The sequence below is a fragment of the Benincasa hispida genome, chromosome 11, assembly GCF_027475165.1.
Source record: "Benincasa hispida cultivar pf3 chromosome 11, pf3_genome.v1.1, whole genome shotgun sequence".
Lineage (NCBI taxonomy): Eukaryota > Viridiplantae > Streptophyta > Magnoliopsida > Cucurbitales > Cucurbitaceae > Benincasa > Benincasa hispida.
This window is the reverse complement of record NC_143488.1, coordinates 3536599-3680777: the sequence shown is the minus strand read 5'-3', so window position 1 is coordinate 3680777 and position 144179 is coordinate 3536599. Positions and strand designations below refer to the sequence as shown.

Genomic DNA, 144179 nt, shown 5'->3' with positions numbered 1-144179 from the left:
TTATATTTTTCATGAGATGAAATATTAAAACTATAGGTTATAAGTATACTATGATAAGTTGGTTATCATGTATATTTATAATAATATTAATTATTGGATTATCTCTTTTTCTCTAATAACCAATTGAGTGGGAGATTATTGGTGGTTTCATAGTAACCGTGAGAAAAAAGGAAAAATGTTTTCCTAAATTAAGAAGTGGTTGGAGTGGTTGAATTGAGATTTCCATTCTCGGAAATTACTCACGGAAAGTTTGTCAAGTGAATTAGATTTGCCAAACGATAGCTTGGAGAGACTAGACGGTTGTGGAGTGTTTCTATACGATTGACACTCAGCTAGCCGATTAGCTAAACGATCGTATAGCTTTAGCTAGGGAATCACATAGCGTTTTGTTAAACGATTGGGCATCGTCTATACGATAGACTTTGACATCTCCTACTTGCTCAATCGTTTACACAATTGTTCTTCTCCGATCTCATTCTCTAACCAAGTCCACACAGAGCCCACACTTCTAGATTCTCACACCGAGAATACCAAGGTAGCCATTGTAATGGTGTCATACTCAACTCGACTAAGTCGAGGTTATTCGAAGGTCGTTCGTTGATTTCGTGGTGTTTATGTGGTGGTTGTCGATTGTTCATGATCTTGGAGATCGCAGTGTTGAAGTTCTTTTTTGATTGTGTTGTGTTGCGGTCGTGGTGGACGAGCATTCGAGTTTTGCAGTCTTGCGGGTTGTTCGAGCATTCGTGATCAAGGGTGTTGAAGATGAGTCTTAAAAGGTATGTGTGTTCTTTCCCTTGATCGTAGTTAAAAGCATGTTCTAATTTCGATTTATGCATAGCCTGTTGTTTCCATTTATGGACTGTAATTGTTGTTGTTCAAATATGATTGAAATTTGGAACGATCCTTCCGCTGTTCATGGAAATCCTCATGTCTGATTTCCTTCAGAAAACTAGTTAGGTAAGAAGATAAAAACACTACGACTTGATCGTGGTGGAGAGTATATGGACCTCCAATTCCTGAACTATATGATAAAACATGGAATTATGACCCAACTCTTGGCCCCAGGTACACCTCAGTAGAATGGTGTATCACAAAGGAGAAACATAACCTTGTTGGACATGGTTCGGTCTATGATGAGCTATGCTCATCTTCTAGACTCATTTTGGGGTTTTGCAGTGGAGGCTGCATGCTATATTCTGAACAATGTTCCCTTGAAAAGTTTTTCTGAAACACTTTTTGAGCTGTGGAGAGGTCATAAAGGTAGTTTACGCCACTTCAAGATTTGGGGGTGTCTGGACCACGTGCTTCTGACTAACTCGAAGAATTTGAAACCGCGTTCGAAAGTGTACCTCTTTGTAGGTTACCCTAGGGAAACGAGTGGTGAATACTTTTATGATCCAAGTGAGAATAAAGTGTTTATTTCTACAAATGCTATCTTCTTGGAAGAAGACCACATCAGGGATCATAAATTACGAAGTAAGCTTGTTATACATGAAATTTCTAGTGAGACTACTGAGGGTTCAACAAGAGTTATTGAACAGACTGACAGATCAACAAGAGTTGTTGAGGTTGGTACATCTAGTCAACCATCTCAAGAGTTGAGACTGCCTCGACATAGTGGGACGGTTATGAACCCACTGAAATGCTACATGGGTTTGAATGAAGCCCAGAACATCATTTCTGATGATAGGGTCGAGGATCCATTGTCTTATAAACAAACAATGGAGGATATTGATAAAGATGGGTGGATTAAGGCCTTGAACCAGGAAATGGAGTCTATGTACTTCAATAATGTCTGGAAGCTTGTGGATCAACCTGATGGGGTAAAACCTATAGGGTGTAAGTGGATCTACAAGCGAAAACGAGGTGTAGATGGAAAAGTGCAAACCTTTAAGGCTAGACTCATGACAAAGGGTTATACCCAAGTCGAAGGAGTGGACTATGAGGAAACTTTCTCACCTATTATCATATTGAAGTCTATCAGGATACTTCTATCCATGGCCATATTTTAAGATTATGAGATATGGAAAATGGACGTCAAGACTGCCTTTCTTAATGGTAATCTTGAGAAGACCATCTACATGGCTCAACCAGACAGGTTCATTGTTCCAGATCAAGAGCAAAGAGTTTGCAAGCTTAATAGATCCATTTATGGGCTGAAACAAGCATCTAGATCGTGGAACATTAGATTTGACAGTGCAGTCAAATCATTTGGCATTGATCAGAACGTTGATGAGCTTTGTGTTTACAAGAAAATCATCAACAGCTCAGTAGCTTTCCTGGTACTATATGTGGTTGATATCCTACTCATTGGGAATGATGTAGGGTTTCTGACTGACATTAAAAGGTGGCCAGTCGCCCAATACCATATGAAAGATTTGGGAGAGGCGCAGTATATTCTAGGGATCCATATCATTCGGGATCGTAAGAACAAAAGGTTGGCCTTATCTCGGGCATCGTACATCGATCAAATGTTGATCAGGTATAGGATGTAGGATTCCAAGAAGGGTTTATTACCCTTCAGGCATGGAATCGTTTTTTCTAAGGATCAATGTCCTAAGACACCTGAAAAGGTTGAGGAGATGAGACGGATTCTCTATGCTTCAACTATTTGAAGCTTAATGTATGCAATGTTATGTACCAGACTTGACATGCAGTAGGGATTGTTAGTCGTTATCGAAATAATCTAGGATTAGATCACTGGACGCAATTAAAACGATTCTCAAGTATCTTCGGAGAACGAGGAACTACATGCTTGTGTATGAAGCTAAGGATTTGATCCTTACAGGATACACTGACTCTGACTTTCAAATTGATAGAGATTTTAGGAAAGTGACATCAGGGTCAGTGTTCACTTTGTGAAGCTGCTAAGGAGTCTGGCTAAGGAAATTCCTCACAGATTTGGAAGTTGTTCCAAATATGTATTTGTTGATCACTCTTTATTGTGATAACAACAAGGCTGTGGCAAATTCGAAAGAACCTCAGAGTCATCGTAAAGGCAAGCATATAGAACGAAAATATCATTTGATTATGGAGATTGTGCATCGCGGTGATGTGATAGTCACGAAGATCGCGTCGGAGTGCAATATTGTTGATCCGTTTACAAAGGCCCTCATGGCTAAAGTGTTCGAGGGTCATATGGAGAGTCTGGGTCTACGGAACATGTGGCATCTTGTCTAGGGCAAGTACGAGATGATACTGGGGTATAGAGTATGCCCTAGTTTCTTCTATATTGTACTTATATTTTTCATGTATTGTACATTAGTCTCCTGAGGCATTAGTACAAGTGGGAGATTGTTGAGATTGGTGTCCTAATTCTCCCAGAGTCTCATAGTTTGTAAATACTATACACACTGTTATGAATAAAATAAGAGTTATTTTATTTTGCATTTACTCATATCCAATAAACAAAGCTTCATTGTTATTGTATGTAAACTTAAACATGTATATGAGATATACAAGTGGATCATGCCTTCAGTGATAACCTAAAAAGGTCTATAGTATAAGGATTAAGGAGGGATACTTGATCCTGACCATTCATGTGGAGACATGCGAGCGGGGGTGTCCTATACAAAGAGTTTGTATAAGACCGAACCACGAGATGATTCGTCTCTTAATATAACACCATTGATACTTGAGGCTTACATCTCACCTAAACGACCATAGGTGACATGACCTTAATCTTGAGTTTTTTGGGAACTCCTGCCTTTAAGGGCGGTCCTTTGATTAGTATGGGTAAGAGTGACCAGATTGTCAACTCAACAAGCCTACCTTTCTAAGGATTTGTCTGATTGGGGAGTTGGAAACTCAATTACACAAGATGAAATTCACTCCTTCCCCGAAGTAGGGGTAAGTAGATAGATTGCTCCCTTAAGGGCTGATTCTAGGTCTTGAACATAGTGGCAACAGCCTCCCTTTGGAAGAGAGGACTCAGTCATAGTAGGACAATGACTTATGTTTATCAGAGGGATCAGTGGTACTTAAGGAGTTAGATGTAACTACAGGGGAATAATGATAAACTTGCCCAACTGTACTTACGAGTGATCCGTGAAGGGTTATCGCATTGTTGATTGGTTGATATGGACATAAAATATATTTGTAGTGAGAAGAGTGCAACTGTCGGTCCTTACTGGAGTGTCTGATAGTTAACAGATTCCGTGATTAAAGAGTTTAGTTAGTTATTCACGTACTGTTGGAGCTTCAAGCTACAGGTACATAAGGTCCCCTTGGTAGCTCAATGGATTCAAGTTGAGAATCAGTTCTTGGTGTTAATTTGAAGTGTTCATATTGACAAGAGGAAATTCAATTATATATGATATAATTGGTGTGATGTATGAGATACATCAAGTAGAGGATTAATGTAAATATGATTTACATTAAGTACCATAAATAGAAAAAGAACTATGGTTTATATGTTTCATGAGATGAAATATTTAAACTATAGGTTATAAATATAATATGGTAAGTTGGTTATCATATTTATTTATAATAATATTAATTATTTGATAATTATCTCTTTTTCTATAATAACCAATTGAGTGGGAGGTTATTGGTGGTTTTATAGTAACCGTGAGATAAAAGGAAAAATGTTTTCCTAAAATTAGTTAGTTACTTGATTCGGAAAGAAACTCACGGGCAAGGCTATCAAATGAAATTGTTTTCACTACGTGATAGCCCATAGAGAGACTAAATGATCGTGGAGTTTAGCTAAACAATCGTGTGGCATTGTCTATACGATAGGTTGCCATCTTTTACACGATTGAGCACATTGTCTATGCGATAGACTGTGTCATCTTCCACTTGCTCAATCGTCTACATGATTGTTGTTCCTTCAGTCTCTTCCTCTAACTAAGATCATACAGAGCCCACAACTCCTGGATTCTCACACCAAGAATACCAAGGTAACCATTGTGGTCGTTTCCTTACTCAACTCAATTTAATTCGAGGTTCTGGAGGCCATTCTTTGGATTTGTGATCGTTGTATTCACTATTTTCGAGATGTACCGGTCGTTGTGTTTGAGCGATTGTGTATTGCTGTCTTGGACACTTGGAGTTTGATCAAGGGAGATTGAAGAATCATTCTTCAAAGGTATGCATACTCTATCCCTTTATTATCTTGTTAACATGCTGTAATGTCTAGTTGTTGCATGACCTGTAAGTTTCCGTTTATTGACTATAATTGTTAGTGTTCAATTTTGAATGGAATTTGGAACAATCCTTCTATTGCTCATGGAAATCCTCATGTCTGATTTCCTTCAAGACATGCATAAGTTATTTATAACATCTATAAATTAACCTAAGGTAATGTCATGCTTCATGCAATATTCATTCATTACTAATATATGACAATTATATAACTAAGTATTGAATCATGCTATAGCATACATTCCATACAACCATTCAACCTTATACTATAACACTTATAATATAAATGATGCATGGATATGCTATATTGCATGCATACATATACTATAAAACTTATATTATATGATGCATGAGCATGCTTTATGTAACTTAAATCATGCATATTCCTATATTATAACACTTATAATATAAAATGATGCATGAAAATAAATGCATAATCTATGGTGGGTTTTAAAACTATATGACATACATTATGACATATAATATAAAACATACATCACATGTATATTTATTCTAAAATTGATGGACCGAGATAGAACCTCTCTAAAAAGAAAAACAAAGGCTATTACAAGATTTGAGTCAACCGGTTCGGAACACGTGAACCAGGTCTTGAACCGCTCGAACCAAACCGCCTTTCAAAGAACACCTTGTAGCTGATCGTGTAGCAAACGCACCATGTGTTGAGTAGCAAGACTATACGATCGCGTAGCTAATGACTATGCGATGAGCATGATACTCTACGCGATCGTGTAGCACACAAGCATGCATCGAGTAACGAAATACTATGTGATCGTTCAGCAAGCAAGCGCCTATGCAATTTTGTAGCAAACGCCACACAATCGTGTAGTAAACTCTACATGATCATGTAGCATTAGCTATGTGATTGTTTAGCAAATTTCAACCAGATATTTATTGATCATGTAGCATTAGCTATGTGATTGTGGAAATGGATCGACCAAATTTAATTAATTATTGAATACAAAGTTTACAGTAAACATACAACCAGATATGCATTTAAAGCTAAATTACAGCATGCTTTTAAACGAAAATGGGTTTCAAGAAACCTCACCTTTGAAGAACCTTTCTTCGTGTTTCTCCCTCGAACAGTCACATACAACTTGAAGACCTTCTTCAAGATTTTCTCGAACCAAAACCCGGACACAACCACAATGTTACCTTGATATTCTCAGGGTGAGAACCCAGGAATGGTGGGTGATGCGTATTTTTATTGAATGGAAATGTGGATGATATGCGTTGATAAAATTGCGTTGTGCACTCAAGTTTCCTCAGTGGAATCCAAGTGTAAATTCCTTTGAGTTTCTTGGTAAGTCCAGGGTCGAACATAGGGACTTGTAAAAACAGATTACATTGGTAATTTTTATGAAAGCCTTGCGGTAACCAAATAAATAAATTGTTGGTTTGTTGTTCATTGCGTTAATGAAGAAAAATAACAATTGCGGCGGAGTTTGAAAAGAGTTGGTAAACGAGAGATGCGATGAATATGCAGTGAACGGGTTGAGAAGGGTTTCGGCTAACACTTCTTAGAATGCGTTCATGCTTTGCGACCATGCAACATGCATACAATAGTAAACCATCTCTCGATGCGAATGCTACGGCTTCTAATACTAGAACGCATGCGATATATGCGATAAGTCTATAGGACCTACACATAAGCCTCTATTCTTATTTATGTGATGACAGAATAACACACACACAAATAAGGCGATCACATAATATCATTCCTATCTTTAGGATGCATGCGATGCAGGTTGACAAACAGAGCTTATCTCTAAGTCCCTATCTCTTGTTTATGCAGTTCTAATCTTGCTCTTTCGAGTCTAGATTCTAACCTAGCTCTCTCGAGTCTTAGGTTCTTTCTTTAGACTCTCTCTCGAGTAGCTCTAAAGGGGTGTTTTACATAGCATAAAACAAGACAATCGCAAGCGATGAACTTCCTAGGTCATGTTAGCTTAGTTCTTCTCAACCCATTCAACTAGTTTAGCTACTCATGCGTATTAAGAGAGTGAGAAGATGTAGAAATAAGACTTCCATTGTATAAATATGAAGACGAAGTACAAAATAACAATGCAAGTATAGAATAAAGAGCCTGGTAGCAATCTCTTGCTGCCCAGGCGTTTACACTGTTTTTCTACTCGTGTTCAAAAGATAATCTCGCTCTCGCGAGAGTCGGCCCGCTCTCTACTTCTACGCCCCAAGGTTTTCTCTCGAGTTGCCCTGAGCGATCTTTGGCGTCACCACTCTTCTCTTGCTCTACCTTAAAATGAAAGAAAACTATGAACAAGGGTGTGCGAACTTGTGGTACAAAGAATAGCTGAATTCGTGAACTGATCAACCCCTTTTCTGAAGGTCACCCTTAGTATTTATAGAACATCCATGGTGAAAGGCGGTTTTTCTCTCATGATTGTATAGATGGGTTGGCTTTAATTCCTGACCGATGCGCCGAATAATTGTCACCGAAAAGCTGAATGTACATGTGATCGTTATCGGCTATCAACTTAATTCAGATTCGACTATCATCAGCTTTCTGTCCCATCGCGATTAATTAACTTTTCACCTAGATGAGCCCATCATGTGGCGCTAACCAAGTTGCGGCGATCCTTCTCGAGCGAATATTTGCGAACTCGATTATCGCAAAGCCTTGCGGTGATGCTATGGTCGACCAATGATTTCCTATGATCGCAATTCTTGCATTGTGTCAACGCATATTCTGCATAAAAACACTAAAATCAATTGTTCCTATGCGATGAACACATGCGACCGCAATATTATGAAATTGATGCTTGATGGATGCAATTTAACATGTTTTATTAACGCAATCCACCATTGTTTAAGAACTTAGCACTATGATAACGTGCATTTCTGCCCGTTATCACACCCCCAAATTTAAACAATGCTTGTCCTCAAGCATAAGCTAAAGACTTCCTTTAGCAAGTTAACCACAATGTTCCTTTCCTAGATTTCTCAAGGATACTTCGTTCAAATCCTATATACTAAGGTTTCCTTAAGGCTTATTCAAGTCTTCTCTTAAAATATTTCTAAGACCTAGGGGCTGCAAGCTTAACCTTCAAAAGAACTTTACTAATTTCCGGGACATCGCATGATTTATTTCAAAAAGAAAAATTTTCACCAGGGTGTCAAATGATTTTATCCTTGCATATTTCTTATCATTGTTATTCTTTTTTCTGACCTTGCGTTGATCCAAGTGCCTTGCCTTCGTTTTGGCTTGCCCCCACGTGTGTCATGTGGACATCAGACTACGAGCAATGCGCTCTTTCTCAGACTAAACTCAAAAGATAGAACACTTCTGTTTTTTTTTTTCTCAATCAATAATTCAACAACAACATTCGTAGAAGAAGAAGAAAACTATTTTTCTTTTATTCTACTTGCCATAAAAACATAACCACCCCATTAAAGTAGGTGGAGAGAAAAGATGGGGAAGTTGTAACTCCCTTCCTTATTATCAAAATAATAATAATATATTATAAATAAATATGATAACTAACTTATCATATTATATTTATATTAAATTATATGTTGTATCAATATAACATATAATCTATAGTTTAATATTGTATCACATATAATATAAACCATAGTTTCTTTTCTCTATTATATGGCATTTAATATAAATCATATTTATATTAAATTTAACAACTATGAATCACATTCATAGAAAATATATTTAATCTCATTCAAATATTTATTTCCTCCCATTAATCTATAATGTATCAAATACATTATGACAATTATATCACATATAATTGAAACAATTTAATTATATCATATATAATTAAATCCCTCTATTAATTTAAATAATTCAAATTAGTCCTAATTCTCAACTAAATCCTATTGAGCTACTAAGTGGACTTCATGGACCGGTAGTTTAAAGCTTCAACGATTCGTGAATAATTAATTAAACTCTTTAATTACATTATTCACCATCCATTAACTATCGGGCACTCCACTAAAGACCAACAACTGCACTCTTCGCACTTCAAATATATTTCTGTGTCCATTGGATATAACCAATCAACAGTATGATGGCTCTTCACAAATTGCTCATAAGTACAGCTGGGCCAAATTATTGTTTTGCCTCTGTAGTTTCATCTAACTCCTTAAGTACCACTGATCCCTCTAATGAACAATAGATTATAGTCTCATTATGACTAAACCTCTCTCAGGCCAGGAGAGGGTGTGGCACCACATTGTTCAAAATCCGGAATCAGCCCTTAAGGGAGTAATTTATCTACTTATCCCTACCTCAGGGAAGGATTGAATTCCATCTTGTGTAGCTGTATTCCCAGCTCCTCAATCAAACGAATCCCCAAAATGGTAGGCTTGCTGAGTCGGCGATCTAGGCATCTTCACCCATATAAATCAAAGGACTGCCCTCATAGATAGGAGTTCACAACTCACTCGGGATTCAAGTCATGTTACCTATGGTCATCCTGGTGAAATGTAAGTCTCTATGAATGGTGTTATATAATGAGACTAAACATTTCATGATCTGATCTTATACAAACTCCTTTGTATAGAATATCCCCACTCGCATGTCTAATACATGAATGATTAGGATTAGATCATTTGTAGCACTTTACAATAATTGTAACACCTACAAAGCGAGTCATACTTATAGTGTCACCAGGATAAGGTACCCAGCCTTATCCATCTACTACAGACCATTTAGGTTATCACTTAAACATGATCCACCCGTATGTCTCCACATACATGTTTAAGTTACAATGATAACCTTAGATGTTAGTTTATTGATTTATGGTTAATGCAACTAAAATATGTGATATTTTATAGACAATGAATAAAATATCAAATATTTTATTGAATACAAAATAATTTTGTTCGTACAATGTTTACAAACTATAGGACCCTACGAGATTTAGGGCATCAATCCTATCAAGGATGACCTAGGCAATTTAGTCTTAATCCTGAGTGAGTTATGGACTCCTATTCACGAAGGATTGTCTTTTTTGTATGGGTGAAAGTGGCCAATTTTTCGACTCAATAAGCCTACCATTTTAAGGATAAGACCGAGAGGGAAGCTACGATCATAATTTCACGAGATGGAATTCACTCATTCCTAACTTTAGGATAAGTAGATGAGTATTCCTTTAAGTGGTGTCTCCTGAACTTTAACAAAGAGTTCTACCCTTTCACTGGCCTGAGAAGGTTTCTATTTGATGGTTGGTCCACAAACAAGATGTTCATTAGAGAAGCACTGGTACTTAAGGACGTGGAGGTAGCCTAGGGGCAAAATGATAATTTGAGCTAGTCGATGTTATGAAGACTCGTGAAGGACTAACTTGTTGCTATTGGTCAATACCCGTGGACATAGAAATATATCTGCAGTGAGAAGGGTGCAACTATGGGTCTATAGTGAAGTGTACCCACAGTTAACGAATATTGATTAACTTGGTTAATGAGTTTAGTCAATTAATTTCATATCGTTGGAGCTTCTGATCTGTAGGTCCATTAGGTCCCACTGGTAGCTCATAATGGGTATTGAGGTAATTAAAGTTATTTGAAATGTTCAAATTTACTTAGGGAAAGAATATGATATATGGTGATACATTATAATCTAAAGTTTATATTTTAATTAAATTTAATAATATAAATTTATTTTGAATTTGATCAAAAATTAATTTAATGGGAGAATTTAATATTTCGAGTTATAATAGGCATAGACTTAGATAGATTGACTTAGCTGGATTTATCTAAGTTAAATAACCCTAAAATACGGTAGGAAATTTTAGTGGGAGGAAAAGTACAAAATGAGATATTCATATCAAGTTTTGCTCCTATGTGTATGTTCACAATGTGAGATCCATGCTCGGCTTCGTGTGGTCTTGGGCACGACCTCCCTTCGAAAAGTATTGGTATGGGTCAATAACAAGGTGAATAGGGAAAGTGTCTATAGTAAGTAGGAGCAGGACGAGTGTCAACGTATCCTTCGGTCTTCATCCCTAGGTCACACCGTGAGATTTCCATGATCTACTTGTGTGTTGTCCTAGAGAAACCGTCCCTTCGAAGGTCCTAATCATAGGATTCAAAATATAGTGAACTCTTGAAAAGGATAGGGTCACTTAGGTTAATTATCAACAGTTATCTTTCCTAACGGTAGCCTGTTGGTGCATACCTCTGGGATCTAAAAGTGGGAGGGTTACATTTACGGGAATGAACTAAGAGTTAACGAATCCTTGACCGAACAACGGTGGCTAATGTCTATAGGAATATGAGTTATTCTAGTATTAGAATTAACTGAGAATTGTCTCATTTTAGAGGAGGAGTGCCTGATCACCCTTCAGTGGTTGTTTCTCTAAACCCCTAAAGCATCGTTGAAAAAACTAAATGAATAGATTATTAGGGTTATATGATTGCTTTTTTTTGCTAAATCGATTGGATAATTTACAATTGTTTACTTGTGTGTGATGGGTTAAGGCTAAAATAACTAATACGATCAATGTTTGTTTTTTTATTTCCAGCAATGTATTCTCCAACAATTACACTGCTTAAAAATGAAAAAATTATCAAGGATAATTATTCTATGTGGAAGTCCAACTTGAATACAATTCTTGTTTTTGACAATCTATGGTTTGTCTTATCGGAGGATTGTTCTCCGGCCCCTGCTCGTAATGCACCCCACTACAAAGGATGCTTATGATCGGTGGATAAAGGCTAATGAAAAGGTCCGTGTCTACATCTTGGTGTGCTTATCTAAAGTTTTGTCCAAGAAGCATGAGGTCATGGAAACTGCGAGAGAGATTATGGAATCTCTCTAAGAGATGTTTGGATAACCTCCTATCAGCTCCACCATGATGCCCTCAAATTCATTTACAACTGTCTCATGAAAGAGGGCACATCTGTTCGAGAACATGTCCTGGACATGATGGACCAATTAGAAGATAACTTATATGTATTAAGATAAACCAAAGAAAAAGCAATCTTACATCATGAGATGTTTAAAACTTTTGAAACTCAAAGTAAAAGGAAATGCATTTCTCCTAAAAGTAACAACACCCATCTTTGACACTTAAGACTAGGTCACATAAACCTCAATAGGATCAGGCATTTGGTAAAAAATGGGCTTTAAGTGAGTTAAAAGATGATTCATTACCACCATGTGAATCATGTCTTAAGGGAAAAATAACCAAAAGTTATTTTAGCAGAAAAGGTTATAGGGTTTAAGAACCCTTAGAGTTAATACATTCGGATCTCTGTGGTCCAATGAATATAAAAGCTCGAGGAGGATACGAATATTTCATCTCTTTTATAAATCATTGTTCAAGGTATGGTTACTTATACCTAATGGTGCTGGATAGTACAACACGCAGCGCAAGCGACAAGGATCGATAAGCACTCTAACTGATTAATTTTGGCAGAATCGAAAGCATGCTTAAGCAGAATCTAATGGGTTTCAAGACATACCTTTGAAGAACCTTTGAAATCACAATTTCCAGCTACTAGTTCCTCCAAATCTTTGTGCAGACCACCATAAGATCTTCCCTACTATTCTCTAGGTGCTCTAGATTGAGTTGTGGGACTCAAAATAAGTTGGAATCAAAGGGAACTTAGAGAATGCTCACAGCAACAACCCAATGAAAAACACCTTCTTCACATGAATTTTCAACTAAAATTTTATCGGTTGCTAACGATAAATTAGAAGTCAATTTTACTCGACAACTAAAATCCCTTGGACGCAATATGGGATGCATGATCTTAAGATATGTGTTGATAGTCATGCGTCGATGGTCATGCATTGGAATGATTATGTGTTAACAAATGTATGTGATGACCATGCATCCTGTCACAAGTTTTCTTGCGTTCACACCAAGTATAATGCGAACGCAAGTTTCTCGGGTGATCCGAGGTCGAACACGGGGACTTGTAGCAAAATGAATGTGGTAATGTGCATACGGCAGTTTGAATAAAAGAATGGAAGAGAGGTTGCTATGTTAACTCTACTCCTACTCCTAGCTAACAGGCAATGCAATGAGAATATGCATGAGAGGTAGAGATACGAAAACTCTTGACGTGAAACAAATGAATGGGAAAATAGATAAAATATAGAGATGTCTTCATTGCAACCCTTAAGAGTGACCACAAGGACAACCTTAGTCAATGCAAGCCATGCAATCATGCTACACACACGTGAACCTAACTCTAAGACGTATGCAGTGGATCTGCGATAATACCGAGAAGCCTATGCCTGCCTAGACCTCAATAACCCGCTCACTAGCTCTCGCTGCATGAGCGTGCTAGCCACATACCACCTTATCCTACTCCTTGGATGCATGCAATATCCTATCTGTAGGGTGCATATGTTGTGATAGCAAATGGAGCTATCTCTAAGTTCCCTGTTCTTGCCTATGCGTTCCAATCCGCTCTCTCGAGTCTTAGATTTTGGTTTTAGACTACTCTCTCAAGTATGTCTAAATGATGAATGATGCACTCATAGTATAAGGTAACCACATGAACTTGGCTGACCTAAGATTATTCCTATCTCTAATGAGCAATGCATACATTGCTTAATGCGACCAAGCACTTACCCTCCCGGGCAGTTGGTTGTTGCTGACTTTACTCATAGACAAGAATTACATTAGCCTATAGACAGGCATTGCCACAACTTCATACTAAGCAAATAAGGTTACTCTCACACTCACGCAACGCACACCTCTCGGTGGGTTGCTACATGCTTCATATTCCTAATCCACATGACTAAGTATGTGATACCCAAGCAATCTCACTAAATGTTGCAATGAAAGTAAAGATGCTAAGCAAAGAAGATGGAGATGGAGTCGAAGGAAAAAGAGAAATGCATTGAAAACAAATTGTATTAATTCCTTAATCACAAAATGTCATACAATACAATATAAGAAAAGAAAGAAAATAAAATGACCGGCTGGAAGCAAAGACTTGCTTCCAGTGGATGTGCATCAAGGTTGTCGGTGGTGCCATGGATAGGCAGTGGAGCTGACTCTCTCGAGATCTAGCTCCGATCGAAGGCTCCGGTCGTCACTCGTAATGGATGAAGGAGGTGAAGAACTCTCAACCATCTTCTCACGCATTTTGTCTGGATCACAAGGATCTGCCCTAGGCGAACCTCAGGCGAAAACCTTGGATTCAACCTTGGGCGAAAACCCTGGATCCTTGAATTTCTGCTCATTGGCTTCTATTTATAGAGCTTGGATCGCCGACAGCATTAATGGACTACTATGAGTCTGACATTTGACGCGTTAGTCCTTTTCTGAACCTCTGCCACCAACGGCGTGGTTGGTGAAATGTCAACATCATCTTTTGATTTTCGCAAGGTAGATGCATTGATGCGTTCATTCCACCAACCTTGTGTTGATCCCTTTATCATGCGTTATCAGTAGCCACAATTATTCAGTGACCGCATTCGCTAAATACCGCAACTCTACACGATGACCGCAATCACTTGACGAGCGCAACTCCCATGCGATGGACGCATACGGCTGATTATCGCAACATCCATGCATTGATCAACGCGTTCGCCTTTGCGATAGAGTGTTTCTCCACATGCGGTCATCTATGCGGTGTCCAATTTCTGTGGTTGCATCCACTTCCTACATTAGCTACAAAAATAGAACGTTGAACGTATAATAATGCATAATAACGGGTTAGCCGAGATTCTTTAATGCTGATCGACACAAGCTCATTTTCTCATGAATTCCTAGCACAATTGCCGCATATTTTGTTTAACAACCTTCATAATTCTAAGTAAAAGGCCTAAGATGACATGCATTTCTGCATGTCATCACACCCTCAAACTTAAAATCATGCTTGTCCTCAAGCATGCGTTATACTCAATAAATTCTAACTCACCTTCATGTTTTCCTTTGCGATGACCAGCTTCTCGGAATATAATTTACACACACCTCTGACCATCACTGAAATGCTCTCCTCCACTTTGGCTGCTTCTTCAAAAAGATCTTTTCTAGGTTTATATCCGGTAAGCCTTCGCTCAAAAACTTTTTACTCATTCACTGCAACTTTGTGTTTAGCTTTTGAGAATGCGTTTGTTCAAAATACTTTAAAATTTTGCGATGATTTATTCAAATGCGGCGTTGAATCTGGTTACACTCTTCGTTTTGGCTTACCCCCACGTGTGTCATGCGGGCATCCAACTTTGTTTGCGTTCCATATTCAACTCAACTCTTGTCTCGTTTGATTTGGCTTACGCCGGACAGAGGAGTTGTGCTTATGCACTGATCCTGGCGACTTTCCTTCGTTTTTGCTTGCCTCCACGTGTGTCATGCGGACATCCAAATTTGAGCAAGTGCCTTTCACAGTTTAACTCTTATCAACATGGGTTTCCCCATTGCATTGACAATGGAGTTATTATTCTAAAAAACTTGCTTTATTTTTATTTTTTTTTCAAATGATCGCAATATAGTGAACGCAATTCTCTGAGACCGCTGCCACCCCCAAACTTAAAGGTTGGCAGCATTCTCACCGCAAAGCTAAAAACAAAATTACAAGAATGCAGTAATACATGTTTGAAAAAGGGTTTGCACAAAATAAAACTTAAGACTTTCAAATTTTGAAGAGGCTAATAAAAGTAAAAAGCACCTTGCAATGATTAGTAAAAAGATGCAGTGAATTATACGTACCATCATAGAAACATTGCAAAGCAACGCAATCGGGAAAGAAATCATTTCAAAAGGATAAGGCATACAAGATAACAGGAAAAGACCTTAGGTGGAACAAAACATGCGATCATGCATTGGAATTCACGCAATTGAAGCCATGCGTTGAAGGATGAAAGGAATTCTTCCGTTGAACTGCGCACGGAGGAGACTTATTGTTGCACCTACAAGAGCAAATGTACCACATCCAAGGAAGCAACCATATATCCAAAATAAAAATGAAAATAAAAATAACCTATACTAAGAAAACAAGTTAAAGATAGAGTAGAAGACGTCCCTGGAAAAAATTGGAGTGTTGTCACCACAAGGAGTCTTCCATGCAGGAGATTGCTCTCAACTGCTTGGGTCAAGTTGCCTTGATCATTGAAACTTCCGGCAATTTTTGGGCTCATGTTGGCCACCATGCGCTTAGAATTACCTTAAGTCTTTTGCGACTGATTGCCCTTCTACCTTGGGGTCAATACTGGCTTTCAGCGCATCGCCTATACTTCAATATTGTTTGCAATCTGATCGCACAAGCTGCAATACTCCTAAGATAAAAAGTTTGCTCGCAGAGACACAAAACTTAACAAACAATTAGCTGCCAAGTCCCCGACAACGGCGCCAAAAATTGATGACGGGAAATTAGAAGTCAATTTTACTCCACAACTAAAATCCCTTGGATGCAATATGCGATGCATGTTCTAAAGATATGCGTTGATAGTCATGCGTCGATGGTCACACGTTGGAATGATTATGCGTTAACAAATGTATGTGATGACCATGCGTCCTGTCACAAGTTTTCTTGCGCTCACGCCAAGTATAACATGAACGTAAGTTTCTCGGGTGATCCGAGGTTGAACATGGTGACTTGTAGCAAAATGAATGTGGTAATGTGCATGTGGCAGTTTGAATAAAAGAATGGAATAGAGGTTGCTACGTTAACTCTACTCCTACTCCTAGCTAACAGGCAATGCAATGAGAATATGCATGAGAGGTAGAGATACGACAACTCTTGACGTGAAACAAATGAATGGGAAAATAGATAAAATGTAGAGATGTCTTCATTGCAACCCTTAAGAGTGACTGCAAGGACAACCTTAGTCAATGCAAGCCATGCAATCATGCTACACACACGTGAACCTAACTCTAGGATGTATGCGGTGGATCTGCGATAATACCGAGAAGCCTATGCCTACCTAGACCTCCATAACCCGCTCACTAGCTCTCGCTGCATGAGCGTGCTAGCCACATACCACCTTATCTTACTTCTTGGATGCATGCAATATCCTATCTGTAGGGCGCATATGTTGTGTGATAAGCTCTTATCATGCAATCAACATATAGACAGGCATTGCCACAGCTTCACACTAAGCAAATAAGGTTACTCTTACACTCACGCAACGCACACCTCTCGGTGGGTTGCTACATGCTCCATATCCCTAATCCACATGACTAAGTATGTGATACCCAAGCAATCTCACTAAATGTTACAATGAAAGTAAAGATGCTAAGCAAAGAAGATGGAGATGGAGTCGAAGGAAACAGAGAAATGTATTGAAAACAAATTGTATTAATTCCTTAATCACAAAATGTCATACAATACAATATAAGAAAAGAAAGAAAAATGAAATGACCGGCTGAAAGCAAAGACTTGCTTCTAGCGGATGTGTACCAAGGCTATCGGTGGTGCCATAGATGGGTGGTGGAGCTGACTCTCTCGAGATCTAGCTCCGGTCAAAGTCTCCAATCGTCACTCGGAATGGATGAAAGAGGTGAAGAACTCTCAAGCATCTTATCACGCATTTTTTCTAGATCACAAGGATCCACCCTAGGCGAACCTCAGGCGAAAACCTTGGATTCAACCTTGGGTGAAAACCCTGGATCCTTGAATTTCTGCTCATCGGCTTCTATTTATAGAGCTTCGATCGCCGATAGCATTAATGGACTGCTCTAAGTCTGACATTCGGCGCGTTAGTCCTTTTCTGAACCTCTGCCGCTAACAACGTGGTAGGTGAAATGTCAACATCATCTTTTGATTTTCCCAAGGTAGATGCGTTGATGCATTCATTCCACCAACCTTGCGTTGATCCCTTTATCATGCATTATCACGTAGCTGCAATCATTCAGTGACCACATTCGCTAAATACTGCAACTCTACACGATGACCGCAATCACTTGACGAGTGCAACTCCCATTCGATGGACGCATACAACTGATTATCACAACATTCATACGTTGATCGACGCGTTCACCTTTGCGATGGAGTGTTTCTCCGCATGCGATCGTCTATGCGGTGGTCCGGTTTCCGCGGTTGCGTCCACTTCCTGCATTAACTACAAAAATAGAATGTTGAACGCATAATAATGCATAATAACGGGTTAGCCGAGATTCTTTAATGCTGATCAACGCAAGCCTATTTTCTCATGAATTCCTAGCACAATTGCCGCATATTCTGCTTAACAACCTTCATAATTCTAAGTAAAAGCCTAAGATGACATGCATTTTTGCATGTCATCAGTTGCCTTGCCTCAAATTCACTCCAATCTCTTCAATATATTGCAGACTATCATGCGAAGAGAAAGACCGCATTAGATGTAGCTCATGCTTGGAGTAAATGAAGCTTGAAGATAATGGGTTATTTGTGAGCTACTTTGAAGATGAAGTTGAAAAATCCCATTTTTCCTTTTGTGTATTTTCTATTTCCAAAATCTAATTTGATTTTAAAATCACATTTTATTTCTAAAATCAAAATTTATTAATTTAAAAAATTAATTTCATAAATTAATTTTCTAATAAAATTAACAAGTAATTATTTAAACAATTTAAATAATTCTAATTAATTTAATATCTAAAATTAAATTAATTTTACACAAATCCATCTTCATATATTTAAATCATATTTAAATATATATTCTCCAATTTCGTTTGATTCTAATTTAAACCTTTCAAATTAACTTATCACACTACTCTAGAGCTAATCCATTTTCAAGCTAGTAGGGGGACCTCGTAGACCTATAGATCATGGTCTCCAACGATCTGAGATTAATCGGATGAACTCATTAGACTGATCTAACCCCCATTCATTAACTAATGGGTCACTCCACTAAAGTCCATAGTTGAACTCCCCTCACTATAGATATATTATGTTCACTGAATATAACCATGATTAGTAAGTCAACCCTTCACAGGTTGTTCGTAATAATGGTTAGGTCGAATCTCTGTTTTACCCCCAAAATTACCTCTTATTCTTTAAGTCCCCACTGATCCCCTAATAAACAATTGTTTTATGATCCAATCAATAAAACTGACTCCCTCCCGGGCCAGTGAGAGGGTGATTATGGGCAGAAATGAACGTTATCATAGTACTAAGTTCTTAAACAATGTTGGATTGCGTTGATGAAATATGTTAAATTGCGTCCATTAAGCATAAATTCTATAATATTGCAGTCGCATGCGTCCAACGCATTAGAGCAATTGAACTTTACATTTTTTTTGTAGAATATGCGTTAACGCAATGTAGAGATTGCGATCATAGGAATACATTGGTCGAGCACAACTTCACCGCAAGACTTTGCGTTGATCATGCTCATAAACATTCTCCCAAGAACAATCACCCCAACTTGGTCAGTGCAACATGGTGGGCGCATCTGGGTGAAAGGATAATTAAGAGGGATAGGATAGAAAGCTGACGGCAGTCGGATCCAAATTAAGTTGGCAACCGATAACGGTCACGAAGTACATTAAGCTTTATCGGTGACAATTATCTGGCGCATCAGTCAGGAATTAAAGTTGTCCCATCTGTACAACCGGGAGAGAGAAGCCACCTTTCACCATGGAAACTCTATAAATATCAAGTGGATTCTTCAGAGAATGGGTTAAGCAGTTGATTACTTCATCACTTTACAAGTTCGCGCCTCCGTCCATAGTTTTCTTTCATTCTAAGGCGGACGTGAGGAAGAAGGTGTGCTGGTAGGTCATTCTGGTAAGCTTGGGAAAGCACTAGAAGCTCCAAAACAGAGAAAGGGTCGACGCCTGCGGAAGTGGGAAGATTTATGGAGCAGAATAGAGATTTAGTGTAAAAAGCCTCGGTCAGTAAGTAGTTGTTACCAGGCTCTCTACCTTTACTTTCCATTGTCATTTTGTACTCAACTTAGTTATAAGAATGGAATGTCTTTCTCTATATCTGTTCACTCTCTGTTATTTATGCATAAGTAGCTAAATTAGTTAAATGGGTTGAAAAGTAGTAGCTAGCATAACGAGGAAATCTTCATCTTTGCGATTATCTTGTTTAGGTATGCTTCATTCATCTATTAGGGATACTCGGAAGGGTAGTCTGAAGATAGGATCTAGACTTGGGAAGGTCAGGTCAAAATCTAGGTTTGGAAGAACCAGATTAGAATGCATAAATGGGAGATAGACGCTTAGGAATGAGCACTATTTGTTATTAACGCATCACATGCATCTTAGCAATTAGATATGATCGTATGCAATCACCTTGCTTTCATGCATTTTGCATCAACGCATAGGACAAGAGTAGAGACTTAGGGATAAGCTCTATGGACATTTTGCATTCAACACATGCATCCTAGACTTAGGAGCATCGCATTTACATTGGGAAATGACTTGCTGTGCATGGTTGTAACATGATCGCAAAGTTTGACGCATTCCCGAGTAACGCTAGCTAAAGATCTTCTCAACCCATTCATCGTATACTCATTGCATCTACCAACACAACTATCTTTCTCAAATCCATCACCATTATTTACTTCTTTTTCTCATCAATGCACCAACACACCCACACTTTATTTATTTACTCGGTTACCACAAAGTTTTCATAAACATTACCAACGCAACTATTTTCACAAGCCCCTGTGTTCGACCCTGGACTTACCAGGAAACTCAAAGGAATTTACACTTGAATTCCGTTGGGGAAACATGAGTGCACAACGCATTCCATCAACACATATCATCTATATCTCCATTCATAAAATAATGCATCAGAGGGCGAGGCTCCTTGTTCAAGACCCAGAATCAGCACTTAAGGGAACAACCTCTCCACTATCCCTAAATGCATGTAGAAGTGAATTCCATCTTGCACCCTATGTCTCTAACTATCTATCCAGTCTTACCCCTGAAATGGGAGGTTTATTGAGCCGGCGCTGTTAAGCCAACCCTCACTTATGCAAATCTAATGATAATTCAAATAAACAGGAGTTCATAGTTAGCTCAGGATTAAGATCAAGTTACCTAGGTCATCGCTTTGAAATAGTCAGTCTTAAACAGTAAACAACGTTATAAAGTAAGAGTGACTGATTTTGTGGTCTGATCTTGTACAAACCCTTCTACACAAGGACACCCCCACTTCTCATGTCCCAACATAAACGAATTCGGATCACTTCGTTTGTAGTACTTTACAACTCTTTGTAACAACTATAGAGCAGGCTGTATCCAATAATGTTACCGGAATAAGATACCCAACCTTATTCATATACTATATATCATTTTGACTATTTACTCGAACCTGATCCACCTTTATGTCTCTACATAAAGTTCAAGTACTCATCCAATAGTCAAGGGATTTTCAGGTTTATTGGATTTCACATAAACAATACATCTATTCAATAACACCTTATTGAATTTCCAAAATAAGTTCCATTGTTTACAAACCACGAGTTTTAGGACATAAAACCCAACAAATGGGACATAAGTTTAAAGCTCTTGAAAAATTCAAAGAGTTTAAGGCCGAGGTTGAAAACCTATTAGGTAAAACTATTAAAACACTTTGATCTCATCGAGGTGGAGAGTATATGGATAAAAAAATTCCAGGACTGTATGATAGAACATGGAATCTAATCCCAACACTCAATTTCTAGTACATCTCAGAAAATAGTGTATTAGAAAAGAGAAATAGAACCTTGTTAGACATGGTTCATTCGATGATGAGCTATGCTCAGTTTCCTACCTCGTTTTGGGGGTATGCAGTAGAGACTGCAGCTCACATCTTGGATAATGTTCCCTTAAATAGTGTTTCTAAAACATCTTTCGAGTTATGGAGGGGGCATAAACCTAGTTTATGCTACTTCAGGATTTGGGGTTGTCCAGAACACGTGCTTGTGACAAATCCTAAGAAACTGGAACTTCGTTCAAGGTTGTGCCAATTTGTTGGTTACCCAAAAGAAACGAAAGGTGGTCTTTTCTATGACCCACAAGAAAATAAGGTGTTTTTATCAATAAACGCTTCTTTCTTGGAGGAAGACCACATGAAGGATCACAAACCACATGGTAAGTTAGTATTAGGAGAAGCTACTAAAGAGTCAACAAGATTTGTTGATGAAGTTGGTCCTTCAACAAGAGTTGATGAAGAAGTTACTTCTTCAGGTCCGTCTCGTCCTTCTCAATCGTTGAGAATGCCTCAATGCAGTGAGAGGGTTGTATCACGACCTTACCACTACTTGGGTTTCACTGAAACTCAGGTCGTCATACCTAATGATGGTATTGAGGATCCATTGTCCTATTGACAGGCAATGAATGACGTAGATAAGGAGCAATGGGTCAAAGCAATGAACCTTGAAATGGAGTCAATGTACTTCAATTTAGTATGGGAGCTTGTAGATCTACCTGAAGGGGTAAAGCTCATAGGGTGCAAATGAATCTATATGAGAAAGAGAGATGCAGCTGGGAAGGTACAGACCTTCAAAGCTAGACTCGTAGTAAAGGGTTATATCTAGAGAGAAAGGGTTGACTATGAGGAAACTTTTTCTCCTGTTGCTATCTTAAAGTCTATAAGAATTTTGTTGTCCATAGCCACATATTATGACTATAAAATATGGAAAATGGACATCAAGACTGCTTTTTTGAATGATAATCTTAAAGATCTTTGTGTCTTAGCCCGAAGGGTTTCATAGTTCAAGGTCAGGAGCAAAAGATTTACAAGCTGAATCGATCCATTTATGGGTTGAAACAAGCATCCAGATCTTGGAACATAAGATTTGATACTACAATCAAATCTTTTGGTTTTGACAAAATTGTTGACGAGCCTTGTGTATACAAATAGATCTACAAGAATCAAGTAGTTTTTCTAGTACTTTATGTGGACGATATTCTACTCATTGGGAATGATGTAGGGTACCTTACTGAAGTGAAAAACTGACTAGCGGTCCAATTCCAAATGAAAGATTTGAGAGAGGTGCAGTATATTTTTGGGATCCAAATCTTTAGGAATTGTAAGAACAAAACCCTGACATTGTATCAAGCAACGTATATCAATAAATGTTGGCTCGATATTCAATGTAGAACTCTAAGAAGGGTTTATTGCCTTTTAGACATAAGAGGGGTTCACTTGTCTAAGGAACAGTGTCCTAAGACACATAAAGAAGTTGAAGATATGAGACGTATTCCCTACACTTCAGTTGTGGGCAGCTTAATGTATGATATGCTCTGCAGTAGGCCTTACATATATTATACAATGGGAATAGTCAATATGTATCAGTCCAATCTAAGGTTAGACCATTGGGTCACAATTAAGAACATTCTCGAGTATCTTCGGAGAAAAAGGGATTGCATGTTGGTTTTTGGGGCTAAGGATGTTATCCTTGCAGGGTGCACCGACTTTGACTTCCATTCTAGAAAATCTATATCAGGGTCAATGTTCACCCTTAACGACGGACCTGTATGGAGAAGTATCAAGCAGGGATGTATAGCAAACTCCACTATAGAGGCTGAATATATAGTTGCTTGTGAAGTAGTTAAGAAAGCAGTTTGGTTCAGGAAGTTCCTTACAAATTCGAAAGTTGTTCCAAATATAGACTTGCCCTTTACATTTTAATGTGACAACGGTGGGGCAGTAGCCAACTCAAAAGAACTTCACAGCCACAAATGAGGAAAGCACATAGAGAGAAAGTACCACTTGATATAGGAGATTGTGCAACAAGGAGATGTGATCGTCACCAAGATCACTTCGGAGCACAACATCGTTGATCCATTTATGAAGGCTTTCTCAGCTAAAGTGTTCGACAGTCATCTAAAGAGTCTAGATCTACAATGCATGTATATAGTATAATCTACAGCAAGTAGAAGATGTGTAATGGGCATAAAGATGTCCTAGTTTATTGTATTTGTATATTTACTTTTCATGTAATATACATTATATATTTAACATTTCCAGCTTTGGATTATTTATTGTATATACATCCCACTGACTAGAGTTTTAGTTCAAGTGGGAGTTTGTTGGGTTTTATGCCCTAAAACTCGTAGATAGTAAATGTAACATTTGATCAATCATTAATAAAGTGTTATCAATGTTTATTACACTAAATAATTATTGGTTATCTTGTATTTATCTTACCTTAATAACCCTAATCCATAAACTAACATTCTAGACTATTGTACGAGTCTTGAACTATATGTGAAGACATACAGGGATCAGGGTTCAAGATACAACCTAAAGGGTCTATAGTATATGGATAAGGCTGGGTACCTTATCCTGGTGAACGCTATGGATAAGACCCACTTTGTATTTGATACAAATACAATGATCTGACACATTTGTATAGGGGACATACAAGTGAGGTAACCTATGCAATGAGTTTGCATAAGATCGGACCACGAAAAAGTAACCACTAGATGTAACTCCATTGACTAGTCCAGTTTCTATTTCACTAGGATGACCTACGAAACTTAGTCTTAATTCTAAGTGAGTTATGGACTCCTGTTCACGAGAAATTTTCCTTTGATTCGTATAGGTGAGAATGGTCAGTTCGCCGACTCAATAAGCCTATCATTTTGGGAACAAAACCGAGTGGGGAGCTGGGAACATAATTTCATGATATGGAATTCATTTCTTCTTGACTTTAGGGTAAGTAGAAGAGTGTTCCCTTAAGTGGTGTCTTCAGGATTTGAACAAAGGGTCCTACCCTCTTACTGACCCAAGAGGGGTTTCTATTTGATGGTTAGACCACAAACGGGATGTTCATTAAAGAAGCATTGGTACTTAAGAACGTGGAGGTAACCTAGGGGTAAAACGGTAATTTGAGCCAGTCGATGTTACGAACACTCTTGAAGGACTAACTTGTTGTTATGAGTCAATATCCATGGACACAAAAATATATCTGTAGTGAGAATAGTGCAAGTGTGGGTTTATAGTGGAGTCTACCCACAGTTAATGAATATTGATTAACTTAGTTAATAAGTTTAGCCAATTAATCTCATACCGTTGGAACTTCTAATCTATAGGTCCATTAAGTCTCACTAGTAGCTCATAAAGGGTATTGAGGTCATTAAAGTAATTTGAAATGTTCAAATTTACTAAGGGAAAGAATATAATGCACATGATACATTATAATATAAAGTTTATATTTTAATTAAACTTTGTAATATAAATTTATTTTGGATTTGATTCAAATTTAATGAGAGAATTAAATATTTGGAGTTCAATTATTAAATTTAATATGAATAGAATTCATATTAAGACTATAGGTTAAAATTAATTCGCATTAGATGCACATTAAAACTGTAGGTAATATGAGAGAAAAATAATTGAATGTGATTCAATTATAAGGTTAAATTAAATATGTGATATTTAATTTAATGATTAATTAATTTGAGAATTAATTAATTATTTTATTTAATTTGATTTAATTAAATTAATTGAACTAAAACTATAGGTTCTGAGAGAGTGATGTATTAAAATATGATTCTAATGTACATTTAATTAAATATGAAATAGTTCATTATTATTAATTAATTTGATTAATTAATAATTATTTGATTTATTCTAATAAAGTAAACTTTGATTTAATTTATTAATTAAATAAACAACGATTTTAAATAAATTAGTTATAACAAAATCCCCAACGTGGGGAGTTATATGGAAGTGGGAGAGCGATCTTCTCCCTAACTTCCTTCTCTCTCCCAGTTCTCTCTGTATCACAGAACTAGTTTTTTTTATCTCTGTAGCTTATGGTCTTCTGAGTTTTTTCCCTAAAGAAAATTCTCTCCAAGGATCCTACCTTCTTCTATCTCACTAGCCCAAGAAGAATACTAGTGAAATCTTTTTTGTGGTGTTCACTTGTTTTATAGTAGAGGAATCAATATCCAAAAAGTTAGTGAAGCCCTCTAGAGTCGTCAACAAAAGTAAGGATTTCTAGATTTTTTCCCTCTGTTAATTTGGATTTCTAAATTTTTTTCCCTCTGTTAATTTGCTATTCTGAAAATGGTATGAAATTTTTTCCGTTGTGCTTTGGATTCCAATCCAGAAAAAGCAAGTGTTGAGTTTTGGCTTAAAAGACTCAGTCACATGAGTGAGAAGAGTTTGAAGATATTAGCTAAGAAAAATCATCTTCCTAATATAAAGAGTGCAACCCTAAAAAGGTGTCCTCATTGTTTGACAGGATAGCAGGCTAGAGCTACTTTTAAATCATCTCAACATTCAAGGAAACCAAATGTACTAGAGTTAGTACATTCAGATGAGTATGGTATTGGATTTAGTGTCCTAAATCTCGTTTATCTTATAGTTTGTAATTTTGTTAATACAACTTATTTATTTAATAAAATAAATAGTATTTTATTTGACCTTTAGATATCATTAACTCAATTCAATAAACTAAGATCCAAGATCATTTAACGAAACTTAAACAGTATGTGGTAAACATACAAGTGGATCGTGTTCAGGTAATGACCAAAAAGGTCTGTAGTATACGGTTAAGATTAGGTGCCTTATCCTAGTGACACTGCAGATACGACCCACTTTGTAACTGTTACATGGTTATAAGTGTTACAAACAATATGATCCATATTGTTCATGTGGAGACATGTGAATGGAGGAATCCTATATAAAGAGTATATAAGACCAAACCACGAAATGATTAGTTTCTCAGTATAATGTCGTTGATTGAAGAAACTAACTTTTTTTCACTAGGATGACCAAAGGTAACTTGACCTTAATCCTGAATGAGTTATGAACTTTTGTCAATAAGGGCAAACCTTTGGTTTGTATGGGTGAGAGTGGCCTTTTCGCCGACTCAATATATCTACCATTTTGGAATTTTGTCCGAGTACAGATTTGGAAATACAACTACACAAGATGGAATTCACTCCTTCCTGTAGAAAAAGAAAGTAGATAAATTGTTTCTTTATTAGCTGATTCCGGGTCTAAAACAATGAGGCCTCACCCCCGAGAGGTGTTTGTTTATAGTTGGACTATGAATTGTTTGTTCATTTGAGGAATTAGTAGTATTTAAGGAGTTAGATGTAACTTCAAGGATAAAATGGTAATTTTGACTCAACTATAGTTATGAGCAATTTGTGAATGGTCAACTTACTATTAATCGGTTATATCTAATGGACACAGAAATATATCTGTAGTGCAAAGAGTGCAGTTGTCGATCTTTAGTGGAGTGAATGACAATTAATAAATGTTGATTAATCCAGTTGAAGAGTTTAGCTGGTTACCTCGAATCATTAGACCTTCTAATTGATAACTGGTAGAAATACAAGTTATTACAGCTCAAATAATTAAAACAATGAGAGAATGCGATGATAAAATAAGCAATATCAGGTCCAAAAGCACTAAACTAAAAGGAATTGCGATCGCAAACGCCCATCGCATAAAAGCAGTTAATTTACTTGTTTTGTGTAGGAAAAATGCGATGGAGCAAGTGAAAGTGCGATACAAAGGAATAAGGCGTCAACACGCTTGAAGATTATGATCGCAAGTCATGCGATCATATGCGATCATGGAAAGTTTCTTACAAAGGTGGCTGCATAAAGACTGCGCATCAAGGTGACAGCATAATAAATCATGATGGGATGGAAAGCTAATAACAGTCGAATCCGAATTTAGTTGACAAGCCGTTAAAGCCACACTATAGTAAGTACACTTAACTTTCGGTGACCATTAATCGGCGCATCAGGAGCAGGAGAATCAATAATGCCCATTATTGCAATCATTAGAGAGGAAGGCTACTTCACCTTGAGCTCTATAAATACCAAAGGCCACCGGTGTAAGAGGGGTCAACAAGTAAACAAGTTAAAGACGGAAGTAGTTAATTTGTTCACGTACATACTCATACATCTACTTAGAGGATGGAGAAGAGCAAGGAGACAAGGAAGCCGAGAGATAATTCCCGGACAGATTGAGAGACTGCCAGAAAGTGTATAAAGGATAGAAGGCCAACACTTGCGAGAGCAAGAATACACATCGAGAATAGAGTTGGAGTGAAAAAAAACAGTGTAAAAGGTCACGAGAAGCAAGACATTGCTTAATGATAACGGGCAGAAATGCACGTTATTACAGCGCAAAGTTATAAAACAATGCAGGATTGCTATAATAAAAATATACAATATTGCATCCAAAAGCATTAAGTTCACAATTCATAGTCCAACTATAAATAGCTAACTTATGTATTTTTGTGCAGAAAATGTGTTGACGCAAGGCGAAAATGCGATCCAAAGAAATTAATGCCCGAGCGCATTAAGAGATTGTGATCGCAAGGTTATGTGATCGTTTGTGTTCGTGAAATTCTGCTCGAGAAGGTGGCCGCATAGAGCCGACGCATCAAGGTGGGCGCATCTAGGTGAAAGCTTAATAAATATTGCGTCCAAGAGCATTAAGTTCACAATTCATAGTCCAACTATAAATAGCTAACTTATGTATTTTTGTGCAGAAAATGTGTTGACGCAAGGCGAAAATGCAACCCAAAGAAATTAATGCCCGAGCGCATTAAGAGATTGCAATCGCAAGGTTATTTGATCGTTTGTGTTCGTGAAATTCTGCTCGAGAAGGTGGCCGCATAGAGCCGACGCATCAAGGTGGGCGCATCTGGGTGAAAGCTTAATAAATCACGATGGGACAGAAAGCTAATGACAGTCGATTCTGAATTAAGTTGACAAGCCATTATCGACCTACTGTAGCAAGTACACTCAACTTTTCGGTGAAAAATATTCGGCGCATCAAACAGAGAATTATTGTCATCCCATCAGTGCAATCATAAGAGAGAAGAAGCTTTCACCCCGAAGCTCTATAAATACCGAAGACCACCTTCAGTGAAGGAGTTCGCTCAGTTTACAGAATTCTCCATATATATAGAAGTAGCCTTGTTCTTAGTTTTTCTTTTACTTAGAAGGTGGAAGCAAGTAAAGGGATTACACCAAGAGATCGTCCCGGTGAACTCGAAAGAGTGCCAGGAGCGTCAAAATCAGAGAGAGGGCCAACTCTTGCGGAAGCAAGAACATATTTTGAGTAGAATAGAGACAGTATAAAAGCCTTGGAAAGCAAGGAATTTCTACCAGGCTCTCTACCCTTATTTTTCATTGTCATTTTGTACTCTGAACTTATTTATAGAACTGGAAATTGCATCTTTATATCTGTTCACTCTTTGTACATTACGTATGAGTAGCTAAATCTGTCGAATGGGTTGAGAAGCACTTAGCTAGCATAACTTGGGATCTTCATTCTATGTGATTATCTTGTATTATGTATGTGTCATTCGTCCATTAGAGATACTCGGGAGGGTAGTCTAAGGATAGAATCTAGGCTTGGAAAAGTCGGATTAGAAACGCATAATCAAGAGATAGAAGCTTAGCTCTATTTGCTATTAACGCATAGCATGCACCCTAGAGATAGGTTATGATTGTATGCGGTCACCTGGTTCTTGTGTGCATCTCGCATCATCATGTAGGCAAGAAGTAGAGACTTAGGAATAATCTCTATAGACATTATCGCATTCATCGCATGCGTCCTAAAATTAGGAGCCATCACATTTGCATTGGAAAATGATTTTCTATCACATAAGTGTAGCGTGATCGCATAGCTTGAACGCATTCTCGAGAAACGCTAGCCAAAGACCTTTTCAACCCATTCCGTCGCATACTCAGTGTATTTGTCGCATAATTACTCTTTTCTCAAATCCGCCGCATACTTTTTATACCTTAAACAATAAACCAACCAAACCATTGATTTAATTGTTACCGCAAAGTAATCGAAAATTACCATCGCATATTATCTTTCTTAGTCCCTGTGTTCGACCCTGAGCTTACCAGGCAACTCAGTAGAATTTATACTTGGGTCTTACTGAGAAAACTTGTTTGTACAACGCATTTTCCACCAATGCAATCCTTACCATTATTTCATCGCATAAAATAACGCATCACTTACCGGGCTTCTTATCTCTCAATTCCATTTGTTATTTTGTATTCAGTACTTTATTTATAGAAAATGGAAATCTCATTTCAATCTATATTCAATCTCTCCATACTTCGTATGAGTAGCTAAATTTCTGAATGGGTTGAGAAGTACTTAGCTAGCATGACTTAAGATTTATATTTTATACGATCATCTTGTCTAAAGATACTTCAGAGATTCAAATTAGAATCTAGGCTTGAGAGATTCAGATTAGAATCACATAAGTAAGAAATAGAAACTTAGACATAAGTTCTATTGCTATTAACACATCGCATGTGCTCTAGAAATAGGAATGATTGTATACGGTCACCTTGTTTTATGTGTGCATCATTCATCATCGCATAGACAAGAATAGAGGCTTAGACATAAGTCCTATCGACTTTTTTGTATACACATCGCATGCGTCCTAGAAAGAGGAACTATGGCATTCTGCATTGAGAAATGACGTGCTATTATTTGTACGTAGCATGATCACATAACTTGTGCACAATCTTAGGAAATATTAGCTAAACCCCTTCTCAACCCCTTCATCGCATACTCATTGTAACTCTACGCTTTTATCAACTCTGCGTTCAACTCCGTCGCATAGGAAAAATTCTTAATCAAAACACCATCCACTTCATTTTTTTTTACTACCGCAAGAGAATCAAAGTTACTATCACATATTTACTTAGTAGTCCCTCTGTTCGACCCTGGACTTACCAGGAAACCAAATAAGGCTTATAGTTTGGTCTTGTTAGGAAAACTTGCATGGTCACCACATAACACACATCACCGCAAACTCACATCATAACGCATCACAATTACACACATCACTAATCTATAGGTCAAATAGGTCCCCTTGTTAACTCACTAAGGATAGAAACAAGGATTAATTATTCTTGGAATTCAAATTATTTATGGGGATTTGAGTAATTAATTATATACTAATATGATTTATAATTAAAACTATATAATATGTGAGAGAAAAGTATTTGAATGTGATTCAAATATTTTAATTAGGTTTTATACTATAGATTAATATTTAATATGAATTTGATTCATATTCAAAACTATAGGTTAAAGTTGTATTATAATGTGATTATAAATGCATATAATATGATTACTAATGGTTAGCTAACCATATTATAAACGTTATGTTAATATTATTTTAATCTTATTTATTTAATATTAAAATAATATTCATTAAAATTAGATAACTCCCCATTAGGGGAATTATTTTTAAAAAAACGTAGGGAGTGGGGGAGTTATTATAACTCCCTTCTCCCCCTTATATTCCTCTTCTTTTCTGCGTGGAAATATAGTAGTGAACATAAGAAAAAAAAACCTCTACAAATTTTTTGCTCTCTCTCTCACTCCCTCTCATAAATTTCCCTATGCCAAAACTCACAGAAGCCCACACTTCATTTCTTATGTCCTAAGAATAACAAGGACTCCATATTGGTGGTGTTCTTATTGGGTAGAATGATTTCTGGTTTTTCACAAAAGGGATGGTCATGACCTTAGAAGGGGAATTTCGTGAAGATTTAGATTTTCTACAAAGGTAAACTTTATTAATTTCGAATTTTTCTAGCATGAAAAATCCCTATGCTTAGCCTTGTAAAAATCATATTGGTTTTCCCAACCTCAGTTCAAAGACAGAACGATTAATCACTTCTGCATTGGGATTGAATCCCTTCATGTGGTCCTATAAAAACTAAATACTTGGACGTATGTCATATTTTGAGATGCTTATTGATGACCATTCAAGGAAAATGTGGGTTTATACCTTGAAGACTAAAGATTAGGTGCTACAAGTGTTTAAACAATTTCATGTCCTTGTTGAGAGAGAAAATGGTAAAAAGTTGAAGTGTTTTAGGACTGATAATGGAGGTGAGTATTGCGGAAATTTTGATGAGTATTGCAGAAATCATGGTATTCGACATCAAAAGACACCTTCTGAGACTCCTCAATCAAATGGGATAGTTGAGAGAATGAACAGAACACTAGTTGAAAGAATGAAATGCTTACTTTCTGAGTGAATACAATTGTACATGTTTTGAATCCCACACCATGTGTTTCTTTGGGATTAGAAGCTCCGAACAGAATATGGTCAAATAAAAATATATCTTATGATCACCTACGTGTCTTTGATTGTAAAGCTCTTTTTCATGTTCCTACAGATAAGAGATTGAAGCTTGATGCAAAGACTAGACCGTGTGTATTTCTTGGCTATGGCCAAGATGAGTTTGGTTATAGATTGTATGATCCAGTGCAGAAGAAGCTCATAAGAAGTCGAGATGTTGTGTTTGTAGAAGAACAAACAATACTAGACATTGAGAAGACAGATAAAACAGAATCTGAGCACAATGATGATTTGATTAATTTGAGTTCAGTTTCTTTGACACAGTCTTCTACACAGATAGAAAATGAGGTTCAGGATGATCAGTTTGTTGATGTAACATCTCGAGTTTTTCATTTTTTCAAATTCTGTATTTTTTCGTAAAATTCGACGACAATTTTGTTAATTTCGAAGTTCAGTTTTGTTTAAAGGGGAGATTTGGATTTATGTCACATTAATTTAATTTTAAGTTAATGTCGAGAATTTAAATTTATATTGGGGAAATTAATTTGATTTTGATTTTAGAATTTGAAGAGAAAAGAGGAAGAGTTTTAAGTATATATATTTAGATATATTTGTGTAATGGGGGAAACGTTAAAATAAAAGTGAAATAGAATATAATGGAATAAAATAAAATAAAATTTTATTATATTTTATTTCTTTTATTAGAATGACCTTTTTCTTTTAAAAAAGAAAAAAAAAAACTTTTTTCTCTTCCTTCTTCTTCTTCCTCCCCCCAACCTGAAGACCCTCTTTATGTGCCTAGCAATCGCCGACCATCTCCTCTTCAGCCGGCATCGTCATCCGATCAAGCCGCCACCAGCTCATCGGTCGTTCGTTCGTGGGCCATCGTTCGCACAGGTCAGCTCGATCTCGTCAGCAAGTAGAGATCGTCCAAATCTCCTCCGTCGCGCCCCGATCTCGCCCAGCCGGTCAGATTTGTGTCCGAAACCATCGTCTGCCCAGCCACTCCTCCGCGCGCCACACGTCGTCGAGGATTTCGCCCAGCAACTCTCGCGGGTTCTTATACGTATCATTCGTGGGTTTCTTCCTCTCCGCCCCTTGCCAAAGTCGCCACGTTCGCCAGATCTAAAGCCATCTCCGTCGAAGCGTCGTCGCCTCAGTCATTCACACTCTGCTGATGGCAGACCCTGTCTGTTGCCGTCCAAGATCTCGGCCAGCGTCTTAGCTCCGCCACTGCCGTTGTCTTGCTCTCATCGGATTCTCAAGATTTGTGTAAGATTGGGTTCTTTTAGGTGAGTTTCCATGGTTTTTCTTGAAGATCTTTGTTACCCATTAAGTTTTGGCTTCAAGTTGTTAATATTCATCACATGTTGGTGTCATCCGTCATTTGTCCAACAGATTCAGGTTCAGTATTAGGTGGCTTTGCGTTGTGTTGATTTGGATGATTTCAAGTGATTTGGATTTCAAACCACATCTTGGGTAACAATATTTTGGTTTAACTTTGGGAAGTTTGGAAGTTTCAAAACCATTTTGTTTTGGTTGATGTTGCTGTAAAATTTGGACTTGGAACCTTAATAATGGCTTATGTTTAGGTTGGCTTTGTTTGCAAAGTTTGGGAGCGAATTCAGCTTAAACTTCAGCTTTGGAACTTTGATCCAAGATTATTCCATTCTAAGGAGAAGATAAACTTGTTAGTTATCTTGGGCTTAAGTCTGAGGTAAGTAATCTTACTACTGGAACTGCCAACGGGCCAGGCATTAGATGTATGCTAGCATGGTAAATGAATGTTATAGCAGAATGATAGCATGATAGACTGATAGTATAATATGACCAAAGTATGTTCTGGTACGAGATCTGAATTATTTATTTGTGCACATAGACACTTGAATGCTAGTATGAGATGGTATGTGATTCCATATGGTTGTATTTGATCTGATGATGTTGAGGTATACATGTATGTTGTAGAACCATGATGTTGAGGTATATGTATATGTTGTAGAGCCATGATGTTGAGGTTTATATGTATGTCATAGATTTGTACAGTGATGATTATGATGTTGAGACTGTGCAAATGTCCTTACTGATTAGTTAGATGCCCATTAGAGTTTGTGTTTCCTTTGGGATTTACCAGTTTGTGTTTCCTTCGGGATTCACCAGTTTGTGTTTCCTTCGGGATTCACCAGTTTGTGTTTCCTTCGGGATTCACCAGTTTGTGTTTCCTTCAAGATTCACCAGTTTGTGTTTCCTTCAGGATTCACCAGTTTGTGTTTCCTTCAGGATTCACCAGTTTGTGTTTCCTTCGGGATTCACCAGTTTGTGATTCGTTCGGGATTCACCAGTTTGTGTTTCCTTCAGGATTCACCAGTTTGTGTTTCCTTCGGGATTCACCAGTTTGTGTTTCCTTCAGGATTCACCAGTTTGTGTTTCCTTCGGGATTCACCAATTTGTGTCTCCTTCGGAATTTACCAGAGGTAGTGAGCATACTTAACTACAGTAGGATAGAACTCAGTATCCTTCTTGTTTCATGTGTATATGTGTCCCATGAAGACTAGAGCAGTTTATATGTTTTACCAAAGGTGGGTATCTAGAGAACATAGATGCCTAGCCTGACCCTAGTAGTGGGGTTACTTATTGAGTATTTTACACTCATTCTTTCTCATGTTGTTGTTTCAAGTAAGGGTAGAGATGCGTCGGCAATGGACAAGTGGAATTCGTGACCGAGCCACTGGGACTAGTTTTTACGCTTCCGCTCATGAGATTTAGAGTTCTTTTCATGTTTCTATTAACTTTTAGTTTTGATGTTTAAAACTTACTTTTAAGAATCGTTTTTCAGACTTATTTATTATCCTTTATGATTTACGAGTACCTTACTATTGTTTTAGTATTTGAATTTAATGAAAGTCTTTTAAACTTACCTTATTTAATTAGCATTTAGTTCGTCATAACCGAGCGTCATTTTGAGTTCCATGCATGCATGTATTTAGTAACGGCCTAACTTTAAGTCCTAGGGGGTCGGGTCGTTACAGTTGATACAGATGGGGGTTCTAAGCATGTTGAGGCAAATGATAGTATTCAGGAACAGTTGTCAGAAACAAAAGTTCCTACAAATGTTTCACTCATGAGATCTGTCAGAGATCGATGTCCGTCAACAAAATATTCAGCTAATGAATATTTATTATTAACTAATGGGGGAAAGCCTAAGGATTATGAAGAGGCCATAGAAGACGAGCACAAAAGAGGGTGGATTGATGCCATGAAAGATGAGATGAAGTCTTTACATGAAAACCACACTTTTGATCTTGTGAAACTGCCTAAAGAAAAAACTGCACTGAAAAATAAGTAGGTTTATAAAGTAAAACATGAAGAACATACCTCAAATTCACGTTACAAAGAGAGATTGGTTGTTAAAGGGTTCAATCAGAAGAAAGGTGTCGACTTTGATGAAATTATTGCTCAGTTGTTATGATGTTGAAAGGATCTCTTACTAAAGAGTTCCATGAGCATGTTCGGGTCGCCCCGAACTCACAGTGGCCGAAATACAACAATATACATTCAAACACATAGTTATTCAAAAACGAACAATCATTTAGGGAATGGTATACGATCGTTTAGCAAACTCGGCACACACTACAATCGTTTAGGGAAGCTATGCGATCATGTAGGAACTAGTGTGCGATCGTTTAGGCGCGAGGTGGATGATCGTTTAGGCAGAGAGTGACTATCGTATAGGATCTCGAAATGCTTAAGCAATCTCTTACTTTTCACTAGCGCTATAACGATCCTAGTTTCCTACTACATTCCAGGACGCTACTTCATGCATGCATAGACTTAAGCGTACAATTTCTTTTAAATCATCAAATAAAAGAGCCAAAATTTTATTTAATAATGCTCAAGTGAGCAAAGATATGAAAACACAATTAAATAATAATAAATAAACTAAAGCAAAATAAAATAAAATAATTTACTATTCGGGGTACCTCTAAACCCTATTAAAACAAACGAAGGAAATTAAATAGTCAAATAAAAAAATTGATGTATTTTGCATGAAAGTGTAAGACTAACTCCTAAACAAGATGTCAAAACATGATACTATATGCGGAAGCAGTGAATCGTCCTAATGGCCAGGTCACAGATCTCTCTTGTCATGCACTAGTCTGCCATTACCCTTACCTGAAAAATAGGGAAAGAAAAGGGTGAGTATAAAAATATACTCAGTAAGTAGCCTACTACTGGGCCCACTCAGTGATCTGTTAGTCTATCCATTGGACCAAAATACACAAGGCATCATAAACATAGGCATAGGCATAGGCATAAGGGGCGGACCCGAAGGCACGCTTTCATAAGTAGTGACACGAAGGTCACAAGCATAAAACACAAGTGGTGATCCCAAAAAGGACACCGTACATAAGCATAGGGTGTGGGCTCGAAGGCTCACCCATGCGATGTGCATCGCCTAATGGAAACATTAACAGCCACAAAAATCTCATATGAACATAAGCATACAACAGTCAACATAAGCATGCAACCAAAGCCATGACACAGTATCAAATTTTAACCCCGTTACCCACATTTCAACTGTTTCACAATCTACTCATACATCAACATTAGCCCACTACCCCCAGTCTACTCATGCACCTTATCATAGTATCCCCTTAACCCTTACGTCCAACTTCATCACAGTATGAATACTTCAAATCAGCACATCAAATTCAGCACAAAAACCCATAACATATTCCATGACTTCAAATTCAGCACAAAAACCCATAACAGATTTCATCACAGTTTCACATATGACATAAAAATTTCTCAGAATGCTTATCAACATCCTAGGGAAACCAGCAGTAAACCACTTACCTCAGGATAACGCACTGTCCCAAAACGAGACCTTACTTCGCTCGAGAACTTCTTTCATCAACACACGTTCCTAAAACCAATTGCAAAATCCATAGGTGAATGTTAGCTTAGGCCCAAGAATCCCCAAATGACAATGGGCTGCCAATAAAAAAGAAAAATCGAACTCGCCCCAACAGACCACTCGACCGAACTGCCACAAACAAATTGCTACCAGCACCGATGACAACAGGCAGACAGAGAACGACGCTTGGAAGGGAAAAAACCCGGCACGACTGGAAGACCCACGATCGATCGACGGCTTGGTTGACCACGACGAGGAGGCACAGCTGCCGTCGTCGGAGGTCGAGCTTCGCAGTGGGGTGAACCCAGGCTTCGGCTAGGTGGCGCGGTCGACGACGGAGAAGAAGGAAAGCTAGAATCGACGAAGAGGCTGATGCGCTCGACTGGAGTGAAGGGGGGGGAGAGTTTCACGAACTAGAGAAGGAATAAGAAGAAGAAAGAAAAAAAATTCTTTTTCCTGTTTTTTTCTTTTGCACGCATCCCAAGGCCCCCTTTAAAACCCTAATTCCTTCATCTCAAGATAACCAACGATTTTCTTTTTTTTTTTCCTTTTTTTTAAAAAAAACTTTGGGGCGTTACAAGCGCGATCTCTTGATTTCTTTTCTAGACGACCAAAATGAAAACTATTTTCATTTTAATTCATCGGTTATAATAACCGACGCTGCCCCACTAACTCACGTCCAAACGTGATTTTTGGGTTAATTATCATATAATTAACCAACAAAAATATTAATAAATATAATCATATTATAATGTTAACCTATAGTTTGATATCACATATCTACTATAGTATTTTATCCTCTACTTGATATAAATCATATTTATATCTAATTTTCTCCAAAATAATATATCTCATACATTTAGCCAATTATATCATATATATAATTAACCAGTCCAATTATATCATATATAATTGAACTTCCTCCTATATCCATGTCCCCAACACGAATGATCAGGACCAGACCATCTGTGACAAGACACAACACTTGTGACCATTCCACAAAGCAGGTCGCATTCGTAGCATTATCAGGATAAGGTTTCCCTACTATATCCATATACTACAGACCATTTTGGTTATCACTCAAGACATGATCCACTTGTATGTCACCGATTCACATACAGATAACCCGGGATTTTATATTTATTGGTTTTTGGTAAAGCAAATAAAACAAGTAACTGAGCAAAATACAAGATGTGAAGTAAATATCATATATTATACAATATAAGCGTTCGTACAAACTGTTTACAAACTATAGGACACGAGACTTTAGGTCATCAACCCCAACAATCTTCCACTTGTCCTAAAGCAAAGTGGGGTGTACAAAAACTAGTACAAAATAATAAACTAAGGCATAAAAGCCAGTATAAGAAAATCTCCCACTTGCCCTAGTCCAGATGTGGGCAATCCTATAGACCCATGCTCTGTAGGTGACCCTCAAACACTATAGTCGTGAGAGCTTTCGTAAACGGGTCAGCAACATTAAAATGGTCTGGGTTAGACTGATCCATCTCATCTCCTCAACCTCTTGAGGTGTCTTAGGAAACATGTCCTTAGACTAAGTGACTCCATGCCTGAACGGCAGTAAGCCCCTCTTCGAGTCTTGCATCAAGTACTTGAGCAACATCTTGTCAATGTACGATGCTTGAGATAGTACTAGCACTTTGTTCTTACGATCCCGAAAGATCTGTATACAAAAAACAAACTGAGCCTCTCCTAATTCTTTCATTTGGAATTGGGTTGCTGGCCAGTTTTTAACTGCAGTCAGTAGACCTACATCATTCCCAATGAGTAGGATATCGTCTACATACAACACTAAGAAGACTACTAAAGCGTAGATGATCTTCTTGTAGACACAAGGTTCATAAACGTTTTGGTCAAAGCCATACAACTTGATCGCAGTATCAAATCGTATGTTCCAAGATTGAGACGTCTGTTTCAGTCCATAAATGGACTGATTCAGTTTGCAAACCTTTTGCTCTTAACCTTGGACTATGAATCCCTTGGGTTGCACCATGTAAATGGTCTCTTCAAGATTGCCATTCAGAAAAGCCATCTTGACGTCCATTTGCCAGATCTCATAATTATAATAAGTTGCAATGAACAGAAGAATGTGGATCGACTTTAACATGGAAACAGGCGAGAAAGTCTCCTCATAGTCGACTCCTTCTACCTGGGTATAACCCTTTGCCACAAGTCGAGCCTTGAAGGTTTGTACCTTCCCATCAGTACCCTTTTACGCTTGTAGATCCATTTACAACCTATAGGTCTTACCCCATCAGGCTGATCTATAAGATCCCATACTGAGTTGAAGTACATCGACTCCATCTCGAGATGCATGGCCTTGACCCATTCATCCCGGTCAACATCCTCCATTGCCTTCTTATAAGACAACGGATCCTCAACATCGCCATCTTCTACCATAGCAAGGATTTTCGTGAAACCCAGATAGCGAACGAGTGGGTTCGCAACCCTCCCACTACGTCGAGATTCCCTCAACTCTTGAGGTAGAACCGACCTACTAGATGAACTCCTCAACAACTCTTGCTGATGTAGCAGGCTCTTCAACAACTCTTGTTGAAGTTTGAGTAGTTTCATTGGAAAGTTCACGCAACACTACTTTGCTTCATGGACTGTGCTCCCTTATATGATCCTCCTCCAGGAAATTAACATTTGTTGACTCAAACACCGTATTTTTCATTGGATCATAAAAATAACCCCCTCGTGTACCTTTAGGGTAGCCTACAAAGAGGTATAACCTCGACCGTGGTTCCAACTTCTTGGGATTAGCCTCAAGCACGTGTGCAGGGCAACCCCAAATGTAGAAGTGACGTAAACTAGTTTTACGCCCGTTCCACAACTCTAGAGGAGTTCTTGCAACACTCTTGGAGGGAACACAGTTGAGTATGTATATCGAAGTCTCCACTGCGAAACCCCAAAACGAGTTCAGTAAGGAAGCGTAACTCATCGAGCGAACCATGTCTAACAAGGTCCTATTTCTCCTCTCTGCTACACCATTCTACTGAGGTGTACTCGACGCTGAAAGTTGGGAAACGATTCCATGTTCTATCAAATAGTCTTGGAATGCTGATTTCAAAAACTCTCTACCTCGATCCGATCAAAGTGTTTTAATTCGTCTATCTAATGCATTTTCAACTTCAGCCTTGAACTCTTTGAACTTTTCAAAGGATTCAGACTTCCGTTGCATAAGATACTTTTCCAGTAAAATTGATAAAATACTCATAAACACCTCGGGCTCGCACATTCACAGGACCACAAAGGTCAGAATGTACTAACTCAAGAGGCTCCTTGTCTCTATGACCTTTTCCAGTAAAAGGTCGTTTAGTCATCTTACCCTCAAGGCAAGATTCGCACACTGGTAAAGAATTTTCTTCTAACTCAATTAGATGTCAATTTTTCGCCAATCTCTCCATCCTATTGAGATTGATGTGCCCTAAATACAGATGCCAAAGTTGGACATTTTCTTTTGAAGAAATTCGTCGACGTTTTGATTGAGTTACGGAAGTTTTGAACATTTCAGTATTATGGAGGGAACTAATGGCTAACGACCTTAGCACATATAAATTTGATTCTAGATTTGTTGTGCAAATAAAAACACCATCTTTATGAATAAACGCTTTATCCACATTAAAAGAGATAATATATTTACATTGCAATAAACACTTTACAGAAATAAGGTTCCTCTTTAGTTCGGGAACAATATATACATCATTTAAAATTTAAAAAAAAAAACCTATCCTGTAAAGCTAACTGGAGTCCTCCCACTACCACAGCTAAGACGACGTGCCCGGTACCTACTCGCATCATCATCTCACCAGCCTCCAGCTGTAGCCAAGATCTAATCCCCTAAAAAGAAGAACAAACATGGTTAATGGCACCCAAATCAATTATCCAGGCAGAATCATCATTCTCCACTAAACAAGTTTCAAGTACAAATAAATCACATTTACCTTTATCAGCCATGGCCTTAGCCTTGGCTGCTTTCTTCTCTTTCAGATATCAAGGACAGTTCTTCTTCCAGTGTCCATTTTGGTTGCAGTGGAAATACTTTCCTTTAGCAACCGATGGATGCCTCCTTGGGGCGATAGGCGGTGGGTTAACAGGTATCTTTCCTTTACCCTTATCACCCTTCTTCTTCTTCTTCCCCTTTGCAAAGCTAGAAGTAAAAGGTGCAGACTTCGTTCCTAGGTTCAAACCTCTATGGAACGTCCTGGAGGATGAAGCAACATTTGCATCATTCTTCTTCCTCTCCTTACTTTTTAGTAAAGATTGGTAGGTTTGCAACTTGTTGAGGAGAGTTGTAAGGTTATATTTCATTTTGTTAAGAATCACATTGCTAACAAAGTACAGGAAGCTCTCCGGAAAATAATGCAAGATTATGCTAACCTGGCTGCCCTTATCGATGGTAGACCCATTCAACCTCGCCACATTAAAGTGGACCATCATGTTTAGCACATGTTCACAAACAGAGGTTTCTTCTTCCATTTTGGAGTTGAATATGTATTTAAGAGCCTCATGCATAAGTTGTTCAGACGGTTGTCCAAACATCCCCCGTAGGGACTCCATGATCTCATGTGCTGAGACCATAGGCACATGTTTCTTGGCCAAGACTTTAGAAAGACTTGCCAAGATGTAGGTGTAATGCAATGAAATTAAGATATACTGTGATTGATGTTCTATGCTCGGAATGATACGATACAACCACTAGATATGCGTTAATGATGGGTGTTCATGTAATATGCCATGCGTTGTCACAAGTTTCCTTACGATAGAACCAAGTGTAATTCCATCGCAAGATTCTCGGTGTGATCCGAGGTCGAACACGGGGACTGGTTTAGGTTATTGTGGTATGTTCATGATATATGCGACCAGGTTTTCAATCTTTAAAAATGTGTTTGTACAGGTATATAAATTGCGATAAAATAAAGTAAAGCAGTAAAGATGCGATAATAAAATGAAATACAATAAACCTAAGCTAGATGATACAAGATACAAGCTTCATGCACAAGATGCTGGGGTCAAGGCTGGTTGTGAAAGGTGGGCAAAGACGTGGAATACGGTGGCAAGTCTTATGGACAGGATAGAAAGAGAAAGACAAATAATATAAACAACGCAAGCTCTCAATTGCGTTGAAGCTACAAATGTTGTTCCGCTCTTCTCTTGGCATACACCTTTTAGTGATCGGCGAACTCCCACATTTCTGTGGTGAAACAGAGACTAACATAATGAACGCAAGGTTGCTTCCATGTTTGGAAGTACTACTCGCTTTAGTTGACGCATTCTTCTGAACTTCTCTCGATAAATCAAAATGGCATCTTCACTTCTGCTCTCATAGGTGAAGATGCCGTCTAGCATGCCTTAGCTAAACGCATTTTATATCTTTAACACAGATTAAGTACTTAGTTAATTCATATTGCTTATCAGGGAATTAAGAAGACATCATGAAGAAAGTGTGAGATGGATGAACGAAAATAGACAGAAGATGGTAAATGAAAGCTATCGAAACATTTAATACGTCTATTAAGCGTTTGATACATGGTGTGTGAATGAAAAGATAAAGGAAACATGAAATACAATGACGAAAGAGATAGAACAGATACAAACAAGTGCCAATGTCTTGGCATTGATTCGATGGAGATCTGCTTGTCGGATAGGATGGATTTGATGGTAGGAAGAGCTTCCCTATCAGGCTTGCTCTACCGATAGCAGGGATCTTTGCACAGAGCTTTCAATCGAATGTTTGGCAGGTTAGATCTGAGATTCACCTCTCGGCCTTATCTCATCTTCTTCCCAGATTTCTTCACTCAAGCATTCAGCTCAGCTTTTTCTCTCAACAGTTTTGCAGCATTTACCCCGTATCCTGTAGCATACTTTTTCTCTGAAATCAATGGGGTATTTATAGGTGCAAGTCTTTGACTCCGGCCTTGTGGTCCCCACTTGATTGTCATGGTAATTTCAAAGATGGAGGGATATTATTCCTTCTATTATGCAATCAGACCGTCAATTCTGCATAACCGTTAGTTGTACACATGTCTCAATCCTCCACTTTTGTGTTGCTCAGCTGCATCTTTTGATCATGGACTCGCATGCGATGTTGTTTTTATTACCGCATGTGGTTGAAACACGACTCTGGATCGACTATCACATTACGCCGCCATTGCGGTAATCCTCTCTTCATTGTTGATTAACGGGCACAATGTGACAGAGATGCATTGATCAGTTTCTCATTAGCCTTGAGCGTAAGCGGTGACTTGGTCTCCTGCAAAACAGAGTAAAATCCGGCTTGTCTTCCATCTTTATGATGTTAGTGGGTATAATTGCAAACATTTATAATTATTGTAATACTAGGCTAATTTTCATATAATCGGCGCATATTTACTAACTGTTGGCCGCAATATCTAGATAAGGTGGCATAAATAACTTGTATTTCTAAGGGTTATCACATCCCCAAATTTAGATATATGCTTGTCCCCAAGCATATCTTCTACTAAGGCAATCATGCTCAATTCCTATCCTCTTTTTTTGTGACGATCGGTTGCTCCGAATGTTACACTTAGGCACATTACTTGACATCGCAATTTCTTTCTATCCTTGCTAATTCTTAGCAAGCCCTACTTTATTCTTCTATATGACAAAATTCTGCTCAAAGATGCTTTTCTAGTTTTCAAAATAGAATGTTTATCTCTTCTTTGTCAAAACAACTTGATGTGTCTATATGCGGTGAGCAAAACTTTGCGTCATTTATTCACTTAGAGACTATTGATCATGGTTACACTCTTCGTTTTGGCTTGTCCCCACAGGTGTCATGCAGACATCCAACTACGGTTGTGTGCCAATTTCAATTTTAACTCATGATAATCAGAGGAGTTGTCTCTTGCATTCTTTTATTTTTATTTTCTTTCTTTCTTTTTTCATATTGCGTTGTTCTTGGAAACCCACCTTCGTTTTGGCTTGCTCCTACGGGTGTCATACGAACATCCAACTATGAATAGGCTCCTTTCACAACTAAACTCTTATCAGGTTGGGACAGTTTTAATGTTTTCCCTTGCGCTGACATTGGAGTTTTGCATAATTTTTTTTTTTTTTTTTATGAAAATGGACACATTTTCTTAACTACAGCATAATCTTGATCTCATCTGCTCAGATCTTCCCTACCCCCAAATTTAAAGATGAGCAAGGTCCTCATTGCGTCATTTGGAGAGACTAGACAAACACTTAGAAGAAAATTTCAAAAAGAAGGTGTGAGCAGAACTTTGCAAGATAAAAGGTAAAGTACTGCTAAACTAAGAATTAACTAAATGTAAGTCATAATTTATTAAGTATGGGAAATGCTTCTAAGTATAAACATGTAATACATCATAGCAACGCAATGAAGATCGTAAAAATAAGAGATTTGGTATGTCACAAAAATTGACAAAGGAAGATAAAGAAAGAGGCACAGGCAAAAAGTAAAGCGAATATATACTCTGATTGTATTGATTACTAACAAGGTATACAAATAAATTACAAATGAACGCATTACAACATTTTCTACTGCCTGTACAAGAGTCAAAGAATTTGATTACTTTACAAATAATAAATGAATTAAATAAAAATAAAGAATGGCCGCATAAAAAATCGTATTGGAAGAAAGTGTAAATACTAAGGTTGAGGAGCAGAGGGATCTGGCAGATTTTTAGGTGGTGCAGGAGGCGCTTCTTCAAAATTTAAGTGCTGTCGGAGATGTAGGGGCACCATTAGACCATGAAGATATGCGGTAAGAAAGTTGAAGTACGCTTGATTATGCTCCGCAATCATTCTCTAGTGCATATGAACTTTATAAATGTTGCGCTGCATGTTGATCAACGCCTCTCTTAATGTGCCGGCACTGCGTTGAATATCATCAATGTGCTCCATTACTACCTTAAATCGTTGATTGAAGAAGTGTTACTATTGAGAGAAGAGTTGTTGTTGTTTGGAGAAGTGGGATCTCATTTTTGCTAACTCAGCAGCCATGGAGGTGATGGAGGGTTGTGCCCGCGATGTCTCGCCAGCATTGTTTTGGGGTTGGGCAGAGGGGCCTTCACCCAAACCGTGTGGGTCATTAACTTGCGGCGGTGGATTCGTGAGTTGCGGTGATGATGCTAATGGTGAAGGTGGGGCTGCTGGGTAAATAGGAGAGTTGGGGACAAGAAGAAGGTTTGTAAAATGCTCGTGTAAGGGGGAAGAGGGTTGCGCTGGTGGGCTTGGAGGGCTTAGAGGTCGAATGACTAAGGGAAGAGGGTTCATAGGTTCAAGATTTTACGTTGGTGACTCCTGGACCTTCTATTTTCCCTTATCCTCTCTTCGTCTTCTTTTTGGTCTAGGTTCTAACGGCGCATTCAAATCGATCGCAGGCCTCTTTGCTGGTAGCTTGGGGCAGTATGGAGAATCTTTGAGGAGCATCCTCAAGATTTTTATGTTGATGAGGTCGTGGAATTCTAGCATGGGCTCCTCATCGATGCCTACACCCATAGACAGGCATAAACTTGAAACGATCCATGGGAAGAAGTACTGCCCTGAACATGCCCTACTAATGCTCTGATCTGCCCCGCAATCAACTGCCCTACGTCAATAAGAATGCCGCGGGCTATGCAGTATACGGCCATGACTCGATCCCTTGATACAGTTCTGTCATGCATTATTGGGATCAGCCGCTTCTTGGCCAAATAAACCCAGAGCCTTCCCTCTGGCAGCAAGGACTTGGACTTTAAGGTACGGATGCCTTTGAGTGAGACCGACCACTTCGTGCCCGATTGTGTTAGTAACTTCAACGCGTCCTCTATCTGCTTTTCTGTGGGATCATCAATAATCTTGTTCCCTAGTACATTAGGGTTGTCCTTCATTTGATAAATTTCATTGATGTCCCTTGCGTTAAAGGATACTGTCTCTCCCTTAAAGGTCACCGCATCCCTATTTTCATGTAAGCGCCCGTGGTAAAAGCTTCGCACTACCTGAGGCACAATGATGAATGGGCACTGGCAGAATGTGTCCCACCCATGCTCCACAATTACGCTCGTGGTGAGGTCAGGTAGTGGGGTCGGCGCAGGGTAGAAGCCCATCTCGATCAACATATCATTGTTCTCCTTTTTCTTTTATGATCATTTCTTGGCCACCGCAGTTTGCTGCTTTCTGCTATAGCCTTGCCTTTTGCCAATGCAAGGTGGACTTCTTGTCCTCTCTTTTCCCACTCTCTACGTTGGTCTTCTTTCTCGCGCTCAGTGAGCTCTTTGCCCTTGCTCTTATATAAGTGCTTCTTATTGGCTTCGCGCTTCTTCCTCTTCTCCTCCAACAACAATCTGTCCCCTACTTCCTTCTTCCTTCTCTCTTCTTCCTCTTCTTCTTTTTCTTCTCTTGCAAACTCTTCTTTGAATTGCTCAGAGGCCAGCAACAGGCACTGTCCCTCCTCGCGCTTCTAGATCCCTTCAAGTCTGGAAAGCTCATTGTTGCGTCGCATCCCTTCAAACTCCAATCTTCTTCTTCTATTCCCCTCTGCGATGATGAGCTTACCCCTCTCCATCTTTTCTTCCTTCTCTTCATTTTCTTTTCTTTCTCTCTCTTTCTCTTCCAATGCCAAAATTAATCTTTGGGGGTCAATTGTGGACTTTTGCGGTGCATTCTCCCTGCGACGCCGCATTAGGGGGGTTCTCTCTACTTCTTCTCCTTCATCCGTCCTAACCAATTGCGTTGCTTCAGGTTGCCCCGGTTCCATCAACTGCGCCGTTTCCCCTATCCTCCCTTACGGAGGTTGATTCTTCATCCTTCTCAGGGCTCACAACCCTCTACCTTGTTTCTTCTTCTTCTTTCGGGCGCCTCTTCTCACGTCGGCGCAATCTTCTCTCCTTTTTCTTCTTCTTCTTCCTCTTCTTCTTGGCCTCTTCATCTTCATCATCATTCTTTTGCTCTTTGTTTTTTCTTGCCTTGCGATGATGTGAAGACTCCACCTCTCCAGACTTCTTTCCCTTCTTCTTATTCTTCTTCTTATCTTTCTTCTCGGCCTCTTCTGGCTGCTTCTCTCTCTTCTTATCTTCCTTCTCGGCCTCTTCTGGCCGCGCATCCCCTGCAACCTCCCCCATCGCAATGTCAAGGGTCACTAATGCAACCTCTGCTTCCTTAGCCTCCTCGACTGTGATCTTTTCTTCTTCTCTTTCCTTGATCGCAATTTTCTCTTCTTTTCTTCTTGGAGGATCATCATAAATTTCTACGATGATAGTTGCCTCCTGAGTCTCTGGGACCAGAACATCATTCCCCTTTTCTTCTTCTTCAACCACCACTTCTTCCACCACCACTACTCCATCCTTCACTGGTTCATCTGCCACTACCGCCACTTCCTCCTCCGTAGGCAGTGGTTGGTTTACAACCCCTACCTCGGGCAGTCCACCTTCTTGCTCCAAGGAACTTAGGATGTTGCCAAACACCTCTGTATCATCTCGTCTCTTCCTCTCGCTTTCAGTGGAGACAACAGATGTTAGCGTAGGCATGCTCTTGGTGCTTCCTCCTATCTTGAACATGGAGGCCTAATAGCCAAAGGATTTCTCCGGGATCTTCTGGCGATTCTGGGGATGGTATGGGCTTGGGTGGCAAACCTGCGACTGACAACCAAGAATGCTGCCTCTTGCATAACTACTTGATCAGGGGTGGAAGGTGAAGTTGATTGGTTTGGGGTTTGGTTAGCCATGGATACGAGCTTGGAAGGTCTGATAAAAACTCGAGCTGCTAGATAGAAAGAAAGGTTTGGGATGCAAGATGCTTAGGGTTTATGGATTGCCAAAGTGAGGTAAAGGGTTTCAAATGAAGGAGGAGGTCGTATTTATAGGTTGGGTCGTGGTGGGGTCCAAAGCGATTTTTGCGGCGAATGGCCTCGAGTAGCTCAACAGGCGCGTCTTCCACCTCTCTCATTTATGAAATTTCAGAAAAAGTGTCCTTTCGTCTGCCAAGTCATAATTGCTTGGGGATACAAATCGATTGGACTTCTTCCCAAATTGCCAGACGAATTTTTCTTTAATATTTTATTTAAATGGATGCATGAAAAAGAATAATGCATTGTGCTCACCAACGCAACTGTATCTTTACAGAGGACGGGCAACAGCGCATATATCCCCGCAACACACCCCTTAACCAATGCATTTCTGGAGGATACCTCAACATAGTGCATTTGGCTAAGGACGGGCAAAGGACATATGCGAGCGCAACACACCCCTCAACTCAATACAATTGAGTTAGGTGAACACAAAGCATTCCTGATTGGTTTGATATGCGTCCATTGTCGTCTTGCTTTCTTGTTATTAATTGTTGTTTTATTTATTTATTATTTTATTTTTTTTTTACACTTTTCATCAGCGCAAGTGCTGTGGCTTACGGCAATAGATTTTCCTTTATTACTCAATCATTCACAATTTAAAGCACAATGCATTGATTACAAAAAAGTCAAAGAATTAAAGACAAGACAGAATTAAACGCAGAGAAATGAATGAGGAAATAAATTCATAAACTCAAAATTGAATTAAATGAAGAGTTGAAGACAGAATTCAGAATTTAAAGAGACAGAAATTCAATAAAGCATTAAACATAGTATTGAGATATGGACCGAAAATTGCGTTGTCCTGGGCGATCGCAATCCACATCTCTGCAGGTGGTCAGGCTTGCCTGCTTAATGTCTTAAGGACATTGCTCCTTCCCTGTAGATCCCGAGGCTTTAGAATTGTTGGACAATGTTCCCGATGTTCGACTTCTTAGCTTAGAGACCAGTTGGCTCACTTGGATTTCCAGATTCCTTATAGAAGACGCTTGTGCTTGCATCACTGCATCATTTTTATCCATATACTGCTTCAGCAGTGTCTCTAATGAGCCTCCCGAGGTGTTAGACGATGATGGTTGCTAGTTATGCGGTTTTGATTGCCCTTGGTTGTGGTGAAAAGGAAGATTTCCTCTACTGCCTTCTTGATGGTTCATTGGCCCCCCTAGGTTGGGATTGCCTCCCCAACCGAAGTTAGGATGGCTTCTCTAGCCCGAATTATAAGTGCTGCTGAAGGGGTTGTTCTGGATAGCACACACTTGCTGAAGGTTCAATGGACACACATCAGCCCCATGAGCCCCTCCACAATTGACGCAACTGATTGCGGCCACTTGATCCGGTGCAGAGGGTTGCGCTGATTGTGGAGCAATGGCCCCTTGGTTGATTGCCACTGACTGAAGGATCAAGGTCACCGTGGCCATCTGTGCGGCCAACGTGGTCATTGTCTCCGTAGGGACAATAGCTATTTCAGTTTTATTTTTATCGGTACCTCGGCCTCCATAACCATCGTCGATCCAATCATCCATATTCCGCAAGATGCGATCAAGGATGACTTTGGCCTCTGTGTATGTCTTATCCATAAAACCTTCTACCATGAAAGCATCAGCAACAGCCTGCGTTGCTCTGTTCAGGCCATTGTAAAATGTTTCCATCAATACACAATCGGGAATCCCGATATGCAGGCAGTTTTTCACCAGTCTCCTGAATCGTACCCAGGCGGTGCTCAGGGTCTCATTCTCCTTCTATTCAAAGTTCCACACATCCTTTCATCGCCTTGCGTGGACAGCGGGTGGGAAGAACTTCTTCATGAACCGCTCCACCAATTGCTCCCATGAAGTGATCTCATTTGGCTCCAGTGAGTAAGCCCACCTCTTAGCCTCGTCCCTCAAGGTGTAAGGGAAGAGATACAATCTTATGTTTTCTGGGGTCACGCTAGGTAATGAAAAATTGCCACACATCTCGAAAAAGCTAGTCAGATGGGCATGTGGGTCTTCACCTTGCAGATCCCTAAACTGCCCGGCATTTTGAATCATCTGCAACATGACGGACTTAATCTCAAAACACGCATTCTCCTCCACAGTCGGCCTCGAGATTCCAGGCAAAAAATCATACAAATTAGGTGCTGCATAATTACGCATCGAGATGTTGCGATCAACCGCCAAGAAGACAGGGTCCTGAGCTGGTCTAACAGGCCCTTGGTTCACAACTGGCACCGCATTATTGTTATTGTCTGCCATGCTGGCTACCTTCTTTCGTCTAATTCGGTTCTGACGTACCCTTGCGCGGAAAGTTCCCTCGATCTCAGGGTCAGTTACGAATTCCGGTTCAGCACCAGGACCCATAAACCGCCAGGCTGCTCTCCACGTTGAACAGCTAGTACAATGAGATTTTTCCTGCAAAATACCAAAAACACACTCAAACAATAAATCGTGAACCAAATCCCCGGCAACGGTGCCATAAACTTGTAACACAATGAAATTAAGATATACTGTGATTGATGTTCTATGCTCGAAATGATGCGATACTACCACTAGATATGCATTAATGATGGGTGTTCACGTAGTATGCCATGCGTTGTCACAAGTTTCCTTACGATAGAACCAAGTGTAATTCCATCGCAAGTTTCTCGGTGTGATCCGAGGTTGAACATGGGGACTGGTTTAAGTTATTGTGGTATGTTCATGATATATGCGACCAGGTTTTCAATCTTTAAAAATGTGTTTGTACAGGTATATAAATTGCGATAAAATAAAGTAAAGCGGTAAAGATGCGATAATAAAATGAAATACAATAAACCTAAGCTAGATGATACAAGATATAAGCTTCATGTACAAGATGCTGGGGTCAAGGCTGGCTGTGAAAGGTGTGCAAAGACGTGGAATGATGCCTCAGTGAGGCAGGAAAAACGTCACCTGTGGGGTGATCAATTGTCCCTTCGCTAGGATGAGACATTCTCAACCATTAGGCAGAACAAACTCTTAGAACTGAACCTAACAGCCATCATTTTTTGGTCCAAAATCGTTAACCTTTAACCATTCCGCGTAAGTGTAACCCCTCACTTTCGGTGCCACAGTCTCGCCCTAATGAGCCCACCATCGGGAAGAAACAAATTAGGACAAGAGACTAAGTTACCTTATCCTCTTACAGGAGATCAAATAAAGAAACGTGCAAAACTGCCATCCTTTAGGCAGACACTCCCAGGGTGCCTCGAGGCGATGCGTAGTAACTTTATTCAACCTAATGAGGGAGACCGAGGGATATGTTCTCGCACCTCCACTCCCACTTACTATGAACACTCTCTCCATCCACCTTGATATTAACCTACCCAAACACCATTAGTTAGGGGGACACGCCAAAGGTGCCGCGAGGCTGAGGGTAGACTCACGATGTGGACTATTTAGAATAAACATGAAAGGTTTAAGTGAAGCATCTTATGCCCCAAGTACCTCCTACTAAATGTTCTACCTAGGGTTCATTAACCTAGACAATTCGGCTACTGATTTTAGTCTAAGTCGTCTTTTTAAACTATGCTCATAAACAACGCTTGTCTATGAAATATGAACAAGTTCAAGTAGTCACATTTAAACACTTTAATTGACTGTCCTAAATTTGCATGCATGCATCAAATCTATCTAATTCACTTTTCCAGGTAAGTTCCCAGGTAGGGGTGTTACATTTTCGTCAACTTAGATACCACAACCTAGACAAAACCCGCCTTAGAAAAAAGGTCCCTTATAGATAGATTTGTTGCACTTTAACCTTTTATTAGCCAATTTAATCCTATTAAACTGATTAAAAGATTAAAGCCTTAGGGTTGCTAATCGTATTAGAACCGTGATCTTAGGACTATGTGATTGATAACTTGTAGAACTACAAGTTATTTATGCTATTTTATTTAGATATTGCGGCAAAAAGAGAGGAAAGTTGCGTCAATAGTATAAGAATTGGCTGAGAAATACAAAAATTATGAAAGTCGTAAACGCATCCACTAACACCATTGCGATGGCAAAATAGAATGTTTCAGTCTCTGTTTTGTAGGAAATAGGTCATCGCATGTATTAATGGCTTGAAGACAAAATGTACAACACATCTACATCGCATGCGCCAATCGATCAAGAACGAAGAAATGATAAACGCAATGACGGCGCATGCGACGATCGATCATGGGCTCTAGCGATCAACGCATTTCAACCGCATGCGGTAATAAAAAACAACACCGCATGCGGCGATCGATCGAAGATGTGAAGAGTGAAGCATTCATGGACAATTCTAACAAGTGTACAACTTTTTGTTGTGCAATTTTGATAGATTGATCGTGGAGCAGAGAGGAATTTTCCATAACACCATGGCAGGAATTACCATAATTATACAGTGGGGACCACAAATTCAAAGAGCAAAGGTCTTGTCTATAAATAGCTTCCTCAAATTCGCTGAAAGATATACTAGGAGAGAGGCTGGTCTGAAGAGACTTTATAGAGTAAATACGGGAGAACTACGAGACAAAGCTAAAAGGTGAGTCTCCGAGCAAGGAATTCTTTCGATTCCCGAAGCTGAAGATCTGTGCAAAAGGTCAATTCTACCGAGAAAGCAAGTCTGAGAGGGAAGCTTTCCTCTCCACCACATCCATACGCCGGCAAGCACAAGTCTCCGATCAAGATCTGTGTCAAGATGTTAACACTCTTTCCATATTTATTTCTATTCTCTAATTCATCTTCTATGTTCATCTTCTCTAATCCCTCATTCATAAACATGTATCAAACGCTTAATTTTAGAATTAAATGTTATCATCATCATCATTATCATCTCTCTGTCTCTTTCCATACATTTATCATCCATTTTCTCCATGATGTGTTTTAAATCCCTGGGATAAACAACGAGAATTAAGCGAGTGAGTCAATCTGTGTCAAGGAATCAATTAAGTTTAGCTAAAGCATGCTCGACGGTATCTTCACCTGTGAGAGTAGAAGTGAAGATGTCATTCCACCTATCGAGAGAATGTTGAAAGAATGCGTTAACTAAAGAAAGAAGTATTTCCAGAGATGGAAACAACCTTGCGTTCATCACGTTCATCTTTGTTTCACCATAGACGTATGGGAACAAGGCCGATCACTGAAAGGTGTATACCAAGGGAAAGCGAAACCTTAGTTGTGTCCTTAACGCAATTGACGAACTTGCGATGTTTTCACTTTTTACTCATTCTCTTTCTACCTCATTCATAAGACTTGTCATCGCATTCATAGATTCTTTTGTACAACTTCACAGCTAGTCCTCGACCCCTATATCATAGTAGTTTAGACATTTACTTTATCAAAACATTTTATTTACAACGCATTTTACTTTCAACGCAATTTTACTTCAGCGCAATTTATATTTCTGTCAAATAAAATTCTTTATACTTTATAAAAACCTGTCGTATATACCACATTAGTATTGCATTTAACGACAACAATCCCTGTGTTCGACCTTGGATCATTCTGAGAAACTTGCGTTGAAATTATACTTGGTTTCAGTGCAAGGAAACTTGTGACATGCACTACTTCATCGCATATTACGAGCATATCACTATCAACTCATACATTTAAAACGTAGTATTGCATAAAATGTCTTTATCGCAAGCACTTGAGCGCACACAGAGCATCATTCATTCATTCATTAGCGCAATAGATAGATAATTCATCATTGTCTATATGCTTTAAAGAACAATAAATTTCAATCATCAAGTTTATGACGTCATTACCGGGGACATGAACTTGAATCATTCTTTCATCAGTAGTGTGCATAAGCGATACATAGCATAACATTTATTTTTATAGTCATCAAGTTTATGGCGCCATTGTCGGGGACATGAACTTGAATCATTCTTTCATCAATAGTGTGCATAAGTGATACATAGCATAACATTTTATTTTTATAGTCATCAAGTTTATTGCGACGTTGCCGGGGATTGGTAACGGTTAGTGTTGAATACTTTTGTGGTATTTTGCAGGACAGATCTCTGTTGTACTGTCTGTTTATCGCGAAGAGCAGGCTGATGATTTATGAGTACTGGAACTGATCCAAAATTCGAAGCTAACCCAGAGATCGAGCGTACTTTTCGCACAAGGGCACGCTAGAACAGAATTAGGCGAAGAAGAGTAAATATGGCTAACAACGAGAGGCCCGAGGGAAATCAGGGGGCAAATCGGCCAGCGCAAGATCCTGTCTTTCTTGCTGCTGACCGTAATATCCCCATGAGAAATAATACGACACCCAATCTTTTCGACTTCTCGCTCGGGATTTCACAACTAATGATCGAAGAGAATGCACGATTTGAAATAAATTCAGTCATGCTCTAGATGATACAAAATGTGGGGCAATTTGGAGGTCTACAAGGTGAAGACCCGTACGCCCACCTGACCAGCTTTGTGGAGATGTGCAACACTTTCTCCATCCCTAGCATCACCCCTGAAGGAATTAGACTTTACCTCTTCCCGTACACACTGAGGGATGAGGCAAAGAGGTGGGCTCATTTTGAGCCAAATGAAGTTACTCATGGGACCAGTTGGTGGAGTGGTTCATGAAGAAATTAATTACTCATGGGACCAGTTGGTGGAGTGGTTCATGAAGAAATTCTTCCCTCCAACCATCAACGCAAGGAGACGAAAGAATGTGTTGAATTTCGAGCAGATGGATAACGAGACTCTAAGCACCGGCTGGGTGCATTTCAGGAGATTGGTGAAGAATTGTCCGCATATCGAGATTCCCGATTGCGTTCTGATGGAAAATTTTTATAACGGCCTAAATCGATCAACGCAAGCCGTTGCTGATGCCTCTGCACCGGGAGGATTTATGGATAAAACCTACATGGAAGCCAAGGTCATCCTTATCACATTTCACGAAACACGGATGATTGGGTGGATGATGGGCATGGGGGAAGTGGCCCCAAGAGAAGAAGAACTGAAAACGCCAATGTACCAGCAGATACAATGAAAACCTTAGCCACACAACTGGCCGCGGTGACCTCTCTCCTTCAAACAATGGCAATTAATCAAGGTGCCCTCTCTCAAAGTTCAACGCAACCCAATGCGTCAGCACAAGTAGCCGCAATAAGTTGCGTCCAATGCGGAGGGGGCCATACTACAGAGATGTGCCCATCGAACCCGCAATCGGTGTTTGCTATCCAAAACAATCCTTACAGCAACACTTACAATCCAGGTTGGCGGAATCATTCTAACTTCGGTTAGGGGGGTAACACTGACCAAGGAGGCCAGAGGAATCATCAGAACAGCAATTCAGGGAATCGAGGAAATCCTCCATCTTTTCACCAGAATCAAAATCAGAGTCATCAAAGGCAACTGCATAACCAATCGTCCTCATCGAACACCTCTATAAATTCGTCATCATTAGAGTCCCTGCTAAAACAATATATTGAGAAAAATGACGTAGTCATGCAGTTGCAGGCGTCTTCAATAAGGAACTTGGAGATCCAAGTCGGGAAATTGGCAGCCGAGCTTTACAATAGAACACCGAGAATGCTGCCAAATAACTCAAAAGCCCCGGGATCTCATGGGAAGGAACAATGTTCTTGATGACATTGCGCAGGCAAGCTTTACCGCCTATAGGAGTGTGGATTGCGATAATCGTGAGAAGTTTATCTTTCAATCAGCATCCCTAGAATCTATGTTTAATCGCTTTCTTTACAGCTTTCCTTTACTATTTTCTGCATTGCGTTATTTACTACTTTCTTAAAATTGGCCTTTACTGCTTTATGAATGTACTTTCAATTTAATTCAATTGCGTTATTTCCATGCCTTATTCAATTTACTTACTTTTCTGCTATAGTTTGCGTTGTTCTTAATTCTCTGTGAATGACAAAAAAGAAAATGAACATCGCAAAGTCGTATCGACTTGCGTTGTTGATGAATTAAAATAAAATAAAAAAATAAAAGAATAATAATAATAAACTTTAAACATCCAGTATGCATTGCGATGACGGGTGCATCTTGCGCTGATAAGATACACTTTGCATCCATCTTACTCAAATGCATTGCGCTGAAGGGTGTGTTGTGCACGTATGTATTCTACGCTCGTCCTTAGCGAAAGTGCACTATGTCGAGGTAGTGTTGTGCCAGTAGAAATACCGTGCGCCCATCCTCCAGAAATGCACTGAGTTGAGGGATGTGTTACGCTAATACATGTGTTGTTGCCCGTCCTCTGCAAATATGCATTTGCGTTAACGGATGCATTGTGTTAATCATTAACCTTACGCCCGTCCGAATAAAATACAAAAATAAATTCTTTTTGCGAAATATAGTCCAATCATTTAAGCTTCCGAGGAAATGATGACTTAGTAGATGAAAGGTCCTTTTCTACTAATTCATAAATGCGAGGAGCGCGCAGTAGGCTGTTTGAGTATCTCGAAGCCTGTCACGCAGAATTTGCATTGAGCCCATCAATGCCCAACCTATAAATTCCTTCCTCCTTCGTCTGAGGAAGTCTATTTGAATCTTTTGCGAAAAAGAAAACCCTAAACAAACCCTCTGCATACCCAACCTTTGAAATTTCTTCCTAAATCCCAAAAAAAAAAATTTCAACTCTATCACTCACCAAAGCATGGCCAAGTAATCCTCACATTCATCTTCCCTACCTTCATCACCTTCCCCAACCCAAGTCACCGTAAGGAAGGCAACATTCCTCACAACAAGCCGCCGCCTCACCGCTCAGTCGAAGCCTATCCAAAGAATCGCCGGAAAGCCTCGGTGAAAACCTTTCGTAGCCAAACCACCCCAAATCCGAGAAGGGTCGAGCACGGAGAGTGCCCCACTCCTAGCACTGTCATCGAAAAGTGAGAAGAAAAGAAGAGATGACAAAGAAGTGTTTGGGAGCATCATGAACAACATGGAGAAGGAGAGAGGGCTACCCGAAGTCGGAGTTGTTAATCAGCCCTTGCCTTCGGAGGAGGAGATGGCAAAAGCTTCATGGAGAAGCGCCCTGGCCGTTGCGGATTCTAAGGAAACTGTTCAAACAGAATCCTATGAGGGACCCATCAGGGTCACTTTGGAGGAGGTGGAAGCAATGAAGCTGCCAAAAACGGCTGAAGGGAAGAAGAAAAGAAAGAGCAAGGAGAAGCGGGTAGACGGAGATGAAGAGGCCCGACCAAAGAAGGAGAAGAAAGAAAAGAAGTCAAGTGGAAAGAGGAAGTGCAGGTGAGAAGAGAAACGCCTGAAGAAGGAAGAAAAATGGAAGAGGGAAGAAAGCCCGAATGTCGACAAAGAATCCACCACCGCAAGGGTGGAAGAGGGGGTGTCACCGCAAGAAAAAGAATCAGCGCAACCTCAAAAGGCATCAACGCATATCAGGACGGTTGTGACTGAAGACCGAGAGGATCCAGACATCACCCCTCTAATGCGGCGTCGCAAGGAGAATGCACCACAAAGGTCAACAAGTGACCCAAAATTTTGGCAAAGTCTAGCAGAAGAGAAGGAAAGAAGAAAAAGAGAAGAAGAGGAAAAACAAGAAAAGATGTTACGTGCGCGCCAAATCATCGCAGCAGGCAATTTGAAAAGAAAACTCCAGGATGAGGAAGTGCGTCGTAACAATGCAATTTCGGCAGAAGAAGAGAGAAAAAGGCTCGAGGATGAACAACACATATTGCTGGCCTCGGAGCAATTTGAAAAAGAAATGAGAGATTAAGAAGAAGGAAGAGAAGGAGAAACGGCGCAAGGAAAATGTGCAGTGCATTAGAGAAAAGAAAAGAAAATAAGTTGCAGAGTGGATAAGGGAAGAAGAAGAACAGCGCAAGGAATGGGAACGCAAACAAAGACAAAGGTCTCACCTTGCGTTGGCACAAGATAAGGGCAAAGCAAAAGTTGAAAGCAGCAAGCCTGCGTTGACCAAAAAGCACCCATCAACAAAGAAGGAAAATGATGACATGATGATAGAGATGGGGTTCTTTCCTGCGTCAATGCCACTACCTGATTTAATTACAATTGTTGCTGAAGCATGGGTGGGAGACTTTCTGCCAATGCCCATCCATTATAATTCCAACGGTAGTGAGAGCTTTTTATAATGGATAACTTCATGGCACCAAAGATGCGGTGACCATGGAGGGTGGACAGTGCCATTCAGCGCAAGGGACATCAACGAATTATATAAGATGAAGGACATCCTGGATGCGTCGAGTAAAAAAATCATTAATGATCCCAAAGAAGAACAAATGGAGGATGCATTGAGAACATTAACACAACCAGGCACTCAGTGGTCGGTATCTTTGAAAGGCATTAAGACCCTTGCGTCCAACAAACTGCTTCCAGAAGCGCGTCTTTGGGTGTACTTGGTGAAAAGGTGACTCATCCCTACATCGCATGACAAAACAGTTTCAAGGGATCGAGTAATGGCCGCATATTGCATAGCACGCGGTATTCCAATTGACGTGGGCCAACTGATTGCAAAGCAAATTCGAGGTTTTGTAGGGCGTGTGAGAGGCCAGTATTTCTTTCCTTGGACGATTTCAAGCATATGCCTCTCTGTGGGTGTAGGTATTGAAGAGGAGCAAATGCCAGAAGTCCATGGTCTCATCAACACAAAGATTTTGAGAATGCTTCTCAAGGACTCTTCTCACTGCCCCGAGCTTCCACTTAAACGGCCCCTTATCGATTTGAATGTGCCACGGCAGCTAAAGCCAAAGAAGCAGCGCAAAGATGACAAAAGCAAAGGAAAAGTCCAAGAGCAATCAACATAAGACTAAATACCCTTGGACCCCTTACCTTTAGTCATTCGCCCTCCAAGCCCACCTACAGAACCCCTTTCCCCACTCTCGAAACACTTTACAAATGTCCTCCTTGCTCCTGATTCACCTAACGCACTCCCAGTAGCATCTTCCCCCCATTCATCCCCACCGCATTTTTCTCCTCCATCACTGCATGTTGATGAACCACACGGTTTGGGTGAAGGCACTTCTGGCTCAACCTCAAAATCGTTGATGGTGAAACATCGCAGGCGTATCCCACCACCGCAACCCTTGTTGCTGACCTAGCAGAGAAGCATTCTCTTCTCTCTCATCAACAAGAATTCTTCTGCCAAAGAATAACGGAGTTACAAGAGAGCCACGCAGAGGTGCAATGTAATATTGCGATGACGTGGCAGGTGCTGATCAATATTCAACGCAATATTTTCACGATCCACCTGAACCAGAGACAAATGGTGGAGCGCAACCATGAATACTTTAACTTTTTGACAACCTATTTACATGGTCCCATGATGCCTCCACATTTACAGCAACCTCTGCATTTTGAAGAAGCTTCTCGAGTTCCTCCACAAAATCCTCCTCCAGAGCCCCCGCCGCAACTCTAAATTTGGGGGTGTGCCACCTTCTCAATAAATCTGCAATTTTTCGTTGCGTCCATTCTTTTATTTCATTCATTATTATTTTTTTTATGTATAGAAGTTATACCTTGATTTTTTTTTTGTACATGCGTAAAATTTTGTGTTGTGATGATTGTAATTCTTTATATACTTAGTTAATTTTAATACAACTAGTAACTATTCTTTCCATATACGTTAGCCTCTTTACTTATCATCCTTTTTCAATTATTGCGATATTCCTTGTCTTTTATTTTGCGTTATTAATTGTGCTGTCATGATGAGTAATATGCATACCCTTAGCAACATTTCTTACACTTTGCACTTTCTGACTAACACTTAGATAATTCATAGCAATAGCACTGCTTTACTTTTTCTATTTCAAGACTCTTCTCAAACCTTCTTTTCAAAATTTTGACTAAGTGTTTTGTCTTTTTTGTCCAAAACAACACAATGAGGACCTTGCGCATCTCTAAATTTGGGGGTGGGGAAGGTCTGAGAGATGAAATCAAGCGGATGCGGTCATTATCAGGAAAATGCGTTCATCATTATCAAAAAATTTAAAAATAAAAAACAAAAAAATAAATCATAAAAACTTCAATGTCAGCGCAAGAGAAAATCCCAACCTGATAAGAGTTAAGTCGTGAAAGAAACCTGCTCGTAGTTGGATGTTTGCATGTCACCCATGGGAGCAAGTCAAAACAAAGGTAGGTTTCCAGGATCGACGCAAGATGAAAAGAAAAAAAATAAAGAGAGAAAATAAGAACATAAGAGACAACTTCTCTGACCAGCAAAAGTAAAACTTAGCTGAGATCAAGAGTTGAAGTTGAGATTGGTACACAACCGTACTTGGATGCTCGCATGACACCCATGGGAGCAAGCCAAAATGAAGGGTGTAATGATCAACAGTCTCTAATAAAATGACGCAAACCAAATCACCGCAAAAGATGCACCTAGTTGTTTTTGCAAGAAGAGGTAAACATTCTTCTCAAAACAAGAAGGAAATTTTTGAGTAGAGGTTTGTTGTAGAAAAGAATAAAGTAGAGCATGTTGATGAATTGTTAAAGGATAGAAGGAAATTGCGTTGTTAAGTAATGTTGTAGAGGTGGAGCATTCGGACCAGCTAATCGACGCAAAGTTAGGATAGGAATTGAGCAAAATTGCCTGAGTTGAAGATATGCTTGAGGAAAAGTATATATCTAAATTTAAGGGTGTGATAACTTGTAGAAAGACAAGTTATTTATGCTATTTTATTTAGATATTGTGGCAAAAAGAGAGGAAAGTTACGTCAATAGTATAAGAATTGGCTGAGAAATATGAAAATTATGAAATGTCGTAAACGTATCCACTAACACCATTGCGATGGCGAAATAGAATGTTTCAGCCTCTGTTTTGCAGGTCACCGCATGCATTAATGGCTCGAAGACAAAATGTACAACGCATCTACATCGCATGCGCCAATCGATCAAGAATGAAGAAATGATCAATGCAATGACGGCGCATGCGACGATCGATCATGAGCTTTAACGATCAACGTATTTCAACCGCATGCGGTAATAAAAAACTACATTGCATGCAGCGATCGATCGAAGATGTGAAGAGCGACACATTCGTGGACGATTCTAACAAGTGTACAGCTTTTTGTTGTGCAATTTTGACGGATTGATCGTGGAGCAGAGAGGAATTTTCCATAATGCCATGGCAGGAATTACAGTAAGACGTTGACGCTCTTTCCGTATTTGTTTCTATTCTCTAATTCATCTTCTATGTTCATCTTCTCTAATCCCTCATTCACAAACATGTATCAAACGCTTAATTTTAGAATTAAATGTTATCATCGTCATCATTATCATCTCTCTATCTCTTTCCATACATTTATCATCCATTTTCTCCATGATGTGTTCTTAATCCCTGGGGTAAACAGTGAGAATTAAGCGAGTGAGTCAATCTGTGTCAAGGAATCAATTAAGTTTAGCTAAAGCATGCTCAACGGCATCTTCACCTGTGAGAGAAGAAGTGAAGATGTTATTCCGCCTATCGAGAGAAGGTTGGAAGAATGTGTTAACTAAAGCGAGAAGTATTTCCAGAGATGGAAAAAACCTTGCATTCATCTTTGTTTCACCATAGACGTATGGGAACGCGGCCGATCGCTGAAAGGTGTACGCCAAGGGAAAGCGGAACCTTAATTGCGTCCTTAACGCGATTGACAAACTTGCAATGTTTGTACTTTTCACTCATTCTCTTTCTGCCTCATTCATAAGACTTGCCATCGCATTCATAGATTATTTTGTACAACTTCACAGCCAGTCCTCAACCCATGTATCATAGTAGTTTAGACATTTACTTTATCAAAGTATTTTATTTACAACGCATTTTACTTTCAACGCAATTTTACTTCAATGCAATTTATATTTCTATCAAATCAAATTCTTTATTCTTTATAAAAACCGATCGTATATACCACATTAGTATTGCATTTAACGACAACAATCCCCGTGTTCGACCTCGGATCATTCTGAGAAACTTGCGTTGGAATTATACTTGGTTTCAGCACAAGAAAACTTGTGACATGCATTACTTAATCGCATACTACGAGCATATCACTATCAACGCATACATTTAAAATGTAGTATTGCATAAAATGTCTTTATCGCAAGCACTTGAGCGCACACAGAGCATCAGTGCATCACTCATTCATTCATCAGCGCAATAGATAGATAATTCATCATTGTCTATATGCTGTAAAGAACATTATAATAAATTTCAGTCATCAAGTTTATGGCGCCGTTGTCGGGGACATGAACTTGAATCATTCTTTCATCAGTAGTGTGCATAAGCGATACATAGCATAACATTTTATTTTTATAGTCATCAAGTTTATGGCGCCGTTGTCGGGGACATGAACTTGAATCATTCTTTCATCAGTAGTGTGCATAAGCGATACATATCATAACATTTTATTTTTATAGTCATCAGTGATCCAAGTTTTAAACACTTTAAAACCATGAATTAAACCTAAGTGAGCATGCATGTCTTTTTTATTTCTTTTATTTCTAATTTCTCTTTAACTTTTAAAAAAAACAACTAAAACTATTATGCACAACGAGGCATTTATAATATTTATAAAGTAACCTATGTGTCATGCTTCATGCAATTTTCGGTCATTACTATATATAATTTTTATATAACGCGTAACAACCAAGAAAACATGCTATCATTCACCCTTATACTATAACAATTATAATATAAAGATGATGCATGTGAATGCTTTTTATGCATGCATAAATATAACTCTTATATTATATGATGCATGAGCATGCTCTTACATAATTAAATCGTGTTTCTCTAAATTATAAAAATTACAATAAAGATATGATGCATGACCATTGCATAACCTATAGTGGGATTTACTATATGTGCATACCATATGACATATAAAAAACATACATCGCATATAATAAATAAAGGATTAATGGACCGGAATGAGCCTTTACAAAAAAAAGGAATGAAAAAAACCTTATCTATTACATTTTTCATCGAGCAAACCCATTCACAGGCGAACCGGGTCTTGAATCGCCAGGAGATGTTCATCATGTAGTAAACGCCGTAGGTAGACAATCGTTCAACGCGCACTAGACGATAGGAGCATAATTAAACGATCGCGTAGATGACAACGAGGCTGTGAAGCCTGATCGACTATGCGATCGCGTAGTGCGACGACAAGTAAATGATTTACCTTGCATTACTAAGCGATCATTTAGTCAGTTACTAAACGATGAAGCTTGCTAACATAAACGATCATCCAGTGCGTGCGCACGTTAAACGATACATGAGCATCTTATCGTCTTCACGACCCGATACTCAGCGATCGAGTACCCGATCGTCAAAACGATACGATCAACTCTTGATCGCATACCCCATCGTTTAATCGATGCGTTAAACAGTGATCGCGTACTCCACCGTCTTTACGATGCGATCAACAGCGATCGCGTACCACATCTTCTGCACGATGCGATCAACCCTAGATCGCCTCCTTCTTCAAAGAACCGCAATGCTTGCCCAGATCTTTATCACCGAACAACTCAAAACATCAAACAAACTTTCAATACTGACTCGATAACGATTATTAATGCCCAAAAATGTAGGGGCCTTTACAAAAATCGCAAATGTAAAAGGATTTAAATCAAACCGAGGCTAATCATCCCGAAAACATCCATTAATCTGCATATCCAGAGAAAATTTAACCAATAAACAGTATAGAAATGCACCCACCAAGAACATAATTTTCATTTTGTTGCAACATATGAAATCGAAGTATCAAAACCTGGCTCTGATACCAATTGAAGGATCACTTACCGAAGAGTTCCATGAGCACGTTTGGATCACTCTGATCTCATAGTGACCGAAATACAACAATATACATTCAAATGCACAATTATGCAAACAAATATTAATTAACGACATGCTATGAACAAGATATAACAAGAGAGAGAGTGCCATACGAGTTGAAGACAATCTTCAATCCTCGGAACTCAACGCAGCGGAACCCTCCACCCGATCAACCATTGCTCAGCAACAGCGTCGACTACAGCAGCACGAACACGAACGTCGTGGGGACAACATCACCAGAAAAGAGCCCCGATTATTCTTGGAGTGAGAACCCAAAGCGTGGTCTTTGGTGAATTTGGTAGATGAAGGAGGAAGACCAGATCGTGTAGGCGATAAGCAAGTGGGAGGGAAAAAGGTGCTAACATATAGCATGATGCTTATCATTTAGGAGACACTACACGATCGTGTAGGTTTTACTGAATGATCGTCTAGAAAATGGTATATGATTGTTTAGCAAACTCGGCACACACTATGATCGTTTAGGGAAGCTATGCGATCGTATAGGAACTAGTGTGCGATCGTTTAGGCGCAAAGTGGACGATTGTTTAGGCGGAGAATGACTATCGTATAGTCTTTCGAAATGCTTAAGCGATCTCTTCTTTTCACCAGCACAATCTTTTGATTTCTTTTTTGGACGACCAAAATGAAAACTATTTTCATTTTAATTCATCGGTTATAATAACCGACGCTGCCCCACTAACTCACGTCCAAACGTGATTTTTGGGTTAATTATCATATAATTAACCAACAAAAATATTAATAAATATAATCATATTATATTTTTAACCTATGGTTTGATATCACATATCTACTATAATATTTTCTCCTCTACTTGATATAAATCATATTTATATCTAATTTCCTCCAAAATAATGTATCTCATACATTTAGCCAATTATATCATATATAATTAACCAGTCCAATTATAAGATATATAATCGAACTTCCTCTTGTCAATTTGAACATTTCAAATTAACCCAAAAACTGGTTCTCGACTTTATCCAAGATACCTAGGGGACCTAATGGACCTGTGGGTCGACGCTCCAACGGTCTGTGAATAGCTGACTAAACTCTTTAGCCACGAGATCCACCATCTATTAACTATCAAGCATTCCACTAAAGACCAATGCCTGAACTCTTCTTACCACAGATATATTTTTGTGTCCATCGGATATAACCAATCATGAGTACGATGACCCTTCATAGATGCTCGTAAGTACAGCTGGGCTAAATTACCGTTTTGCCCCTGCAGTTATATCTCACTCCTTAAGTACCACTGATTCCTCTAATGAAAAATACAACATAGTCTAACAATGTGTGAACACCTCTCGGGCCAAGAGAAGGTGTGTGGCACCACATCGTTCAAGTCTTGGAATCAGCCCTTAATGGAGCTATCTATCTACTTACCCCTGCTTCGGGGAAGGAGTAAATTTCATCTTGTGTAGCTGAGTTCCCAGCTCCCAAATCAGACACCCCAAAATGGTAGGTTTGAATCGACGACGTGGCCACTCGCACCCATACAAATCAAAGGACCACCCTCAATGGCAGGAGTTCTCAACTCACTCAGGATTAAGGTCATGTTACTATGGTCATCCTAGTGAAGTGAAGTCTCTGTCATGAACGGTGTTATATAACGAGACGTTAACACTTCGTGATCAAGTTTTATACAAACTCTTTGTATAGGACGCCTCCGCTTGCATGTCCCCAACACGAATGATCAGTATCAAACCATCTGTGACAAGTTACAACACTTATGACCATTCCACAAAGCGGGCCGCATCCGTAGCGTTACCAAGATAAGGTTTCCCTCATATATCCATATACTACAGACCATTTTGGTTATCACTCAAGACATGATTCACTTGTATATCACCACATACATGCTTGAGTCGCATACAGATAACCAGGGATTTTATATTTATTGGTTTGTGGTAAAGTAAATAAAACAAGCAACTGAGAAAAATACAAGATGTGAAGTAAATATCATATATTACACAACATAAACGTTCGTACAAACTGTTTACAAACTACATGACACAAGACTTTAGGGCATCAAACCCAACAATCTTCTATACATGTAGTTTTGGGTTTGACAGCTAGTCTTAACTTAGAGGTTGAGTAGATGGATGTTAAGACTGCATTTTTTCATGGGAATTTAGATAAAGAAATCTATATGGAACAACTAGAGGGTTTTGAGCAGAAAGGAAAAAAGCATTTGATGTGTAAATTGAAGAAAAATCTTTATGGGTTGAAACAGGCACCGAGGCAGTGGTACAAGAAGTTTGAGTCAATTATGGGGGAGCAAGGCTACAAAAAGACTACTTTTGATCATTGTGTTTCTATTCAAAATTTTTCTGGTGATGATTTTATTATATTATTTCTTTATATTGATGACATTTTGATTGTTGGTAGAAATATTTCGAGAATAGACAGGTTGAAGAAACGGTTGAGCAAATCCTTTGCTATGAAGGATTTGGGGCCAAGAAAGAAAATTCTTGGAATTCAAGTAGTTTGAGACAGAGCATCCAAGAAGTTATATATGTCCCAGGAGCAATACTTAAAGAAGGTGCTTGAGCAAATCAACATGAGTAAAGCGAAATCGGTCAGTTTTCCTTTATCTAATCACTTCAAACTGAGTAGTAAGTAGAGTCTTTCTACAGATAAAGAGAAGAAAGATATGAGCAAGATCCCCTATATTTCAATAATTGGGAGTTTGATGTATGTCATGGTATGTACTAGACCTAATATTGCTCACGTTGTTGGTGTTGTTAGTCGTTTTATGTCCAATCCAGGAAAACAGCATTGGGAGGCAGTCAAGTGCATCATGAGATATTTGCCAAGCACTTCTAGTTTGAAGCTCATATTTGGAGGTGGAAAACCTGTTCTTTTTGGTTATACCGATTCAGAAATGGCAAGAGATCTAGCCAATCAAAAATCTACTTCCGATTACTTGATGACATTTACAGGTGATGCAGTGTCTTGCCAGTCAAGGTTGTAGATGTGTGTTGCACTTTTCACAACTAGCAACAAAGGTTTGCAAAGAGATGTTGTGAATGAAGTACTTTGTACAAGAGCTTGGCTTCAAGTAACAAAGGTATGTGATATACTGCGATAATCAAAGTGCTATTCATCTTGGTAAGAATGCTACATTTTATTCCATAACAAAGCATATAGATGTGACATATCATTGGATGAGAGATGCTTTGAATGATGAATTCTTTGAGCTCGAAAAGATATATACTGATCATAATGGATCTGATATGTTGACGAAGAATCTACCAAGAGAGAAGCTTGATTTTGTTGTTCCACTATAGGAATGACAAGTTCCTCCACAAAGTGAAATAGGGGGAGATTTGTTGGGTTTATCTTCCTTTAAATGAAAGGCCCACATTAAGGCCCACTAGGGAAAAAATGAAGTTTTATTTAAAATAACTTGCAGCCATTGGTTTTTTAGTTAAAAGCGCAACAGATCGAGAAAAGTGTGTAATGACAGTAAGAGAAAAATACAGAAAAGTAAGTCTTTTGTTCAGCACCGTTTTTCAGCCATTTGAGGGTCGACCCGTGGTCCGATCGAGTTGAAATTTTGATAACGTGTTCTTGGCACGAGGGTATTCAATCTAGACGGTGAGATTTCATTTAGAGCTACCTACAGTCAAATACAGTGGGTAAATGGTTGCCAACATCAAGTGAGATATTTCTAACTATTTCTTCTTTATTGTTGTCTTTGTTGCATAGATTGTTAATCTTGAGATATATTTTGTACATACCTCTAGTTGTGACTAGGGAGAACTTATTGTAACCCATTATTGATTATAGTGGAGATTGTGACTTCGGTCTGTGTTTTTTTACTCCTTACATCGAGGGGGGTTTTCCATGTTAAAATTCCTTATGTCCTTACTTGATTATTATTGTTGTTTCTAGTTTATTAGTATTCTATTAGATTCACATAATAATAGGATAATTAATCTGAAAAATATAGTGTTTATCCCAATAGAACCGTTTATCCCAACAAAAGCAACCTTAACCATAGTCAATTGAGACATCTCCACTTTCTGCCTTTTGACATCATTGATAATGGTGTATACTTGGATGGAGTCATCTATTGGTTGACAAAGGAAAAGATAAAGAAAATGAGTATTTCCTAATATGCTCTTGAAGTTGAAGAAATTGAATTGAGCGTTGTTTTGGAAGTTGGCCCTCGTTCAAAGGTGGGGACCATGCATTAAATTAATGAAACTATTTATACAATTTTTTTAATTGATTGGCCAGCAACTTCCATTCAAGTGTAGAGGATGCGAGAGAAGGGCTCACGGATTCAAGAATTTGTTATTGATGACATACCAAATGATTGGAGATCCCAACTCATCAAAGCTTTTGAAGATGAAGAGATATTTTGTTTGGTCAATAAGCTGTTCTTTTTTTTTTTTTTTTTTTTTTTTGTATAATCCTTTCACGGGTATGAAGAACATCGTACCAAAGCATCAACGTTTTCGTTGAATTTTGGCTCTACGAGATTTTCGCAGGGGACAAGTAAGATTGATGAGAAGCCTAAAAGATTGCTTTTTTTTATTATTATTGAATCATGAATTCCAACATCCCTTTTTAGGTAAGATGTAAGTTTTTTGAAAATTATTTGGTAGGAGAGGAGTAAGATTGTTGAATAATTATTTTGTTTTTAGCTTTTTATTTATGAAAATTAATCTGATAAGATTTTATATGTTGTCTGGAATGCAGTTTTATTTTTATAGTTTTGCCTCGGCCTTGTGGGTGATGCCTCATATTTATTGAATAATTGACAAAATGTTAGCTTATTTATTAGTTACCTAATTAGTATATCATATGGGTTAATCAACTCTCTAACATAGGTTATTAGTACTTCGTCTCTCATGTAATTTTTCATCTATATCATTTCAGTTTCGTGTCTAAGTGTTTGGTGATGAATGTTTTCTTTTGAAGAATTGAGGTCTTAGATTCAAGTCTTGTGAATTAATATTTTGGAAGCACCCTTAAGCTTTATCAAATGTCAGTTTCTATTTATCTTCGTTTCTAGTGTGGAGTTCTTAGAGAGGAAACTCTAGTTGAAGATCACTGATTGCTATCATAATAGTATCAAATTTTTGTCCACATATTGATATTTCTATCTGAATCGATATTTTCATTATATTGTAAAAACGTCTACAAAACACAAAAAATAAACCTCAAAAAATGTCACTAATATAAATATAAAATACACATCGAAATCGATATTTTTATCGAAATTTTCATTAAATTAAGATTTTGATACTTTTTTTATATTTTTATATACAAGTTTTCAGGAGTTTTTCAAGAGAATGATTTAGAGTTCTTGCATATATTCCTAACTAACCTAAATATGTTAGAGGAGATTGTTCTTAGGCTCTATGTTGGTAGAGAGGGAAATGATGTTTGTGGGTGGTTTTTCGACTATCTGGTGCAACGATTGATGAGAAAGAAATAGGAGCATATTCTGATGGTAATTTTTGTGAATGGGGTTCATCAATAGGAAAAAAAATAAGAAAACAGGTTTTTTTTTTATCAATGACATAAGGATTTGAACCAATGATATTTTGATTGATTTATAATGTCCTAGTGAGTTAATCTATGTTTAGGTTGATATCAAATTAATAGTTAAAAGTTATATTAGGTCTCATTTAGTAACTATATGATTTTTTTGTTTTTGAAAATTAAGTCTTTAAACATCATTGGCATCTATTAGTTTATATGATTTGTTGTCTACCTATTAGAAGTGTCTTCAAAATCAAACTCAAAATTTGAAATTAGATCCCATTTGGTAACATTAAATTTCCTTTGATTTGTTTAGATTTTTTGTTAAAATTTTTTGTATCTTTTATTGTATCTTCTCCTAAAATTTAGGATTATTTGTATATCTTATTGTATCCACTTTATTATAAATAGATGCTCATTCTTCACATAATATTCAAGGAACATATAGTTGAAAAATTCGAATTACCTGAGGTTTTATCTTGGTATCAGAGCTGTGCGACTCATGTCCCTCCCTATAGTAGCTTCCTCTTCTTCCCAACCCAGTTGTCTCTACCCCTCAAATCTCTGACCTTCTCTCTAATATTTGTAATTTGGTTCCAGCTCAACCTAATGCCACAAATTACGTTCAATGGGAATTTTAGATCTCCGCTATTTTTCGTGCACATGCCTTGTTTGGTCATTTAGATAACTTTACGCCCATACCCCCAGAATTTCTCTCTTCTAATGCCCAAAATCAATCCTATATCGAACCTACTGCCTAAGAACAACCAATTATTGACCCTCAGATCATAAATCCTGATCATCTCCAATGGAATTATAGAGATCGGGTTCTTATTACCTTGATCAATGCCACACCTTTTATCACACCCCTTCCCAAATTATCCTCTAAATTTGAGAAGGGATGTGAAGATAGTAGTCGTCAACCCTTTTATGACAACTACGATCTAACTTGTTCCTATGAACACGTCTCTTTAGCACCTATTAAACCCGATTAGCAGTTTACAATCTCAACAACCTACCATAGTCTCATCACCATTTCACTACACACACACACACATATATATATATATTCAAACAGTTACCAAGCCAACATATATTAACAGATTCTGAAAACTTAAGTTTAATACAAAAACATTTCAACACAAGTTCTACAATTTTCTCATGACGTATACAAACAAAACTAGAGTCTAAACGTAGCAAAGTAGACCATCTAAACTTCAAAATGCTTGGAAGATCCTAAGTAGTAACTGACTGGCAGATCTTCTAGACTATACAGAATAAATATTAGTTTCCTCATATTGACGATCTGTTTGATCAGCTGAAAGAAGCATCAGTGTTCCCCAAGATCGATTTGAGAACAGATTATCATTAGTTGAAGTTCAGGGAGTCAGATGTCCCTAAGACGGCTTTTAGGACCAGGTATGAGCATTATGAGTTTCTGGTTATACCATTTGGCTTAACTAATGCCCTGACCGTGCTTATGGATCTAATGAATAGGATATTTAATTCATACTTAGATCAGTTTGTAATTGTTTTAATAGATGATATCCTAGTTTATTCAGATAGTAGAGAAAAACATGCAGAGCATCTGAAGATAGTATTGTGACATTACGTGAAAAGCGATTATTTACCAAGTTTAGTAAATGAGAATTTTGGCTCAACCAAGTAGTATTCTTGGGGCATGTGTGTCAGTAGCAGGAGTTAGTGTTGATCCCCAGAAGATAGAAGCCATAGTTAAATGGGAATGATCCACCTCAGTAACAGAGGTATGTAGTTTCCTTGGCTTTACAAGTTACTGTAGGAGGTTTGTAAAGGGCTTTTCAAAGATAGCTCTCCCATTGACCAGATTAACTAAGAAAGATGCCAAGTTTGAATGGACGGATAGTTGGAACAAAGTTTTCAGGAGTTAAAGCAAAGATTGATGTCTGCATCAATCCTAACCCTTCCAAGTTTAGGGAAGGAGTTCGAGATTTACTGTGATGCATCTAGACAGGGAATTAGGATGTGTGTTGATGCAAGATGGAAAAGTAGTAGCTTATGCATCTAGAAATCTGAAGACCAATGAGGGTAACTACCCTCACATGATTTAGAGCTAGCAACTGTGGTATTAGCATTGAAGATTTGAAGACATTACTTGTATGGTGAGAAATGTCATATCTTTATAGATAATAAGAGTTTGAAGTACATATTTGAGCAGAAAGAGTTGAACTTGAGACAGAAAATATGGTTAGAGTTAATTAAAGACTATGATTGCACCATTGACTACCACCCAAGTAAAGCAAATATGGTAGTCGATGCATTGAGCAGGAAGTCGAGTTACCCCAGGAATGTGCTTAGTTCTCTAAGGGGAAGATTATTGCAGGAATTCAGAAGTGCTAATGCAACATTGTCAGTAGGCTACTTGGATGAGCTATTGGCATATTTTCAGTTAGGCCTACTTTGATAGATGATATTATCATAGCTCAGTAAGGAGACCCTAGTTTCAAGAAGTTAGTTGAAGAGGTAAGTAAACAGCAGAGAACATATTATATGCTAACACAGGATGGAGCCTTAATGAAGGAGCACAGATTATATGTTCCTAATGACGAGGCATTGAAGAATGCAGTTTTAGAGAAGGCTCACAGTTCTTCATATTCTATACACCCAGGTAGAAACAAGATATATAGAACTTTGAAGAAATCTTATTGGTGGCCTAGAATGAAGAAAGATATAGTAGGTTATGAAGATAGATGCTTAGTCTATCAGCAGGTTAAGCTAGAATATCAGAGGTCGGCAGTTTCCTTAACCACTTCCAATACCTGAATGGAAATGGGAACATGTCACTATGAATTTTCTTTTTGGTCTACCCAAGACATCCAATGGTTATGATGGTTTTTGGGTGATTGCAGACGAAATGAATAAGACAACAAAGTTTTTACCCGTCAAAGCCACTTCTACCCCTGATCAGCTGGCCAAGACATATGTTGACAAAGTTGTAAGCCAGTTTAGGGCTCCGGTATTGGTTGTATCAGACAGGGATCTGAGGATCACCTTAAAGTTCTAGCCTAGTTTACAAAAGACACTTTATACTAAGCTACATTTTAGTATAGAATTTCATCCACAGATGGATGAACAATCAGAATGAACAATTCATACATTAGAAGATATGTTAAGGGCTTGTGTATTGCAATTTAAAGGTAGTTGGGATACACATTTGCTGTTAGTGAAGTTCGCCTATAATAACAGCTACAACTCTTGTATCAGAATGGCTCCATATGAAGCTTTATATGGAAAACCTTGTAGAATCCCTGTCTGTTGGAATGAAGTAGAAGAAAGAAAACTAGTAGGGCCAGAGTTAGTACAGATAACTTCAGACAATGTTAAGCTAATAAGAGAAAATCTGAAAATGGCTCGAGACAGACAGAAGAGCTATGCATATAAAAGAAGAAGAGAATTAGAGTTTGAGATCGGAGATCGAGTGTTTCTACGGCTATCTCCGTGGAAGGGGATACTTAGGTTTGGCAGCAAAGGAAGTTGAGCCCAAGGTATATAGGACTTTATGAAATAATTTAATGGGTCAGGTTAGCAGCTTACATATTTGCATTACCTACTGAGTTATTCAAGATACATGATGTGTTCCATGTATCTATGTTGAAGAAGTATGTTCCAGATCCTACTCAAATGCTCCAAGATCAACCAGTACAGTTGAAGGAAAATTTATCGTACGAAGAGGAACTAATTCAAATTCTAGACTAGAAGGAACAGGGGTTAACAAACAAGACTATATCATTGGTTAAAGTCTTATGGAGAAACCATGAAATAGAGGAAACTATATGGGAAGTTGAGGAGTAGATGAGAAGCAAGTATCCACACTTATGCACATGGTGACACTTAAAGAAAATTTGGAGGACGAGATTTCTCTAAGGGGAAGATAAATTGTAAACCCCTAAACCTATTTTACTAATTGATTGTGTTTAAGTTTCTATGAATATGAATTAATGGTGTTTATGTAGTTGAATATTATGTAAAGTATGTTATGATTGTGTACAATGTTTAAAAAAGGAAAATTTTCTAAGTGTTAAGAGGTGTGCTATCGGGTGAGATAAGAAAATGAACGCTTAGATGGAAATCAGAGGACTAGATGTGATGAACGCATGTGGTACTATGCGGTTAAGGGTCCAAGGGAGGAAAATGAGTTAAGTCTAACAAGAGACATGCATAGATGGTCATTTTTGGGGGTTTAGCAAAGGCCAAGAAGGACGGAATGCGAGCAACTAAGTTTTCCTAGGCGAGTGCATGATAAGCGTTAGGTGATACTAAAGAGATTAGTAAGCTTGGTCCAAGGGCTATACAATGGCAAGGAGCGTTGAGGCATGTGTAGAGGTTAATGAAGGCATCGATGAGCGGCATGCCTAAGCACAAATGCCTAAGACAAGCAAGTGTATACATGGGATAGTGATGTGGTGACCGAGAGAGTGCGACGCAACTAAGTATGCATTGGCTAAAAGGGAGACTTGCATGGACACAAGCCTATACATGTTGGATTAAGGAAGCAAGCAACAGAAGAAAACAAGATGATTAAGTATTCTAATTCATTAATTTGGCGTCAAATTTAGCATGCTCTTACTAAAAACAGAGTTTCAACACTAACCTTTGAAGATACCTTTGAATCACGATTTCCAACTGCAATCTCCTTTTCCTTTAGTTGTGAACCGCCATAAGGTCTTCCCTACTATTCTCTTGAAGCCTTAGATTGAGTTGTGGAACTCAAAACAAGCTTGAATTAGGGAAATTGGAGGTGAAGAATTGGTTTTTTAGCAATGTGAAGAACACTTCTTCAACCACTTTTTTCAGCAAATTACATCTGATTCTCTCTCTATTTCCACTCAAATCTCATTATTATATTGCATGACTTTCATGCAAATCAATATCCTACATGAATTCCAACTCATGCTTGAGAATTTGAGCTGTAAAAAAGGTGGAACCATGAATGAGCTACTAGGTTGAAGAAGTGGGAAATTCCCACTTTTCCAATTTTCCTAAGTTTCCAATTTTAATTTTAATTTTAAAACTTTTCCAAAATTAAAGTTAAATTTAACTTTTCAATTTTAATTCTTTAATTAAAATTGAGTTTTTATTAGTTATACAAAAATCAATTCAACAATTAATTTTTCTAATAAAATTAATAATTAATAATTAAATAATTAAATTCATTCTAATTTATTTAATATCAAGTATCAAATTAATTATTCATCAATTTCACTATCATGAATCCTTATTCATGAATTTAATGTTTAAATCATATTTAAATATTAAAATATTCTCCAATTTCGTTTAATTCCAAAATTAAACGTGTAATTATATCACAGATAATTACTAATTCTCTTGATTTGTATTTGAACGATTCAAATCAACTTATCATGCTACTCTAAGGATAATCTGTTTGTGAGCTAGTAGGGGGACCTAGTGGACCTACGGATCATGGGCTCCAACAATTCGAGATTAATTGGCTAAAGTCTTTATACCGAATTAATCCTCATTCATTAACTACTGGGTCACTCCACTAAAGCCCAAAGTTGCACTCCCTTCGTTGTAGATATATTGTGTCCACTCGATATAACCATGATTAGTAAGTTAATCCTTCATAAGTTGTTCGTAATAACGGTTGGATCAAAAGGTTGTTTTACCCCCGAGATACCTCTTGTTCCTTAAGTCTCACTGATCCTCTAATGAACAATTGGTTTGTGATCCATCATCAAACCGAGTCCCTCTCGGGCCAATGAGAGGGTGGGGCCCCTTGTTCAAGACTCGAAGTTAGCACTTAAGGGAACAACCTCTCTACTATCCCTGAAAGCGGGTAGGAGCGAATTCCACCTTGCACCCTATGTCCCCAACTATCTACCCAGTCTTACCCCTGAAATGGGAGGCTTATTGAACCAGTGTTGTTAAGCCAACCCTCCTCATTTATGAAAATCTAAGGATAATCTCAAATAAATAGGAGTTCATAGTTAGCTTAGGATTAAGGTCAAGTACCTAGGTCATCATTTTGAAATAGTCAATCTTGAATAGTAAACAATATTATAAAGTAAGAGTGACTTGTTTTTTGGTTTGATTGCGCAAACTCATTGCACAGGACCCCCCACTCCTTATGTCACTACATGTATGAATCAGGATCGCATCGTCTGTAGCATTCCCTTGTAACAACTATAGAGTGGGCCGCATCCGATAGTGTTACCAGAATAAGGCACTCAACCTTACTCATATACTATAGATAATTTAGACTATTTACTCGAACCTGATCCACTCTTATGTCTCCAAATGAAATTTAAGTACTCATGTAATAGTCATGAATCTTTAAGTTTATTGTATTTATTTCTAAAACGAAATAAGCAATTCATATATTCAATGTAACTTTATTGAATCAAACTTCAATAACAACTTTATTGATTTACAGAAAGAGTTTATTGTTTACAAACCACGAGTTTTAGGACATAAAACCCAACAATACATTGGTGAAAGGCTTAAGCACCCACCTTAATCACCTAATTAGTGGGCTAAGTGGCATGATTAGAGGCCATAAGTGAGCTTAGTGCGCCAAGTGTCATCTTAGGGATGCTATTTGAACATGTCCCCCTTATTATAAAAGGAAGTTAGAAATGAGAAGCTCGTTTTAGGCATTATACTAGTGCTAAATAAGGTGAGTTATTGCCAACCTGAAGCTTGAGCAGTGAAGAAGTTAATCCAAGGTTGCCGGAGGGAAATTCTTATGGAATTGAGATGAAAGTTGAAGAATTCCTCAGGTGCTCGAGATTCTTAGGTTACTTGGACAGGTTGTAAAGAGTGAAGAATTCCATGCTCGTGGAGAGGAACCAATGACTAGAATTTTAGGGTAGGTTAGCTGAGATGTCTAGGAATTAGTTCTTAGAAGGAAAATTCATGAGGTAAAGTCTGAAATTTAAGTTATTCAAGTTGAAAATTTTGTAATTTTTAGTTGGATGTACAAGCAAGTAGCTGCCACCCAAGCATAAGTAAGTAACTGCCCAGTTGAGGTTACGTGTAGGCGAGCGTGTGCATAGGCAAGGGTATGTGATAGAGTAAATAGGTACTAGCTGAAGTGTGGATGCAAAATGTGTGAGAGGCTGCCTGCAACAGAAGAGGCATGCTAAGGGTTGAGCACCCATCATATAGGCGAGGTAGGCGCATCCTAACGCCATTGAGCACCTATGTGCAGATTGCTACCCACTTAACTAATCACAAGGTAAATTCTAGTTAAGGATAGTAATGCGCTGAGTACCTATGTGTTAGGGATGCGTCAAGTAAAAAGGAGTGAGATGATGCGTTGAATTAGATTTGAACTTAGTATATATTAGAGTTGAATAATGAAGTCACAAGAGGTAGTTCAAGGCATTAATAAAAGGCTCTTAAAGAGGTAGCTCAAGGCATTAACAAAAGGCTCTTATTATTTTTACAGGACAAACGCATATAGGGGAGGCCTACAACCCTTTGAAGAAGTAACTCATGATAGTGAGTAACTAGCTTTCAAAGTTTATTGAATGTTTTACTCATGAGTTTGTAATGCATATTTAGTTTTAACTTGATTTTCTTAATGCATGACTTAAGTATTGGCAATTGATGTTGAAAACATGAGTATAGTTTAACGACAGATTTTAAATATAACTTCCATGCATTCCAACTAAGTTTTATGCCATGTTTTAGCATGACACTAAGCTTTTCAAGGATTTTCTAAAGCATGTTAAGTATGTTGTCTTATAATGAAGATTCGTATAAAGTTAAAATGTTTTATGCTTTGAAAAACCTACTCCTAGACATTGGTACCGAAGGTATGGTAAGGTACCTAATTACATGGAGATCCTTGCTACTGAAGGTATGGTTAGGTAGGCAGGACTTAGTCAGTTCTATGTGCACGTAAGATCTATGTTATCAACGTTGATGAGATCGAGCAAAAGGGCTTGCCACATGCTTAGGCAGGGGAGTAGAGGCGCTTTGCAGGAAATGATGATGAGTTTCATTTTAGGGTTTTTATATGCCATGTTTTTACTTTTCCAGCTTTAATCTTAAACCCTGTAAATGGAATTGTAAATGTTTTATAAAAAACACGTCTATGTCATTCTTGTATGAAAGCATGCTTCTTAAAATTGTCATTCACTGGGCATTTTAAGCTCATTCTTTTAAATGTTTTCTCTCCTCAGGTAGCGGTCAATGACCTGAAGTTTAGAAGATCTGCCAGTCAGCTACTACTTGGGATCTTCCAAGCATTTTGAAGTTTAGATGGTCCACTTTGCTATGTTTAAACTCTAGTTTTGTTTGACATATCATGGGAAAAGGGTAGAACTTGTGTTAAACTGTTTTTGTATTAAACTTAAGTTTCCATAATCTATTCATATATGTTGGTTTGGTAACTATTTAACAGTATATATATATGTGTGTAGTGAAATGATGATGAGACTATGGTAGGTTGTTGAGATTGTAAACTGCTAATTAAGTTTGATAGGTGCTAAAGAGATGGGTTCACAGGAATAGGTTGAATTGTCATTGTCATAAGAGTGTGGACAATTGTTGTCTTCATATCTCTTCTCGAATTTAAAGGATAATCTAGAAGGGGGTATGATAAGTTGGTATCAGAGCATAAGAATTTGGGAATAAAGTCATGCGTTAGTTTAAAGGCATGTAAATGATGCTATAAACCTAATCATGTGAATATTATAGGAAACATGCCTCGAGAAAGTGACGAACTGATCAGCAAATGATCGATGAGGATCGTAATCCTACCCGAGATCTCGTGGTTTGAAGAGATCGAGATACAGTTAGAGAACCATTGGCATAGAAAGCCACATCTAAGGGAGAGTCTAGTATCCCTCAAGTTAGAGTTAATCCTCAAATGGAGGACAGAGTTTTTGACAGGATTGTTCAAAGGTTAGCAGCCAATGTGAGGTATGTACAGATAGATCCAGAGAAGAAATATGGTATTGAGAGGATGAAGGCACTAGATGCCATTGCATTTGAGGGTACGACTAACCCAACAGATGCAGAAGCATGGTTAATTCAGATGGAGAAACGTTTTTAGGTTACTAAATGTCTTGATGTCACACCTCGCCCTAGACTACTCTCTAAGCCTGAGGAAGGGCATGACTGCAGCAGTTATCAACCATTTCGTTGACATTTACTGCCTAATAACTCTTGCGGAAATAACTCTGATACCAATGTACAAATTGAATGATCAACTGATTAAGTAGGCCCATTTTATTTTACAACAATGTAACGTTTATACAACTCAAAGACTTAACAACAAAGTTTACAACAACAACCGTAAAACCCTCCGGAAGTGTAACTATGGCATGTGGCAGACCTTGACCTTAGCAGCACCCTAGAACAACTCACCTTTCGATACCTGAAAAGAAAAGAAAAACATTTTGGAAAGCATGAGCTATAAAGCCCAATGAGTGACCAGAAAACTGATTTTTATCAAAAGAACTACCCCACACTTGGGTACTTTTGCTCAAATACCTTCTCAACTATGTCCAGTATCGAGCTACTCAGATACCTTCTCAAATATCCTTTGGCATCGAGTTTCAAGTAAAACTAGTCATAAAACGACTTTCTTTAATAAAACTTAGAAAACATGTCTTTATCTGAAAGATCTTTCTTTAGCACAAGGTTTCTTAAAATATTTTAAATATTTTAGTCACTCACCTTGATCGTTTAGGAACCTTTCTCTCTAGAAGTTCCTTTTTCACCTCGGGCTCCCTTTTTACCCTAAAATCCAGATTCAACTTAAAGCTCAGATTAATCATAGTTCCAAATCTTATTTTAAGATACTTCCTTCTGAAAACATGTTCTAAAATGTCTCTAAAAGCTTACCATGAAAATATTAGCTCATAACTCTTCGTGGTTTGGCCGGAATCATCAAAACATTAAGACTAGCCTAGCTTACCCGACAGCTCGACCCTTCTGTCTTTTCCTCGTTCTCCAGCCAGATTCCTTTGAGTTTTTCTACTGGGAGCCCTGCCCTGAAAACTAGACTTTCAGAGCTTTCATGTGGCTTTGGAATCACTCCAAACACATGAGTAAATTGGGAGAACTTCTCATCCCAATTTGATGCTGCTTTCCAGACTTTCACTGTCCAATGCGTCCTCTTTGAAATTCTATGACCAACGCATGGATTTTGGCTTCAACCCAAGGTTTGCTCAACTCTCCCACTCTTTTTACTATATTTTTGAATTGTGATCTAAAAATGAAGTCTCTTGGCTCTATTTATAGGCGTCCAAACCTTCCCCCGAGTTGACACCACCTACTTGGCTGCATGGCCAAGTATTTCTCCCACACACTACCAACACATCATTTTGATCAGCGCAATCTAAGTGTCTTCCTCCTGTGTAGCCAATGCATGAGCTTCTAAACTGATTCCACCACCTCAAATTCTTAAGGCTTAAGGCTTTCCTCCCAAGAAGACACATGGTTTGATGACGTTTCCCAGGTGATCTCATCCTTTGTATGCGCCAACTCTTGGATGTTCAATGCATAGTCCATACTCAACGCATAGCCTCTACTCAATGCATAGCAAGCCAATTCACTATCATGACAATTCAACTTAGCCATGGCAAGGAGCTAACCATCACCAACGCATAGGGTGACAGTCCATCCTCGACGTATGGCTCACTCGCACGGCTTGCTTGGCATGGGCGCATGGTGCTGGCCACCAACGCATAGGCACACTGCATGGGTTGGCCACTCGACGCATGAGCGTGCTTGGCCGCATGGGCTACGTACAGCGCCTTGACGCTTGGCCGGGTGCTTAGGCGCTTGGGCATGCTGCTTCGACACATGGGTGTGCGGCATGTGCTGGCCATCGCTCGCTCGCTCGCATGGGCGCATGGCATGAGCTGCGCGCTTTCCTGCATGGCAGGGCACCTCGATGTACGGCATGGCTGCTCGGTAGAGTGCTCACCGTATGGGCGTGGCCACTCGACAGTGTACTTGACGCTCGAGCATGGCCACTTGGCAGTGCGTTCAACGCACGGGCGTATCCGCTCGATGCATGCGATCGATCGGGGCTGCTCGACACATGGCCTGGGTGCTGGCCAAGGCTGCTCGACGCATGGCCTGGGCACTGGCCGAGGCTGCTCGACGCATGGGATGCCTTTCCAACGCATCATCTCCATTTTTCTTCCTTCAGCCACATGCCAACGTATCCATCATCCAATGCATCCAACGCATCCAACACATCCATCATCCAACAACTCTTCCAAATTTCCTCTTTTCTTCTAATTTCCATTCTTTTCTCTACCATTCCACACTAATTTTCACATCAACCTACTCATCACACTAATCTCAATAGGGAACATACTCAAGTAAAGAAATTGGGATTCGGGGTTCACACTTGAAGACCATAAGGTCAAGCTAGCTGTATTTCTGTTACAGAAAAGAGCATAATAGTGGTGGAGAGTGATAGACTCCAGAAGAAATAGGTCAGAGGTGATGACCTGGGATGAGTTCAAGAGAATTTTTGAAGAAAAGTACTATCTCGCTTCCTTTCGTGAATCAAAGAGGAACGAGTTCTTGAGACTTATTAAGGGAAATTTTGTAGTTGCTTATTATAAACAGAAGTATACTAAGTTATTCAGGTATGCTTCTACAATTATAGCTGAGGAGAAGGATAGATGTAAACGATTTGAGAGTGGACTGAAGAAGGAAGTCCAAAATCTTCTGACCGCTATAGCCAACTGGACAGATTTCTCTCACCTAGTTGAATCAGCAATGAGAGTTAAGGAAATACTGGCAGAGGATCGGCAAGATAGGGAAGTCTCCAGAGATGAGAAATGAAGATTCACTTCAGAAGTCTCAGGAAGAAGAGATTTTAAGCCCCGTTTCAGTGGGCAAGCGACTTCTCAAGGTAATACAGTAGGAAGCCAACAGAAGAGGAGTAGGCAGAGATATAGTTAGACAGTTGAAGGATCTAGATCGGGACGTATAGTAAAGTATGTCACCAGTTCAGTCAAGAAACCTCAGTGTACAAACTGTGGTAAGCACCATTCAGGACAATGTTACGAGCGATAGAATGTTTGCTACCAGTGCGGACAGCGCAAGCATTATTGGAGAAAGTGTCCCAAATTAGTTTCAAGGGCATAGATTGAGTAGAGAATAGTATCCAAGACCGTGAATCAGCCTAAAGAAGGTGCAGGAAAGGATGAGTGAACCAGTGGTGCAAAATAAAAGAATGTAACAGGACGACCATGTCAGCAACGTAAAGTCTATGTTATGACAAAAATAAGAGGCTAAAAATGCATCGGATGTTGTTACTGGTATGATATTTATTTATGATAGGCCTGGTCATGTATTATTTGATCCAGAGGTGACCCATTCATTTATTTCCAACATGTTTGCATTGAATATTGATAGGGTGTTAGAACTACACCGAAAGAGTTAGTTATTTCCACCCCTATTGGTGATGTACTAATAGTGAATGATTGTTAGAGAAATTGTGTGATTTAATAAAGGGACAGAGCATGGTGATTGATTTGATTCCCTTAGAATTGTTAGAGTTTGATGCTATTTTGGGGATGGAGTTCTTGTTTAAATACCATGCATTTGTGATTATCATAAGAAGGAAGTGACATTCAAATTACCAAGTAAAGTGAACGTAATTTTTGCAGAAGAAAGGAAAATGTTTCCTATTTGTATAATCTCAACGGTAAAGGCCAGGAAGCTGTTGAATAAGGGATGCACCACGTATTTGGCTCATGTAACAGTTTCACAGGGGAAGAAGTTAGGACCAGAAGATGTTCCTATGGTGCAAGAGTTTATTAATGTGTTCCTTGAGGAATTGTCAAGATTACCATCTGATAGAGAGGTGGAATTTACTATAGATCTAATCCCATAAACGCCGCCTATTTCTTAGGCACCCTACAGAATGGCACCAGGTGAGTTGAAGGTGTTGAAAACTCAGCTGTAGAAACTAGTTAACAAGGGCTATATCAGGCCTAGTGTATCATCTTAGGTAGCACTGATCTTGTTTGTAAAGAAGAACGATGGCACACTCATGTTATGCATTGACTACAGGAAGTTGAACAAGGTTTCTACTCAAGATCTTCAGTTTAGGGGTTTACACTTTCCCTGTCTACTTTCTCCCATATTACCTCTGCCACCACTACCAGAGAACTTGGGGTCAGTCTTAAGACTTGGTATTTTTCTAAAACCCAATCTAGCATCTTAGAATTCCAATCTGCCCTTTACATAGTCAAGAAGGAGGCCACCAAAAGTATTGAACAATATTTCAGGAAAGTCAAAATTTTGGTTGATCGACTTGCCGCTACCAGTGTAAAAATCGATGATGAAGAAACTCTCTTGCATATTCTTAATAGCCTACTGGTAGAGTTCAATGCATTTTATACCTCGATTCGAACATGTGACATAACTCTTTCGCTCGTCGAACTTGAAGTCCTCCTTGATGTCGAAGCAAAGACGATCGACGCTCTTCAATCAATTGTTAAACCGATCCCCACAGCGATGGTCGTCTTCCAGCAGTCTGGTCACGATGCTGGTCGAGGAACTTTGGGCAGATTTTCTAGTGGGTGAGGATTTCGTGGGAGAGGTAGAAATAATATGGGTTTCTCAAACTCAGATCCATTATCTCATTCTAATATATCCTTTGGGCCTAATGGGTCTTCAAATTTTAGGTCTTACGGTCTTCTTATCGTGGGCATCCTTCATCAAATGGATTTTTTCAGTCTCAACTCAGTTTATTAGGCCCTTTATCTAGGTTTAATAATAATTCTAACAGTGCAAGCTTTCAAAATGGACGAATTTTTTGTCAAATTTGCAATAAATCTACTCACAGTGCTCTAGACTGCTACAATCGGATGATTTTTTCTTTTCAAGGTTATCATCCTCCGGCTCAACTAGCTGTCATGATAGTAAATAATATGTCTCCTAAAAATTCTTCTTCTAATAATAATTTTTTGTTGTCTAATAGTGGTTGCAATGCCATATGATGAATGATCTAGCCAACCTGAACCTAGATAATGATTATAATAGTGAGGAAACCGTCATTGTTGGTAATGGTCAAAGTCTTAATATTACTCGCAATGGCAGTAGTATACTTTCAACCCCTTCTCATTCCTTTAATTTATCACAAATGTTTCGTGCTCCTGATTTGACCACAAATCTTTTGTCTGTTAACAAATTTTGTCGTGATAATAACTATGTTTTTATTTTTTTACTCTGATCAGTTCCTATTCAAGATAAAATCATCGATCGTCCACTCTATACAGGAAAATGCATCAATGGCATGTACCCTATTCCTATCGCTTTTTCTGGATCTCCTTCTCAAATACATTAAAGAAAAAATAATTTTTCAGCAAAGCAGAATTTTTTTTATGGCATCATCATCTAGGGCATCCTTCGTCAAAAGTACTGGGTCAATCAGTCTAACTCTACTTGTTTTTATACTAGTTGTTTACAAGCAAAATTTAAAAAATTATTTTTTCCTATGTCTCATTCTAATTCTCTTACCCCCCCTAAATTTAGTTTATAGTGATGTTTGGGAACCTTCTCCAGTAGTTTCTAATAAAGGCTATCAGTTATATGTTAGCTTTATTGATGATTATAGTAAATTCACTTGGTTCTTTCTTTTAACTAATAAATCTGATGTGGGTATCATTTTGCATAATTTTTTTCTTTTTGTTGGAAATTTACTATCTGTGTCACAAATATTTCGTTCTAATGGTGGGGGTGAATTTTGTAACTCTTCTGCCAGAAAATTATTTATTACGAAGGATATTATGCATCAAAAATTGTGTCCATATACTCATTATGTATGCACATTACATTCACCAAGTCCAAGTCATTAGTGGGCTTTGGTGAATTTGGTAGAGGATGGAGGATAACGAGTCGTGTAGACGATAAGCAAGTGGGAGATAATACAGTACTATCGTATAGCAGGAATGCTTATCGCATAGAGGAGCAACACGATCGTGTATGAAAAGCTGAACGATCATTTAGGAAAAACATATACGATCATTTAGAGAAATCGTGAGGTAAACGATTGTTTAGACAGAAGAGCTACTATCGTATAGGCTCTCGGGCGATCGTTTTCACGAATTCTTTTGGGCGGTCAAAATAATATTGAATTCTCTATGCAAAATGAAAACTTCTTTTCATTTTTAACCCATCGGTTACCATAACCGACGATGCCCACTACCCATGTCCGAACGTGGAAAAAAATTGGTTAATTATCATATAATTAATCAATTAATTAATTAATAAATATAATCATTTATATTTATATCCTATAGTTTGATATCACATATCTACTATAGTATTATATTTATATTATATTTTCTCCTCTACTTGATATAAATCATATTTATATCTAAATTCTTCCAAAATAATGTATCTCATACATTTAGTCAATTATATCATATATAACTAACCAGTCCAATTATATCATATATAATCGAACTTCCTCTTGTCAATTTGAACATTTCAAATTAACCCAAATACTGGTTCTCGACTTCATCCAAGCTACCCAGGGGACCTAATGGACCTGTGGCTCGAAGCTCCAACGATACGTGAATAGCTAACTAAACTCTTTAGCCATGAGACCCACCATCCTTTAACTGTCAGGAATTCCACTAAAGACCAACAGTTGAATTCTTCTTACCACAGATATATTTCTGTGTCCATCAGATATAACCAATCATGAGTACGATGACCCTTCACAGATGCTCGTAAATACAGTTGAGCCAATTTACCATTTTGCCCCTGTAGTTACATCTCACTCTTTAAGTACCACTGATTCCTCTAATGAACAATACAACATAGTCCAACTATGTGTGAACACCTCTTGGGCCAAGAGAAGGTGTGTGGTGCCACATCGTTCAAGCCTTGGAATCAGCCCTTAAGAGAGCCATCTATCTACTTACCCCTGCCTCGAGGAAGGAGTGAATTCCATCTTGTGTAGCTGAGTTCCCAGCTCCCAAATCAGACGAATCCTCTTATTCCTGAACTAAAGAGGAACCTTATTTCTGTAAAGCATTTATTCATAAAGATGGTGTTTTTATTTGCACGGCGATTCTGAAATCGAATTTATATGTGCTAAGGTCGTTAGCCATTAATTTCCTCCATAATACTGAAATCGACAGTCCCATATGCGTTTGTCGTTGGCAGTTTGATGTACGCGAGGCTTTGTACTTGTCCAGACATCTGCTACGCTGTGGGTATAGTCAGTAGACATCATTCTATTGAAGGATCTCACATCTAAGAGTTCCATGAGCGCGTTCGGATCGCTCTGATATCACCGTGACGAAAATACATACAATATACATTCAACACATACAGTTATGCAAACAAAGACTAATTAACAGCATGCTATGAACAACAAAATAACAAAGGGACAAAGTTCCATACCAGTTGAAGACAATCTTCACACTCCGAAACTCCAACGTAGCAGAAACCCTCCACGCGATCTACCAACGCCCAGCGAAAATGTCGAATACAGTAGCACGAACAACGCGAACTCACGACCGCAATAGGGACGACACCACCACTAAAGAGCCCCGGGTATTCTTAGAGTGAAAACTCAAAGGGTGAACTTTGGTGAATTTGGTAGAGGACGGAGGAAACACGAATCGTGTAGGCGATAAGCAAGTGGGAGAGAAAACGACACTATCGCATAGCAGAAATGCTTATCGTTTAGGAAGAGCTACACGATCGTGTAGGATTTGTTGAACGATCGTTTAGGAAAAGGTATACAATCGTTTAGCTAAATCGGCATACTATACGATCGTTTAGAGAAACTATCCGATCGTCTAGGCGACAGTGTGCGGTCATTTACGAAAGGTGGACGATCGTTTAGGCAGAGAAGCGACTATCGTATAGGCTCTCGAGCGATCGTTTTCTTTCACCAACGCACGCTTCACGAAATATTTTGGGCGAATGATGGACGATGCAAAAATGAAAAACAATTTTCATTTTAACCCATCGGTTACCATAACTGACATTGCCCACTAGCCAAACGTGAAATTTGGCATAATTATCTTATAATTAATCAATTAATTAATTAATAAATATAATCATATTATATTTATATCCTATAGTTTGATATCACATATCTACTATAGTATTTTCTCCTCTACTTGATATAAATCGTATTTATATCTAATTTCCTCCATAATAATGTATCTCATACATTCGCCAATTATATCATATATAATTAACCAGTCCAATTATATCATATATAATTGAACTTCATCTTGTCAATTTGAACATTTCAAATTAACCCAAATACTGGTTCTCGACTTTATCCAAGCTACCCAGGGGACCTAATGGACTTGTGGCTCAAAGCTTCAACCGTACGTGAATAGTTGACTAAACTCTTTAGTCACGAGATCCACCATCCGTTAACTGTCAGGCATTCCACTAAAGACCAACAGCTGAACTCTTCTTACCACAGATATATTTCTATGTCCATCGGATATAACCAATCATGAGTATGATGACCCTTCACAAATGCTCGTAAGTAGAGCTGGGCCAAATTACTGTTATGCCCCTGTAGTTACATCCCACTCCTTAAGTACTACTGATTCCTCTAATGAACAATACAACATAGTCCAACTATGTGTGAACACCTCTCGAGCCAAGAGAAGGTGTGTGGTGCCACATCGTTCAAGCCCTGGAATCAGCCCTTAAGGGAGCTATCTATCTACTTACCCCTGCCTCGGGGAAGGAGTAAATTCCATCTTGTGTAGCTGAGTTCCCAACTCCCAAATTAGACGAATCCCCAAAATGGTAGGTTTGAATTGGCAACCTGGCCACTCACACCCATACAAATCAAAGGACCACCCTCAATGGCAGGAATTCCCAACTCACTCAGGATTGAGGTCATGTTACCTATGGTCATCCTAGTGAAATGAAGTCTCTGTCATGAACGGTGTTATATAACGAGACATTAACACTTCGTGGTTAGATCTTATACAAACTCCTTGTATAGGATGCCCCCGCTCGCATGTCCCCAACACGAATGATCAGGATCAAACCATCTGTGACAAATCATAATACTTGTGACCATTCCACAAAGCGGGCCGCATCCGTAGCGTTACTAGGATAAGGTTTCCCTCTTTTATCCATATACTACAGACCATTTTGGTTATCAATCAAGACATGATCTACTTGTATGTCACTACATACATGCTTGAGTCACATACAGATAACCAGGGATTTTATGTTTATTGGTTTGTGGTAAAGCAAATAAAACAAGTAATTGAGTAAAAATACAAGATGTGAAGTAAATATCATATATTAACAACAAAAGCATTCGTACAAACTGTTTACAAACTACAGGACATAAGACTTTAGGGTATCAACACCAACAATCGAACAGATGAAATCGGAGTATCAGAACTTGGCTCTGATACCAATTGAAGGATCTCATACCGAGAGTTCCATGAGCGTGTTCAAATCGCTCTGATTTCACAGTGACCGAAATATAAAAGATATATATTCAACACATAGATTTATGCACATTAATCTAATTATCAATATGTTCAGAACAAAAAGAATAATAGGGAAGGGTTCCATACCAGTTGAAGACTCTCTTCAAACTTTTGATCCCTAACGCAGCGGATCCTTCCAACAGATCTACCAACACCCGACGGAAACATCGACTGCAATAGCACGATCAAAACGAACACGAACACTGCAACAGTGACAACACCACCACTAATGAACCCCGGGTATTCTCGGAGTGAAAACCCAAAGAGTGGGCTTTGGTGAATTTGGTAGAGGACGGAGGATAACGAGTCGAGTAGACGATAAGCAAGTGGGAGATAATACAGTGCTATCGTATAGCAGGAATGCTTATCGCATAAAGGAGCTACACGATCGTGTATGAAAAGCTGAACGATCGTTTAGGAAAAACGTATACAATCATTTAGAGAAATCATGAGGTAGACGATCGTTTAGACGGAAGAGCTATTATCGTATAGGCTCTCGGGCGATCGTATTCACAAATTCTTTTGGGCGGTCAAAATAATATTGAATTCTCTATGCAAAACTTCTTTTCATTTTTAACCCATAGGTTACCATAATCGATGATGCCCACTACCCACGTCCGAATGTGGAAAAAAAATTGGTTAATTATCATATAATTAATCAATTAGTTAATTAATAAATATAATCATATTATATTTATATCCTTTAGTTTGATATCACATATCTACTATAGTATTTTCTCCTCTACTTGATATAAATCATATTGATATCTAATTTCCTCCAAAATAATGTATCAATTATCTCATACATTTAGTCAATTATATCATATATAATTAACCAGTCCAATTATATCATATATAATTGAACTTCCTCTTGTCAATTTGAACATTTCAAATTAACCCAAATACTGGTTCTCGACTTTATCCAAGCTACTCAGGGGACCTAATGGACTTGTGGCTCGAAGCTCCAACAGTACGTGAATAACTGACTAAACTCTTTAGCCACGAGATCCACCATCTGTTAACTGTCAGTGAATCCACTAAAGACCAACAGCTGAACTCTTCTTACCACAGATATATTTCTGTGTCCACCAGATATAACCAATAATGAGTATGATGGCCCTTCACAAATGCTCATAAGTACAACTGGGCCAATTTACCGTTTTACCCCTATAGTTACATCTCACTCCTTGAGTACCACTGATTCCTTTAATGAACAATACAACATAGTCCAGCTCCCAAATTAGACGAATCTTCTAAATGGTAGGTTTGAATCGGCGACCTGGCCACTCACACCTATACAAATCAAAGAACCACCCTCAATGGTAGGAGTTCCCAACTCACTCAGGATTGAGGCCATGTTACTATAGTCATCCTAGTGAAGTGAAGTCTCTGTCATGAACGGTGTTATATAACGAGACATTAACACTTTGTGGTCAAGTCTTATACAAACTTTTTGTATAGGACGCCCCCGCTCGCATATTCCCAACACAAATGATTAGGATCAGATCATCTGTGACAAGTCACAACACTTGTGACCATTCCACAAAGTGGGCCGCATCCGTAGCGTTACCAGAATAAGGTTTCCCTCTTTTATGCATTTACTACAGACCATATTAGTTATCACTCAAGACATGATCCACTTGTATGTCACCACATACATGTTTGAGTCACATACAGATAACTAGGGATTTTATGTTTATTGGTTTGCGGTAAAGCAAATAAAATAATTAATCGAGCAAAATACAAGATGTGAAGTAAATATCATATATTAATAACACAACTGTTCGTACATACTGTTTAAAAACTACAGGACACGAGACTTTAGGGCATCAACCCCAACAGCTTACACGTTTCAACCTGTCGATTTTATTGATAAATATTGTCCTGATCATGTTTGCCTTCTTCACTGGAGTCTTTATGGGCTCAAACAGGCACCTCGAGCATGGTATGATCATTTTGCTTCCTATTTACTCACCTTGGGGTTCACCATGTCTGCTTCTAATAGTTCACTATTTGTTCAGTTTGTTGGTTGTTCTTTGACATAACTTCTGCTATATGTTGATGACATTGTAGTTATTGGTCCTGATTCGAATTATGTTCATCGATTAAAGCTCACACTTGCAACAAAATTTCAGATTTCAGATCTTGGCAAGCTTAGTTATTTTCTGAGTTTTGAAGTTCAGACTATTACTGGTGGTATTTTTGTTAATGAATTTAAATATCTTGTTGACCTACTCTACTTCTCTGGTATGTCTGCAGCCAAACCTTGTCTTACGCCTATGTCCACCACCGTTGATCTTCATGCTTCTACTCCGTCTTTTTCTGATGTTATTCTCTACTAAAAACTTGTTGGATCATTACAGTGTCTCACTTTCACTCCTCTGGACATTGTCTTTGTTGTTAACCCTGTTAGTCAGTTTATGCAATGGCCCACTATTGTTCATTACTCTGTTGTCAAATTCATCTTTTGGTATCTTTGTGGTACGTCAGACCTTGGTATTCTATTCAAGCCTGGAAAGCTTTCTCTGCAGGCGTTCTATGATGTTGGTTGGGCTAGTGATTCCTCTGATCATCGCTTCACCTTAGGATATGTTGTTTTCCTTGGCTCTTCTCCTGTTTCTTAGTATTCTAAAAAGCATCCCACAGTTTCTCACTCATCTACTGAAGTTGAGTATCATTCTCTAGAAAATTTGAATTAGCTGAGGTTTTATCTGGTAACCATTTCATTTTTTGTATTTTGTTTTGAAAATTAAGTCTATAAATACTCATCTCACCTCTAAATTTTATGCCTTGTTATCTACTTCTTACAAATATTTTAAAAAACCAAGCCAAACTTGGAAAACTAAAAAAAAAAAAATTTTAAAAAAACTTGTTTTCTTTTTTGGAATTTGGCTAAGAATTCAATTCTTAACTTAAGAAAGATGCAAATCATTATAAGAAATGGAGAGACTATGAGCTTAATTTTTAAAAACAAAAGAAAAAACGGAATAGTCACCAAAGGAGACCTAAATAAAGTAGATTTTAAAAATTTGTTTTTTATTTTGGAAATTGGTTATCAATTCAAATATTTACATAAGAATTTTGAAAACTATGAGTTAGAAGTGATGAGCAAGCAAGCCTATCTTCAATCACGTACGTCTAAACAAAAAATTAAATAGTTATCAAAAGGAGGTCTTGGTGATACCTTGGTGCAGAATAACCAATATATCTATAGTAACACCTCCCTTGGTACGACTTGAACTCTTTGTGACTAGACCATATTGCATTTGTTTTGATTTTGGTTCGCCCTATGAGATTATAATTTAATAGCAGTATGCAATTAATAAGACAATTGGGGTTGAAATAAAATCAATCATGCCTAAAGGTAAGAGAAGTCTTGAACAAAAATTACATAGCTCGTATTTGAATACGTTCAACAAAAATTTAGTATTTATGTTCCATAACCAATTTCGAGTCGATCAGCACATGATTGAGAGTTAGTATAAGAGTTCATAGGAACCAAAGATTATCGAGAAACCTAACTTAAAGGAGAATATTATTTGATTGAAAAATTTTTACAATCTAAAAGAAAAATGAAGGGAAAAAAACATCCATATTCTTTTCATTAAATTGACCGAAGCAAATTTAAGTACAATCACCTATAAATTTACAAGGAATGAAATTGGAGGATAAAATAAGACACTATTATTGAGAACAACATATAGACATTTTTTTTCATGAATTGACATAACATGGTTCAAAAGAATGAGCTTTATTATCAATACATGAAACTACATTTTCATTAAAGGTAGTAGTTTAAAATAGATACATAGCCAAGGTGAAGACCAAAGTGACGAAGATACATGCAATTTGTAAATTTAATGAAAATCAAGTCATTGTGACAAAACTTTAAATTTTATTCCTAAGATCATTGAAGTCATAATACATGTCATAAGTTGAGTTGGAAAGGTCCTATATTTTAATTAAATAAAATAAAAACTCTACTCATAAAAAAAAAAATGTACCCACTATGTATCTTACCAATTCATTGAATTATTTGGAGAAAAAAAAGTTGTCTTAGATATTTTTAGAAAAAAGTGGTTTGAATAAAAAATCTATTTGGTATTGGACTATCTTTAAAAGTGATTAGGTTAATACTAGTCATGTATTCTCCTTTTGTTACTTAAATATTAAGATTTCATTTGGTAACTATTTTAAGAAGTTTTTGTTTTTAAAATTTGACTAAAAATTTAACCATTATATTTAAGAAATATTGCAAATCAATATAAAAACTGTGAAAGAAATTGACTTAATTTTCAAAAATCAAAAACAAAAAACGAAATGGTTATCAAATGGGTTTTTTTTTTTTTTTTGTCAATCAATTAAAAGTCATTTGAATAATTTATGTTTCATGCGTTTCTTCATAAAGAGCTTTGTACTCAATCAAACTTTTTAAAAATGCTTTTTATTTATTAGTATTTTTTATTATCTTTTGATTATCTAAAATCATTTAAAAGAAGATCTATTGGCACTCTTTAAATTAGCAATTTTTTTATGTGCTTTACAGAAGAAAGTATTTTTGTTTCAAAATGTCTTTTTCTTTTTTATTTTCAAAAGCTGGTCCAAAGGTACTATTAATATCATAGAAAATTGACCATTAGGGATATTATTATTTATATTGACACTTTTGTAAAAGAAGGGGGAAATAACTTTTTGTTTTCTAGACTTTGGATTTACTTTTTATCTTTGGTCTTTAGGCTTCAAGATGTCACATATTTAAATTAAATTTTGAGTTTAATTTCAATTTATTGCGTAGAATTTAAAAAGTTAAAATTTTACCATCAAGATTTAAGTTTTGTTTCAATTTAACCCCTCAGATTCACGATTTATTCTTTTAACCTTAATTTTTTTAACTAATTATTTAATTTTCATCTTTAATGTTAATGTCTACTAATTAATTTAAAAAGTATAATTAATTAAGTTTCACTATTTTTTATCGTTCTTAAAATTTTAATTTAAAATTTTATTTTATAATTATTTTTAATTCATTAATAAAGATTAACATCATTCAAGAACCAAATTGAAACAAAATACAAATTTCAAAGGTAAAGTTGTAACATTTTATAATTTAAGGACTAAATTTATTCCAAACTTAAAATAAAGAACTAAATGTGTAATTTTAAAATCTAGGGATCAAATGGAAACTAGACTTAAAAATTAAAAAAAAAAAAAAAAAAAAAAAAAAAAAAAAAAAGAGAGAGAGAGAGAGAGAGAAATTAGACCTAAAATTTAGATGGAAAAAAGAAAAATATTCTTAAAACTCACTTATCATCATTCTTCTAATGTGTAATGATTAAAAAAAAATCAAAATAAATAAAACTGAAAACAATAAATAAAAAAAATGAGATTGAAAATTTCATGGAAAGGGAAAAGGCATTAAAGAAAGGCCCCTTTTGGGGAGGGGAACCAGCAAAGTTTGCTCCCTTCAATAACTACATTAATCATTACAGTGTATGGTTAGAACTTTGAATCATTAAAAATCCATATAACACATCTACACACATAGAAATTAAACTAAATTATTGTATCAACTTTATTATTTTATCTTAGAATAATGCATAAACTTTATTTTACTCACATGTATGGGTCAGTAGTGTTACCGGCTTGAATTAAAATATATATATGGGAGGTTTCAATTATAGTAAAATTAGTCAACTTATTTACAAATACTGAAAATGACATTTTGTTATATTTAAAAATATTTATAACAAACTTTTCATTTAAATCAATTACCCTATAGTTTAGGAAATCAAAAATTATAATAATACCTTCATTGAAGAATATGAGTTGTTTAACTTTACAATCTTTTTGATAACTAACTCTAATACCACTTTCATGCGACCAACTTGAGGATCTAACAACCACCTTCGACTACAAACTCTGGTGAAAATTATCTTCAATGATCAACTTCGACGACCACCTTTGTACGACCAACTCCAAACTTCGAAAATCACCTCCGATAACTAACTCTAATACCACCTTCATGGAACCAACATCAGGCTCTGACAACCACCTCCGACTACAAACTCCAGCATCTTCGACAATCAACTTCGACAACCACTTCCAACTATTATAAGACAGATGACTATTAAAGTATATTGTAGAGTCGTTGATTATATAAATAATAGTATTTTATCTACATTGAGTGCATTTTTACACGTAAAAATTTGTAAAATATATTTTATTTAATTAAATTCACATATCAAGTTAGTGTTAAGAATATTTAGACGAAAAATATGTATGCAGTTGAAAAGTATGTAATATATAACAAAAATCCCATAAAATGAAGTTTTTTTTCTTGCAACATTTTCTAGAAAGAATTAATAAAAATTGAGATCTGTTCTCTGATGATCCTTCAAATTTGGAGGAATTAAAAGTGAAATTTTTGAGTAAATGTGGTGACATTTCATTGGCTACTAAGATGATAGGGGAGATTCAATTTTAAAAAAAATCATGACAAAGTAATAACGGGAAGAAAAAGAAGAAGATGATAATGAAATTCATGAAGAAAAATTAAGAAATCGAATTTTTTTTTATTTCTCTTTAGTTTCTCATTTATTTAACCATATTTTTTGTTAATGAGTTAATTGTTGTTCATTACCTAAAAAAAAAAGAAAGAAAAGTTAAAAATTAAAAGAAAAAAATTGCAATTCATATTTTGTTCAAACAAAGATGGATAAAATTATTAAATACAAAAGTTTCAAAATAGAAATAGTAATCACAAAAGTAGATTATTTAGGGTTCAAAAAACTGCACAAAATACTTCAGACATATGAACTCAACTCTACACCTCAAACACAGATATATGAACTCACACCAAATAAATTCACATCCCAAACACAGACATATGAACTCCACCGACATATGAACTTTAAACATCCTATCTCAACTTAGCGCCCCAAATAGCTCATTAGGTTTAATGAATAATTGACAGACATATTTTTAATAAATGTATTTTAATTCTATAATCCAAATAGTATGGATTTTAAAATAATAACAATTTTTTATTTTTTATTGTATCCCGATTCTGAGTTTGAAATTTTTTTAAAAAAAATGAACTTGCACACACAAATTTTAAGATAAAACTTTGTTAAGTATACTATATCATGTTATAATAGGTTGTTTTCAAATAGAAGAAAGGGGTCAGCTTATTTATAGATATAACAAAATGTCATTTTCTATCGGTGTTAGACTGCAATAGACCGAGATAGACATCTATTATGGTTTATCGGCGTTAATGATAGATGCCTATTATGGTCTATCACTGATAGATAGTGACATTTTACTATACTTGAAATATTTTTTATAGTTTTACTATTTAAAACAATTACCGTATTATAATCTCATTTTATTCTTGTTAAAAATTTAAAAATGTATAATATAATATAATATATCATAAATCATGCAATATTGTTATTTATAACATAAAACATGTTCATACATAAATTATAAGTAGGTTATATTCTCTTTTTTTTTTTTCATGACATGTGGGTTTGGAATTTGAAATATCTTATTTTGAGGTTGATAATACAAGTTCATATGAGTTAAACTATACTCAAGTTAGCATAAATAGTCTATATTATAAATATTAAATTGATAACTTCAACTATATTTTTATTCTTTATAGATATATTACATGTCTTGCTATTACTAACCATACCAAATAATATTCTTACTAAGGAATCTCTAGTTTTTTTTTTCTTTGTGAAGTTTAAGGAATCTCTAGTTTTCATGCACCAACCAACAAAAAGGTTAAAAAAAATTGAATTCTTATGGATCATTTCCACCATAGGATTAAATTTTCGTTAACATGTCACCATTTTCATTGATAAATTTTTATTTATATATGAGTTCAACATTGACATAAGAAGTAAATCGATATTTTCATTATATCGTAAAAAAATCATGAAATTTTAAAAAAAATAAACAACAAAATATCACTAATGTGAATATAATATCTATAATATACTTTTTAAAATTTGTTTAAAAGGTACTAAATGTTTATTTATTATTCTAAATATTTTTTCAATATTTTTTTTGTTTTATAAATTTTTCATAAATTCCAACAACATTTATATTTTATCAATATTTCTATTAACATTTTCAAGAAATTGGGATTCGATTTTTTCGTAGACGTCAAAATTTTAAACCTTCAACAAACAAGTAATTGAAGAGCTAAAAAATGTTTAAATAACATTTTGTTCCTGTAATTTTTTTTTTTCATTTTTCTAATTTTAGTCCATATATTTAAAATAAATCTTAAATTTTTGTCCTTCTAAATTAAATTTGATTGAAATCGATTAATTAATAATAATAAATTTTGCACAATAAAAATACTGTGTAAATATATTTCCACGATTAATTAAGAGACAAAATCTTATGAGAAAAAATCAACCAAAAAAACTAACTTCGTAGATTATTTATCGAAAATAAATGAACTAGATCACGAGAATGAAAATGATATTATGACAAAAAGAAATCATAAATAAGAGAATCCATCCAAAGAAAAAAAATATTAAAAAAATAATAATTAGCAATAAGAGATGACACGTCAACATTCATATTGAATCAGTTGCCACGTCAGTGGGACCCTTTACAGTCTGGTCGACGAAAATACCTTTCCTTTTGAACCCAATACGTCACTCTTACACTCTCTTTCCGACACGTGTCCCACTCTCTCTCCCTCTCCTCTCTCTCTCTCTAGTTTCAGTGAAGCTCTGCAGTTGCCATCGGAGAGGTTACCAAATAAGCTTTCGCTTATGCTTTCCTCCTTTTTCGCTCTCGATTTCCCCATCTTTCCTTCTCTTTCTCTTCACTATTCCTTTTTCTCTGCCTAATTTTTCGAAACCCCTTTTGTTTTTCTTTCGATTCAATTTCGAGTTGGACCGAGCAATCCGTACTCTTCCCCCCTTTCCCTTCGCTTCACCACTAATTCAATCTCTATCTTGTTCATATCCTCATCTTTTTTTCTATTTCCTTCTCTCTTTTTTAGGGTACTGGCATTCCGCTGTTTTTGGATTTTCTGGGTTCTTTTTTTTGTTCTGTTTCTGGGTTGTTTCTTTTAATGCTTGCTTTCTGGAGTTGAAATCGGTAACTGGGTCGATTTTTGTTTTGGGCTTTTCCATTTTTTATCTGGGTTTCTGCCGTCATGAGTGCTGGAGGTGGGAATCGCTTAATCTCCGTTCAACCGGATGAGCTTAAGTTTCAGAGTATGTAATTTTGCTTTGATGTTTCTGATATCTTGTTGTTTTTATCTACATTTGATTGAATTTGCCTTGATTAGATGAAGTTTTGTGATAGTTGTTGAGGATTAGGGTTGATGATGATTTCATAGGAGTTGAGAGAAACTCCCAATGCTGTGAGTTTGAGCATTTTGTAGGTCTTCCTTTGTTTATTATAGATAAGGATTGATGATTCATAGAAAGTTTTTTTTTTTTTTTTGGAACCTGCTAAATACTCAATAATTCAGTGAAACTTTCAATTTCCTCGCGTTGAGTATTGAGAATTATAGTATTTATACCTTTTACCTTCTAAAATTCAATTATATCCTAGCCCTTCCCCTGTAGTTACTGTTCATCTCGTCCACTTTCAGTCCCTCCTCTTTCTTTTTGTTTTCTCATTTTTCTTCTGCTCATTACATGAGGGACAAAGGCTCCAAACTCCAAGGTTTTTTCATGGAGGTGGAAGCCTTTTCTGTGAGAGGCATAAGCCTCTTGTGAACGAAAACAAGATGATAACATTTGTATGTAGACTTGAGGTTAGCATCCATGAGGATTTTAATCGATTGTTGGGTAGCATTATCATACTTTTGTGTTGAAAATTTTGGAGCTGGTTGATTGGGTCTAGAATAAGATTGGATACAGTTATCATGGCTCAGTGTTTGGTGTTTTGTTATTGAACTTAAATGATTACTCTGTTGTATCTCATATATTATGGTTGGGATTTAAAGCTATTTACTGGCTGCAGCTTAGTTCTTTTGATAAATGGAAATCTTTTATACCACTAGAAAATGTATACATTGTTTCTTTTTTTCTTTACCCTTAATCTCAAATGTCTTTTGGTATTATCCATTGCTTCTTCAATCCATGAAATCTTAGGAAAAAGAAGTAATATTACCAATGTATCGTATCAAAGATACAATAAAGGATGTTTATTCAGTGGTTTTCTTTGTTCGCAAGTTTTGTTGTATTCTTACATGTGGACTTTGTTACATCTGTTTTCTTGGTGGACTCTATTGCGTTTTGAACTTATGAACGTGGGGCCTATATCAACAGTTGAGTTTGAAAAGCAGAGCTTTTGTGATCTTAAAGTAGCAAACAACACGGAACATCATGTTGCCTTTAAGGTAATAGCTTGATTATTTTCAAAATGCATACATAATTGACAATGAATATCGATTTTGGAAAGCATTTTGCATAACTGGTTGACTTCAAACTTATTTCTTCATCGCTTATGCTAGGTCAAAACGACCTCACCCAAGAAATACTTTGTGCGTCCCAACACTGGTGTTGTTCAGCCTTGGGATTCTTGCATCATAAGAGGTTTGGCTTTTATATAAGCATTTTATGTTTATGCTTTTCAATGATCTTTAACTCATAATATCTTCAGAAAATTTGAGGATGCAATTGCAATTGTTTCAAGCTTGAAAGAAAAAGAATGTTGGTTCCTTTGTAATTGGAAAATCTTTAGAGGATTTTTTTTAATACCACATCATGTAAAACTAGTAAGTGGCCTTGACAAATTAAGACTTCCTTTGCACTAGCAGATGTTAACTGCTACTTGTCAGCTAACCTAAATATTATTTGCATTCAAGTTATCTCTCTTGATTCGTCTTGGTTTATTTTTATCTGTTAAACTAAAGTCAAAGTTGTTGCTGGATTCACAGTGACTCTCCAAGCCCAGCGAGAGTATCCTGCAGATATGCAATGCAAGGATAAGTTTCTCCTACAAAGTACAATAGTCCCACCAAATACTGATGTAGATGAGCTTCCTTCTGATGCTGTAAGAGTTTTGACTTGTCCCTTAGTATGAATGGACATACCGTTTCATTCTAATAAGCTTCAATCTAAACTTTATTTTCTTATTTCTAGTTCAATAAGGACAGTGGAAGGACAATTGAGGAATGCAAGCTTAAGGTTATCTATATTTCTCCTGCATCAGCCTTGGGGAACTCAGAAGATGAAAAGAACTCATCTCAAAGCTCCTCGGTGAGTGCTGAAATTCTCCCTTTTGTTCCTTGAATATATATATATATATATTGGATGTTCTCTTTTGTTCCCTGTATAACCATGTTATAGGGTAATCGTGTGCTTGCAATAGATGTGTATAGAGATAACAAATTCGAAATATCACTTTTATTCTATGCTCTCATCCTCCTATTATATATATGTTTTTAACATTTGTTGTCCAGTAGTTGTCTGCATGTTCGTAAGTTAAACCTCTATTGTTCGTAAATTTTAAACACACATAGATTGTTCTTCCTTATCTCATATACCGTTGGTACCAACACGAGCAGGCTGTACAACGTCTGAAGGAAGAAAGAGACATGGCTATAAGGCAAACCCATCAATTACAACAGGAACTGGTGAGTCACACCTCTCTGCTCTATTGTGCTTTTTTGCTGCTAAAAGACTTGTAATAACCAAGTCTTTTAACTTGGTCAATGCATAGTTCATATAATATTGAGTTGAATCAGAATGAAGGACCTAAAATTAAATTTGAAATGTGATTGAATCTGATTTTTGACTCATAATTTTCCTATGGATGAATAGTAGGATTGCACAAAAGTGTTAACGTCATTAATACAAGAATAAAATATCATACATGTTTCAAGTTACACAACAATTAATAGCATTGAAGTCTGAGAGAGAAGCTTTATATATGAATTTGGGCCAGATGGGGTCCAGAATGATCAATGGTAGAGGGTTTTTTAAAGGAAAAAAAAATGTTTAAGAAACCAAGCTTTCATGGAACAAAATAAAAGAATATAGAAGGGCATACAAAAAAAATCAACAAGAAGCCCAACAGAAGGGAGACCCAAAACACAACTTACAAGAATGGGCTTCAATCCAACAAAATGAAACCAAAATCATAGTTACAAAAAGGTAGTTTGTTAAATGGTAGGATTGCACATAAGCTTTGACATCAATGGTAGTCTAGTCAATTTCATAAAAATGGTAGTTTGTTAAATCCACTCACAACCATGAACAACAACTTTTCTTTTGGAGGGGAGTGGTTTGATCTATTTTGTTGTTTCCTATACATGTGGCATGTCAAATGCCAGAGAATTGCCCATAAACTTTTTCTTCTTAATGATAAACCAACCTTTTCATTGAAAAAAAATAAATAAAAGAATAGAAGGGCAAAAAAAGAAAAATAATAAAAAAAACCTACAGAAGGAAGGAGCTCCAATTAAGCCAAATAACACCCTAATGAATAACTACCAAAAAACTTCGTCACCGAAGCATATAGAACCTAACAAGGGACCAAACACTAGTAGATTCTCTCGCCCTTCCTCTAAATACTATATTGTTCCTCTCCCTCCAAAGATCTCACAACAAAACACACATTTGAGCTTACCACAAAAACCTCCCCTTAACTACTCAAACATCTAGCTGAAATCTCTGTGATGGGCTAACTGAAAGCCAAATGCTCCAAAAAAGTTGCTCCAAATGAACCGAGCAAAATCGTAAGAATATGATCTAGGCCTTCCTTTGCCCTTTGACAAAGAATTGCTTATAAACTTAGAACACGGCTGGCACAAATTCCATATTAGCTTGAAAGAATAATTGTTATCATTCATTTGACATGCACATTTCTGAGCTCAATATTTATTTGATTCTTAGTTCCAAGGGTTACCTATCCAATAGGATGTCAGTTTTCCTTTTCCTTTATACAATTGTTATATGGGAGTATCCCCACTCCTGGCACCTATGCTCATGGCCTTCCCCTGCTAATCCTCACAGAGGTTTATAAAAATTATGTTTTTAGCATTATTAGTAGCTGGTTGGTACTAAAAAAAATAAAAAAGAAAAAGAAAAAAAGGACCTTGTCATCGTCGTCTTTTACAAATGTAGAACATCGATGGCGATTTAATACTTTATACCAATTATTCCTCTCCGATAGGACATGATGAAGAGACGAAAATATCGGAAAGGCGATCCTGGCTTCTCGTTTACTTTCGCGATCTTCGTGGGGATCGTTGGGATCATGGCAGGTTTCCTCTTGAATCTCACATTATCTTCACCATCTACGGAATGACTTGGACCATGTTTCAGATCCTGAGCAGACAAATTTCTAGTCAATTTCATTGTATAATTTTTACTTGCCAATTTTTGTACATTAAGAAACGCTGCAAATTTGTGGTCTTGATACCTTAATTTTTCCAAAATGTTGATTTTTGTGCCAATTGACTGTGAATGTTGCTGGCGATCTCTTCTGAATCCTCCTTCAAAACTGAGGTTCAGAGAAGTTAAGTTTTAGTTCATATCTTTTATATAACTAAATTCTATGATGTTTCTTTTAAAATGTAATTTCTGTATGTAATATGAATTTGTTGAATACATATTCATCAAGATGGAGATTTGATCCTAAAATCTTTAGTGATTTGAGTTATGTTCTGTTTGATAATATTAAGAAATTTATTATTATTATTGAAATTAAGAAAAATTGTTCTGAAAAACGATTAATAAAAGAAACCAAATTATTTAGAATAAACAACTAATAATGTGTTATTTTATACACCGTCTAGAATGAGATCTTCCCCCACCATTAAAAAAAATAATGAGATTTCTTGCGTCTATTTTTCTTTTATATATATATTGTAGTCTCTAATTTGAAGAATGGTTCAGGCATTTATATTGAGTTATTCTAAAAAATAATGATGAATTATTCATTTGCAAAACATGTATACAACATAACATTTTTTTTTCCTTTTCTAGTTTTTGTTTGAAAACTATAATTAAAAATTATTATATCAAACAAGTTTCTATATAAAAAAAATTAAAATAATATATAAAATAATTCTTTTTATCTCTTAAACATAAATTTGTTCTAAAGCCTGAGTTGTAAACAGGCTAATATATCTATTTTAAAAAAATAGAAAAAAGGACATATTTACTTTTTGTGAAAGGGATAACATCTTAATAATAATCTTCTTAAAAAATATATGAAAAAAAGGTCATATTTAATATTTTTCCAAAATTGGGAATTGCTTGGGGCATTTTGCTATTTTAATTAATAAAATTGCAAGGTTAGTGGGTGAGGTGGGATGCATGCACATAGAATAGAAATGGCCAAAAAGCAAATATTTTGAAAGAAGAGACAATCACATGGCAATGAGTTATTAGGTTTTAATTTAGGGTTTTGTGGCCAACCAACCACTCCTTTTGCTTATGCTTATGCTTTGGACCTAATAATAATAAAGATTGTGAGTCATCAGCCCACCTCATTCTTCATGCCTACAAAACTTGGTAAAAAGCTTTCCATTGTATTAGAGGTAAAAGTGTTGCTTTTATATGATATCTTTGAGTATTAAAAAAATAAAGTATATAGATTTTTTGCCTGGTTGGGAAGATCGAACCATCAATCTTTGAGATGGTAATTATGTATCTTATCTCTTGCGATATGCTTGGATTGACAAATATATCATAATCTATCCATTTATGTTTTTGGGTTCATTAGTCGTTTAATAGTCTCATATCTTCAATATCAAATTTACAAGCAAGGAAAAATGTTAACTATATAAGTAAATGATTAATATATATATCATAACTTATGAACTTAAACTTCTGGAATTATCGATTCTAATAGTCTCACATCTCCAATATTTCTCATGTAAATCATTTGTCGAGTCATGAACAGAGTTTTCTTTGGAATTATTTGATATATGAGCATCTTGAATTAATTATCTATTATTCCTCTTCCATGATTTGACTTAATACCTATTAACATTTATGTGTTCTCATGTAATCTAATGAAAATTTGGTAGATTAGATGTTGAGTTTTCTTTGTGCTAGCTTTTCTTTTTCTCTTTTGATAATCATCTTTAGAGTGGTGGCTCCTAATGCTTGAAGTTAACATTTCCACTCACCTTTTGACTTGGGGATCTTTGATTATCCCTTTCTTTGTCATCTCTTTTCTCTATCTTTCCTCAAAACTAAAATTACGAAGGTTAGATTTGTAATAGAGTTTATTGTGCAAAGGCCACACATGTGATTAATTATTAAATATGTTTTGCTATTTTAATTGAATAAAGGGAAATGGAAGTTTTGGTATATGAAACTTTGTAGTTGATTAGTGATTTATTTTCCGTCCATTACTAATATAGGGTAATGGGGAGTATAGTCCATAATGTCATACTTTTTCTTTTTCTTTTTCTCTTTTTTTTTTTTTTTGGAAAAATACCCTTTTGATCTCTAGCTAGATTTTTTATCTAATTTCTATTTGGTCTCTAGATTTCAAATGTTATTGTTGGGTGAAAATTTAATTTTGTTTTTAAAAAGAAAAACAAAAGGAAACCAATCTTTGGTTGAGAATCCCACATTGATAAATTTTGAAAAGGGGGTATCCTTTTTGTTCTTCAATCTTGGGCTATGGGTTTGGGCTCCAACGGGTACCCATGTTTTGGAGGGAGTGAGGAGATAGATCGTCTGGTCGTGCAGCAAATTGGGACTTAGCCTATAACCAGCTTTTGTTTTGCAGGTTCCGTTTCTTGCTCGATCATCGGTTCCTGATCATTTGTTGTTGTCTTGTTCATCATCAAAGGATGTTGCCATTTCCAACAATTTTAAGATGTTCCTCTGCTAATTCGCTAATGGCCTTCACTAGCAACAATGACATTCTGACATCTGACCTCAACCGTCCATTCCGATTTGAAGGAGCGAACTTCAAGCAGTGGAAGCAAAAAATGTTGTTTTTTCTTGCCGTCAAGGAAGTTGCTGACGCATGTACCAGGGATAAGCCAATCGTCCCGTTAGAAGAACCAACTGAACAATAGATAAAATAAGTTGCTGACTAGGAGGAGAAAGATTTTCTATGTAAGAACTTTATATTAAATGTTTTGACTGATGATCGGTATGACTACTACAGTACAATGAAGACAACAAAGGAGGTCTGGGACGCCCTGCAAAAGTAGTATGACATCGAGAAGGCAGGGTCGAAGAAATATATTGTCAACCGTTATCTCAAGTTCCAGATGACGGATGACAAATCTGTGGAGGCTCAGTCCCATGAATTGCAGAAGATAGCCCATGAGATAATAACTGAAGGTATGCCTCTAGACAAACAATTCCAAGTTACTGTTATTATTGATAAACTACCCCTTTGTGGAAGGATTTTAAGAACACATTGAGGCATAAGACCAAGGATTTTCCTTGAAGAGTCTCATCACCCGACTAAGGATTGGGGAGAAAGCCCGGAAGCAGGACCAGAGGGAGGAGGTGAACATCATACCTGGGAGATCCACCTCTGTCGTGGTAAAAACTGACCAAAAGTCAAAAGGGACAAAGAGGAAAGGTCAAAATCATGGTTCCAGCAACTAGAACCAATAGAAAAAGTAGAAACCCCCTTCGGGAGAAATGGTATAGTTCCTTTGCTTTAATTGTAATAAACTTGGATACATGGCTAAGAACTGTAGGAATAGACATCGTCCTACTGGTCAGGAAAACCTGACAGAAGAACTGTTAGTTAACATGATCATAAAAGTAAATGTGATCGGTGGTTCTGAAGGGTGGTGGATAAACACTGGCACTACGCGCCATGTTTGTCACGACCTTAGTCTTTAAAACCTATTCTAAAACTAAGGATAAAATATTCTATTAGAAGATCACCACTTTATGAAAGTTATTAGAACTAGCGAATTGGAGCTGAAGTTTACCTCCAAGAAGACCCTCGCATTGAAGGACGTCCTGCATACTCTGGAGATAAGAAAGAACTTGGTCTCAGGCTACCTCCTCAACAAAGCCAGATTTACTCAAAACCATAGGGGCAGATTTATATACCCTTACCAAAAATAATGTATTCGTAGGAAAAGAGTATGAAACTTAGGAAATGTTCAAATTAAATTTAGACCTAAATAAAATGAAACCTTCTAGGTATATGTTGTGTTCTATGAATGTTTGGCATGCTAGACTCTATCATGTTAATAAGAATTTAATTAGTAACATGATTAGGTTGGAAATGATACCTAAGCTATCCACGAATGAATTTGATAAATGCGAATATTATAGTCAAGCTAAAATTACTAAAACTCTGAGCCTCTAGATTTAATTCATTTATATTTATGTGAATTTGATGGCATCTTGATTAGGAAAAGTAAAAGATATATTATTACTTTTATTGATGACTGCTTTGATTTTACTTTTGTATATTTGCTAAAAAAATAAAAATGATCTGTTTGATGCCTTCAAATTATTTGTTTCTGAAGTAGAGAATCGGTCTAATAGAAAAATTAAAAGACTTCACAGTGATAGAGGAACTGAGTACAACTCAGAAAGCTTTAATGAGTTCTTTAACTCACATAGAATAGTACACGAAAAGACAGCATCTTACTCTCCTGAAATGAACGGAAAAGTCGAAAGGAAAAATAGAACTTTAGTTGAGCTAGTAGTTGCTATTTTACTTATTCAAGAGCCACATCTGTGTTATGTCCTAAAGAGAATCCCAAAGTCCAAAAACACAACTTCACCCTACGAAATCCTCAAGAATAAAAAAACTAAACTTGACATACTTTAGAAAATGGGGTTGTCTAGCCTATGTAAGGGTTCCATACCCTAAAAGAAGAAAGCTAGCCAGTAGAGCCTATGAATGCGTCTTTATAGGTTATGCCACAAATAGTAAAGCCTATAAGTTCTATGATCTAGTAAACCAAGTTATCATTGAGTCAAACCGACTTCTTTAAGGATAGATTTCCTTTTAGATCAAGAAATAATAGGGACTCGGGATTCAGTAGTCTAACCTCAATTAGAAATCCTACCTTTACAGAGGAAACTGATCCAGAACCTAGAAGAAGTAAAAGAACTATAACCACCAAGGATTTTGGGGTGATTTCCATACCTATAATGTAGAATAATATCCCAAAAATATAAAAGTTGTCTTGTCCTCTATAGATGTCAACTTATAACAAGAAGTCATAAATGATGAGATGGGCTCTCTTGGGTCAAATAGAACTTAACACTTAGTAGATCTACCCTCAGGTTGTAAGACAATAGGATGCAAATGGATCTTAAGGAAGAAACTTAGACCTGGTGGAACAGTTGACAAGTTTAAACCAGGTTAGTGACAAAGGGTTTTAGATAAAGAGAAAACATAGACTTCTTTGACACATTCTCTCTTGTCATTAGAATTACCTCAATCTGTGTCCTAATCTCTCTCGTGCCCTTTATAACCTCGTAGTATATCAGATGGATGTAAAAACCGTCTTCTTAAACGGTGAACTTGAAAAAGAGATTGACATGGAAAAGCTGGGGGTTTTATAGTCCATGGTCAAGAAAATAAGGTTTGTGAACTAGACAAATCTAGCTATGGTCTGAAACAAGCTCCTAAGCAATGGCATGAAAAGTTTGATAACTTAATCCTATCTAAAGGTTTCAAGGTTAATGAAAGTGACAAATGCAACTACCATAAGGTTGAAAATAATCTTTGCACTATCCTGTGTCTATATGTAGATGATTCTTTAGGTCGAACTTGCATGTCATAAATGATGTGAAATTTATATTGAGTGCAAACTTCGACATGAAAGACTTAGGAGAAGCTGGTGTAATCTTAAGCATAAAAGTGACTAGTTCTAAAAAGGGAATTTCTTTGGATCAATCTCACTATGTAGACAAGATTCTAAAGAAATATAATTACTTTGAATGTAAACTAGCATGTACTCCTTATGACCCTAGTGTTAAGTTGTTCAAGAACACTGGTGACAGTATTAATCAATCTAGCATGCGAGCATCATAGGCAGTCTTAGATACGATGTTGACTGCACTAGGCCTGACATAGCTTATGTTGTAGGATTACTTTACAGGTTTACAAGCAGACCTAGTAAAGAGCATTGGAATGCTATAGAAAGAATTATGCGGTGTTTATGATTCCCATTCTTTTGGCCTCCTCAATTTGTATAAAGAATTTGTTCGCTAACAAAGTCGCCTAACATGAGGGTAAGATTTTGTCTAGTCCTTGAAGAAAACCCAAAACCTAGGATTACATTATTAGAAGTTTTCTGCTTTCTTAGAAGGATTCAACGATGCTGATTAGAACTCCCTTTCAGATGATTCAAAGGCTACAAGTGGCTATATCTTTAATATAGCAGGCGGAACTATCTCTTAGAAGTCCAAGAAACAGACTATTTTAGCCCAATCTACGATGCAGTCAGAAACGATAACACTAGCGACAGCTAGTGAAGAAGCAAGTTGGCTTAGAAATCTGCTATCAAAGATTCCCTTATGGGAAGAGTCGGTACTAGCCATATTGATTCATTGCGATAGTGCTGCAACATCGTAAAATTTCAGAACCATTATTACAATAAAAAGAGACGAAAAATACATCGTAAGCACAGTACTATTAAAGAGTTTCTCACTACTGGTGCAGTTAGAGTGGATCATATACGAACTGATGAAAATTTGGCAGATCCTTTGACAAAAGAACTGACTAGAGAGAAGGTTTTCAGAACCTCAGAAAGAATGGGATTCATGCCTATAGAAAAGTGAATTACTGTGAGGAAAACCTAACCTGTAGACTTGAGATCCCAAGAAACAGGTTCAACGGGTAATAACTTATCACAAGTGAGATATAGTGAATCATGCTAAAACAAACACAGAGTTCCATTCCTATGACTTAGAGTCTGAGCATGATATCCTGAAGCATAATAGAGGTTGAACTCAAATCTTAATGAGATCTATACTCGATGACAAGTGAAGTACCTAGCTACAAGAGTACTCTTGATAGACTCACCTATTTGAATGTGAAAGTGGTGGCCGCTTCTTATGGAGTTTTTTTAGGCAAAGTTTCTAGAGCGTTCACTAAACCAGGATACACATGTTAGGCCTTAAAGCACAGATTTTTGAACTACACCTTCATGACACTATATGTGAGATATTGTTAGAAATAGAGTTCAAAACCAAGGGTTACTCTAATATATTATGAATCATCTACATTACGTAAAGGTTTAAGTTGTAAGACATCTTTGCTTATGCACAGTGCTGTATAGACTAAAACTGCTTGATGAATATTTTGTTTTTTTCTTATTTTTAAAATTTTCAAGTGGGGGATTATTGGGTGAAATTTTAATTTTGCTTTTAAAAAGAAAAACAAAAGGGAACTAACCCTTGGTTAAGAATCCCACGTTGATAAATTTTGAAAGGGGAATCTCCTTTTTGTACTCCAACCTTGGGCTATGGGTTTGGGTCTCAAGCGATACCCATGTTTTGGAGGGAGTGAGGAGATAGACCAATGTGGGTTCGGTGGACGTCCCACACGCGCGTCGTCGTCCTTCTGGTCAGGCGTGGTGAGGCCCGCGTGTGTGATAAAATTCTTCATGGTTGAGAGTGTTTCCCTCTCCGGTAGTTTTAAAAGACACATTTGTTCAGTGTTTGAGGCCAGAGCATTTCGATCATTTCTTCATTCTCTCAATCCCGCTTTCAATCTCTCTCTCTCCTCTATCTTTTCCATTTTTCAAGTGATCCAGTCTGAAAGGTGTGTGTTCTGGTCAGTAACGGTGCATTTCCGATCAAGTTCGGTTGTTCTATCCTGGGACGACAAAGCAATATTCCTAACCTGCTTGTACACTTGAGCAAAGCCGCAAAACGTCTTAAAGAGAACGAGCTTCGCAACTCAGCCTATAACGAGCTTTTATTTTGCAGGTTTCATTCTTTGCCCAATCGTTGATTCTTGACCGTTTGTTGATGTCTTGTTCATCATCTGAGGATGTTGTCGTTTCCAACATCTTTAGCTAGATTTTTTATCTAGTTTCTATTTGGTCTCTAGGTTTCAAATGTTACACTTGTCCTTCAATTTTAAGTTTGATTTCAAAATTTAGTTCTTAGGTCACAAAATGTTACAATGCTATCCTTGAGTTTTGTTTCAATTTGGTACCTGGATTTCAAGATTTACATTTTTTACCTTGATTTTTTACTAAATAGAAATATTCACCTTTTATCTTCAATGGTAATGTCTATTAACTAATTTAAAAGATTGAAAAGAATCACAATTATTCAAGTTTCACTATCTTTCATCATTATTAAAATTAATTTTAATTTTTTACGTCATAATTTTTTAATTAATTAATAGATATACAAAAAATTTAAAGTGAGTATTTAGTGAAAATCGAGGTGAAAAATGTAAGTCTTGAAACCTAAGGACTAAATTGAAACAAAATTCAAATTTCAATGAGTAAAATTCTAACATTTTGAAGTGTGTGTTTGGAATGCATCTTCAAGTGTTTAATTTAAAAAATAAGTCATTTTTAGGAGAAAAAAAAATGAAATGTTTGGTAACCACTCAAAATAGTTTTTGAAATGTATTTTCAACAATTTTTGTTCAAAGTGTTTAAAGAAAAATGAGTTTTTTGAAAAACATTTTTTTCTTTGGTCAGTGCAAAGAGGCCCAAAACCTATGGACTAATTAAATTTAAATCAATCTCAAAATAAAGGCTAAAAATGTAACATTTTGAAACTTATGAACCATATAGAAACTAGACCCTAAACTTATTGACCAAAAAGGTATTTTTTTCTTAAATTTTTTTTCATAATAGTTTGCTCATTCCATTGGAAAAAAATATTTCTTCCAGAAGAAAATTTAGGTTAAACATGAGCGGTTAGAACTTGAAATATGAAACTTATTTATTTATTTACAATAAAAGAAAATGAGATTTGAACTAACTTCTTGATTGCTAACGCAATTTATATGTCAATTGAAGTGTGGATGTTTTGGCATGAAACTTATATTTTTGAGCTTCAAATAATGGATCCATAAAACTTCATACATTCTCAAGAATTTGATATGGAAAAATGATTTTGATTTGTGGCTTTAAGTATTATATTTATAATTATTTGGGTTTTATTTTTCCATCCAAATTTTGTAGGTATTTGTGTAATTTATTATTTATCTAGGAACGAGTATTCAATTATTTATTTCTTTTTATTTCGTAAAATAATGTTTATTTATTTCTTTTTATTTCGTAAAAGAATATTTATTTATTTCTTTTTACAAACAAAATTAATTAATTTATAAAAATTTCTCTAAATTGAATTTCAAACTATATATCATCTCTATAAAAGTAATCAATTGATCAAAGTACTCCCTTTTTTTTTCATTTCTTTTGATTATCAATTTAAATGAAAATTCTTTAAATAAGTGTTTTAGTTAAATTGATTCAGATTATTTCAATTCCAACTTTTAATCTTAATAGAATGAAATAAAACTATTAAAGTAAAGTTAAAAAATTCATGATTTGCACCAATATTTGGAAAATGGTAACAATCACAAAATTTGATCTCTTTCAACTTTACATATTTCCACCCAATAAAATATAATCATAACTAGATTGGGAACTTGTGGTATTGTGGGACATTGGGATGCAATTCAAATCTTCTATACCTAAACTTAAAAATTGTCTATTTTAATCCTTCAATTATTTATAAATAAATAAATAACTCATTTTAATTAGGGTAATTACCATCGATAGCATTTTTAGGAATAATAATCAAATAATAGCATCATTTTAAAAAATTACAAATATAGACAAGTCTATCAGCGATATACTTCTATCGTTGATAGACTCTTACCACTGATATGGTCTATCACTGATAGACTCCTACCAATAATATGGTCTATTACTGATAGATAATTTAAATTTGGCCATATTTGCAATTTTTTTTACATTATGTTATATCTGCTAATACTTTGGGTCTAATGTCTATATTTGCAACTGTCCCTTTTAGTTATTGTCTAGGATATTTGTAATAGATAGTGATATAAGTGGGAAATCAAAAAATATATTACCTTTTTATAATATTTGCAAATATAAAAGTGTTGACTAGTCAATTTTTTAATGTTTTCTAATTTTCAATTTCGTCCTCCATTGTCTTGTCTTGTTGCACACCTTCTTCTTCTCTTTATTTTTTTATTTTTTATTTTCTTTCTTTTCTTCGATTTTTTATTCTTTCCTTTGTTTTTTTTTTTTTTTTATTTTCTTTATCTGGTTTTTGCTTCTTCACTTTTTTTTCTCTGTTTTTGCGTCTAGTTTTTGCTTCTTTCCTTTCTCCAGTTTTTTCTTCTTTTTCTTTTTTTAAATTTTCTTTCCTTTATTTGGTTTTTGCTTCTTCTCTTCTTTTTCATAACAATTATGAGGTTGAGTTTCACACCCAAGACTTAAAAGTAATCAATTCATAAGTGACTTAACACCAACAAGTCAATCATCAAGTTTGATTATTATAATGAAACATTAAATATAAATAGAAAATGAAAATGAATTTGAAAGAAACTATTTTTTTAGTCGACAAATTTGTACCATTTTTAGAAACATTTCTTAAAAGTTTGAAATAAGAAATGAGAATAGTTATTAAATAAGTTTATTTCGCAAAAAATGAGAAATGCGAACAATATCAAAGATGTCAATAGTTATATATATATATATATATATATATATATATATATATATATATATAAGAGTATGATACCTATCAAAAATAAACTTGAAAACATGGCATAGATGGCCCAAAATGAAGGACACAAATTGAAATATTTATGTATTTATGTACCATAATATTTGTTTACAAAATCAAACGAAGAAAAAGGATTTGGTTTGGCTATTCATTGTTTTACGGAAGTGCCCTTGAGAGGTATCGAAAAGAAAAGGGATCGCACAAATGTTTGGAAAGAATAAGGAAAGGGACAATAAGGTGGTCAATAGTTATCATCGATAGAAGCTACCACTGATAGCATGTTACCGATAATAGAAGCTAATATTGATAACACGTTATCGATGATATAAGCTACCACTAATAGCACATTACTGATAACATGTTATCGATGATAGATAGCTATCATTGATAGCATGATATCAGTGAGATCATTGATTGCATGATATCAATGAGATCATTGATAACGTCTTATCAGTAATGTTATTAGGGAAAGAAGCTATCACGGATAACCACGATATGAGTGATATTAGTGATATCGATGATAGAAGTTAGGTGAAATCTATATATCGAGTTTCTTTGAAAGTTCATAACTAGTTATAGAAGTCTATCATTGCTAGCCTTAAGTGTTAATATTCAAGGTTGATTCTAATTGATGAAAGTCTATCTGTGATAGCAACTGATAGATACTATCAGTGATAGCCACGATAGAAGATTATTAATGATAGTTATTGTGTTAATCTTTCAAAGTTGATAGTCATTTATGAAAGTCTATTAGTGATAGTCACTAATCGTTTTCCATCACTGGTATAGCTCAATCTTTCAAAGTTGTTGGTTTTCTTTCAATATTGATAACTACTTATAAAAAGTCCATTATTGATAGCCACTAATAGTCTTAACTATTAATATTTCAAGATTGATTCTAATTGATGAAATGTATCAATGATAGCCACGGATAATTGATAGCAAATTAAAAATTAATATTTCAATATTGTATTAATATTTATCAAATTGAAAGCTATCACTAATAGTAGCTATCAGTGATAGCAGCGCTATTAGTGGCTATCACTATAGCAGCTGATAAAAACTATCATTGCCACTGATAACTGCTATCAGCGATAGCTTTCAATTTAAGAAAATCGGGAAGAAACGAGTAAAATGGTGGCTAGGCGTGGGCTTTTTAGTCTTTTACTATTTTTTTTATCTTATATATGCAATTATTTTATCCTTATACTACATATTCTATTATTTTGGATTTAAATTCTATTTATGCAACTAGTTCTATTATCTATTGTCTTACGTTAAATATTTGACAAATAAATAGTATGATTTTACCTTATATATTTTAACATTTTAACTAGAACATGTATAGAATTCACGTAAGTTGAACGAAAGCGAATAATTAATATGGAATAAGAATTAACAAAGTGAGTAAAATAAAAGTCAAAATAGTTTCTTTATATATATATATAAGAAGACTTTCTTGGCTATATCAATAATCGTGGTAGAAATTGGAACAATAAAAAATAAATTAAAGAAAAAAAATACCCATCAAAGCATTTGCCATTATATAGATTGTGCATTGACTAAGTGTTAAAAACAAAATCCACTAGATTGAATATATTGTTTAAGCTGACTTCTGTTCATTATTTATTTATTTTATCTTTTAACCTTTTAAGTCTTCTATTTTTAAAAGACAAATAGATAATGATTTTATTTAAAGAAATCATAATTTATATATAACGTATATTGTTATTTGTAATCTAATTTTTCAAAAAAAAAAAATGTAGGTAGAAAAGTTTTTGTCTTTTAAAAGTAAAGACATATAGACACGTAAATTAATATATGTGAACAAGCTTAATTAATTTCTAAGATAAAATTTTTGAGCTAAAGAAAATGTTGATGTATTATAATTAACAACATACACTTTCAGACCTTATACTTTCATAAATTAATCAATTTAACATCTTCGTTTTGATTTTTTTTTTAATCTTTTCTTCATTTTATATTTTTTTTCTCTACTTATTTTATTTTTAAAAAGATTGTATGATAATCCTCCAAGTGCAAGACAGAGGGGGAAATGCATGATAATTCTCCTTACTATCGATAGGATTTTGCAAGAAATATAATTTTATTTAACCTATATTGAGTTGATTTTGAATAAAATGAAGTGAGAATAGTCATGAATTACAAACATATGGTTTAAATTGATCACCTCTAAAATATTAGAGCTTAAATTTGATATAATTATTCATTTGAGATTTTAACGATACAAAGTATCTCCAAAGTTTAAGTGCATATATATTTTTTTGTTTTTCAATTTTTAAATATGGAAGTTATCTTGTAATTTACCTAAAAACTTTAAAAACTTGAATTCTCTTTTTTCTAGTCATTAAAAACTTGAATGCTAATGTATTGTTTTAGTTCTGAGCTCATATGCCCAAATTTATTTTATGTACTTTCTAAATTATTTAACAAATTTAGTTTATGGTTAATTTTTTTCAAATAAAATTTAGTTTCTATATTAATTCCTTCTATAAATTTTAGAAACATATTCATCTTACGTCTTCTCTTGAATAAAAAAAATTATTATTATTATACTAACCTTAATAATTAATCTTAAAGTTAAATTTAGACATTTAAAAATATAAAAGACGAAAATAGGATAAGTTCAAATAAATGGACAAAAGAACGTCACTTAACCAAAATTCACTCAACATTTTTTTTTTTCATTTTTCATTTTTTTTTTCAAGAGGAAAAAGTAGGGACTAGGGAGAAAGGGTCAAGAATATTGTGAAATTAAGTTACTTAATGAAAAGTCTAAGTTTGTACTGAAAAAAGTATAGGTTAAATTAAATATGCCATCTTGTTTTTATGTCGAATAACAAGCTTAGTTTGAATTAATAAGTTCTTAAAATTTAAATTTTGTGTCTAATAAATTCTTGACATATTTAAAAAAATTTAAATTATTGATTCTATTAGATATAAAATTGAATGCTATGTCTTACAAAACTGTAGTCTTAAGTTTAAGGATTTATTAAACATTTTAAACAATTTAAAAACCTATTTGAAACTAAATTAAAGATTCTAAACACCGTTCTCATAACTTTTTTTTTTTAATGGGGGAACTAAACTTGTAAATAATAAATTAAACAGGAATATGTTTATCTCAAACGTTTTTTGAAAATAAGAAAAGAGTTTTTTTAATGGAAAAAGTATGTCCAACAAAATCATTTTTAAGACAATGTTTTGGACCATGGTAAAATCAAATTTGTTATCAAAGCCCAAACTTTAAAAAGAATTTATATATAAGAAAAAATAATAAAGTAAAATAAGAGGTTAGAAGACAAAAAAGTTGAAGACAAAACCGAAGCTATGGGATAAAATTCTATATATAAAATAAAAATAAATTTCATGTGGTTATGGTTTTTAATTTTATTTTTGCAAAGTAACACATATTAATAATTCTTCGGTTTAGATTTAAGAATGTTTGTTTAAGTTCGAAATAATATAACTCAATTATATATAATTACGTTAATTATTAACGATAAAAAAATTAGTGATTCAAATTTCTTCAACCTCATTATAATATTTTTTTTAAAAAAAATGTATGCTTTCTTAAGTTATATATCTTTCAAGTCTTCAAATAAAAATTAAAACAACGTAATTTAATTAGCATGTGTGATAATAATTTAGAGATTTGTAGTTTGAATCTCTCCTTCTTATTGTACTAAAAAAGAAGTTTATAGTTCAAATATTTTACTTAAATGTTATTAAATAAAAATATTTGGTAAAATGTTATATAGAGGGAGAAAAAAACTTGGGTGGAACTCTACCCATCTCTCGAAAAGCATCCAATGAAAATTTGTCATGGGTTAGTTTTTTTTTTTTCAAATGATTTTTTAAAATTTATCAATAATATGTAAAGACGAGGGAATATTAAATTAATTAGGTGCAACCTCATTAAAGAAAAAAAAAAAAAAAAAAAAACTTTGTATTATATGGTCTGATAGAACATATATTTACCATTGTGACCTTTTTTCTATATATATAGTTCTGTTTATATAAATTAAATTACATTATGAGAAATAAGCAAATACCTTAGCCATTAAGAAGGAATATAATTTAATAAGATTTTTTTAAGGATTGGTTCAATTTTTGTTTTATGATATTTTTTTAAATCATAAAAATCACTCTAGTTTGCAAATAAATATTAGGTTGAACTATTGTTAATAAATTTATAAGCATGTGTTGTGTGTACAATTATTATCTTACTCTATCATATAAATCATAATATATTATATTATTTTAGGTTAAGTTATAAATTTGATCATATGATTTGAAGAAAGTTAGAATTTAGTCCCTATAATTTTAAAATTTTAAATTAAGTTCCTATAATTTGATAAAATCTTATAAATAGTTTCTATAGTTTAATAAAATTTGTATATACATATAGTTCCTACTATAGGGCGTAGGGACTATTTATGAGAGTTTTATCAAATTGTAGGGGCTAAATTTTAATTATAAACCATAGAAACTATACTCCTCTTAATCATTGGATTAAATTTGCAATTTAATCTTATTTTTAAAATTTAACAAAAATAAAATGAGTTATAATATAAAAGGTTGAATTTCATCAAAGTTTCATCTCTTTTCTTTTTATAAATGTAATTCTAGATTTTAAAACTTTCAAATAGAAATATGTATAAACTTAGAAACACGGAGATTTTATTCTTCCAAAATTTATATCATATAATCCAAAAAACAGTTTTGAAAAACAAATCTAGATTGAATGCCAAATTGCTTTTGTAAACCATATGGAAAAAAAAATTAATCCTATATAATTGAATAATATGAAGATGGAGATTGGAAACTCCAACTATTTATTTGACAATATAATATCTTAACGGAAATTTTCATAGATAGAAAAAATATCAAACTATTTACAGAAATATAAAAAAAAAACACTGATAGACTTCTATCAATGTCTATTATTAATAGACATTGATAGACTTCTATCGACCTCTATAAAAAAATTAAATTTTTATTATTTTATTTAAATAATTTTTCTTATTTTTTTATTTTTGAAAATTTCTCATATGAATTATGTTCGAACTAACTATTTTCGTCTCTCAACATGTTTTTTCTAACCATTCATTTTAATTTTGGTAAATCAAGATAAAAGATCATTTGGGTCAATTTGTTTTTTTCTTCGTCCCAATTTTTTCATTAAAACATTCACCTAGGTTTATTTTTTTTTTTTTTATGGTTCCATTGTTATGTCTTTGTACTAAAGGGTATACATATTAGGTATATTATACATATATGTTTGTATATATGAAACGTACCGAAGACGATTGCAATAAGTATAAGAAAATTTGTACCTTTAACTTAATAAAAATGGATAAAGTCTTGTATTGATAACGTGTTTGTGAAACTAGAATATTATAATAACAAAAATAAAAACAATGTAAAGGAAATAGAGAGTAAAGACACTTTTTATTCCCAATTGTGACTTGTGAGAGGTGTGTTTCCAAAAGTTTACACACCTCATATTTATAGTCATTCAATAGGGTAGGCACCAAGTTTGATAGTGCTTAAAATATGAGAGAAGGAGAGTCCAAAAGCTGAAGTAAAGAAAGAACAACTGAATGGGAAGAATAGATAAATCTAATAAAATTCATAATATTTACAACACAACTAGGTTTTCTTTTTTAGTTTCATTGTTATATTTTTGTACTAAATATATACTTCTTTTTTTTTTAGCTAAAATAGACTTAACTCAGTGATTATTAATATATATCCATTCAAGTCAAAAGTTCAAATCTACCTATCCTACTTATTATTGTGCTAAAACAAGTTTTTATTTTATATATTACCATTTTATTAGAATTTTGCAACAATTAAGAACGGTCGCTATTTCATTTTTTGTTTTTAGTTTTTTAAAATTAAGTCATTTCTTTCTCATCTCTTACAATGATTTGTATTTTTCTTTAAGTATAATGTTTGAATTCTTAGTCAAATTCCAAAAACAAAAACAACTTTTTAAAAGCTCTTCTTTTTTAGTTTCAAAATTTAGCTTGGTTTTTTAAATGGTTGATAAAAAGTAGATAACAAAGGAAGAAATTTGGAGATGGAAGTAGTGTCTATAGGGTTAATTTTCAAAAACAAAAGCTTTGTTTGGTAACCACTTGGTTTTTTGTTTTTGTTTGAAAATTAAGCATATTCTATCCACATTTATTACAATGATGTGCATATTTCTTAAGTACAATTTGAATTCTAAGTCATATTCCAAAAAAAAAAAAAATTAAAGCTATTTTTTTTAGTTCTCAAAATTTGGCTCGATTGTTTAAATCATTGGTGAAAAATAGATAACAAAAGAGGAAATTTGGAGGTGGAAGTAGTGTCCTTAGGCTTAATTTTTAAAAACAAAATGATTACTAAATGGTGTCAAAATGATTATCAAACAGCGCCTAAAATAGTTGGTTTTTAAAAGTATAATGGCGTAGATGAAGAAAAATTAAAAATACATAAACTTTTAAAATTTTATAGATGAAAAAAGATAAAGATGAAATAAAATTTAAGCTCAAAAGAAACATAAATGTTGACCAACTAAGATATAATTTAAAAATGAGTCACCAAGAATCCAAGTATAGTAAATAAAATACCTATTATCTTTATCAAGCTTTCATCCTAGATAAGTAAATAACTGCACTTGTAAGCCTAACACATATATAAAAATAATTTTTTGTCATGTATTTTAAGTTTTTTTTAATTTATTTTTGTTTCTATATTTTCAAATGCCATCTAAAATCATTTTACTTTTAATAACTCCTAAAAATAACTTATGTGGTTGGTTTGTTGTTGGTTTTTTTTTTTTTTTTTCAAAAAAAGAGACCTCTGCTAGAATTTTCTTTATAAATTGAAAAAACATATTCACAGTCTCTTTTATTGCAAGAAAATTGTTATTATTATTTAATCCGTTGTATATAATTTACCCTTTAAAAAACTAAATTTGAGAGTTTTTTTTTTTATTTTTGGTACCAAATTTAAGAGTTGATAGTGAATAAATTTAAGATGTTAGTAGAAAACATAAATTTGTGGTTGACATTTCGATACATTCCACTAAAAAAAAATAGTGCTGTTTTGAAAATCATTTTACACGTGGCGATATAAATGATGAAAAAAAATTTTGGACACGACGATCAAAATCATCGTTACAACTTTACAAAGTTGGTTAAAGATTTAAATAATTACGATGATGGAGTGTCGAAGCATAAGTGGTCCACCTAATAAGTAGTCCGATCTCAGCGAACACATGTGATCATTTCCCTTGTCAACTGCACTTGCCCCTCTCGCCTCTCGACTTTTCCTATGATATTTGTGGGCTCCACACCATCAATTATTTTCATTTCCTTTTTCTTTTAATTTTTAGGGTGGGGATTCCAACTATAAACCTTATACTAGCTAACACATCTTGGATATCTAGAGCTATACTCATATTTGCATTTTCTTTTGTTGTTTTTGTTATTATTATAGTTGTCGATGCCAAAATTTGGATAAGAAAAATAATTTGACATTCACATGACAACAACGATAAATTCATTTAGAAAGGAGAAGAACATGACCAACAAAAAAAAAAAAAAAAATTACTTACTAGTATCATGTTTGTCACACACTCTCTAATGTTTAAGTCAGAAAGTGAAATAATGAGAAAGCTTTAAAATTAAGAGTGAGAATTGGTTTAGGCTCTGTATGGGATTGTGTTTGCAATTGTAAAAAGTGATTAAGGAAAAATCTTAAATGTCTATCCTACTTCCTAAAACAACTTATTAAAGGTGTGTTTGGAGTGATAGTTGAAGTAATGATTTTAAAAATATATATTTAGGTACAATTGATTTTTAAACAATCAAGGTTATGTTTGGTTCCAAATTTTTTAAGTGATTTTCAAATATTTAAAAGTGATTTTGAATTATTACGTTTGATTCTAAAAGTGAATTTAGAGTTATCCAATTACTCAAAATTGTATTTTCTATCCAAAAAAAATTATTGTTTAACTAAACAATTATGGTAAATATCTATTTCTATTTATTTTATTGTTAAATTCTTATATGCATGGTTAATATTTTGAGTAAACTTAATGTTTATAATAGATATTGAAAGAAAAATAAAAATATATACAACTATTTGTTTTATTAACAATTTAGTGACAGGCAATATCTGACATATTTTGTTTAGTATTTAAAATTGAAAAAAAAAATGATTTCTAAAATAGCTAACCAACAATATCTTAACAAAAACTAAAATAGATATCCATTTTGGGATCGATACTCAGTCAATAACTTTAAAAAAATCACCTATTAACTAATTCCTCCAAAATTAATTTGAAATGATTTTAGAATTTTCTAAAATCAATTTTAGCTCATGTCAAATAACATAATTTTAAAGAAAGGTGATTTGGACAAGAGAAAAAGTGATTTTGACCATCTCAAAATCATACCTAAACACACTTTTAAATTTTAACTAAAGTATAAAAGGTTATGAATACCAACTTTTAGATTTAGCTTTTCTAAAAACTTGTTACCTTCTTAACCATTTAAATAAATATGTTATAATAATATCATATCATTCTATATTAATATATTTTGTCACGTTTATTTTCAAATTTTAATCGATTCAATATTTTTTATAATAATTATTTTTCTTAAACTTTTATCGAATAATATAGATTAAAAAAATTAATTGAAATTCATATCATATAAATTTTAAAATAAAAATATTATAATAAATTTTAAATAATATCAATATGATAATAATTGAAATAATAAGCTCCTTTGACTCATATAACTAAATTACACTAATTTATTCTTAATTTAACAAACATCTTAACTAGTTTTTTTCTAATTTAAAATTAAAATTTACCAAAAACTATTTTACTCTTATTCACACTGCTTTTCTAGAAGCTATAATAATCTCAAACAGAGCCTTAATTCCTTTAGAGCCCGTTTGGATTGCATACATTGTTTCATTCGTATAAATATTAAATATCAGATATTTGAATGTTTGGATTTTAAATGTCTGAAATAATTAATGTCCATGTTTGAATATGCAGGATAATTAATATCTGGAAGTTAAATATGTTTGTTCAATTTATCAATTTTGTATATAAAAATCAAGATTAAATAATTACTTAATAAAACACAAGAGACCAATTATTATAGTCATCAAATAAATGTAGCATTATTTAATCAATAAAAATAAGAGAAAATGAATACTTTTATATTAAACCTTTATTAAACATGATTAATTAATTATTAAAAATAATTTAATTATTATAAATTAATTAGATTATTGATAACATCATAATAATAATAATTTATATTAAATATGGAAGATAACATAAAATATTAATTGTAGAGATATTAGTGGAAAATTATTAAGTCCAATTAATATATTTATATTTAATAATTAATTAAATTAATAATAATGAGTAATGGGTATTAATTTATTAACTAATCATCTCTCGAGTATACAAATCTTACACTTTGCAGGATATTAAAAACCTCATGTCAGATGAGTTTTAAAGTTCCCTGGATCCTAGATTTTAAAAACTAAAATATTGTTAAACAAACAAGGATATTAAGGGCACGTGATCGACCAATCGTGTATGAGTGATGAAAATGAGAATAAATGAGGTCTAAGTGCAAGCATACACTATTGATGGAGTATAAACTTGGAGCATTCCAAGTGTCGAATCTCACGTGACTAAAATGATTTTTAAGTTGATTATGACTACGGACCAATGAAACCAAGGTAATCGATAAAAAGTTGATATCATGATAAGTTAGGGAAAAGTTTAAAAACAATATGATTATCGAACAAGGGCAAGCAATGTTTCAACCTTTCGGGTGCTATGCCTTAAGTGATGCGACTCCGTCATACCAGGACAGTGAGTTACATGTGAAGGGAAATCTACTCCTATTTGATCTTGTGTCAAGTTCCTTTAAAAGGTCTAAGCAGCTAATGCCTAATATTTCCACGGTTACGTGGATCTTAGATTAATTCAAGTTCAATTTCTTTATCTTGTGGTGCCCATTATTTCTAAGACGATATGACAATCCTATTTCTAGGTTTGAAGTCCCATATCCCTTTGTGATATTCGTTTACTGTTGAGATTGGTGTCCTAATTCTCTCAGTGGTCTCGTAGTTTGTAAACATTTTGTACACGTTGTTATTAATAAAATAAATGTTATTTTATTTGCATTTACTCATATCCAATAAACTAAGATTCGTGGTTATTTCATGTAACTTAAGCATGTATGTGAGACATACAAGTAGATTATGCCTTAAGTAATAACCTAAATAGTTTGTAGAATAAGGATAAAGGAGGGATACCTTATCCTCTTGACACTACGGATACAACTCGCTTTAAGTGTTGTAAAGTACTACAAATGGTCTAATCCTGATCATTTATGTGGAGACATGCAAGCGGAGGTGTCCTATACAAAGAGTTTGTATAAGACTGAACCACGAGATGATTAGTCTCTTTATATAATGTCGTCGATAATTGAGACTTACATTTCACTAAAATGACCATAGGTGACATGACCTTAATCATGAGTGAGTTGGGAACTCCTGCCTATGAGAGCAGACCTTTTATTAGTATGGGTGAGAATGGCCAGATTGCTAACTCAATAAGCCTACCTTTTTGGGGATTCGTCTAATTAGGGAGCTTGGAACTCAGCTACACAAGACGGAACTCACTCCTTCCCTAAAGTAGGGGTAAGTAGATAAATTACTCCCTTAAAGGCTGATTATGGGTCTTGAACATAGTGGTCACACTCTCTCTTTGGAAGAGAGGACTCAGTCATAGTAGGACTATGACTTATTGTTCATTAGAGAAATCTGTGGTACTTAAGGAGTTAAATATAACTACAAGGGCAAAATGTAAATTGGCCTAACTGTACTTACGAGCGATTTGTGAAGGGTTATCACACTGTTGATTGATCATATGGACACATAAATATATCTGTAGTGAGAAGAGTGCAGTTGTCGGTCTTTAGTGAAATGACCAACAGTTAACGGATGGTGGATCTCGTAAATAAAGAATTTAATCAGTTATTCACGTACCATTGGAGTTTCAAGCTATATGTCCATGAGGTCCCCTTGGTAGCTCAATGGGTTCAAGTTGAGAATCAGATTTTGGGTTAGTTTGAAGTGTTCAAATTAACAAGAGGAAATTCGATTATATGTGATATAATTGGTGTGGTGTATTAGATACATTAATTTGAGGAATTAATATAAATATGATTTATATTAAGTACCATAAAATAGAAAAAGAACTATGGTTTATATGTTTCAAATGATGAAATATTAAAACTATAGGTTATAAATATAATATGATGAGTTGGTTATCACAGTTATTTATAATATATTAATTATATGATAATTAATTCGTTTTCTCTAATAACTGAATTGAGTGGGGTGTTATTGGAAGTTTTATGGTAATTGTGAGATAAAAGAAAAATTGTTTTCCAAAATTAGTTGATAATTTCATTCGAAAAATCTCACGAAAAAGGCTATCAAGTAAAAAGAGTTTTTATTGAGCAATAGTCATTGAGAGCATACAAGATCGAGTTAAGAGTTGACTATACAACAGTTACTCGTTGATCGTTGCTACACGATCGAGTAGAAAAGTTTATACGATAGGCTTCTATTTTCTAAATGATTGAGTACATCGTCTATACGATAGACAGTTTCATCTCCCACTTACTCAATTGTATACCTCTTTTCTTCCTCAATCCAAGATCATACAGAACCCACAACTCCTGGATTCTCATACCGAGAATAACAAGGTAACCGTTGTGGTGGTATTTTAAATTCGTTCGTGGATCAAGTTGGACTCGATTGGGGTCGAGGCTCATTCAAACGTTCGTGGAGGTCGTGTTCTGTTCGTTGCGTTCAAGTGTTGCTTTAGATGCATTAGAAACTGATCGAAGGATACTTGAAGAATAGTTCTTCAAAGGTATGCATATTCTATCCCTTGTATCCTATTGTAGCATGTTGTAATTTATGTATATGCATAACCTGTTAGTTTCCGTTTAAGACTGTAATTGTTTGTGTTCTGAATGGGATTTGGAACGATCATTTCCTGCTGCTTATGGAGATCTCTGTTTTAGATTTCCTTCATTTACACCCTGATCTTTTCAACATTAGAACTCCATTAAATCGTTAAATTAAGTGGCCAATTTAACTTACCGACTTTATCTTTAAATTCAACAAAGAAAATGTGTAAAACAAAGTGGTATGAAGTGCAACATTACTTAAACCATAATAACCCTAGAGCATCTACATTGTTGAATCCCTAAGAAGATTTAGCTCATGAAAAATGATAAAATAATGAAGTTTACTAAATCATAAATCATAACTACAACATAGAGTTTGATGATAAAAAGAAAATAAAAGAAACAACATGAAATAATTGAATGATAACTGTTGGAAATTATAACTCAATAGTTATTGGGACAAGTTCATAAATCCCTAATCTTTCCCTAAGTTAATTCCTCTTTTCAACTCTTCTCCATACGTTTTCACGAGATAAGATGACCTAGAGCAGTTATGCCTCAGAGGAACATTTGTTATAAAGGCTACTGACTCGAGAAGTTGAGAAATGTCCAAAAGAACTGACACAAATGACAGAAACTATGGAGAAAGCATGGTGAAATTGAAGATGGAGAGTTTGTTATGAAATAAAGGGTTTCTCCTCCTTTTATAGGACCCAAATCAGCTGAGGAGGGCCGAAATCCATGCCCTGAGGGTTTATTAGTTGAAACAAGGCTGGAAACTGCTTGGAACATGAAAATCGCAACTACCTTCGATTAGGTTGTGGAAAATCAGGGCTTACTGATGCGGCAACAATGAACCTGACGATGCAACTGCATTGAACAAAGATTTTCAATTTGACCAAAATCACCCACCAAAATCCACAAAATAATTTTTAAATAAGTAAATAAAATTTTTTAAGCTCAATCAACCCCTCATAAGCTCAGCTTAACTAATTATGACTAAATCTAGGGGAAAACATATGTAAGAATCCATCTTTCTAAATAAAAGTGTGCAAATAATGGCCTTAAAAACATGCATTTCATGGCATGTATCAGTGGATAACTACAGAGTTTTATAATTTAGTATCAAACATATTTTAAACAATTGTTTAAATTAGAATCCAATTTCTAAATCGGCTACCAAACACATATCTGGAAACATGAAATACAACTCTATTTTTATTGAATATCTTATTGCTCAAATTTTTGTTTTCAAATTCTAAACCTTAAGTATCTATCTGAAATCCCATAGGAAAGTCTGTGAAACAAACAATTATAGGAGCAGATGGTCTTGATTATCCATACATTTCGCTGCTAAATTAGGATAACCTTATCTCCTCAAGCCGAGGCATGTGAGAATTGGCTATTTTGCTAGCCAAGACGACGTTCTCAGGCTAGGATGCGTGGATATGTCTTGTTAAGCATTTTGTTAGGCTCGACTTGGGTCAATCCCCTAAACCAACCCTCTTACTTAAGCCTATTTTGACCCTATGGTGCTACATTTGGCTTGAACCTTGTTATTTCCTTAGTCTTGTCTATTATATTCTTGATTTATGTTAATTTATGTTAACAATTATTATTTAGGTTAAATTGCAAATTTTATCCCTATAATTTTGAGAAAGTTAAAAGTTAATCATTGATTTTATCAAACTATAGGGACTAAACTCTCATTATTGTTATGGTTTATGCTACAAATTTTGTGGTTTATAATGTGTAAATAAATGATTTATTTAATAAAATAAAGAGTTATTTTATTTGACATTTAGACTTGTGTAACTTAATCCAATAAACTAATATCCAATATTATTTCATGTAACTTGAACAATATGTGGTTAACATACAGGAAGATCACGTTCAAGTGATAATCTAAATAGTCTATGGTATATGGATAAGGTTGAGTACCTTATCTAGGTAACACTACAGATATGACCCACTTTATAATCGTTACAAATGATTTGGTCCAAATCGTTCTTGTGGAGACATGTGAGTGGAGGTATCCTATACAAAAAGATTGTATAAGACTGGATCGAGAAATAATTAATCTCTCTTTGTAAAATCGTTGACTAAAGAGATTAACATTTCATAGGATGATCATATGTAACTCAATATCAATCCAAAATGAGTTGTGGACTTTTGCCTATGAGGACTTGTTCTTTGATTTGTATGAGAGAGTGGTCTGTGTCACTGACTCAATGACTTACCATTTTGGAAACAAGATCGAGTGGGAGCTGGGAACATAGCTACACAAGATAAAATTCCCTTAGAGTTATAATAATGTATTTATAGGAGTAGATGACCTTGGTTATCCTTCATATAGTTTCGCTGCTAAATTAGAATAACTTTATCTCCTCTGGCTGAGGCATGCAAGAATTGGCCGTTTTTATAGCTAGGACGACATTTTTAGGTTGGGATACGTGGACATGTCCTATTGGGCATTTTGCTAGGCTCGACTTGGTCAATCCTCTAAACCAACCTTCTTTCCTAGGTACGTTTTTGTTATTCTATATTTTTTTTTTGTGTGTCAATTTATGCCTTATTCCAATATCATTTATAACAATAATTATTTAAGTTAAATTGTAAATTTTGTCACTATAGCTTTAAGAAAGTTAGAACTTAGTCCTTGGTTTTATCAAATTATATGGACCAAATTCTAATTATAAACCATATATGGACAAAAGTATAATCTTTTTAAAACCATAGGGACCAAATTTGCAATCTAACCTATTATTTATTTTAGTATGTATCTATAATATGTACTTTGTGTGATGTAAAATTGATTTTAAAAGTTCTATTTGATTAGTTAAAATGACAATTGATTAATTGCCATAAAATATAACTTCAAATTGAGAAGTTTGATTACTTCTATTTCATATTAATATTTTTTTTTTAAAAAAAAAGTCATTTGATAATTCTTTAGTTTTGAAAATTAAGCTTATAAATCCCACTTTCAGTACCTCTAAAATTATTTGTTATGGCCTCGTTTGGTAAACATTTGGTTTTTAATTTTTTTAGTTTTGAAAATTAAGCCTATAAATACTTCTTCCACCTCTAGATTTATGGTTTTGTTATCTATTTCTACTAATGTTTTTAAAAATCAGGCTAACATTTGGAAACTATAGAAAGTAGCTTTTAAAAACTTGTTTTTGTTTTTAGATGTTGGCTAAGAATTCAACACTTTTACTTGAGAAAGAAGTAAAGCATGGTAAGAAAATAAAAGAATATAGGCTTAATTTTAAAAAACAATAAAACAATGACGAAATGGTTACCAAATGGGGCCTGTGTTATTCACTTCTATGAGGATTTAAACTTGGGCTAACAAGAGAAATAACAAATTTTAAAGTTTTACTTAGAAAAATGGCAAAAATATCTCAAAATTATAAAAATAGCAAAATTAATTTATATTATAGAAAATTCTAAATAGTAAATGACAAAACTACCTTAAAACAACAAAATTAAGTACAAACGAGAATGCAGAGATACACTGCTTAAAAAACAACTCGAATACCACAAATACACTCACCTAAACATTCTAGAACCACAAATACTCGATAACTAAACTTTCCAGAAGGAAAAATTAAAAATAACCCAATATGGTCCTTAACGCTTCCCGTTGCCTATAGCGCGTGTGTGCGAGGGAAGATGACGACGAGGCAGTGGGGATTATTAAAAACTTAATGTCGACAACGATGGACTTCCTCCAAGGTGAGAAAGAGCAAAGTTGATTGTACCAGTGAACTTGTTATTGGCAAGTAAATATTTGAAGGAATTGCAAGTTTATGACGATGTGACTATTGGAAATATGATTGTGTTTGACACTAAACCAGTTGTAAGGAGGTTTATCGTCTTCATTTCATGTGACCATTTTACTCATAGGATCTTGAAAGCCAACATTAAACACTATCCATTCCAAAATGCCTTTGTTGAAAACGATGTTCAAAGTAGAAACAAAAGCAGGAAGCGTGTGTGCGAGCAAAAAAAGTGAGTGACCTTGCGAGGGTGGTCGTCAAAAGCTACCCAAGATGATGGAATTCAAAAAAGAGTTGCTAAAACGACGATCACGGACATGAGATTGAGAAGGAGAAAACGAGATTTTGGGGATGTCTAAGTGAAGAGGATGAAGAATATGAGATTTAAGGTTTTTTGTTATCTTATTTTAATGATGATGACGACGACGACGACGATGCTATTATATTATTATTATTATTATTATTATTATTATTATTATTATTATTATTATTAAACTATGAACAAAAACAACCAAATTAATTTGATAATAATATGTATAAATAATTAAAAAAAAAATAGATACAGTTGAGTATGTAACAAATATTTAAACAAATCAAAAGTTAGATAAAATCAAATTTGATAATAAAAGATAAATTCACATATAAATTGGAGAAAAAAATCAAAAAGTTTTTATTTATTGTGATTAATTCGATAAGTAGATAGATAAAATCTAATTTGATAATAAAATATAAATTCAAATATAATTCTGGGGAGAAAAATGGGGAAAGGAGCTTGTTTATTTAAAATTACATTGTATTTATAATTCCCTTCAACAATTATACTGTATTTATAATTCCATCCACCACATAACCTATGGAAGAAGTCTAATTCGTTGTAGAGACATAGTAAAAACAACAAGATTGCAAAAGCAAATACTTATTTGTTTGTCAAAAAGAGAAATTAATTGTACAATAATATAATAAGATGATAATGAATAAAAGTTAATTTAAAACATACAAAAAATAATAAAATATAAATAAAATATACAGTTTATGATAATATGAATAAAATATTGAGTAAAATCTTAATCAGGATAAAAAAAGGGAATGAAATAACCCTATCTATTACATTTTCCACCGAGCGAAGCAGGTCTTGAACCACTAGGATTCCATCGTGTAAAACGTCGAAGGTAGACGATCGTCCAACGCGCATTAGTCAATAGGCACAAAAGTTAAACGATCACTTAGATGACAATGAGGTTGCGAAGCCTGATCGTCTAGGCGATCGTTTAACGTAGAGAAAGCTAAACGATTTACCGTGCGTTGCTAAGCGATCGTTTAGTCAGTTACTAAGCGATGGAGTTTGCTGAGCTAAACGATCGTCTAGTGCACGCGTGCGTTAAACGATACGTGAGCATCCCATCGTCTACACAACCCAATCAACCCTTGATTGTCTCCTTCCTCAAAGAACTGCAACGCTTGCTCCGATCTTCGTCATGAATGACTCAAGACTCAAACTGACTTTGAATTACAGACCCGATAACGATTAATAATGCCCAAAAACGCAGGGGCCTTTACAATCAATAAAAAATGTAAAAGAATTAAATCAAACTGAGGCTAACATCCACGAAAACATCCATTAATCCTCACATCCACAATAATTTAACGATTAAATAGAGCACACATGCACCCACCAAGAATTATATGTAATTCGTTGCAACAATGAAATTGGAATATCAGAACCTGGCTCTGATACCAATTATAGGAACTCTTAACGATGGGAACTCTTAACGAAGAGCATCCATGAGCAAGTTTGGATTTTTCCGATTTCATTGTGACCGAAATACAACATACGCATTCTAACAAATAGTTATGTAAAATAATACTAATTAAGGGCATGCTTCAAACAATAAAATACAAGGGAAATAGTTCTCATACCAGTTGAAGACTCTCTTCAAACGTCGAACTCAAAGCAGCAGAAGAACCTCTACACGCTCTATCACCCAGCAAATTAGTTGACTGCGGCAGCACGATTGTCTACATGAACGGCAGTAACACGAATAGTCACAAATAAGTAAACGGCGGGGACGACACCACCAGTTGGAGCCCTTTGTATTCTCGGAGTGAGAATCCAAAGTGTGGTCTTTGGTGAATTTGGTAGAGGTAGGAGAAACGACAGATCGTGTAGACGATAAGCAAGTGGGAAAGAAAGAGCTATCGTATAGCTGTGATGCTTATCGTTTAGATGAAGCTACACGATCGTGTAGATTTTACTAAGCGATTGTTTAGTAAAAGGTAGATGATCGTTTAGAAAACACGGAAAGCTATGCGATTGTTTAAGAAAACTAAGCGATCGTTTAGGGACAGGCGTGTGATCGTTTAGGCGTTGGTGTGCGATCGTTTAGACAATGAGCTACTGTTGTATAGGCTTTCAAGCTAAGCGATCGTTACATTTTCACACCGATTGCGAATTTTTGAACCTTTTTGTCATAACAATTTTCATTTTATTCATCGGTTACCATAACCGAATGTGGCTACTCCCACTAATGCACGATTGAGGAGAATAATATGGCCAATTATCTCATAATTAACCAATTTAATCATTAATGAATATAATTATATTATATTCTTACCATATAGTTTGATATCACATATCTACTATAGTAATTTCTCTTCCAATTGATATAAATCATATTTATATCTAATTTTCTGCAAAATAATGTGTCTCATACATTTAGCCAATTATATCATATATAATTAACCAGTTCAATTATATCATATATAATCAAACTCCCTCTTATCAATTTGAACATTTCAAATTGACTCAAACACTGATTCTCGACTTTATCCAAGCTACCTAAGGGACCTAATGGACCTATGGTTCGAAACTCCAACGGTACGTGAATAGATGACTAAACTGTTTAGCCATAAGATCCACCATCCGTTAACTGTCAGACATTCCACTAAAGACCAACAACTGAACTCTTCTTACCACAGATATATTTCTGTGTCCATCGGATATAACTAATCATGAGTACGATGACCCTTCACATATGCTCGTAAGTATACCTGGGCCAATTTACCGTTTTCCTCTGTAGTTACATCTCACTCTTTAAGTACCATTGATTCCTCTAATGAACAATACAACATAGTCCAGCTATGTGTGAACACCTCTGGGGCCAAGAGAATGTGTGTGGCGCCACATCGTTCAAGCCCTTAAATCAATCCTTAAAGAAGTTATCTGTCTACTTGCCTCTACCTCAGGGAATGAGTGAATCTTATGTAGCTGAGTTCCCAACTCCCAAATCAGACGAATCCCCAAAATGGTAGGTTTGAATCGGCGACCTGGCCACTCGCCCCCATACAAATCAAAGGACTGCCCTCAATGGCAGGAGTTCCCAACTCACTCGGAATTGAGGTCATGTTACCTATGGTCATCTTAGTGAAATGAAGTCTTTGTCATAAACGGTGTTATATAACGAGACGTTAACACTTCGTGGTCATGTCTTATACAAACTCTTCATATAGGATGCCTCGCTCGCATTTTCTCTACACGAATGATTAGGATTAGACCATCTGTGACAAGTCACAACACTTGTGACCATTCCACAAAGCAGGCCGCATCCGTAGTGTTACCAGGATAAAGTTTTCCTCCTGTATCTATATACTACAGATCATTTTGGTTATCACTCAAGACAAGATCCACTTGTATGTCACCACATACATGCTTAAGTTACATACAGATAACCAAAGATTTTATGTTATTGGTTTGTGGTAAAGCAAATAAAACATACAACTAAGCAAAAACAAGATGTGAAGTAAATATCATATATTATACAACACAAGCGTTCGTACAAACAGTTTACAAACTATAGAACACGAGACTTTAGGGCATCAACCTCAACAGATCATGCCTTAGGTAATAACCTAAATGGTTTGTAGTATAAGGATAAAGGAGTGATACCTTATCCTGGTGACACTACGGATACGGTCTGCTTTATAGATGTTACAAGTGTTGTAAAGTGCTACAAATGGTCTGATCCTGACCATTTATGTGGAGACATGCGAGCGGAGGTTTCCTATCAAAGAGTTTGTATAAGACCAAACCACGAGATGATTACTCTCTTTATATAACGTCGTTGATAATTGAGACCAACATTTCACTAAAATGACCATAGATGACATGACCTTAATCCTGAGTGAGTTGGGAACTCATGCCTATGAGGGTGGTCCTTTGATTAGTATGGGTGAGAGTGGTCAGATTGCCAACTCAACAAGCTTACCTTTTTAGGGATTCGTCTGATTGGGGATTTAAGAACTCAGCTACACAAGAGGGAACTCATTCCTTCCCTGAAACAGGGGTAAGTAGATAAATTACTCCCTTAAGGATTGATTCTGAGTCTTGAACATAGTGGCCACATCCTCTCTTTGGAAGAGAGGACTCAGTCATAGTAGGACTATGACTTATTGTTCATTAGAGGAATCGGTGGTACTTAAGGAGTTAGATGTAACTGCAGGCACAAAATGGTAAATTGGCCCAACTGTACTTACGAGCAATTTGTGAAGGGTTATCGCACTGTTGATTGGTCATATGGGCACAGAAATATATCTGTAGTGAGAACAGTGCAGCTGTTGGTCTTTAGTGGAGTGACCAACAGTTAACAGATGGTGGATTTCGTGACTAAAAAGTTTAGTCAGTTATTCACGTACCATTGGAGCTTCAAGCTACATGTTCATGAGGTCCCCTTGGTAGCTCAATGGATTCAAGTTGAGAATTAGATTTTGGGTTAGTTTGATGTTCAAATTAACAAGAGAACATTCAATTATATGTGATATAATTGGTGTTATGTATTAGATACATTAATTGGAGGAATTAATATAAATATGATTTATAATAAGTACCATAAAATAGAAAGAGAACTATTGTTTATATGTTTCATATGATGAAATATTAAAACTATAGGTTATAAATATAATATGATAAGTTTGTTATCATATTTAATTATAATAATTAATTATATGATAATTAATTTTTTTTCTCTAATAACTGAATTGAGTGGGAGGTTATTGGAAGTTTTATGATAACTGTGAGATAAAAAAAAAATTGTTTTCCAAAATTAGTTGATGATCTCATTCGGAAAATCTCACGAAAAAAGCTATCAAGTAAAAAGAGTTTTTACTAAGCGATAGCCATTGAAAGCATACAAGATCAAGTTAAGAGTTGACTATATGATATTTACTTGTTGATCGTTGCTACACGATAGAGTAGCAAAGTCTATACGATAAGCTTCCGTTTTTTAAACAATTGAGTACATCATCTATACGATAGACAGTCTTCATCTCCCAATTACTCGATCGTATACCTTTTTTCTTCCTCAATCCAAGATCATACAGAGCTCACAACTCCTAGATTCTCACACTGAGAATACCAAGGTAACCATTGTGGTGGTGTTCTAAATTCGTTCGTGGATCGAGTTGGAAATTGATTGGGGTCGAGGATCATTCACACATTCGTAGAGGTCGTGTTCTGTTCATTGTGTTCGAGTGATGCTTTGGACGCATTGGAAACTAATCGAGGGATACTTGAAGAATAGTTCTTTAAAGGTATGTATACTCTATCCCTTGTATCCTCTTGTAGCATGCTGTAATTTCTGTCTATGCATAACCTGTTAGTTTCTATTTAAGACTGTAATTGTTTGTGTTCATTCTGAATGGGATTTGGAATGATCCTTTTCCGCTGCTCATGGAAATCTCTATTTTAGATTTCCTTCATTTACACCCTGACTTTGCAACATTATAACTCCACTAGATCGTTAAATTAAGTGGCCAATTTAACTTATCGATTTTATCTTTAAATTCAACAAAGAAAATGTGTAAAACAAAGTGGTATGAAATGCAACATTACTTAAACCATAACAACCTTAGGGCATCTACATTGTTGAAGCCTTGAGAAGATTTAGCTCATGACAAATGATAAAATAATGAACTTTATTAAATCATAAATCATGACTACAACATAGAGTTTGATGGTAAAAAGAAAATAAAAGAAACTACATGAAATAATTGGATGATAATTGTTGGAAATTATAACTCAATAGTTCTTGGGACAAGTTCTTAAATCCCTAGTCTTTCCCTAAGTTAATTCCACTTTTTCAACTATTCTCCACACGTTTTCACGGGATGAGATGACCTAGAGCAGTTATGCCTCAGATGAACATTCGTTATTGAGGCTACTGGCTTGAGAAGTTGAGAAAATGTCCAAGTGGACTGACACAAATGACAGAAACTGTGGAGAAAGCGTGGTGAAATTGAAGATGGAAAGGTCGTTGTGAAATGAAGGGCTTCTCCTACTTTTATAGGACCCAAATCGGTTGAGGAGGGCCGAAATCCATGCTCTGAGGGTTTATTAAGTGAAATTGAGGCTGGAAAACTGCTTGGAACATGAAAATCGGTTTAGGAGGACCCAAATCGGTTGAGGAGGGCCGAAATCCATGCTCTGAGGGTTTATTAAGTGAAATCGAGGCTGGAAAACTGCTTGGAACATGAAAATCGCAACCACTTTCAATTGAGTTATGGAAAATCAAGGCTCACTGATACGGCCGCAATGAATTTGGCGATGCAATTGCATTAAATAAAGATTTTCAATTTGACGAAAATCGCCCACCAAAATCCACAAAATCATCTTCAAATAAGTAAATAAAATTTTTTTAAGCTCAATCAACCCCTCATAAGCTCAGTTTAACTAATTAAGACTAAATTTAGGGGAAAACACATGTTCAATCCATCTTTCTAATTAAAAGTGTGCAAATAATGGCCTAAAAACATGCATTTCATGGCAGGTATCAGTGGGTAACTATAGAGTTTTATAATTTAGTATCAAACATATTTTAAAGAATTTTTTAAATTAGAATCTAATTTCTGAATCGGCTACCAAATACATATATGAAAACGTGAAATACAACTTTATTTTTATTGAATCCCTTATTTTCAAATTTTTGTTTTCAAATTCTCTACTAAACAGACCTTAAGTGTCTATCTGAAATCCTATAAGAAAGTCTGTGAAACAAACAGTTATAGGAGTAGATGGTCTTAATTATCCTTCATACATTTCGTTGCTAAATTAGGATAACCTTATCTTCTCAAGTCGAGGCATGCTAGAATTGGATATTTTGCTAGCCAGGACGATGTTCTTAGGCTAGGATGCGTGGATATGTTCGGTTAAGCATTTTGCTATGCTTGATAGGGGTGTTCGAAAAACCCGGTAACCCAACCAACCCGGACTACTCAACCTAAACCGCAAGGGTTAGGTTGGGTTGGGTTAGATTTATTTTGGGTTGGGTTGGGTTAAAAATGTGAAAAAAAAAATTATATTCGGGTTAGGTCTCAGGTTACCCCATTTCAGGGTCAGGTCAACTCGACCCGACCCGAATATATATATATATATATATATATATATATATATATATATATATATATATATATATAAGTTTAAAAAAAAAGTTAAATTATTAAAACAAAAAACAAAAAAACAAAACTGGTGACCCAACCTGGCCCAACCTGAAAATTTTGGGTTGGGTTGGGTTGGGTTGACCCTAAAAAAAAAAACTACTAGGGTTCATTATTAGCCAACTCGAATTTTTGGGTTAGTTCACAAAAATCTTCCAACCTGGCCCAACCCGAAAATTTTGGGTTGGGTTGGGTTGGGTTGACCCTCCAAAAAAGAACTACTAGGGTTCATTATTAGCCAATTCGAATTTTTGGGTTGGTTCACAAAAATCTTCCAACCTGGCCCAACCCGGACTATGTACACCCCTAATGCTCGACTTGGGTTAATCCCCTAATCCAACCCTCTTATTAAGCCTATTTTGACCCTATGGTACTACATTTGGCCTAAATCTTGTTATTTCCTTAGTCGTGTCTATTCTATTCTATCTGATATGGTGATAAACGTTGTTTTCTCTCTGTCTTCCTCGACCATCTTGATCTATGTTAATTTATGTCATGTGGTCCAGAATCACTTATAACAATTATTATTTAAGTTAAATTGCAAATTTTATCCTTATAGTTTTGAGAAAGTTATAACTTTATCATTGTTTTTATCAAATTATAGGGACTAAATTCTCATTATTATTAGGGTTTATGCTATAAATTTTGTGGTTTATAATGTGTAAAATAAATTATTTATTTAATAAAATAAAGAGTTATTTTATTTGACATTTAGACTTGTGTAACTCAATCCAATAAACTAAGATCCAATATCATTTCATGTAACTTGAACAGTATGTGGTTAACATACAGGAAGATCACGTTCAAGTGATAATCTAAATGGTTTATAGTATATGGATAGGGTTGGGTATCTTATTTAACCTTATCTAGGTAACACTACAAATACGACCCACTTTGTAATCGTTACAAATGATTTGGTCTAAATCGTTCTTATGGAGATATGTGAGTGGAGGTACCCTATACAAAAGTTTGTATAAGACCAAATCAAGAAATAGTTAATCTTTCTTTGTAAAATCGTTGACTAAAGAGATTAACGTTTCATAGGATGATCATATGTAACTCAATATCAATCCTAAAAGAGTTGTGGACTCTTGCCTATGAGGACTTGTTCTTTGATTTGTATGAGTGAGAGTGGCCCGTGTCGCTGACTCAATAACCTACCATTTTGGAAACAAGATCGAGTCGGGAGCTGGGAACATAGCTATACAAGATAAAATTCCCTTAGAGTTATAATAATGTATTTATAGGAGTAAATGACCTTGGTTATCCTTCATACAATTTCGCTGCTAAATTAGGATAACTTTATCTCCTCTGGCCGAGGCATGCGAGAATTGGCCGTTTTTATAGCTAGAACGACATTCTTAGGTTAGGATGCGCAGACATGTCTTGTTTGGCATTTTGCTAGGCTCAACTTGGTCAATCCTCTAAACCAACCCTCTTTCCTAGGTACGTTTTTGTCTATTCTATTCTTGTTTTGTATCAATTTATGCACTATTCCAAAATCATTTATAACAATTATTATTTAAATTAAATTGCAAATTTTGTCACTATAGCTTTGGGAAAATTAGAACTTAGTCCTTGGTTTTATCAAACTATATGGACCAAATTCTAGTTATAAACCATATATGGACAAAAGTATAACATTTTTTAAATCATAAGGATCAAATTTGCAATCTAACCTATTATTTTTTTATATGTATCTATAATGTGTACTTTGTGTGATGTAAAATTAATTCTAAAAGTTATATTTGATTAGTTAAAACGACAATAGATTAATTTCCATAAAATATAACAAGTGAGAAGTTTGATTACTTCTATTTCATATTAATATATATATATATAAAGAAAGTCGTTTGATAATTCTTCAGTTTTAAAAATTAAGCTTATAAATCTCACTTCCAGTACCTCTAAAATTATTTGTCATGGCCTCGTTTGGTAAACATTTGGTTTTTAATTTTTAGTTTTGAAACTACAAATACTCCTTCCACCTCTAGGTTTATCATTTTGTTATCTATTTCTACCAATGTTTTTAAAAACCAGGTCAACATTTGGAAACTATAAAAAATAGCTTTTAAAAACTTGTTTTTATTTTTAGATTTTGGCTAAGAATTCAACATTTTTACTTGAGAAAGAAGTAAACCATGGTAAGAAAATAAAAGAATATAGGCTTAATTTAAAAAAAAAACATAAAAGAATGACGAAATGGTTATCAAATGTTATTCACTTCTATAAGGATTTAAACTTGGGTTGGCAAGAGAAATAACCAATTTTAAAGTTTCACTTAGAAAAATGGCAAAAAGGTTTCAAAATTATAAAAATAGCAAAATTAATTTATATAATAGAAAATACTAATTAGTAAATGACAAAACTACCTAAAACCACAAAATTAAGTACAAACGAGAATGCAAAGATACACTGCTTAAAAAACAACTCGAATACCACGAATATACTTACCTAAACATTCTAGAACCACAAATACGCGGTAACTAAACTTTCCAGAAGGAAAAATTAAAAATAACCCAATATGGTCCTTAACGCTTCCAGTTGGCTATAGCGCATGTGTGCGAGGGAATATGACGACGAGGCAGTAGCGATCATTAGAAACTTATTGTCTACAACAATGGACTTCCTCCAATGTGAGAAAGAGCAAAGTTGATTGTACTAGTGAAGTTGTTGTTGGCAAGTGAGTATTTGAAGGAATTACATGACTATTGGAAATATGATTGTGACACTAAACTATTTGTAGGGATGTTTATCGTCTTCATTTCATGTGACTATTTTGCTCATAGGATCTTGAAAGCCAACATTAAACACTATCAATCCCAAAATGCCTTTGTTGAAAACAATGTTCAAAGTAGAAACAAAAGCAGGAAGCGTGTGTGCGAGCGAAAAAAGTAAGTGACCTTGTGAGGGTGGTCGTCAAAAGCTAGCCAAGATGATGGAATGCAAGAAAGAGTTGCTAAACAGACGATCACGAACATGAGATTGAGAAGGAGAAAAAGAGATCTTGGGAGTGTCTAAGTGACGAAGATGAAGAATATGAGATTTAGAGTTTTTTATTATCTTATTTTAATGACGACGACGATGACGACGATATTGTTGTTGTTGTTGTTGTTGTTGTTGTTATTATTATTATTAAACTGAACAAAAAATATATAGATATTTATATATACACGCACATGTTTCAAACATTTAAAGTTTAATTGCCATGTATATGTTTCTTTTTAACTACAACAAGCTATTTTTATGTTATTTTATATGAAAAATTGAAAACATTGAAAATATAAAGAAAAAATAAATAAATTTGATAATAATATGTATAAAATAATGAAAAAAATTTAGATACAGTTGAGTTTGTAACAAATATTTAAACAAATCAAAAGTTAGTTAGATAAAATCAAATTTAATAATAAAAGATAAATTTAAATATAAATTGGAGAGAAAAATGAGAAAGTTTTTGTTTATTATGATTAATTCGATAAGTAGTTAGATAAAATCTAATTTGATAATAAAATATAAATTTAAATATGATTCAGGAGAGAAAAATTGGGAAGGGAGCTTATTTATTTAAAATTACACTGTATTCATAATTCTGCTCAACAATTATATTGTATTTATAATTTCATCAACCATATAACCTATGGAAGAAGCCTAATTCGTTGTAGAGGCATAGCAAAAACAATAAGATTGCAAAAGTGGATACTTATTTGTTTGTCAAAAAGAGAAATTAATTGTACAATTATATAATAAGATGATAATGAATAAAAGATAATTTAAAACATATAAAAAATGATAAGATTTAAATAAAATATACAATTTTATGATAATATGAATAAAATATGGAGTAAAATCTTAATCAGGATAAAAAAAAAAAATTTAATCCAAATTTAAAATAATAAAAAATGAATAAAATAATGTAAAATCTATAGATATATGATAAATTAAAATCAAAATGATGGTAAACAAATTAAAATTTGATTAATTATTAATATTTTCGAAAAGTAGTTACATCAAATCAAAATAGATATGAAACCATCCATTCAAATTTAAAATGAGAGAAAAAACTGACACCTCTATCATCTGAATTCGTTACGTTGAAGTCTCATAACCGACAATTTCATTTACACTGTATTTCTATTAAGAATTGATATATAGTCTTATAATAGACGATTCCATTTATACTGTATTTCTATTGAGAATTTATATACGGTATACAATTACACAATAGTAAAAAATTAAAAAAAAAAATTGTTAATCGACTATACCATGGACAATTTGGAAATTAAAAATATATATCATGTGTGCGATACTTTTGCTAACGAATTTATTATTTCTGTTTTTTATTAAAAAAAAATCAAAATACATCCCAATTTTACTATTTCCTCCAATTTTCTTTTAAATTTTTAAAATTAAAAAATAATTTTAAGAACTTGCTTTTGTTTTTCAATTTTGATTAAGAATGCAGATAGATACTAAAGAAAAGTGAAAACATATTATGAAAATCAAAAGCAACAAGTATAAATTTTCAAAAATAGGAACTTCAAAACATAAAATAATTATCAAATGGGATAAAAATTTGTATTTTATCTCAATTTGATTTTTAATCTTTTATATACTTAATTTTATCTTTCGTGATATATTAAAAGTTTTCAATTAAATCTTTTTAACTTTTTTTTCATATATATATATATACATGTCTTTGACAATATTTTCTTTACAAAACTCGTTAATTAGAAATTGATGTATAGTTACAAATATTGTTTTGTAAATATTATTAAATACAGGAATATGTCACTTAAATGTCGCATAATCAAACACATGAATTTTTCACTCAAATGTTCTCTAAATTGGTTGATTAACAAAATCTAAATTTCAAGTGACGAATCAAAATATGATCAAACAAAACCTTTATTTAATAATAATTTGTATTTAAAAAAAGGAGAAAAAACTTTATTCTTTTGAAATATAATGCTTTTAACTATTGATGCTAGAAATAATGCCATTATTTGTTTCATTCTATGGTTTTTGATAAAAATAGTATAGGGCAAACTATTTCAAAACTTAATGTTATGGGATAAAAAATAGCCAAGTATTTAGTTAGAAGATGACCCAATGAATCATTCTAAGAGAAATATTTTATTTAACAAGCATGGTGGTCAAATTATGGGCTCAAAGTAAAAAACCTTCATTCTTATCATAAGATTAACAAGAACCATGAAAGTCGACTCCTCGGCCATGAGAAGAAAATAATACCTAAGTATGGAGACAACCAACCATAGAACTTGAGGAGGCAGATCCTGTGAACACAACGATTATGCCTGAATGTTTTATTTTTACGTATGCTTTGGTCACTAGTAAAAAGAATCAACAATTCTTAACAGATAGTAGTGGTTTTATTAATAACCCAATAAGTTAATTAGCAAACGATCGTTACAAAACCTATTTCTATGTAACCAAGAGGAATAGTTGTTGGGTATGTCCTAAAACTCTCAATTCGTAAACATTAAACATATTCTATTCACAATAAAGTTATTGTTGAATTTTTCATCAATAAAGATGTTATTGAATTGCATTCTTTTATAAAATCCAATAAATGAACTCATGGCTATAATATGAATACTTAAACTTTATGTATAGACATAAAAGAAGATAAAGTTTTAGTATAGAGCCAAAAAAGTCTATAAGTATATGGATGAGATTGGATACCTTATCCTGGGGACATTATGGATGCAGCCCACCTTATATATTGATATAAACAATGTGATCCCAAAATGGTTCATGTGGAGATATATGAGTGGGGGCATCCTATACAAAAGACGTTTGCATAAGGCCAGACAACGAAATAGTCACTTTTCTCTATAATAACCGTTTACTGTTAAAACTGACTATTTCAAATTTGATGACCTAAGGTAACTCGATCTTAATCCTAAAGTAACTATGAACTTCTGTATATTCGGGATTATCCTTCAATCTACATAGGTGAGAATGGTTCAACATCACCACTCAATAAGCCTCCCAATTTAGGGGTAAGACCGGATAAATAGTTGGGGACGCAGTATTGCAAGATGGAATTCACTCATACCCGTCTTAGAATCAGCATATAGGTTGTTTTCTTAAGTATTGATTCCTAGTCTTGAAAAATGAGGCCATGTCCTCTTATGGTAGAGAGAGATTTGATTTATTAATTGGACCATAAACCAATTGTCCAACAAAGGTTCAATAGAGACTTAAGAAGCAAGATATATTACAGGGGTAACACGGTAATATTGGCCTAGCTATAAATATGAACGACCTGTGAAGGATCAACTTACTGATTATGGTTAAATCAAATTGACAGAAAATATATCTACAGTGAAAATAGTGCAACTGCTAAGCTATAGTGGTGTGTCATGGTAGTTAACGAACAGTGATTAATTCGATTTAAAGGGTTTAGTTGATTAATCTCAAATTGTTGGAGCTCACGATGTGTAGGTCCATTAGGTCTCTCTACTAGCTCATAAAAGATTAAACCTTAGATTAGAACATTGAGTGAATTCGAAATGTTCAAATTCGAATTAGAGTTTGGATAATTATATTCGATATAATTAACGTTTAAATTTATTGAAATTAAACGTATTTAGAGAGTTAAATATATTTAAATATTGATGTAAATATTGATTACATGAATATAGATTCATATTTGAATTATGTGTTTATTGATTTAATATTTGATAATAAATTATTATTATTTAATTAATTATTTAATAAATTAATAAATCAATTTCAATTTTTAAAATTCAATTTCAGTTTTTTTTTTTTTTTTTTTTTTTGAAGAAATTGAATTAAGATTATATTTTATTTAATTTTAATTGAGAATTAAATTAAATTGAAATTGAAATTTGATTTTTAAATCCATAGTTGATTTCTCCCAAATTATACACCTAATTCACTAAATTAGTGATATTTGAAGTGTCTGATTATCTATTAATCCCTTTTTACATGTTTATTTTGCATAAATACTTCATAATTCGTTTGAATTATGACATGCAAAAATTGAAAAAAGAGGAGAAATCTCTACTGAAGAAGAAAACAATGTTTCTCTCTAATTCAATCTCAAGTTCACCTTCAATTGGAGTTCCTCCATTCTTTCTAAGGCTTGAGATTAGTAGAGAAGACTCTTGTGGAGGTCTACTACAAGATTTAAAGGTCAATTTCGTGGAAAAAGTAAGAAATTTGTGGAAATCATCAAAGGTATTCAACTTGAAACCCTAGTGATAAAATTGTGAACTTGCATGCTTGTTACTTAAATTAATGGAATTAGAGTGCTTAATGATTATGTTTTCTTTCATGTTGTGCATAATACTGTATCACGGGTGATATTTGAGGGAAGCTGAAACATCCAAAAACCTCTACTCTTTAGCTCTCTCCATCTAAATGATTATCAACTTGACTATCGAAGTATTGATGGCCAACCACCACGTGGTACGAGTTTTCTCTATTGTGTAGAGCGATCATTCAATTTCTCCTGAAAATTACTAATTCACAGTTGGATATCAACACTTACGAGCCTTGATAGTAAAAATTATTTATTTTGTTTCCATTGTTATCTTCTTTTTCTTTTATTTTTTAAGCTTTTATTAATTTATAACGATATGTTAAACATATATTTTGTAGGTGAAATTTATAACATTTTGATTTTGTGAATCATTGAATATTCTTAATAATTAAATTTATCCAATTGTTTAGTATTGTTATAGTAATCTATGAAAACAAAGGAATATAAATATAACAAGACAAGGGTGGATTGCACAAGGAAGTATAATCCAAAACAATTTGGAAAACAAAACCATCCATCTTCATCCCGTCCTTAGTTAAAGTAAAAAAAAATGTTGATATATAAATATAAAATACATAGTAAATTGCAAAATTTAACCATGATGATTACCATTTTAAGAAAAACATATATATATGTTAAATTACAAATTTAGAATCTATTTTTTTTTTTTAGATTTTTATTCGATAGTTTTTGAATAAGTGTTTATATAAAGCTCTAAATTTCAATAGAGAAAAACTTTAAAAGTCATCTAGTCTTTTAATTTTGTATCTAATATGTCAATAACATGTTCAACATTTTTTTTTTAAAAAAAAAATAACAAACATATTAGATATAAATTGAATCATGTATCTAATAAGGCCTTTTAAATTTGTATACAATACGACAGTAGATCTATGAATCTAAAAATGTTAAATAAGTCAACGATATAATAAATGGAAAAAAATGAAAACTTCAAGAAATTTGAAAATGTAAGTAGGTATTCGACACTCAAGCATTTATTAGACAAACTACCGAAAGTTCTTACACCTATTATAAATCAAAAAGTATTTGGGAGCATCTCGGACTACACTCATTTTTGTCCACCTATCCAAATGTCTAATCACAAATTGTCACATAACAAATTTGTTCTTTTCTAAAAAATATGTTATTTAATTATTCCTTTGCAGGGAATGAGAGATGGATGTACTAGCCTAGGTTACACCAATTCATTGCTCTTACTAAACTTTTTACAAGCCTCAAAGTTTAAGAGTTATAGCACAAACTTCATCAACTAACCTATTTTATAAGCATAAAAATATCAAAACATAAGTTAAATTACAAATTTAGTCAAACTTTCGAGGTTATATCTAATAAGTCTTCAATTTTGTATCTATCTTAAAACCATTGAAATTTGAAAGTGTGTAACATGTTCATAACCTTTCACTTTTTAAAAATATATTCAGGCATTACAAAAATGGTTTCAACACAAATTTTAAGGTTAGAAATCTATTATAGGATACCAAATTCAAAATGTATGAATCTATCATATATTTTCAATCTTCAAATACCTAATAAATATAAAGTACAAAATTAAATTGATGATTAACCTAACTTTAATTGCTACTTTTGATTTTTGTACTTTCAATTTTGATTCATTTTAATTGATCTCTGCCTCATTTTGATTAATGTACTTTTAAAATATCTAAATTGATTTCTATATTTTTAGAAGTTGACAATTTTAGTCTCTATATTTTTAAATTACTAAAATAGATATTTTGAAAATATATCAAGGTAGTATTTAAATCTTTTATTCTTTAATTTAATATATATGGTTGATAAAGTATTTGAAGTAGAGATGATGACGTAATCAACAAGATGGACGGTTGAGATGAGAAAATTAGAGCTAAGAGAAATTATAAAATAAATATTCGAACAGGATAACACATCTAGAAGTAGGGGAAAATTATATTGCTTGGCATGAATGATGACTCTTTGTAGGGCCCAATTTAATACTTAATACCGAAATCTGAAAAGAAAATAACAGATAAATGAAGGATTAATTTCAGCCGTCTGATTTCAATATCATGTGAATTTGGATGAAGGTTAGTTTTCAATGTTGTGATGAGATAACTAATCCAACGGCTGAAATGCCACTTGTCCTGTTGACCTTCAATTGGCTCTTTTTATCAGGTAGGCAGATCTGAGAAAAAGAAAATAATAACAATAATAGTAATGAATAATAATAATAAAAACCAAAGGAGTCAAACTCATGGGATTCCCACTTTGTATTATAGACAAAAACAAATTGTTCTTTTTATCACAAA

At 35.3% G+C, this 144179-nt stretch overlaps 3 protein-coding genes across 13 annotated transcripts; all 3 read left to right on the top strand.

Annotated features, from left to right (window-relative positions):
* The first annotated feature begins 32693 nt into the window (after positions 1-32693).
* LOC120092102 (uncharacterized) lies at positions 32694-77506 on the top strand. 10 transcript variants are annotated; one of them, XR_016524565.1, is made up of 6 exons: positions 32694-33366; positions 33473-33553; positions 33667-33791; positions 43808-44027; positions 44152-44274; positions 67819-68300. XR_016524565.1 is itself a non-coding variant. In XM_090307191.1 (4 exons), exons 1-3 carry the CDS (start codon positions 32867-32869, stop codon positions 33758-33760), a joined length of 675 nt encoding a protein of 224 aa, XP_090163317.1. In that variant the 5' UTR covers positions 32694-32866; the 3' UTR covers positions 33761-33791; positions 67819-68300. The 10 variants fall into 10 exon arrangements, 5 of the variants coding, with proteins under 5 accessions (XP_090163317.1, XP_090163316.1, XP_090163315.1 ...); XR_016524563.1 differs by lacking the exon at positions 67819-68300 and adding an exon at positions 53807-67404; XR_016524566.1 differs by lacking the exons at positions 43808-44027; positions 44152-44274; positions 67819-68300 and adding exons at positions 76523-76575; positions 77262-77506.
* LOC120090094 (uncharacterized) lies at positions 72317-72807 on the top strand. The gene is made up of 2 exons (XM_039047585.2): positions 72317-72567; positions 72633-72807. Exons 1-2 carry the CDS (start codon positions 72317-72319, stop codon positions 72805-72807), a joined length of 426 nt encoding a protein of 141 aa, XP_038903513.2.
* An 18720-nt stretch (positions 77507-96226) lies between the features above and the next one.
* LOC120091887 (Plant VAMP (vesicle-associated membrane protein) family protein) lies at positions 96227-101194 on the top strand. Of its 2 annotated transcripts, XM_039050045.2 has the most exons (7): positions 96227-96808; positions 97874-97944; positions 98059-98140; positions 98485-98600; positions 98690-98806; positions 99115-99183; positions 100725-101194. In XM_039050045.2, exons 1-7 carry the CDS (start codon positions 96748-96750, stop codon positions 100857-100859), a joined length of 651 nt encoding a protein of 216 aa, XP_038905973.1. In that variant the 5' UTR covers positions 96227-96747; the 3' UTR covers positions 100860-101194. The 2 variants fall into 2 exon arrangements, with proteins under 2 accessions (XP_038905973.1, XP_090163675.1); XM_090307549.1 differs by lacking the exon at positions 96227-96808 and having other exon boundaries at positions 97484-97944.
* Positions 101195-144179: the final 42985 nt, after the last annotated feature.

Excerpts from the sequence above, each read along its gene's own strand:
- LOC120092102 (XM_090307191.1), top strand. The coding sequence starts at position 32,867 with ATGTGCCTAGCAATCGCCGACCATCTCCTCTTCAGCCGGCATCGTCAT. Across the intron at positions 33,367-33,472 it reads GTAAGATTGGGTTCTTTTAG|ATTCAGGTTCAGTATTAGGT; the intron begins GTGAGTTTCCAT and ends TTTGTCCAACAG. Across the intron at positions 33,554-33,666 it reads GATTTCAAACCACATCTTGG|GTTGGCTTTGTTTGCAAAGT; the intron begins GTAACAATATTT and ends GCTTATGTTTAG.
- LOC120090094 (XM_039047585.2), top strand. The coding sequence starts at position 72,317 with ATGGCTCCATATGAAGCTTTATATGGAAAACCTTGTAGAATCCCTGTC. Across the intron at positions 72,568-72,632 it reads CCGTGGAAGGGGATACTTAG|GTTAGCAGCTTACATATTTG; the intron begins GTTTGGCAGCAA and ends TTAATGGGTCAG.
- LOC120091887 (XM_090307549.1), top strand. The coding sequence starts at position 97,609 with ATGTATACATTGTTTCTTTTTTTCTTTACCCTTAATCTCAAATGTCTT. Across the intron at positions 98,601-98,689 it reads ATGAGCTTCCTTCTGATGCT|TTCAATAAGGACAGTGGAAG; the intron begins GTAAGAGTTTTG and ends TCTTATTTCTAG. Across the intron at positions 99,184-100,724 it reads ATCAATTACAACAGGAACTG|GACATGATGAAGAGACGAAA; the intron begins GTGAGTCACACC and ends CCTCTCCGATAG.